This window comes from Poecilia mexicana, unplaced genomic scaffold (assembly GCF_051168715.1).
Source record: "Poecilia mexicana isolate PSO_F unplaced genomic scaffold, ASM5116871v1 scaffold_17, whole genome shotgun sequence".
NCBI classification, from domain to species: domain Eukaryota; kingdom Metazoa; phylum Chordata; class Actinopteri; order Cyprinodontiformes; family Poeciliidae; genus Poecilia; species Poecilia mexicana.
This window is the reverse complement of record NW_028263386.1, coordinates 29,400,892-29,545,070: the sequence shown is the minus strand read 5'-3', so window position 1 is coordinate 29,545,070 and position 144,179 is coordinate 29,400,892. Positions and strand designations below refer to the sequence as shown.

The following is a 144,179-nucleotide window of genomic DNA, read 5'->3' as shown; positions in this document are numbered from 1 at the left end:
TTTTCTCAGTGTTACAACGTTTCCCCTCTGTTTTGATGTAGTGAGGATGGTTACATTTATGCAGCTCAAATCTGGTGTCATTACTCAAAATTACTTTTTTGTCTCTATATTTCCTGGTGTACTGTAAGTAGGCTGCTTTGTGGCATTGCCATAGCAACGGCTTTGGTCTGATGACTCAACCATACAGGGCATTTTATTGTGTATCTTTAAACAGCTACATTGCTTTATTTCTGTCCTGGTATTCGGCGGCCTCCGCCCACAAACACCACCACCTCCACCCCCATGTGAGCAACAAATAATGAAGAGCCCATGAAATCAACAGAAATGAGAATAAATAAGTAAATATACAATTAAGATAACAATCTCCATTAGAATGTTCTTTACCACCAGTTCTGAACAGAACACTGGTGGATATTTGCACATTCTGAACTACTAAGTTTCAGACAAGTAGATTTTTCCCTCATAATTTCTAGCTATAAGCAAACGGATCATAGGTGAGGATGGTTTTCATTTAAACCCATTTGTATCAACTTGTGTATCTTATTATAGGTCAAAACTTCCACCTTATGTAAACTTTTAATCGAGATTGTTTAGATTCTTTCTGTTGACTTTATTCTTCAAGAGCAAAAACAAATATCACACAACCAGTAACTATGACTGAAAGAAAAGTGAAAAATGGCCTAAACTACAAAGTATTCCTATACTTTAAAGTTTTAGATTAAAAGTTAATACTTTTTAATCTAACTATTCATTTTTAAAGCTCCTCAGCAAGCCAGCACCCAACTCTTTTTTTCTTTTTCTTCTTTTTTTCTCCCCCATCTGGGGACCTTTCACAATTACACATCACCTTTCAGAAATAAAATTCAAACATTATACATTTTCATTACTCCAGTTTTCATTCTTATCATAGTTTGAATGAAATAGCTGTTGAATTTGGCTTCCGATCTTGATCTTTGATCTTTGAGAATCTGTTCTTGCATTTTTATGTCATCACCTTGACATTAGATGAAAATGGTCTCAAAACAACAACACTGTTTATCGCAATAACTTATGGGACAATTTATCATTCAGCAAAATTTGTTATCGTGACAGGCCTATTCCCTTCGACTGGTGCGTCAGTGGCTTTTTAGAGGAACAAAACAAAATATTTCCAACGTCAAACCTCCAGCTTTTCGACACATGTGGTCCATAGTTGACAATCTCTGCATCTGATCCAGTACAGCTGTAGGCAGCATCAACCTCTGATTAAATTGCGCTTTGTGTAGGTTGATTTGCTCCAAAGCAGTAGATGGAAATTACCTTGAATTGCAATTAACTTTTATTTTCTTTTTTGGAAAATTTCAAAAGTTCACTTCAAATTCACATGAAACTGTAAGCAAACATACAACCTTTGACAGCTGTTCTGTCAGCTGTCAAATGGTTGTTGTTTTCAGAACATTTTCAAGTTATATAATGGTAATAAAGGCATAATAATGTAAGAACACATTCTCAGGAAATTTTAAATGAACATTGAACACTGGAACTGGACATTTTAAATAAGAAAAACAACAGAATCAACAAATAAAATACACTTGAAGTCTCTGTAAACAAAATTTTCCTTCAAATAAAGGTTAGCTGAGACCAAAGCAACAGACTGAAGACTTTTGTCATCCAGTTTTTAGTAGAGAAAAGAGAAAAACAATAAATTATGCAAATGGAAATTATTGACTTTGTGTTAATTTATCATGCAATTAATTGATTTAATGCTTATTGTGACTGTCCTCATCTGAAGTTGTTAAAGGATCAGCCTTTCATCTTCTGGCTTCATATCAAGTAGTACGCCAATTGTTAAACTAAAAAAAACATGCTGTAACCAGCGGTGCATGTTTACTGTTAAAGCCATTGAATCCGATGACTGTTGGCCTGCTAGTAAGAGCCACACTGGCACAGCGGAGGGATGTTTTACTTTGAAGGAGCGAGAGTCCAAAGTGTGTAGCGGATGTGTTTTTTGTTATCATTTATGGTCCAAAACAAACATCCACATTATTACACATTTCTGTTGTAGTTCTATTCGGGGATTTCCTGGATTTATTCAATTCAGTATATTTATATACCATTAATTCACAACAAATTTTATCTCAAGGCGCTTTACAAAAAATTAATTTCAATTCAATTATAAAAATTTGCAGGAATTGATTGTATAATGTGCAACACCCACAATCCCGCTGTGAATTTCAGGCCTTGTCAGCTGGCAGTTTTTGGATGAGTACATTGCCCAGTTGCACACTGATGTGGCTTGGGAGGAAGCTGGAATTGGACCTCGATTTATCTGACTGCAAGATGGCTGCCCTTCCCACTGAAGCACATTCAACCCCCAATCACTCCCCAAAGAACAATATAGTCACATTATGGGTCCAAATTTCAAAATAGAGCCAGTGATGCAGACTGGTTCATTCTTCTGTTATGTTAGCACTTTGATGTTACTCTTGTTTTTATACCTAAAGGTTTGCCTTACACTTGGCAAGATATTCCTAAGGTGTTCAACATTTCTGTCCTTGTGGATTTGGAGAAATTCTCAGGGAACTTACAGTGGCTGCCCAGTAGGTGGCGAATGGCGGCTAGTCTGCCTTCCTTAGCCACATACATACAAGAAAGCAGCATTAAATAGCTGTTCACCACAGACACAATTGTGTATGAAAAGGGTTCATACAGCTGTTATCCATCTAGTGCTTAGAACAACATCAACTTCAAGGTCATTCATTGATCCGAAACAGAAGTTCTGCTGACATGAGGAACTTCTGCTTGCTCTGCTTTACTCAGTTTTGTTGTTTTTTACCTGACAGATGTGACTCCCACTGACAACCTGCAGCACCTAGAGGCCAAATACACAGGCAGCATTAAAGCAGAGGGTTTAAGTGAACCCTCTGCCAGTGAAACTGGTAAATATTATTTGCAAGGTAAAGTTATTTATGATGTAAAATATGTTTTTAAGAAAGGAGGAACAAAAAACTGTACTCAACAATGAAACGAGCAGATATGAAAAGATGCAGAAGTTAACTTCTCGTGCAAAAATTTGCACAAGATTTTTGCCTCATGCAAAAATCCTTTATTTTTGATCGGACTAGCGTAAGCTTATTTTTCATCTCTGCTACTTAGAAGTTATGAGCTAGAAACATTCATTTAGTGGACACTAAATCAGATGCAGATGTCAGTTTGTTGTTGTTTCTTCTGTTTTCACATTTATTTAAAAAAGCAAAGAAAACAAGAACGAAAGATTTGACCGTCATAACCAATGTACCAACAAAACTTAATCACGGCCGGCCTGACTTCAGATGAATGGATGATTTACTTTGTGTTTGCTTGCAGAAATACTGCAGTTCTATATTGCAAGGTAAATGATGTAAAACTTCTCTGTTGACTGTTATTTTTTTTCTTTTCCCTTTTCAGATGCTTGTCAGGTGGAAGGGAGAGCTGGTCTCAGTGGAAAGGCAGTAGGTTGTTGATTTTCTAACAGCCTCTGCTGTCCCCTGGCTGAATGGGATCTCTTATCCACGCCACGCCGCTGTCGCACGTCTGGAGTTTCACTTTCCTTTCCCTGCATTCATTTGCCTCCTTTCCATTGTTCTGTTGCCCAACCTAATTGATTGAAGCTGTCTGATCCAAAGAGCTAACAGATCAGAGAGCAGAGATCATCCTTTCAATTTGTTTATGTGACTACAGTATTCTCCCACTTCACCCTCTCCTCTTCAGTAACTCTTGCCTTCTTGCAGAAGCGATGTGCAGGGTGAGGGGGTTTGCCTGCTTTTAGATTTTTTTCTTGCCTCCACCTTGTGTCTTCATGTTTTGGGGGTTCCTTAGTGACCCCACCCTCTGTCAACCACCCCGCACCTATTGCCACCACGGCCGGCCACCCCAATCGCCTTGTTGCCATGCCGACAGAGACATTGGCTCCTCCCCTGCCAAGTAGCAAGTCTGCTGGCCCCACCACGCCCTTCAGTTCCACTGTACCTCTTCGCATCCTGAACAAGGGCCCTGAGTACTTCAGACGGCAGGTGAGAATATCATTGTTGTGATCTTAATGAGGACTCCTACAGCTGAGGTTGAAGGTCAGATTAGTTTTGGCCTTTTAATAATTTCTTTGAACCATTTATAATGGTGAAACAATGATGCGTTACAATGTGGTGTCCATAGTTACTGCTCTGACCCTACACATGTTGAATGAAAGATCTATTTTTTCAAACTTCTTCTAATTTAAAAGTGATTTTTAAATTCATTTCAGAGCTTAACAGCTATGTGTAATTTGTTAGAAATAATGTTTGTAGATGGCTAATTGTAATCCTAATTGGAGCGCTTCTTTTTTTTTAAAATCACATGTCCTGTTTTAGCATTCCATGCAAACCATATGAAGAAGCTGGATGACTCTTCATATGGCATCCAGCTTCATATGAAGAAGATGAATGCTCCCGCCTGGTAAAAGGCGTTCCCCCTTGTTCTACATGGACTGTGGACCCTTGGCTAATGATAATTCAATAGTAACTTCAGGGGATGGTGTCCTAATTGCATGATTGACTTTATTAAATTACGGTTGCCCATGATATCATGTGAGACAGGTTGTATTATGTAATTTGAACCTGTGCTGGTATGACCTCTGACCTTTTGGATTATGTAACCGTGATTGTGTGTGTTTATGGACATGGGTTGTAGAAGTGTGTGCTAAACTGTCATTTGTACTTAAGAGGAAGGTCATAAGCCTTCCAGCGCTCAGCAGCCCGGAACTGCAGGGCGGGCGGCCTCTGTTCCTCCACAGACGCCCTCTTAGCGTTCTACCTCAGCAGGAATCCGCCCGACAGGAAGGCAAGGAAGCACTTGAGTAGCAAAGACACACAGGGCTTACACTACTACTAGCAAAGGTTGAGCCTGGAATCCGGTCACCCCACCACCCAGGTTTCACCCGGCACTGAGGATGGAGAACCCCATCCTCAGTGCCGCCCATTCAAAGAACAGGGAACTGTGCCCCCATATCGTAGCACTCCTGCAGAATGATGACCTTCTCAGTGTCAGAAGTCATATTTTACTGTCCAGGTTTCAGACTCCATTCAAACTCACAGAGAACCTCTTGGGTAAATTAAAAGCCTTTGGAAAGTTAAGCTTTGGAGAAAAAGCCTTTAGGAACCTGCTGTGGAAATGCACTCCTGTATATAGTTAAATGTCTCTGGGCAAGTAACATCTTGCTGGGTACTGCCTTTTGTAACTTCTGCAAGAGCTTTGCCACAGTATCTGACCACTCCTTCTGACAGAGTTGGTGAATATCTTTCAAAGAAGTTGGTATACTGGCACAGACCCAACATCTATACGTGTCGTTTTCAATAGGGCTGAGGTCAGGCCAACATTATTACGGATACTTGATGTTTTTCATTTTCCTGTTGGAACACCCAGTTATCCACCTTTCAAAACATTTGACCATCTCACAGTTGATCTAAAGGTGAAGGAGAAACCTGTTGTTTGTGTGATGCTATTTACCATCATTCTTGAGAGTTATTAAAGCCCTTTGGCTTTAAATCTTCACTTTGACTTCCTCAAACATACTTGTGGTCATTGTAGCAAATGTTCTTTGGTTAGAACATTTCATTGATCTGATTGGTTTGTTGCAGAAGTATGCAGTAATTGGATCATCCTGCTTTATGATGAAATGTTTATTTTTCCATGCCTGAAACTATTTACATAGAATCATTCATTTTTAATGTGTTCTCAGGCGGAACCAAACCCAAACCGCCTGAGTGCAGTTGAGAGACTGGAAGCTGACAAAGCAAAGTATGTCAAGAGTCAGGAGGTCATCAATGCCAAGCAAGAACCAGTCAAACCGCCTGTCCTGGCCAAGCCCACCGTTGACCCTTCCATCCTGTCAAAGAAAAGCCCTGGGATTGGTGGAGGAGGGAACGGAGCTGGGACCCCTTTCAAAGCGTCCAATAACAACGCAAAGTCAGACACATGTGCATCCAGCTGTGGCAGCGGCAAACGGGAGAATTTAAATCTGGAGATCTTAAAAAATCTGCTGAACTCATCATCATCTTCAGCAGCAGGTTCTGAAGGGCTGTCAGGTGGAGCTAAAAGTGCCGTCCTCATGAGGTCATCAGCCAGACTGGCCCGAAGCTGGACACCGTTGGGGTGAGTCACTGCTGACAGTTGCATATTGTCTGGAGTATTTCTAATGCCTGATACACTGAGTTCTTCTAATTCTATCTCTGATTTTAAAGCTAAGATTTGAACACAACACTAACAAAAAGCTGAAAGATATATTTTTTACTAACTTTGAGCTTACACCTCAGCAAAAACTGTTGCCTGATATAAAATGATTCTGAATTTGATCATTGGAAGATGGAAATGTGATTGTGAAATTCTGATAGGAGAAACTTTGCAGATATCTGGAGGAAACCAAGTCATTCTAAGGTCTTTTTATTTTGTGCACCACCTGTGAAGGCTGTTTTTAACATCAGTCATTTTCATAAAAAGCAATTATTTATGAACTGTCCAAGTTTTTCAAACCTTTAAGTAGCAGTCTTAACTATTAAAATGTCTATAGTTTTTTTTTCATTTTATATATGCAAATTGGAGACTATTATTGTCAACAATAAAAATCACTTATTTTTGCTATATATTCTTTATTACTATTATTTTGTAGTAACTTTTTAGCTACTACAAAAAGTTACTATTTTTGTAACTTATTTTGTCAAAAGAGCCTTTGTTGATTTGTAAAAGCAATAAAAAGTGGAAAAAATCCAAGGGTGTAAATACATTTCATAGGGTACTGCATATATCTGGAATTTTATCTATTTACAGTACATGGAATTTCATCCAGTGGAAATCAAAACATTAAGAACCAAATGAATGGGAATTAAATTGCCAAAAACTTTAGTGTCTAAAAAATGAACTTTGAAAGGCAGTTGATGGCTAAAAATTAGGAAATGATGCAAAAGGAAATCATGAATAAATGACTTTAAATTACAAAACATGCACAAGTTTTTACAACATTTTCATCAACACAGCCATTGTTATGCATACACAATTTTCCAGAACCAGGACAATTTGCCCAGAGAGGGTTAGGGTGACTTAGTAATATTTTCAAAACAATGGAATATCTAAACAGGATTTTTGACCTTTACAAACAACTATGCCTACAGGCTAAGAGTGAAGACCATTGCAGCATTTGATGAGCAGAATTTCTGGAAAAAAATTGTTTTAGATGCTGCAAAGATTCAGGAAGATCTTTAAATATCCTGTTTTTTAGTGATTCAAATGAGTGTCAGTTATTTTACATAGTAGTCCTAAGAAGAAGAGCAGTTCTTTTATTTCAACTGAAAGGGGAAATAGTAAATGATATGTACTCATATAGCGCTTCATCAAGTCCAGAGGACCCCAAAGCACTTCACACAGTGACTTTCGTTATTGCAGAATATGACTCTTTTACCAGCAACAGAGAATATTCAGAGATTTTAATTACAATGTTTTTCCAAAATAAACATTGTTAATTTAACAATTGCTATTTGGGATAGAATCTTAACCTTGTGCAAGTTTGCCAGTGCTCTATGGCTATGTATGTTTAAAAAAAACAAAAGTAACTGTGTATAAGTTCTTGACGTGTTAAAATCTACGTCATTAATTAAACAATATATATCTTCTGGAAATTTAAATCAGGTTTTGTTGGAGCCAAACGTGATGTGCTAATACTAGAAATTCCTAAAACTGTGTCGCAGAATAACACAGCTGTGCAAGGCACAGAGTGTAGCAAATTCAATAATAGAGTGATTACTATAATAACATTATGCTCACGTGTAGGTCCTCTGTGGTCACTTGTGTTTGTGGTGCTTTCTAATACTCTGTTTCTGTTTCTCCTTCTAGGATGCCACTAACATACAGATCCACCATGACCCTTAATGAGCAACCTTCAGACTCAGCTCCCAGTCCGAGCACCTCGCATTCTCTCAGATCCTTCTCTCACTCCTTAAAGGTCCCCCCAATGGCAAGTGGGGGGCGTCGCACTCCACAACAAGCAGGAAACCTGAACCTTAGCAGACGAGTCCAAGATGAAAGAGGATGTGAAGGAGGAGTTGTCCAGCGTTCTCATTCCCCACTGCCACCTCTCCTGACCTCCCACTCATCATCTGACCTCCTGCGACTGTGCAATGGTAAACCACTGCGCACCACTCAGTCTAGCAGCTCCTCAGCTCCACCCCTCCCTCCCAAACCAAAGCCCACCTCTCTCCCTCCTGCACTGTCCTTGTCACTTCCACGTGCGCGTCCGCCAATGTCACCTACGCCCTGCAACAACACAACCCCACAGTCTTTGCCATGTGACTTTGGAGACCCTGCTAGTGCATCAGCCGAGTTGAACATTGATCTGGAGCAGGGTTCAAACGTGACTCGTCGTTCGTCGCTGCACAGATCCAAGTCAGACCTGTCGGATCGGTATGCCCGGGCCGGAGCGGATGTGGAACGCTTTTTTAATTATTGCGGCCTTGACCCTGAGGAGTTGGAGGCAGTGGGTCCCGAGAACTTTGCACGGGCCAACTCGGACATTGTCAGCCTGAACTTTCGATCAGCTTCTATGATCTCCTCTGATTGTGACCAGTCACGGCGATCTTCCAATGACGGAATATCAGAAGAGGATGAGGGGGAGGAAGAGGAAGAGGCTGGTGAGCGCGTCCCCTATGGCATCTCAGCTGTGGAGCGAAATGCAAGGGTTATTAAATGGCTGTATAGCATTAAACAAGCAAGAGAAACACAAAAGGTTTCCCATGTTTAGATTAGGTTCATGTGGACTGTGGATAATCTCTCCCATGGCTCCAAACTTGTAAGGTCATGTCTAGCTGGATTTAAAGGCTAAAGAAGAAGAAAATTATTTTAGTTTTAAGAATGAAGGACTGAAGAGGTGGTCTAAGAGTTCATATCAAACAAACAAGAGGTATGAAGAGAATACTCCAAAATACAGAAGAAGGTGAACAGAACCAAACGTGGACAGATGTCGTGATAAAGACTCTGTCATTTTCTGTTTCTCTCTGAAAGCCTGACTGACATCTCAGTTGCACCACAACCAAAAGCATGATACAGTGAGCTAGAGAATGGATCCACTCTGTCAGAAGTGTTTAGCACACTTCAGTCCATCATACATTAATGTGACTGACATTCCAACAAAGTGCAGCCTGATGTCACTTCCCTTTATTCCCAATCCGTTTGGCCAGTTTAGCTTCCAGTTCTGCACTTTCCACACTTAGAAATGGCCTTCAGTCTGAAACATCAAACTGGAAACAGCAGATATCAGTATTGATGGTTTTATTGGTGCCTGGAGTAGTTGTTAATTATACCAATTAATTTTTTTCCCAAACAGTATGTACACCAAAAACTCCTTTATGTTCCAGTTCCATGTAAAAACAATGACATATTGTGCTGTCCTACAATTCTACCAGAGGTATTTGCATATGTCCATCTCTGCTTGACTTAGTTAACTAAGCATCATTCGAATATGTGAAGATTTTATAATTATTACTTCCCACAGAGTATTTTTCTTACCAAAACCTGTGAATGAAGTAAGACATGAGAGCTTGTTCACTCTAAATATAGAATGATGTGGTCTTCTTCAGCTGAGTAGCAGTAAGAAACCGATTTCAGACTGAAAATTCTCTGTGTACCCTGCATTCCACCAGTGATGCTAACTTTCAACATCTGTATGAAATCCGAGAGTCTCCATTAAAAAACAGGCAAGAGCTATTTGAGTGTCGTCACTTTGGTTCAGACTTCGTACAGAGGAATGAGAGGTGGGTTCAGAATTTGATTCATACTGTATTTATGCCAAAGGGGGAAAAATGTTGTAACTCATGTCATCTAAGTCTCTTTAAAGAGTAATTCTGGTTGATGATTGCGTCGGTAAGAATAATCTCCAGTAGCAGCCTTATTTAAAAAGGCTTCTGACTGACTGAAGGTTGTTGCTGTAAAATGGTAAATGACTTGCATAGCACCTTATCAAGTCCAGAGGCCTGTAAAGCACTTCACCACATTCAGTCATGATGGAGAGGAGCCACAGCTTCCAGAGGTGAGGCTGCCAAGCACCTGTGCCACCAGGCCCTCTGACCACTACTTATAGGTGAAGTGTCATGTTACTGCAATGTTGCCCAAGGACACGACAGTGGTGGAGCCAGGGGTCAAACCAAAAACTAAACAATTGTGGAACAAACTCCTACCACTATCACCACCATTATCCCAACATTCATGAGTGTCCTGACATGCTAATGGCTTAATTAGCAGGCAGCAGACAGGATACTCTACAGTAACATGGATTACACCATCAGTTCTAACCAACGCTTGCTAATCTACTTCATTTGCTTTTGCCAATCCTCTTTAAATCTCTGTTTGGCTGTATGGTCAGAAAGTGAATGCTCAGGGTTATGATCAATGAAAGATGGTTTGAGAGAGAACTTTTTTACTTCAAGAAGACGTCCAGCATTGCCACGTGACCTAGACCTCATGCTAATCCTTTGCCCTGCCAAGTAAAATTTTCTGGATCCATCTCTGCTGCTTGTCAACTCTTGTTGAATAAATACAACTGCATCTCAAAACCTGTAAATATGCAAAGTTCATTTATTCAGTTTGAATAGTGAGAGTTGCATTCATTACATGAGGCATTTTTTTGTCTTCATTTTGATGATTATGCATTACACACCTAATACAAACTTAAAATTTTGTTTCTCAAAAGATGAAAATATTACATGAGTTGAATAATGAAAATGTAAGATGATGAAATATGTCTTGGCCACACAATCATGGGAAAGTCTGGTCAGTTAGAAGTTGTCATGCAGGCAGCCATTAACACCATTATCAAGAAGGTTAGGCTGTAAAAGGTCATTGCCAATGGCAGTATGTGTGTGGATATGTATGTAAACACACACACACAAAGTATATATATATATATATATATATATATACACACACACACACACTTTTTGTACTACTATTACTATTGTAAGGACAGGAATATGATCTTAAAGACCTATTGGGAACTGAAGGAAACTTCGATGATATTTATAGATTAAGGAAAGCAATATTTATTTATCTTCATAATACAAAATTAAAAATGGAGTTTTTAATAGCTGTCAAGTAGTGATGCTACACACTCGTGTACAGTAGGTGGCGGTATACACTGAAAGTTGTTTGCGATCTGCCACAATAGGAAGAAAAAGAAGAAGACGACGAGGATCTCTCTAAAAAGAAATTCCTGCTTGAAAATGTAGATATTTCTCTTACTTTTAAGTCCGACTCTATAATGTTCTTAAGCGTGGTCAGAGTTAGCTGTAGCAGTAAGCTGCTTGTTCCTCTGCGACGTTTTGCTAGCGGCATGTAAAGGAGTCTGGCTGGAGCTGGAGCAGAGTTATATCTCCGATACAAGTACCGACTCCATGGGTTCATAGGTATGTACTCGTTTTGTAGAAGTACAACAAGATGTTGGAATCCGGTTTTTTAGTAGAGAGGATGCTACAAACTCTTAAACCAGAACTTTTCGACATATTTTTACAACAAGAGGCACGCGCTCACTCCCATGTAACTGCAGCTTTCTTTAATCCGTTTTGCCAGGACTGTCATTACAAAAACTATATATTTTGTGGTTTAGTTTGAATGTGGTTTTCTGTATGTGTGTGTGTGTGTGTGTGTGTGTGTGTGTGTGGTCCTATCAGACATGAGCTGCAGTGTCCTGGATGAGGAGCAGTTCCGTCGGTGCTGCCAGCTGCTCCTTCAGCGCTCTGACCAGTTGGGGGATGGCTGGAGCTGGGAAGCCGTTCAGGTGAGGAGGTTGTACTTCCTCTGTCACTGGGCACACAGCTGAAGAGTTAAAAGGCATTATGGTATTTTCTTAATACAGGGCTCAGAAGAGGGCTACCTTAGAAAGACTGCACTAAGGTCAGTTCCTAGTGACTGGGGTCCACTTCATGACCAGGAGGGGTTTAGTTTCCACCCACAGACTCTGTGTGACTCTACTGGACATGAAAAGGAAGAAGTAAATACTTGTTTTACTTTGAAGCATGTAAAGATCACAGAGTCAGACATACTGAGCTCCACTGTGTCTGCTCTTTCACAGCAGGACCCAGCGGCCTCCACTGGTTCTGACTTCCTCAGAGCTGAAGAAGAAGATGATGGTAGCTACACGGGGACTAACAGCAGCAGCCTGGTGGTTCAGTACGAGTATCACATCCTGTTCTCCTGCAGCTACGGAGCTCCTGTCCTGTATTTCAGAGCGTTCACTTTGGGTTAGTCACACAGAAAGCAGCATCTTACATTCACTCTGCTTTTTAGCAGTGCATTAAGTCAACATTTTTAGGAAACAAAATCATTTTTTGATTAAAGGTTTAGAGTTTTCATAACTAAAGGTTCTATAAGAGTGCTTGGTTATTCCCGCCTGAAACGGCCCCCTCCCTAGCCTCTGAAGAGAAAGTCAAACATTAATTTTTGACATTTATAAGGAGAGTATTAAAGCTTGTTGTAATAACTCCAGTTTGACGTGAACACCAGCTGAATCAAATCATCACCGTCCTGGATCAGAGCAGGCTACCCACAGAAGCAGGTTGGTCTGTGCTGACTGGAGTAGCCAGAGGAAATTCATCTGCAGTACAGAAGCAGGCATGATGAAGATATGGGAAATGACAGCAGCAATGATTTTAGTTTGCAGCCCTTTCTTTGAATGTAACATATTAGATTATTTTTTAACTTGCTGTTTTTGGATGTAAAGAAACTGAAAATGGCACAAGATTTTTTTAACCACAAGCACAAAGCAGATCTCCATTCTGTTATGAGAAACCCAAAGAGCAGCTCTCAGAACTCCCACTCTTGTGGCAGCTTGTTGGAGTAGCTCTGTTACATTATCTGCAATCTATATTTTTTATTATGTTTATGCAGTTGGCAGATCAAAGAATTTACAGGTGATGCAGTTCATGTGTACTTCATAGGAAGATCAATAGTCAGGTTCTGTCAGAGACAACAGACAACATAGAAATGGAGATAGAAGCCAGTAGACGCTCTGTGGGTCTTCAAAAGTTTCTTGAATCATTGCATAACTGGACTGTTATCCAAGACTTGTGAGTTAGCTGGTTTTAGCTGACCAGCTAGTCTGAGCTCTAGATTTTCTCTTGAGCATCATCGATCACTTCACTCTTCACAACTGTATCTCTGCTGACTTTGAATCCTTCATGACTCCTGCAGCTAGCTGTTAGCTCTCCTGCTAGTCTGTGCCGCCATCTGTCTGATCTCTGTTCTACCTCAGCTGGAGCCAAACAGCTCAAAGTAAATCTGCACAATGTTTTTGAGTGACTGGCTGTCTGACAGAAAGCAGCACAGTCCAGCTCCTGTCTGTACACAGACTCATCATCGTCCTGCATCAGAGCAGAGACAGAGGAGTCACTTCAGGAGTTTGACTTCCCAGCCTATTGAGGTGCAGTTATCTGTGAACAGAGCATGGCAAATGATGTGTGTTGCAGAGGATTTACATTTGACCTTGGGTGTAATTTAGTGCTTTATGTGTTTTTTTGCTGTTCTTTCTCAGAGGGGAAGAGCCTGGCATTAGAGGAAATGTGGAGCACCATCCACCCAAACTACAGGCTGCGTCTTCAGAACTGCCCTCTGAATGCAATAAGTCAGCAGGTAGGAACTCCCAACCTCCTCCTGGTGCCCAGGGGTCTCTGTGAAGCTCTGCTGAAACCTCATTCTTAGTGTGTGTGACAGGAGCACCCCTTGCTGGGCCAGCCGTTCTTTTTCCTTCACCCATGTAGAACAGAGGAGTTCATGGGACTTGTGCTGCAGGCTGCTCAAGATCAAGGCAGGTAGGGTCATGACCTAGTTCCTAGTTCTCAATCCAAGAAAGGCCCACTGCTTAAGAACGACTAAGATGATGACATTTTGCTGATGATTCCCAGTTCTTCCTGTCCACTTTACCAAACTCCTCACTTCCACCTTCCTCCCTCACTTCCTGCTCAGCTGAAATGAAATCCTGGTTTGCATCAAACTTCCTTAAACTTTTCAGTAATAAAACAGAAAACATGATGCAAGATGTGTTTTTAATAAATCTTGTAGCTGCGTGTTGAATCAGATAATAAAGCTGCGTAAGTTTAAGTGCATGTGGTGTCAGAGTGTTGCTTTAGCTTTCTTGATGGAGTGCAGCATATAGAAGGTGACCTGCAGGAACTTCAGTCAGGATAAATTGTGTTGCTGTTAAAACAAAAGTCCTAACACCTTTGCTAAGTGAGTAAATGTAATACTAATGAAGTGAAGAGGGAGTTTTCAGACCTGTTCAAGGCCCTGATTTTCAGACTGACTGGTTTTAGGAACAATTATTTTGGGGACTTATGATGGGAAATATTTCAATATGAGGCCAAGTAATGATCAAAGAATAAAAGCTTTCAGTTTCCTTTATAATAATGAGGTTTCATCAGTTTGAAACCATTTTAACCCATTGACTTGTATGTTTCCATGCCAACAGGCCAGTGAACTATGTGCTGTCATGGCTGAGTGTGGTGGGGCCTGTTGTGGGTCTGGATGTTCCTCTGCAGTACTGCACACCGATCCATTCTGCTGTTTCACTCAACAGCACAAAACCCGACTGAAGCTGAACACACACCTGGAGATGTTTGTGTTGTTTTTTTCCATGTAACTGTTTCTAATACCCAAAATAATTATGTTGGTATGGTCATTAAAATGGTTCAAATGAGGGTGTGTGTGTGTGTGTTTCACAAACTAAACTTAATTTTCATTTTGTAAACTGAAGACTTGTGTATATTTTTTTATGAAGTATTGTTCTGGAGTTTTCTTTAGTTCCCAACTTCTGTCAGTAATCAGATTACTGTTATGGAGTCTCTTCCACATTTAGCTTTGTTTACTTATAGCTTAGATCTATTTTTTATATACATATTCACTGTAGGAAACTTTTAAAGAAGCCCCATTTTATTTTCTCTTACATTTTAAAATAAAAAAGCAACAGAACTTTTGGTAAAATAGGATGGATACACACTATGAGGTTTGTTTCAAATGAAAAAGGAACTCCACGTTTCTAACCCAAGAAAATATATCAAAAATATATTTTTAGTACTTTTTGAGTCACTCTGTCAATGAAATTCAATGCTACAAATCTGAAACCTGCACTTACAGATGCTGGTCATGAAAAAGTTTATTTAAATCAGTAATTCCATTCAAAAAGTGAAATTTGTATATTATATTCATTCATTACATACAGATGAAGATATTTCAAATGTTTATTTCTTTTAGTGTTGATCTTTACTACTAATGACTCCAAATTCAGTATCAGAAAATTTGAATATTGTGAAAAGGTTCGATATTGAAGACCCCTGGTGCCACGCACTAATCAGATAATTAGCTCAAAAAACCTGCAAAGGTTTTTAAATTGTCTCTCAGACCAGTTCTGTAGGCTACACAATCATGGGGATGACTGCTGACTTGACAGTTGTCCAAAAGATGACCTTTGACACCTTGCACAAGAGGGCAAGACACCAAGGTCATTTCTAAAGAAGCTGGCTGTGCACAGAGCTCTGTGTCCACATACATTCATAGAGAGGTGAAGGGAAGAAAAAGATGTGGTAGAAAAAAATGGACAAACAATCAAGGTAACTGCACCCTGAAGGGGATTGTGAAACAAAACGTGTTGAAAAATGTGGGAAAGATTCACAGACAGTGGACTGCAGCTGGAGTCAGAGCTTCAAGAACCACCACACAGACATATGCAGGACCTGGGTTTCAGCTGTCATTTTTCCTTGTCAAGCCACTTGAACAAGAAACAGCATCAGAAGCATCTCAGCTGGGCTAAAGACAAAAAGGACTGGACTGCTGCTGAGTGGTCCAAAGTTATGTTCTCTGATGAAAGTGAATTCTTCATTTCTTTTGGAAATCAAGGCCCCAGAGTCTGGAGGAAGAGAGGAGAGGCACAGAATCCATGTTGCTTGAGGTCTAGTCAAAGTTTCCACAGTCAGTGACGGTTTGTCTGTCCACTGTGAGGTTAAAGGTCAACGTAGCCGCTTACCAGGAAGTTTTAAAGCACTTCAGGCTTCCTGCTGCTGACCAACTTTATTGAGATACAGATTTCATTTCCCAACAGGAGTTAGCTCCTGCACACAGAGCCAAAGCTACCAGGACCTGGTTTAAGGACCATGACATGCCTGTTCTTAACTGGCCTGCAAACTCACCTGACCTGAACTCCATAGAAAATCTCTGGTCTGAGGAAGATGATGTGATACATCAGACCCAACAATTCAGAAGAGCTGAGGGTCACTAGCACGACCTGAGCAATGCCACAGACTGATGGACTCCATGTCACGCCGCATTGCTGCAGTAACTGGGCAAAAGGAGCCCAAACTAAGTACTCAGTGCTGCACATGCTCATACTTTTAATGTTGTTTTCAGGTGGCCAACATTTCTAAAAATCCTTTTTTTGTGTTGGTCTTAAATAATATTCTGATTTTATTAGATAAAGAATTTGTAGTTTTCATTAGTTGTCAGTTTTAATCATCAAGATTAAAAGAAATAAACATTTGGAATATATCAGTCTGTGTAACAAATGAATATAGTATACAAGTTTCCCTTTTTGGCTGGAATTGCTGACATAACTTTTTCATAATATTCTAATTTTATGACCAGCACCTGTACATGTATGTTATCAAGAGCCATTCTGGAAGGTCTTAGGAGCCATTGCAGGTTGCAGACTCAAACTTTAACCATTAAAGTTAATGCAAACCCAAATATTTAGTAATCTTTGAAGTTTGCTGTACCCTAAGTCAGAAAATCCTCCCTGAAAGGACAACTGTAGATCAGGACAATGCTTTTAGTTTAACAGGATTTAAAAACAGAATTTAGTTCAAATGTTACATTGGTGTAGTTGGGGTGTAGAGCAGATCAGCCACATGAAAACACTTGCTGTGAGTTACAACCCCTGGCAAAAAGTATGGAATCACCAGTGTTGGATGAGCAGTCATTCAGACATTTCATGCTGTAAAACAAACTCGGATCAAAAACATGATACAATATTAAGGTCATTCCAAAGTGCAACTTGTTGGCTTTCAGGAACACTCAAAGAAATGAAGAGAAAACATTGTGGAAGTCAGTGAATGATACTTTTATTGACCAAACACAGGGAAATAAATATGGAATCACTCAATTCTGAGGAAAAAAGTATGGAATCACTCAAATTGGAGGTAGAAAAAAGGACACACCCAGTCTATTTCCTTTCCCTAAATGGACACCTGCCCCAGATTAGATGTGCCCGTTAGTGTGCAGTTCAAAACACCTGCAGTCATGACACCTTGGAGGGCTGCTGGACGAAGTGGAGTGGCGAGAACCATGACTCCAACAAGAGAAATGTCCCTTGAAACAAAAGAGAGGATTGTGAAACTTCTTGAAGAAGGTAACCCTTCACGCATGGTTGCTAAAGATGTGGGCTGTTCACAGTCAGCTGTATCCAAGATATGGACCAAATACAAACAGCATGGAATGGTTGTTAAAGCCAAGCGTACTGGTAGACCAAGAAAGACATTAAAGCGTCAAGACAAACAACTAAAGGTCATTTGTCTTGAAAACCAAAAAAGTACAACTAAACAGATGAAGCATAAATGGGAGGAAGCTGGAGTCAATGTATGTGACCGAACCGTAAGAAATCGCCTAAAGGAGGTGGGATTTCAATACAGGAAAGCTAAATGAAAACCAGCATTGACACCTAACCATAAAAGAACAAGATTCCGATGGGCTAAGGAGAGGCAATCATGGACTGTGGATGACTGGATGAAAGTTGTCTTCAGTGATGAGTCAAGAATCTGCATTGGACAAGGTGATGATGCTGGAACTTTTGTTTGGTGCCGTTCCAGTGAGATTTATGAAGAGGCCTGCCTGAAGAAAACAACCAAATTTCCACAGTCCTTGATGATATGGGGCTGCATGTCAGGCAAAGGCACTGGGGAGATGACTGTGGTTAATTCTTCTATCAATGCACAAGTTTACATTGACATTTTGGACAGTTTTCTCATCCCTTCAATTGAACAGATGTTTGGAGATGATGAAATAATTTTCCAAGATGACAATGCATCGTGCCATAGGGCAAAAACAGTGAAGGCATTCCTTGAAGAAAGACACATTCAGTCGATGTCATGGCCTGCAAATAGTCCAGATCTCAACCCAATAGAAAACCTGTGGTGGAGATTGAAAAAAATGTTCCACAAGAAGGCTCCAACCTGCAAAGCTGATCTGGCAACTGCTATCAAAGAGAGTAGGCACCAAATACTGTTTGTCCCTCATCAAGTCCATGCCTCAGAGACTAAAAGCTGTTATAAAAGCCAAAGATGGTGCAACTAAATACTAGTGATGTATTTTGAATGGTCTTTTGTTTATGTGTTTTTCATGATTCCATACTTTTTTCCTCAGAATTGAGTGATTCCATATTTATTTCCCTGTGTTTGGTCAATAAAAGTATCATTCACTGACTTCCACAATGTTTTCTCTTCATTTCTTTGAGTGTTCCTGAAAGCCAACAAGTTGCACTTTGGAACGACCTTAATATTGTGTCATGTTTTTGATCCGAGTTTGTTTTACAGCATGAAATGTCTGAATGACTGCTCATCCAACACTGGTGATTCCATACTTTTTGCCAGGGGTTGTATGACAACCAACAGATGGCGGCAGAAGCTCACAGGTGTGGAGAGAAAGACTTCAGGTGAATGTTTCTAAAAGCTTTCATCTGAATGAAAGTTGATCATTTATGGAAACGACTGGGGGAAACATTTAATGTGCTAGAATATGTCAATAATAAAACACCCAACACTAGATAATCAATATTAGATTTCATTAGTTATTTTTATAGTCAGTGTTAATTGACAGTGTAAAGTCATTTTGCTGATTATGGCAGACAGCTAATGAAAACCATAAATTCAATTGATCATAAACTGAGAACCTTAATCTACATAATCAAAGAGAAATATCCTGATTTGATGATAGCCCAACAGAGGCTCTCCATCCTCAATTGACCATGGCTCACAAACTGTCATTGCTAAAGAAGTTCACAGAGTTCTTTGTCCACAGCATGCTAAGAAAGGTTTAGTGGAAGGAAAATGCATGGTCGAAAAAGGGACACAAGCAACTGTGATAACTGCAGCTTCGATGAGATTGTGAAGCAAAAGCCATTTGAGAGTTTGGGGAGATTCACAAGGTGCTGACTGCAGCTGCAGTCAGAAACCAAAGTCTGAAGGAAACGAGGAGAGTCAGCTGAACCACAGGCTGACCCCCTCCATGCCCCACCTCATTAACACAGTAACTCAAGCAAAAGGAGCCCAGACCATGTGCATGTACTGTACATATACAGTTACTTTGGATACACATTTAGTAAGCTCACAATTCAGGGTTAATATCTTTTTTATATATAACATTAGCCTTCAAAATGTATAGAAACATGTTTTGAATGGATCACCATGAAATTAATAGATAAAATATGAGTTTTACTTTTTGAGTTGAATTTCTGACATAAACCTTTTGGAGGTATTCTTTGTACTAGATACTCTGATTTAACTGTAATCTTCAAACGGAGGCTGGGCTAGTACCTCTTGTTTCTCCAGAAGGAGCCCAGTGGGGGGATGTAGACTCATACTGGTTGTACTGGTGGAGGGGTGTGGGGTTATCATTGATGATGGTAGATCGTCACCTCACTCCTTTAAACTTGTGGGATCTTAGTTCCAGTTTGCCACACAGTCTGATATTCTTCTCCAGTCAGTCACTGACTGACACGACCTGCAGAAAATCTGTAAGAGATCTTTGACCGGACTGAGTGGATTTTCCTGCTGTCAGCAAGTTTCTCTCTCCAGGACTCTGACACATGATGGAAGAAGTCCTTGAAGTAACATTTGAGTCCAGGCAGTCCTCATCCCATCTCAGCAGTCTGCATCCTCTGCCCCCCTCCCCCTGCCCACCGAGCTGTCCTCTCTGTTCCTTCATTCACCTTGGCTGTCTGGCTCTGTGCCCTGGATTAACGGCCATTCCTTCTTCTGAGAGCAGGTACCCTGTGTTCAGGACAATACAAACACTTTAGATCACTGCAGGGCTAAACTGTGTTGTTATAAAATGTTCAAATTACATCAAAGGGCCCTTAAAAAGGTCTGGAATGAATCAGAACTGTTTAGTGACAGTTATGATCCTCACCTTGACCTTTCAGGAACTGTTAGAACACAGAAGTAATGTGAATTGTGGAGTTGGGAAGAATCCAGACATGGGACATTTCCAGAGTATCATCATGTGTTCCTAAAGTGGAGAAGAAGTACTGCTACTGATGCAACAGGGCCGAGCGCAAATCGTGACACCGCACCTACTAATGGCACTTCCGGTGGCAGGTGTCATTACGCGCCACAAGTGCCACTGTTTTCGGGACTAGCTGCCAGTGTTGCCACTGGCTTTGGCAAATGGACCACATATCCCATGATGCTTTATTACTAGTCAAAGAAGAACTTGAAGACAGACGGAGAAGAAAGAATTTAATAAAGAGTTTCTTTTTTCGCAGAAAGACTTATGTTCTACACTTCCTACACTTTTTCGTATATCATTATGTATGATTCGTTCATCCTATTTATTCACTAAAGTTCATCTGAATAATCCAGCCGACTCCTTTCGTCTTTGAATTAATCAAATACACAGCAGGTATCAGGGATGCCATTGGTTTCGGCACCTTTGTAACAGCTGAGTCTGGCTTCCACTAGAGCTGCTGTTTGGTGTCCAGGATGTTTCAGAGCTGTCACAACCGGTGCCGATGTTTTGGGGGATGGCAGTGACAGTTTTTGGAAAACGTGTTACTTATATTGCCTGTTTATAAATTTTTATTTCAATGGTAATTGTATTGGTTAATTATCCTTGAATATTTTTGACTTAATTTAATTGAAGGAAGATGGCCAAAGTAACTGAATCTACCACTGTCACTATTACAGTGGAGCCTGTTGAACCCCGTTGGGTTGCCAGATAGGGCTTTGGCCAAGATGGAAATACGTAGTAGTTGTGTAAAACGTATATTGTAGAAATTAATAAAGTTTGAAAAATAATTTTTAAGGGTAATGATTATAATTTCTCATGGATGAATAATAAGTTATTTGATCCTGATGTAGTAAATTCACATGTTGACTAAACATGAATTTTACAGCAGACTTCAAATGATTTCAGAGGGATTTTATAATGCATAAATATTTTAGTTCTTGGCTATTGAAAACTTAAATCATATGTTATTACTGTTTAAAGTATTTACATATGGCTAATAAATATCGACAAATCAATTACTATGCATATACTTTGTGACATAAACTTTAAAAAATGTTGAAACATATCTGCCAAATAAAATAATATGTAAACAGCACAATTTTCATTTAATTTGCATCTTAAGTATAACCCAAAGTAATTTTTATTTCCAAAAATATGTAACAATCTTGTTCTTAATGCTGCTTAAGATTCACACATTGTCAAAGTTTTGAGATGTACATACTTTGTGTTTTGACTTATCAATATTCAATATTAGTGTAAAAATTTGAAGGTGGTTTAACTAGAAAGTGAAAGTCCTCCTGCTGCCTTGAAAATGCTGTTGAAATGCATTTTGTAGCTCAGATTTTAGTCATTCTCTCATCTTTGAATAAGAAACTTTGAAGACAATGAACAGAACCAGAAACAAACACAGAGAAGCAACCTTCATGTATGCCACACAAATCTGGAATAAACTTGACAAATAATGAAAAATAGCAGATTAAATTGATTAAATAATAACAAGTAATAACTCTTTAAAACTGGTTAACAGGCATTTTTGGAAAATTATGATAACATGTTTTTTGAAAAATTGCATTATCTTAAATAAAACACTGAAAGTTATAGTGGCTGCCTGGTCTATTAGATAATAGACCAGGCAGCCACTATAACTAATGACATCCTGTGCACTGTCATGGAACCATGCTGAACATAATGTCACTCTGGAATTGTCAATATCTCATGTTGCCACTGTCACAAATATTAACTAATAAGTCAATATTAGTGAACTTACCCGGTTTAATAATCAATAGCATTATATTAAGGTAATTGAATGAAAATAATTATAATCCGGAACTGACAGGAGCTTGTCAGCACTGACATACCATGGCAACCGAGTGTCAGTTGTAGTGGTAGGTACCTATGGTAGCTATTATCAGCTGTCATAGAAGAGGTCCCATCTGACATGGATTCAGTGCAGGAGTTGTCTTTCTCTGTTAAGTCTGAACACCGGCTGTATATTTAAATATGTATGAGAATTATGTTTTAATTAAGATATATTTTATTTCTATTTGTTTGAACTAAAGTTATTCATATGCTACATTCTGTCTGAAACAGATAGAGAATGAGGTTAGCAGCCTGTGGCACCCATGGCCACCTTACTTGTGCCACCTTACCCAGTGGTAAGGTGGCACAAGTGACAGCTTATGGCAGCTGTCAACATGTTTTCACTGAGGCTCTTTATTGGAAACTGAAATTTGAGACTGTATAAAAAATAGACCAGGGCATATTTGCTTTTTTGAGGGAACACAACGCTTAAGAAGAAATGCAATACTTTGTGCCAGATCCACCATTATTTTCATTAATTATAAATTCATTCATATTAAATCTGACACAGAAGCTGTCACCAAAGAATATTCTATTCCTATTCTATTGTTTTTCCCACAAAGCATATTTAAATATGCTTAACTATGTATAATACAATTAAAAAAACCCTTTAAAATAAAATTGTTTGTAAATATAGCTGTTTGTATAAGGTTTCCAGTAACAAAACAGCATGTTATGAAAAATTCAATGCTCAAATACGTCATTGTGCCTGTCCAACGTATAACGCTGAGTGGAGCGGTCGACCGCTCTAAGATGGCCGCCCTAAATCTCGTCAGCGAAAACAGGCGAGAGCGGTCCGTGAGGCGTGGGAGGTGCCAGTATGAGGTAGCGGCAACCCTTGGAAGGTGCCGAGGTCAGTGACAACACTGGCAGCTAGTCCCGAAAGCAGTGGCACTTGTGGCGCGTAATGACACCTGCCACCGGAAGTGCCATTAGTAGGTGGGGTGTCACGATTTGCGCCTGCTGTCTCTCTACTGATGGTAATGTTTTGAAGGAACCCACCAGTGAAACTGCAATCCTTTCTCATGCAACTGATTTTATTAAATATTTACAAAACAAAGGTGTTTGATTTACTTCATTTAGTCAATGTGAATGAACACCTGCTTCATCAAATGTAAAATTAATATTTTTGTGACGACATAAATAAATTGAGTTGAAGTTTGTGAACTATAAACCAAAGATGTTGATCACAGTAACATAACCTTGGACAGTCTGGTTGGACACAAAGGTCTTAAATCACTCAAGTCTAGGTGACAATTAAATGTTCACTCTACCGTCTATCACACGTATCCTTCTGGTAGCTAAAGACAGTTTCTTTGTTTCTGGTTTTGAAGACAGTGTGAACAGAATAGATTCATTTGCCACATGCAATGTTTACCCAAAGGATTTATTACAACAGAGATTAGAAAGCGTAGAGGTTGGGGGTGTAGCACAGTAATACAGCAGTATGAAGAGGGAGAGAAGAGGACCCAGCATTATTTGATGAATACCTTCACTGCAAGTATTCATCAACCTTCACTCGCTCCAATAGGATCCATTCTGATCCATTATGTCAAAAGAAAAACACAGTTTTGGATTCACTCTAACCACATCCTTCTTAAAACAATTAGAAAGTGTTCATCAGAATGGTTCACAATAAGTGTCAAATAAATAGAATGACCAATGAAATTTTAAAACAGCTCCTCTCAAAGGCAAGTCAAAAAATTGAATAGAATAATAAGTATATGTCAATAAAAATATAAAAATATTGTAGAAATACATAACAACTGGGACATTAAGAAAAATGAATACATAAATGATCAGTTTATAGATGGATTACCTGTGTTCAGGGTAAAAACAGCTCTTGGGTAGAAATAGTTTGTTTGTGGTGGTGTCCGGGGTGTGAGGGGTCCTTGGTGATCAGCTGGTGATCTTTGTCACATGAGAAGCTAATCTGGGAGCTAAATTCCCTCATAATACACATCACTTTTTGAAACATACATATCAAAGCTGAACTGTTGTTTTTCATTGTTATTTTATTTATTTATTTATTTATTTATTTATTTATTTATTTATTTATTTATGTGTTACCAAGGGCGTAGGTTCGGTCTAAGTTTTGGTGGGGACCTTGACACCCTGCCCAAGAGCACCGAACATTTTTGAGAAGGGGGGGGAAACCACATTGGCTTAATAACCCCCTCCCCCCAACCATAACCATATCATACATCTTGTGTATACAACCAGATACAGTCATACTCAGCAGATCAGTTCAAGAACACTTTACTTTTTCCTTTACAAAATTCAGCAAACGTTACAAGTAAGATCAAAAGAAATATCCTCTGGATACAGCAAACACAATTGCAGATAAGAAGAAATCAATAATAAAATAAAATAATATATTGCACTAACAAAAAAAATAAACATGAATAAAATTCTCTGTATTATTGCAATGTTTGTTGTCACTCACATTCAGTGCTGACCTTACTAAACACCGGACTTTACAACAAATGCGTTGCGTGATAGATATCTAACTTATGGGTCCACTCACTGTACTTACAGCCGACGTAGCGAAATAACTTCTAATGTCTGTCCTTTTCTTTTTTGGTGGCGACATGGTCTCGGAGACTCAGAAGGAGACGCGTGTGCCCAGCTAGCCGCCGCCTTTTGCAGCTAATCAAAGAACGTCCGACGATTCAACTGACTTCCCCCCCCCCCCCCCCGACAGCACCGTTCCGACTCGGTCTCGGAGGCTCATAATAAATGTCAAACTAAGAAGCTTCCGTTCCGCGCACCGCCTGTTGCTGCTAATCAAAGATCGTAGATCCACGTTCTTTGAGCCAATATGGCAAAAATTGGTCGGGACTTTTTCATATCCCGTGAATATTGGTCGGGACATGTCCCTACCGTCCCTACCCAAACCTACGCCCATGTGTGTTACTAATAGTTCATATTTGTTATTCTTTCACCCTTTTTACTTTTTTAGTCAGTTTGATTAGGTTCTTATTATTTTGTGTTTAATTGAATGTCACTGATCAATTTTTATATTTTGAAGAGAACTTGTTTATTCTATAAATCAGGCTTTCAGTTTGAAAATTCACCTTTTTTGTTCCGTAATATCATACTCCACCAGGCAGGTAATCATAAAACTACAAGTGAGAGTAAGAGCTGTTTGGCTATTAATTTATGATCATCAGGTAGTGGCCTTGTTAGGTTCCGTGTTTCTGTGTGTTTATTTTTGAGTTTTTCTGTGTTCAGCCCTGTTTCCTGTGAGTCTCTGTCCTGTCCTCCCCGTTGATTGCTCCCCAGGTGTGTCTCATTCCCTTAATTACCCCGTGTGTATTTAAACCCACCTGTTGTCTGTGTTCTTCGTCGGGTCCTTGTCTATCGTCGTTTGTCAATGTCTGATGTTGCTTCACTTGCCAGTAGAACTGCTAAGTCCTGGTTTGAGTTTGTTCCCGTATAGTCCTGTTTGACAGTTGCTACCGGTATTTAGCTGCGTGCTTGTTTCTGCCGTGCTGCCTGCCTTGGACTGTTTGTTGAGCATCATCATTAAATCTTCATCATCTTCACCATAACCTGGGTCTCAGCGTCTCTCCTCACCACCAACCACAACACCATATGACAGAAGGACCCGACCAAGACCGGTGAGGAACGCCATCATGGACCCAGAAACCACCACCACAACTCCTCCGCTCTTCCCATTCCTAAAATCTCCGGACATTTATAATATTGAGTTTGAGGAGGATTTCCAGTATCTATTCAACATGTTTCACGCTGACCCGTTTATGCTGGAGTTAGTGCAAGAGCTCCACGAGGAATTTATTCAAAAGAAAGTATTCACCACACCTGTCAGACCTCCGCCAGTCCCAGCTTCCGCTCCAGCCACCTCCGTCCGCCCTGCGCCGCTGGAGGTCCCGGCCCCTGGGCGTCAGTCTTCCCCGCCTCCGGTCCCCGCGCCGAGGCGGCCCCAGTCTCCCCAGCTCCAGGAGTCCCCCGAGCTTCCTGAGTTCCCTGTGGCTCCGCCCCCCGAGTTTGCGGACGAGCCCGAGCTCCCAGAGTCTGCTCCCCCCGAGCTTCCAGAGTCTGCTCCCCCCGAGCTTCCAGAGTCTGCTCCCCCCGAGCTTCCAGAGTCTGCTCCCCCCGAGCTTCCAGAGTCTGCTCCCCCCGAGCTTCCAGAGTCTGCTCCCCCCGAGCTTCCAGAGTCTGCTCCGCCCGAGTTTCCTGAGCCTGCTCCGCCCGAGTTTCCTGAGCCTGCTCCGCCCGAGTTTCCTGAGCCTGCTCCGCCCGAGTTTCCTGAGCCTGCTCCGCCCGAGTTTCCTGAGCCTGCTCGTGCGCAGCCCACTGCCGGTGCGCAGCACCCCGAGCTTCCCGAGCTCCTCGAGCCAGCTCCGTCCGAGCCTCCTGCCGGCTGGCCCCTCTGCCGGCCTTCTAGGGCCTCCAGCCGGCCCCACGGGCCCGAGGGCCTCCTGCTGCGGTGGCGGGAACGACCGCCGGACCCGGCTCCACGTCTCTGCTTCCTGCGCCGGCGGAAGAGACCGCCGGACCCGGCTCCACGTCTCTGGTTCCTGCGCCGGCGACGCCCGCCGGACCCGCCTCCGGGACTCCGCTTCCTGCGCCGGCGACGCCCGCCGGATCCGCCCGCCGGATCCGCCCCTCCGCCCACCAGTTGGGTTGTTTTTCTTTGTTTTCTGGACACTTGCCCTCCGGCCATCGCCCCTCCGCCCACCCAGTTGGGTTGTTTTTTGTTGAACTGTTTTTTGTGGGCGTCTGGTATCCGCCCTTGAGGGGGGGGTACTGTTAGGTTCCGTGTTTCTGTGTGTTTATTTTTGAGTTTTTCTGTGTTCAGCCCTGTTTCCTGTGAGTCTCTGTCCTGTCCTCCCCGTTGATTGCTCCCCAGGTGTGTCTCATTCCCTTAATTACCCCGTGTGTATTTAAACCCACCTGTTTGTGTTCTTCGTCGGGTCCTTGTCTATCGTCGTTTGTCAATGTCTGATGTTGCTTCACTTACCAGTAGAACTGCTAAGTCCTGGTTTGAGTTTGTTCCCGTATAGTCCTGTTTGACAGTTGCTACCGGTATTTAGCTGCGTGCTTGTTTCTGCCGTGCTGCCTGCCTTGGACTGTTTGTTGAGCATCATCATTAAATCTTCATCATCTTCACCATAACCTGGGTCTCAGCGTCTCTCCTCACCACCAACCACAACACCATATGACAGGCCTTACTTTTTATTGTATTTAAAATCATTAACTTCAATAATTGGCCATGTCTTTTAGTAAGAGTTATTCAAAGACAAACCAAAACATTATTGTTGCAAAACAGATGCAAACATCAAAATGTGTAAATGTTTGACTCTAATTGAAAAATCTCATTTCGAACCTTTGTTGCAGCAGGGAAGATACTGACTAATAATAACCTCTCATCACAACCCCACTTCATAGAGTAAGAGTACGCATCAGTTGCATGTTATCCAGTGTACCGTTCAGCCAGCATTTCCTAAACACATTAGAATGTCCTGCAGCAGGAGAAAGACAAGGAGAAATTTTAAAATTACAAAAGCGGCAGAGAAAACCCTCCCTTGTTCAGAAAGCAGTCCTGTGTACTCATGCAAGACTGACCAGCAGCCGGGGAAGCTAAGCTCCACTGGAGTCTGTGAAGTTAGTCAGTGTGGCCCTGTGGGCCCCTTTCACTCCAGGCTTATCCATAGCACAGTGAGCAGAAGGATTAAAGCAATAAGTGATAGCAGTGAGCAGGCTCCAGGCCCTCTCGACCTGCTGTGAAGGGCCACGACCAGAATGGTTTGATCGGGACCAAGAAGAGGGTTCTGTGTGAAGTGACTAGTTTTCTGACTGTGTAAACACAGATTTATATTAAAATTAATTAAAAGATTAAAATGAACCCTTGCTTCACATATATTTGGTGACATTACAATCTAGCACCTATAGCTCTCAAACACATTACATTGAATAATTGGGAAACAAATTTAACTACATACTCTGCCAGACCCTAAACTTAAAGTCTGGGTTGAGTTTTTTCCCTTTCATTAATGATGTACATTATATCTATCATGGTAATTCATGTACATTATGCAGCAAAGGAAATTAGAAGATCGGACATATATCCATTATGGAGATGAGCGGTTTTGGACCGGCGATGTGCCTCGTACACAGGGAAGAAGCTTTTTAGTTATCTTGCTTTGCTAGCAAAGTCGTTAGCTAGCAGCTAGCTAATGGCACAACAACAACAGCCTAATGTCTGTATGATAAAAATACTGAATCAATAGATAAGAACAGTTTTTCCTCACCTGGCTGTCTCCTCCTGCTCAGTAGTTCTTCAGAGAAAGGCAGACTAGAGGCCTGTCAGTTCTGTTGTATTTCATTACCTCTCTGCTTAAACCGCTGAAGCAGAAACGATACAACGTTCAACGTTTTCAGTTATCTGACAAGCAGCAAGTCTACTCCACTTTATTCACCAAAAACGTGTTTTTTTTTTAATTCACCAAAAACTGATCTGTAATCTGGAACGTTCGCTACGTTGAGCTCCAGTTAGCCGCCTTATCTCGCTGCACGAGAGGCAACTGCGTCATGCGTCATGGGCAAGAGGTCAAAGGTAACAAGGTTACCAGCTTATTATGTTGTACAAAAAAGAAACAAAAAAGCAAATGGAGCTAATAGCGAAAATTCAAACTGGAAGACTCCATCCCCTCCGTTCGTCCATTGGCGTCATGCTCATCTCCGACCTCAGCGCTGGACCTCACCTGACGTGTCCAATCATCAATCAAGTTCAGCATAAAAGGATCCACACCCAAGTCATCGGCCGCTTCCCAGCTGCGTTCAATCCGTTCATCTGCTCGCCACAGCTCCTCAGCCAGCACGTCTCATCTTCTCCACAGCTTCGTGATTCTCTGTCCTTCTACCTCTCATCCTGCGTTGGCCTTTTCTTTTCCCCTCAGACGCTCCTCTGTTGCAAGAGATGTTTCTCCCGACCTCAGCCTCGATTATTTCAAGCAGGCTCACCCGCCTATCTCTCACCTATCTGGGGTTTCCCGTACTCCTCGTCCCACCTTCGAAAAACGTCATAATAAGCCCCGTCACCTCGTTACCTTTTAACTTTTGCCATGACGCACGACGCAATTGCTTCCCGCACAGTCAGTGAGTCCAGCTAGCTAACTGCGGAGCTCTACGTGGAGGAGACAGCCTGTTAAAATATGCCACGTAAAAGACGACAGAAACGAAGAGAGGATCCGACGGAAGCAGCAAGGCCGTCTTCCTTCGCCCGCCAAGGTCTCGCTGCACCGATCCACGTCACCTTTTTCTCCCAGCTCACCATCCATTCTCCCTCCATTTCTCCACCGCCGCTCTCGCATCGTCTTCACACCGTTGCCACGCGATGGGTCAGCCACGTCAACAGCTTCTCTCTCTTCCGCATGCCGCCATGGTCAGCACCTTTCCGGATTTCCCTCTCTACGCCCATCTCGGGCTGTCGGGGTAAGACGTAGCATTCTCATGTCTCATTCGCATTATTACGAACTGCATTTCAATTAGCCTATTCTCTCCCGAACTCGTAGGCCACTCAGGCTGCGCCCAATATTCTCGAGAGCTTTTAACTGCATGTTGAAGAATCGATTTGTCGTGTTTGGGGAGGCGCTTTAAAACGCCATTCGAGCTCTAAGATTCTTCACCGGGTTTACTCCCGTGCGACAGCTAAAGAGACCTGCTGCTGCTGTCTCAGCTCCGTGTGTGTTCGAATTATGGCAGCAACCAGCAATTCGCAGAGCTTTGCACAGTTTCCTCAATTAACCGACTGAGTCGAGCAAGCGTTGGAGGCAGGCAACGTTAAATAATAATGAAAGTTTATACAATGTAGCACCTTCAGCTCGTCGACTAGTGGCCTGTAGCCCGCTGATATGTTCTAAAGAGTGTAGGACCCTCGTTATTGAACGCTTTGGAAATGTCCTCGTATGGGTAGTTTTACTGCAGTGTACCTTCTGCCCCCATAAGCCAATGCCCTCATGTTAAACTCGTCTGGAGTCGGGGCAGCCTAGAGGGATTACTCATTCATATATCAGCACTCGTATGCGCACTCAGCTACTGAGAGCCATGCAGCCCATTGTCTCGGGTGTGTCGGCTACCGCATTTTTTATTTCAGCTCCATTATCAGCCAACTTGTCAACCGAAGACTATGCTGTCTTTGACTGTGTCATAATTCAAGTCATATTGCCAATTGTCTCTGCACGAGTACGTATTAATCATCCAGTAATTAGGAGTTTTGCCTCAGTTGTGAGGCATCACACGCTGTTCAGTTGCTGGCCACAGATCGTGAAATTGACTTAAATCCCTCCATGACAATCTCGGTACAATCGTTCCAGACCTTATCAATTAAACAAGCCATGAATTCTCGCTTGCATCATCCATTTCAGCAGCTCAAGTCCTCAGCATTTTCTAACTCGTTTCACTGTCTAACCTGTTTCATCGTAGTTCCAAGCCCTGCTTGCATGCAACCTTGAGGGGAGAAAAAAAAAAAAAAAAAAAAAAAAAAAAGTCTATGTTCGACTACGTTCACCAGTCTCGAGGTACTCTCTTGGCCTTACGCTAACATCCAGTGCCAGACGAGCACTGCGCAATTCTCTGGTGGTGGTTGGTCAAACTCATGCAAGTGAATGTTATCCTGTCAATATTTCGCATATCTTTCCCCTCTGTCCTTTACACCCTTAATTTAAGGTTTCTTTCCAGTCTGTAACACCCAGCTGGCCTTCACCCTCCTGACTAGCTCTGTGCCTTCTCAGTCACTCCCTCAAGCTGACCCGTACCCCCAGGCTGGCTCCGCGCCGCCTCAGCTGGCCCATGTCCCAGCTGTTCCTTCTGTCTGTCCAGCGAGGCGCCTCTCCAGCCCGCACCTGTCATTCAGCCTTTCTCCAGGCTATTCTGCTGCCCCATACCCCCCAGGCCGGCTCCGCGCCGCCTCAGCTGGCCCATGTCCCAGCTGTTCCCTCTGTCTATCCAGCGAGGCGCCTCTCCAGCCCGCACCTGTCATTCAGCCTTTCTCCAGGCTATTCTGCTGTCCCGTACCCCCCAGCCCGGCCCCGCCCCGCCTCAGCTGGCCCATGTCCCAGCTGTTCCCTCTGTCTATCCAGCGAGGCGCCTCTCCAGCCCGCACCTGTCATTCAGCCTTTCTCCAGGCTATTCTGCTGTCCCGTGCCCCCCAGGCTGGCTCCGCGCCGCCTCAGCTGGCCCATGTCCCAGCTGTTCCCTCTGTCTATCCAGCGAGGCGCCTCTCCAGCCTGCACCTGTCATTCAGCCTTTCTCCAGGCTATTCTGCTGTCCCGTACCCCCCAGCCCGGCCCCGCCCCGCCTCAGCTGGCCCATGTCCCAGCTGTTCCCTCTGTCTATCCAGCGAGGCGCCTCTCCAGCCCGCACCTGTCGTTCAGCCTTTCTCCAGGCTATTCTGCTGTCCCGTACCCCCCAGGCCGGCTCCGCGCCGCCTCAGCTGGCCCATGTCCCAGCTGTTCCCTCTGTCTGTCCAGCGAGGCGCCTCTCCAGCCCGCACCTGTCGTTCAGCCTTTCTTCAGGCTATTCTGCATCCCCACAAGCTGACCCGTACCCTCCAGCCCGGCTCCGCGCCGCCCCGTATCCCCATGGCTGGCCCCCATTCACCTGCCCGGCTCCGCTCCATCCCAGTAGCCCCCAAGCTGTTCATGCTCACCTGCCTGGCCCCGCCATCACATTAACCACCAAGCTGTCCTGCTTCCTCCTGCCTGGTCTCACTCTCGCAGAGTATTCCTCCGCTGACTCTGTCTCCAGCCTGGCATCATGTTATGGTTTATCACTGCTGGCCTTCTTCCACCAAGTTCCTCGTGGCATCTGTCACCTCATATCTGTTCCTTCCATCAGTGCCTCACCTTTTCTCGTGATCAACATCCCTATTGGCTGACCACTTGTATGCTGTGCCTTTTCTTTCCTCTCAGCATTCTCCTCCTCCTGTCCCCCAAATCAACTCACAGGTTCAGAGTCCCACTATGGACTCTTTGCACCTCAGTTTCCGCGTTCCGGGCGGAGCGGCTCGATTGTTTCCGATCCATTACAATTATCATTTGCACTGGGTGCTTGCAGTGCTTGGCCAAGGTTGTACATCGATCCGAAGCCCCAACAAGTCAGCTGGAGAAATGTTTAAGATGCACGCCTAGTTATACATTCACTGACACGACAGTGAGTTTTACTTAAACTTGTGGCTAACATTAACTTTAGCTTATGCTAGTAGGCAATATTCTCTGCCATTGTTCTTGTAAAAATGTGCTAATTAAGTATCTAAACATTCTAACGGACATGTATTTATTCTATTTTCAAGTCGTTAGTGTCAGAGATTAACGGGGGAGGTTACGGTTCGGGCTTTAGCTTCCGAAGCCTGACGAAGCTCAACAAGCCTCATAGCTTAACAGTAGCCCAGCTCTGGTGTCAGAGATCTGCTTCAGCTGACCGTTCAGGTTCAAAGTTGCTGCTTTAGAGAAATGTAACCATGTTGCTTCATGTCTGTGTTATTTCGCTTTATTACCTTTGCATGTTTCTTATGAAGAGCTCAGATAAGACGGTGTTTACAGCAGTATGTACAGGTGGATTAGTTGCCCTTTCCCTCCTCTCACCTTAGGGCCTCGGCCCCGGCCTCAGCCCCTTTTGGGGGGGAGAGCATCCCTAATCAGAGTCGGGGGCGTTCACCCGAGATCACAGTTCAAATATTCCGCCGGGGCTCGAGCGCCAAAGAACTGTCATTCATTTCCTAAGAACCGTTATTAATTTTGTCTTTAAATCTTCAATCATTCATTTCTACGTCCGAGTTTTTCGGCATGTCCCAGCATGGCCTGCCCTACGGCTGGCCCATGTCCTAGCCTTCCTCTCATTGTTGGCCCATGTCTCAGTTGTTCTTCGCTCATATTTTCAGCAGGGCTCCCATATAGCAGGCACCTATCCTCCAGCCTGTCTCCAGATGATCGTGTCCCCCGAAACTGATCCCATCTCCTGCCTGGCTCCGCACCTTCAACTATCCTTCACTTTCTTGCCTGGTATTTTTCAGCCTTTCTCTTAGAATGCCTTCATTCTTTGAATGGGCTTCATGATATCATGAAAACCCCTCTAGCAATCAAATTTGATTCCTCCTACCAGCTTCTCACCTTTGTTAAGAGAATAAATTTAAAATAAGCTAATTTTAAAACTGAGCATGTCTTGACTCAAATGGCCTAAATTGTGGTTTTAAATCAGTGACTTATTCTGGCCTGTTGACCTTTGTTTTGCCTGTGGCTGCAGCGGATGGTTTGCTAGGATCGTTTGAACTGCCTTTTGTCTGTGTGGGGAGCAGTACAGGGGAGGTCCCGGCTTTTCGCGCCCATTTGTGAAAGGCCGTAAACTGCAGGGGTTTTAGGCTTCAGATAAGGGGCCAGAGATAGCTCCTGGATTGGATGAGCAAGATACGCCTTATTTGAATAAATTAAAGGAGATAAAACTTTCTACACAGAAGTAACACATTAGATTTGCTCTGGCAACTCTCCAAAGATGTCTTTGCTTTTCTTCTTCTTTCCATTTATGTCAGGTAAATGAATGTATGTCTCCGTTGTTCGGTAGTTTCTGTGCATTGTCTTATATTGGATTAAACTCTGTAATTCTGTGACGTCAACACGCATTGTTTTCCTTGTGGCTACACATGGCCTGCCGAGAGGACCTGGGATCCAGAGGAAGAGGGAGCCAAACTTTTTCCAAAGTTATCCAATTTAGATATTTTCTTCCTTAACACCTTCTAGACTTCTGCACTCGTTTGGCGACTACCAGTACTGTGATGTTTCTCTCCGCACCCTCAAGGCAGCTCACAAGTTTTAGGTCCCCCTTTTCTTCGGGCCTCGGCCCCGGCCTCAGCCCCTTTTTGGGGGGAGAGCATCCCTAATCGGTTATCGGGATGTTCATCGAGTTCACATCAAATCTCGGCTCAGATCAGCTGCCGGGGCCCGAGCGCCAAAGAACTATTATTCATTGCTGTCATTAAATCTTTTAATTGTTCCTTTTTCTTCGTCTGAGTCTTTCCAGATTGAAATGGAGCTAATAGCGAAAATTCAAACTGGAAGACTCCATCCCCTCCGTTCGTCCATTGGCGTCATGCTCATCTCCGACCTCAGCGCTGGACCTCACCTGACGTGTCCAATCATCAATCAAGTTCAGCATAAAAGGATCCACACCCAAGTCATCGGCCGCTTCCCAGCTGCGTTCAACCCACCACCTCCCCTTCTCCACCCTCATCCTTTGGCTCCAGGATGGCACTCTTTCCAGACCTCCACCACCAGTGTCGGGCCCCGGGGGAGAGCATCCCTAATCGGTTATCGGGATGTTCATCGAGTTCACATCAAATCTCGGCTCAGATCAGCTGCCGGGGCCCGAGCGCCAAAGAACTATTATTCATTGCTGTCATTAAATCTTTTAATTGTTCCTTTTTCTTCGTCTGAGTCTTTCCAGATTGAAATAATTTTAGTACATGTTTTTATGTGTCAGAAGAGGGCTTGGGAAATAATAATACAAAAAAAAATAAAAAATAAAAATTGACCAAAAGGGCACTTAGGGGCAAGGAGCAAAAAGGGCAGGTGCTCAAGCCCCCCAGCTCCCCCCTCTACACGTGCCTGCTCCTGAATGTAGAGTGAACACTAAGAGGAACAGGAAGTGACCCCTTCCCCTCTGAGAGGTTTTGTACAGACAACAGGACGATGACCTCTGCTTTGCTTGCTGACTCAGACCACATGTGAGAACAAACAGCATGTCAGCTAACAGAACTGTACTCTTTGATCTGCACTGTCTCTAAATGCTTTATCTATGGAATTATTATTTAATAAAAGGACCGCCACATCAAGTCAACAAAACTGAAAAGAATCACTGTTCAAACTTGGAACACTTATTGCTCTCACTTTTCGATGTCTGTCTTCACTGTGAGACATCCAGCCTAACAGGATACAGCATGGATTACATATAAATGAAGCAAATATTGGCTGAACTACATTGCTTTGTACCACAGAGATTTGCAAGCAAAATGGTTCCTTTTTGGAGCTGTTCATGAGATGAGAACAGTGGCTCATCATAGTGTCAGTTTGGGATTTTCTGTAATTACAAGCTGATCTTACCTGAATTTGTCACCAAGCCAGCCTAAGTGATGCTGGAGAACTAATCAGACCATCAAAGCAAGGCCTTTCAACCAATTGCAGCCCTGACTAAATGATGCCAAAGAAAAAGCATTGTGTGCTTTTATTTTCCTCATCATTAATGTTTACTGTCATGAGAGATTTCTCAGGCCCCTTCACTCATCTCCAGCCATAAACAATTTCATGTAATGATGTGATATCTGGACACCAGATACTCAAGTGGGCAAAGTATCCAACTATTTTACCCAAGCAAAAGTAACACTCCTTCAATATATATTTACTCAACTAAAAGTAAAAAGTAGCCTTCCAAGAAATTACTCAAGTAAGACTAAGAATTCAAATTCAAAAATATTTTATTTATTTCAAAGGGAAATTAAATGTTGTTGTAACTCAATAATTCAGATTCTTCAAAGAGTTGTTGTAGATGGTGATGACTGTTGGCAGGAAAGGTCTCCTGTAGAGGTCCGTATTACAGCGAATCTGAAGAAACCTCTGACTGAAGATTCTCTGTTTACTCAAGCAAGTCTCTTGAAGAGGATGGTCAGGGTTGTCCATTGATTTTATGAAGAATCCTTCATTGAATCATGATCTCCACAGTCATCCCAGAACAGAACCAGAACAGAACAGAACCAGCCTTCTTTATTAGGCTGTTGAGCCTTTTAAAGTCCCTGGTTCTGATGCTGCTGCCCAACAAATGATGGCTGAAGAGATGACGCTCTCAACAACAGACTGATAGAAGATCTGCACCATCTTGTATTTTTTACCATAAAGTATTTGGTAAAAAGTCTACTCAAGTACTGAGTAACTGATTAAATTATCAATCATTTAATATTTAAAAATTACATAATCAGATGGACCAAAATATAAAGTTAAGTGGAAAGGTTGGTATTTTTATGATGAAAAGGAAAATAATTAATATAAGTAACAAAAAAAAATAATAAAACTGGGTAAAAGAATTATTTTTTTCCAAACTAGTTTCTTTCAATTAAAAAAAAACTTCTGAAACTTTAATAAAAACTGCAGGTGTGTCTGTGTCTGGTGAATTTTTGCTAAGAACATGTTGGTTCTTTATTCATTGAAGTTACTCACAGTGGGCAGAGAATCCAGAAATGTTACTCAAGTAAGAGTAGTGATACTTCATAATAAAATTACTCAAGGATAAGGAAAAAGTACAGCATAGTAAAAATATTCCTAAAAGTACATTTTTTCAAAAAAAGTTACTCGTAGCTGTTTACTACTGCAGATAATATCTTCCCCTGCTGGACTCAGTGGTTTATAGATTTGTAAAACAATTTGTGTGATGAGGATCTAAATCAGATTTTTGCATCAGTCTATTGTGAACTAGAAAATTCCTGCAGAAATTTTAAGGGGCCTGCCAACTGTGCCCATCACTTTAAACCCAGCATTTCAAATTTGACGTGACAAATTGATATATATGCAGGTCTGACATACTTATCCCACCACTACAACACAGTAACTGTAAATATTGTCAGGTGTATTATGACAATATGAGTCACCATTGAAAAGCAGGGTATAAACCCAATGTCATCGAAATTCAATCCGAGACCGACGACTATAAGCTTCGCACATGGTGATCTCACTCATGGTCCAAAATAATAAAAAAAAAAAAAACATGAAGAAAGTTGGTAATAGTTAATTTCTATAAAAAGATCAATTTTCATACTAAGCATTTTAATTTACACTCAAAAATTCAGAAAAGTAATCATTTTCTGTAAGCAAAACATGAATAGTCACAGGAAATATGTATTCTTCCCACAATGCATTGTGAGATCTGATTCAGCGCTGTGGGAATATTCACTGGCTCTGTCTAGGACCCGTTGCTATGGTAATTAATGATCTGCACCTGGGCTGGCTGTCTGTCAGACAAGATGCTGGTTTCTATACTTGTGAGACACCCAGCGTTGGTCTCCAGGACCCTGACAAAAAACCATAAGCCCTAGGAAAATTTTGAAAACATTTTACAGGAGCAGGCATGTGTATCTATGTCATGACCAACTTTGAGATCAATAGGCCTCTATTTGTGCCTCTGAGGGGGAGTTAAACAGAGTTTTGGAGTCAGACCTCCACTGTGCTGTGTGTGTGTTTCAGAGAGAAATCTTAGTGATGCTGTGAGTTCCTCAAATTAAAGTTTTCTCGTTTTTCTCAATTTATGTCGTCATTTTATCTCAGAATCCCACTAAAAGTAATAGCTCCAATGCCGGGATCGAGCCGCTCGTTTTGATACCACTTTTGTGGGGTTTCTCGCAGCGGTACGAGCCGCATTAACGGTAATGGAAGAATAATAAATAAGCTATAATTCCGCAGAAATTTTAAGGGGCCTGCCACCTGTGCCCATCCCTTTAAACCCAGCGTTTCAAATTTGTCATGAAAAATAGATATAAGCAGGTCTGACATACTTAACACAAGACTAGCACACAGTAGCTGTGAATATTGTCAGGTATATTATGATATATGTGTCACCATTGAAAAGCGAGACCGACGACTATAAGCTTCGCACATGTGGTTCTCACTCATGGTCCAAAATAAAAAACATGAAGAAAGTTGGTAATAGTTAATTTCTAAAAACAATTTAAATTTTCATAGTAAAGATTTATTTTACACTCAAAAATTCAGACAAATAATAATTTTATGTAAGCAAAACATGAAAAGTCACAGGAAATATGTATTATTCCCACAATGCATTGTGAGATCTGATTCAGCGCTGTGAGATTACTCACTGCCTCTGTCTAGGACCCGTTGCTATGGTAATTAATTATCTGCACCTGGGCTGGCTCTCTCCCTGGTTTCTATACTTGTGAGACACCCAGCGTCGGTCTCAGGGCCCTGACAAAAAACCATAAGCCCTAGGAAAATTTTGAAAACATTTTACAGGAGCAGGCATGTGTATCTATGTCATGACCAACTTTGAGATCAATAGGCCGCTTTTTGTGCCTGTGAGGACGAGTTAAAGAGAGTTTTGGAGTCAGACCTCCACTGTCCTGTGTGTGTGTTTCAGAGAGAAATCTTAGTGATGCTGCGAGTTCCTCAGATTAAAGTTTTTTCGTTTTTTTAAATTTATGTCGTCATTTTATCTCAGAATCCCACTAAAAGTAATAGCTCCAATGCCGGGATCGAGCCGCTCGTTTTGATACCACTTTTGTTGGTGGGCATGCAGCGGTACGAGCCGCATTAACGGTAGTGGAAGAATAATAAATAAGCTATAACTAGAAAATTCCACAGAAATTTTAAGGGGCCTGCCAAGTGTGCCATCCACTTTAACACCAGCGTTTCAAATTAGCCGTAAAAAAAAAATAAATGAATGTCTGACATACTTATCCCACCACTAGAACACAGTAACTGTAAATATTGTCAGGTGTATTATGACAACATGAGTCACCATGAGAAAGCAGGATATAAACCCCAAGTCAGTAAAATTCAATTCGACAAACGACTATAAGCTTCGCACATGTGGTTCTTACTCATGGTCCAAAATAAAAAACATGAAGAAAGTTGGTAATAGTTAATTTCTAAAAACTATTTCAATTTTCTTAGTAAAGATTTTAATTTACACTCAAAAATTCAGAAAAGTAATAATTTTATGTAAGCAAAACATGAATAGTCACACGAAATATGTATTCTTCCCACAATGCATTGTGAGATCTGATTCAGCGCTGTGGGAATACTCACTGCCTCTGTCTGCGGCCCGTTGCTATGGTAATTGGGGCATGCCATTAGCAATGCATAAGGAGAGCAGTGACTGACCTGCGAAGCAGGTCAGTCACTGCCTCCATGCATTGCATGGCAGGCACCTATTGTTCTACACCCAATAGAATGTCTGTTTATCAGTGAGAATGCATCCAATGCATTCTCACTACTAGTGTTTCTGTTTCCCTTTATTATTATTATTATTATTATTATATAATGTTCCGTACGTTTTTTGTCGTTTAACTACTTCTACTATCTTTCACTAATTCTACTAATTCATATATCAAAACGTTCAGCTCCTTCAGGAGAATCTTGCTGTATCTTTTGGTGAACTTCACTATTGCCCTTTTTGAAATAATTGCCCTTTTGTGCAAATTATTTGCCCCATTGAAATACATGGTGGAATTCACTAACTGACTTCAGTTACTAGAGTGTACACTCTAGTAACTGCCGTTTTTGAACTTTTTCTGCTTTTTGACAAACAAATTGATGCTGTTCATACATATTTCACTGTAGAGAAATAATTTATGCATTAAAATGTAGCTACGTGTGTCTACTTTATGGAATTATTACTATTATTGCTACAGGTCTTACTGTTTTCTGTCAAACTCTTCTGGAGTACAACCATGACACACTTTCTCCTATTCTTTCAATGTATTTTTGTCTTGTGCTCTGTTTTTATCTGTTTCTATGCATTCTGCAAGTCTACTTTTATGTATGCCTTCTACTGGTTTTACTATCTTTTAGCTTTTCAACTTTTGTGTATGCCTTCAACTTCTACTGGTTTTACTATCTTTTAGCTTTTCAACTTTTGTGTATGCCTTCTACTGGTTTTACTACCTTAGCTTTTCAACTTTTCTCTATGCCTTCAACTTCTACTGGTTTTACTATCTTTTAGCTTTTCAACTTTTGTGTATGCCTTCAACTTCTACTGGTTTTACTATCTTTTAGCTTTTCAACTTTTGTGTATGCCTTCAACTTCTACTGGTTGTAATATTGTTTAAGGTCTTCTGCAATCTTTAATCAATTTTAGCAATTCATATATCAAACTGTTCAGCCTCTTCTGCTCCTTTATGTTTTTTGTGCTGCTATGTTTCAATTCTTCAAATATTTCTGCCTTTGTAATAATTACTGCTTCTGCTATTTTCCTATGTTGCTATGTTTCACTGTTCATCTGTTTCAAGTATTTGTGGTTTTGTCCTGATTTCTGTTTCATCTAATTTTTGGTCTTTGCTACGTTTCTCTGTTCAACTATTTCAACTATTTCAAATTTTTCTGCTTTTTCCTACTTCTTACGCTTTTCTCTACTTTTTCTTGCGTTTCTGCTGCAGTCATTCTGCAAATATGCATTCTCACGGCTGTTTCGATAGGAACAGCTATTTTTCTAGTTATTATTATTATTATTATATAATGTTCCGTACGTTTTTTGTCGTTTAACTATTTCTACTATCTTTCACTAATTCTACTAATTCATATATCAAAACGTTCAGCTCCTTCAGGAGAATCTTGCTTTATCTTTTGGTAAACTTCACTATTGCACTTTTTGAAATAATTGCCCTTTTGTGCAAATTTATTGCCCCATTCATTCCTATGGTGGAATTCACTAACTGACATCAGTTGCTAGAGTGTACACTCTGGTAACTGACGTTTTTGAACTTTTTCTGCTTTTTGACAAACAAATTGATGCTGTTCTTACATATTTCACTGTAGAGAAATAATTTATGCATTAAAATGTAGCTACGTGTGTCTACTTTATGGAATTATTACTATTATTGCTACAGGTCTTACTGTTTTCTGTCAAATTTCTCTAGAGTACAACCATGTCACACTTTCTCCTATTCTTTCAATGTATTTTTCTCTTGTGCTCTGTTTTTATATGTTTCAGTGCATTCTGCTTGTCTACTTATATGTATGCTTTCAACTTCCACTGGTTTTTAATATCTTTTAGCTTTTCAACTTTTCTGTATGCCTTCAACTTCCACTGGTTTTTAATATCTTTTAACTATTCAACTTTTGTTTATGCCTTCAACTTCCACTGGTTTTTAATATCTTTTAGGTTTTCAACTTTTGTGTATGCTTTCAAATTCCTCTGGTTTTTACTATCTTTAAACTATTCAACTTTTGTGTATGCCTTCAACTTCCACTGGTTTTTAATATCTTTTAGCTATTCAACTTTTGTGTATGCTTTCAACTTCCACTGGTTTTTACTATCTTTTAGCTATTCAACTTTTGTTTATGCTTTCAACTTCCTCTGGTTTTTACTATCTTTTAACTATTCAAGTTTTGTGTATGCCTTCAACTTCCACTGGTTTTTAATATCTTTTAGCTTTTCAACTTTTGTGTATGCCTTCAACTTCCACTGGTTTTACTGTCCTTTAGCTTTCCAACTTTTGTGTATGCCTTCAACTTCCACTGGTTTTTACTATCTTTTAGCTTTTCAACTTTTGTGTATGCCTTCAACTTCCACTGGTTTTTAATTTGTTTTAGCTTTTCAACTTTTGTGTATGCCTTCAACTTCCACTGGTTTTTAATTTCTTTTAGCTTTTCAACTTTTCTGTATGCCTTCAACTTCCACGGGTTTTTAATATCTTTTAGCTATTCAACTTCTGTGTATGCCTTCAACTTCCTCTGGTTTTTACTATCTTTTAACTATTCAACTTTTGTGTATGCCTTCAACTTCCACTGGTTTTTAATTTCTTTTAGCTTTTCAACTTTTCTTTATGCCTTCAACTTCCACTGGTTTTTAATATTTTAGCTATTCAACTTTTGTGTATGCCTTCAACTTCCACTGGTTTTTAATATTTTAGCTTTTCAACTTTTGTGTATGCTTTCAACTTCCTCTGGTTTTTACTATCTTTTAACTATTCAACTTTTGTGTATGCCTTCAACTTCCACTGGTTTTTAATTTCTTTTAGCTTTTCAACTTTTCTGTATGCCTTCAACTTCCACTGGTTTTTAATATCTTTTAGCTATTCAACTTTTGTGTATGCTTTCAACTTCCACTGGATTTTACTATCTTTTAGCTATTCAACTTTTGTGTATGCTTTCAACTTCCACTGGTTTTTAATTTCTTTTAACTATTCAACTTTTGTGTATGCCTTCAACTTCCACTGGTTTTTAATTTCTTTTAGCTTTTCAACTTTTCTGTATGCCTTCAACTTCCACTGGTTTTTAATATATTTTAGCTATTCAACTTTTGTGTATGCTTTCAACTTCCACTGGTTTTTACTATCTTTTAACTATTCAACTTTTGTGTATGCCTTCAACTTCCACTGGTTTTTAATTTCTTTTAGCTTTTCAACTTTTCTGTGTGCCTTCAACTTCCACTGGTTTTACTATCTTTTAGCTATTCAACTTTTGTTTATGCTTTCAACTTCCACTGGTTTTTACTATCTTTTAACTATTCAACTTTTCTGTATGCCTTCAAATTCCACTGGTTTTTACTATCTTTTTGCCTTTCAACTTTTCTGTATGCCTTCAACTTCCACTGGTTTTCCACTGGTTGCATTTCTGCTGCAGTCATTCTGCAAATATGCATTCTCACGGCTGTTTCGCTAGGAACAGCTATTTTTCTAGTTATTATAACATCTTCTTCCATTACCGTTAATGCGGCTCGTACCGCTGCGTGCCCACCCACAAAAGTGGTATCAAAACGTGTGTCTCGATCCCGGCATTGGAGCTATTACTTTTATTGGGGATCGGAGTTACGACGGCGACGTAAAAAGCGAAAAACGAGCGAAATTTCCAACTGCCGAAACCTTAGAGTGTAACTGAAACCAACTGCCGCTTTTTAGAGTGAGAAAAAGAGTGGAATTTTGACCCCAAAATAATTTTGAAATCGCTCTCATGGGTGCAAAAATTGCTCTATTGGTATGAAAGTCGGTCATGACATTGATACGAATGCCTGCTCCGGTAAAATGTTTTCAAAATTTCCCTAGGGCTTATGGTTTTCGGTCCAGGTGCTTCAGAGCAAAGTTTTGGGACAGGATAACTGACGCTCCTCTCCAGTGTTTTACATACATTTCTGAAAAATCTCTGAGCTCAGCGCACACCATTTTTCTCTCATCACTGCAATTACTGTGATTGAGCTACAGATATGAATCGCGGTAATAGATGAGATGAGAAATAGCCCTCTCATATGCTTCAAACGGTTTTTGGATCGGACTTACGGAACCCGAACGGGAAGCAGTCGTTCGGACTGCTTTTTCCATTAAAACTGACTGGGTGTCTCATAAAGATAGATAAGTCTGACACACACAGGGCACTTTCATCACTATAGCAACAGAATGCAGAGAGGGAGAACTGCTGGGGTTTGGACTACAAAGACTCTGTAGTTCTAAATATGGCGGAACACTTTAATACAGAGGGCAGAGCAGAAGGTCAGAACTACAACATGGCGGAACACTCAATTATTACAGAGGAGGGCTGAGCTGGCAGTTAGAACTACTTCCTGTTTTGGGCATTATACAGGTGGATTAACCAAACCTCTGTTACACATTGGATTAGTGTGGTTATAAAAATTAAGTTTACTGAAAGTTTCAAAATAAAACTCTGAAAATTGCACTGACAAAAGTGCATCGCCATAGGCGATGCAAAAATGAAAATCTTTTTTTTATGTTTTTTTTCTCAGGATAGTGAACTGCCTTGCGCAGCAAGGCAGTTCATTAACATTAGCATTTCATGGTTGTCTCAAAGATTGAAATCCTTCCCCAGCTTTCTGTCTCACACACACAGCAGTTGGCTGAGGGCCAATCGCTATAGCAACAGAATCCAGAGAAAGGCAAATCTGCTGGTTTGGACTACAAACCAGCAGCCATAACTGCCATAACTGTAGTTCTATCTATGGCCAAGACTCAGTTAAAACAGAGGCCTGAGCAGCATGTCAGAACTACAACATGGCGGAACACTCAGTTATTACAGAGGAGGAGTTGGCTGGTATTATAAACAACTTGTGCTTTGAGCATTATATAACTGATTTAACCTGATCACTATTACACATGAAATTAGTGTGGCAATTTCAAATGAAGCTTATTGAAAATTTTCAAAATAAAAGCCTTGACAATTTTTACATCATGTAATTGCTCTTTTTACATACATTTCTGCAAAAAGTTCTGAGCTCAGCGCACACCATTTTTCTCTCATCACTGCAATTACTGTGAATGAGCTACAGATATGAATCGCGGTACTAAATGAGACGACAAATAGCCCTCTCATACGCTTCAAACGGTTTTCGAATACGTATCACGGTTCCCGAATGGAAAGGAGTTGTTCGGACAGCTTTTTGGAGTGAAACTGGCTGGCTCAAACAGATAGAATTGTTTCTCCCCCTGTCTGGAGAAACACAGGGGGAGGCTTGGTCACTATAGCAACAGAACACAGACAAAAGCCAGACTGCTCCTTAGGACTACAAAAACGCCATCTTTGTAGTTCTAAACACGATGGAACACTTTACTACAGAGGCCTGAGCAGAAGGTCGGAAGGTCAACATGGTGGAACCCTCAATCATTACAAAGGAGGGCTGAGCTGGCAGTTAAGAAGTACATAATGGTGGAACTCTGACTTATTACAGAAAGAAGGTGAGCAGAATGTTATAACTACAGACAGGGCAGAATGTTCTGGGCGTTATATATAAACTGGTTTAACCCAACCACTGTTAGACATGGGATTAGTGTGGCCATTTAAAATGAAGCTTACTGAAAATTTCAAAATAAAAGCCTGAATATTCCTCTCAGGCCTTTATTATGTTTTTCTCTCAGGTTAGTGCAGAGAGAACTACAGATTTAAATCGTGGTTCCATCGGAGACAAGAAATTGCCCTCTTATATGCTTCAAAAAGTTTTCGGATTGCTCTTATGGATGCTGAACAGTAAGCCGCTTTGATCAGAAAATCTAACTGCTTCAAAGAGTTGCTGCACTCCTCTCATGCTAGTGCAACGCCGTAGGCGTTGCAATAATATTAAGCTTTTTTCGCATTTTTTTCCCTCAGGATAGTGAACTGCCTTGCGCAGCAAGGCAGTTCATTAACATTAGCACAAGATTGTGCACAACATTAGCACAAAATTTAGCATTTTACTGCCCCCACTAGTGCACTGCCTTGCGCAGCAAGGCAGTGCACATCCTAACATCCTACATGAATATTAGTCTTCACGCTAATATTAGCATTTTGGCTTATGCATTAATTTCAACATACTGAATGGTACAGGTGCAGTTTAGTCAACATGTTTCTGACTCACCACAGGTTATTGACTACATTGAAGCTTTCTTTAGCATTAATGCTAATTTTTTGCATCAGAACGCTTGATTAAAAACCGACGGGCACACTTTGGCATGCCCCTTAAAATTTCTGCGGAATTTTCTAGTTAATGATCTGCACCTGGGCTGGCACTCTCTTTCAGACAGGCTGGTTTCTATACTTGTGAGACACTTAACGTCGGTCTACAGGACCCTGACAAAAAACTATAAGCCCTAGGAAAATTTTGAAAACATTTTACAGGAGCAGGCATGTGTATCTATGTCATGACCAACTTTGAGATCAATAGGCCGCTTTTTGTGCCTGTGAGGGGGAGTTAAAGAGAGTTTTGGAGTCAGACCTCCACTGTCCTGTGTGTGTGTTTCAGAGAGAAATCTTAGTGATGCTGCGAGTTCCTCAGATTAAAGTTTTTTCGTTTTTTTAAATTTATGTCGTCATTTTATCTCAGAATCCCACTAAAAGTAATAGCTCCAATGCCGGGATCGAGCCGCTCGTTTTGATACCATTTTTGTGGGGTTTCTCGCAGCGGTACGAGCCGCATTAACGGTAGTGGAAGAATAATAAATAAGCTATAATAATAAAGAGACATTCTACAACCCCTGGCAAAAAGTATGGAATCACCAGTGTTGGATGAGCAGTCATTCAGACATTTCATGCTGTAAAACAAACTCGGATCAAAAACATGACACAATATTAAGGTCGTTCCAAAGTGCAACTTGTTGGCTTTCAGGAACACTCAAAGAAATGAAGAGAAAACATTGTGGAAGTCAGTGAATGATACTTTTATTGACCAAACACAGGGAAATAAATATGGAATCACTCAATTCTGAGGAAAAAAGTATGGAATCATGAAATCATGAGCCTTCTTGTGGAACATTTTTTTCAATCTCCACCACAGGTTTTCTATTGGGTTGAGATCTGGACTATTTGCAGGCCATGACATCGACTGAATGTGTCTTTCTTCAAGGAATGCCTTCACTGTTTTTGCCCTATGGCACGATGCATTGTCATCTTGGAAAATTATTTCATCATCTCCAAACATCTGTTCAATTGAAGGGATGAGAAAACTGTCCAAAATGTCAATGTAAACTTGTGCATTGATAGAAGAATTAACCACAGTCATCTCCCCAGTGCCTTTGCCTGACATGCAGCCCCATATCATCAAGGACTGTGGAAATTTGGTTGTTTTCTTCAGGCAGGCCTCTTCATAAATCTCACTGGAACGGCACCAAACAAAAGTTCCAGCATCATCACCTTGTCCAATGCAGATTCTTGACTCATCACTGAAGACAACTTTCATCCAGTCATCCACAGTCCATGATTGCCTCTCCTTAGCCCATCGGAATCTTGTTCTTTTATGGTTAGGTGTCAATGCTGGTTTTCATTTAGCTTTCCTGTATTGAAATCCCACCTCCTTTAGGCGATTTCTTACGGTTCGGTCACATACATTGACTCCAGCTTCCTCCCATTTATGCTTCATCTGTTTAGTTGTACTTTTTTGGTTTTCAAGACAAATGACCTTTAGTTGTTTGTCTTGACGCTTTAATGTCTTTCTTGGTCTACCAGTACGCTTGGCTTTAACAACCATTCCATGCTGTTTGTATTTGGTCCATATCTTGGATACAGCTGACTGTGAACAGCCCACATCTTTAGCAACCATGCGTGAAGGGTTACCTTCTTCAAGAAGTTTCACAATCCTCTCTTTTGTTTCAAGGGACATTTCTCTTGTTGGAGTCATGGTTCTCGCCACTCCACTTCGTCCAGCAGCCCTCCAAGGTGTCATGACTGCAGGTGTTTTGAACTGCACACTAACGGGCACATCTAATCTGGGGCAGGTGTCCATTTAGGGAAAGGAAATAGACTGGGTGTGTCCTTTTTTCTACCTCCAATTTGAGTGATTCCATACTTTTTTCCTCAGAATTGAGTGATTCCATATTTATTTCCCTGTGTTTGGTCAATAAAAGTATCATTCACTGACTTCCACAATGTTTTCTCTTCATTTCTTTGAGTGTTCCTGAAAGCCAACAAGTTGCACTTTGGAATGACCTTAATATTGTATCATGTTTTTGATCCGAGTTTGTTTTACAGCATGAAATGTCTGAATGACTGCTCATCCAACACTGGTGATTCCATACTTTTTGCCAGGGGTTGTATTGGGTGTAGAACAATAGGTGCCTGCCATGCAATGCATGGAGGCAGTGACTGACCTGCTTCGCAGGTCAGTCACTGCTCTCCCTATGCATTGCTTATGGCAGGCCCCAATAAAGAGACATTCTATTGGGTGTAGAACAATAGGTGCCTGCCATGCAATGCATGGAGGCAGTGACACTGCTCTCCTTATGCATTGCTAATGGCATGCCCCAATAACACCTGCGACCTTTAATACATTATAAAAAAATTTTTGCTACCATTCATATGTTCATAAAAAGTCTGTGATATTGATCAGAGTATTAATATGTTTTTTCTCTTTCTGCAGGTGGAAAAGCAGTCTCCTCTCTTTCTTTTTCTCCTCCACCATTTTGTCTTTCATTTTCTTTAAACCAGAGGTCTCATTCTCGTGGCCCCCACCGTGATATAAAAGTATAACATTAGTGTGGCCCACAGGGTGAGCGAACCTCTGAAGTTAGTCCCGCCCGCCGTTCCTCGTCATGGCTGACATTCGGTGCTAGGCTAAGCTACACTGACTTCATGCACACTACGCTTGTAACAATAATGTGGTGGATGATGGAACAGTTTGGTACCAGTTGCCTTTTTTTGCAGTCGCCATTCTGGTACTTTCTACCATTAATGCCACGATCAAACACAGAGAAAGGCAACTGCTACCGGGCTGCTCGTCATCCGCCGCGCTGTTGTGACAAGTAGAAGCGGTGATGATGTCACACGTCGAGATGTTCTTCATACGTTGCTAGCTGGCTAAAGACTTCTATGAAACGTAGAACAAGAGCGACGCCAAGTGGAATAAACTAAATTTTGTCACTCCCTCATCATGTCTTTGTCAATCCAAAGCCTGAAGTTCTATGGAGGACCATCCTTACACGAGTTACCATCAAGTAATGTATATTTTCTTTTTTATTTCCCCTAAACATGCGTTTTTGTCAAGAAAAATTTATATTTTGCTTTGTCTTTTTTTGCTTCTCCCTTTTCTGCTCGCTGTATTTCTGCTGCATCGTTATGTTCATGAGAAGAGCTGCCTTCTACGTCTAACATGGGCCAATAGGGCTTTGGAACCAATGTCACTGTGTCAGACGTTGTGGGGCGTTTAGGTGCAGTCGCTCAGCGCCATCTTTACAGGCCACAGACCAAAACAAACTTTATCCCGGTGGCTTTATTGTGTTACCGACTGCAGTGAGGTGAACCTCCGAGCACTTGAGGAGGGAGATAGAGAATGGCTGGCCGAAATTAGCGTTCATAAATCATATACCTTGAGTTAAACGCCGCTTGCTCGGCAGATCCAATCCAAATCCAATATCCAACACGAAACTAACTTCACTGCAGTCGGTAACACAATAAAACCACCAGGATAAAGTTTGTTTTGGTCTGTGGCCTGTAAAGATGGCGCTGAGCTACCGCACCTAAACGCCCCACAAAGTCTGACACAGTTGGTTCCAAAGCCCTATTGGCCCATGTTAGACGTAGAAGGCAGCTCTTCTCATGAACATAACGATGCAGCAGAAATACAGCGAGCAGAAAAGGGAGAAGCAAAAACAAACAAACAAAAAAAAAAAAAGCAAAATATCTATTTTTCTTGACAAACACGTTTAGGGGAAATAAAAAAGAAAATATACATTACTTGACAGAAACTCGTGTAAGGAAAAGAAAAACTAAATACATATTTATGCTTTTATTTCTTATTATGTCGGCTTTGGTCCTCCATATGCTGTTCATGTATTGGAGAAATAATTAAATGTTGATGACATTTGAGGATATTTTTTAACTATTTTTAGTGGAATCCTTTATGTGGCCCAGCCTCACCCAGACTCTGCCTCCAGTGGCCCCTGGGTAAATTGAGTTTGTGACCCCTGCTTTAAACCTTTCTCCTTTTCTTTTCTCCTTTCTTTTCTTTTGGGCATATATGTAACGTGTCCATTAAATTTGATTTAAACCCAAAGCAATTTCTAAATGTGTAAATGTAAATCTTTTCTCTGATCTGCCATAATTACAATTTACAATGCATATCATCAAAAGTCTAGCCGTCATTTACAGCAGAACGTTCCTCTACAGCAGTAACTTTTTCCTGTGAGGGCCACATAACTTTTCCCTTCTCTGGTGGGGGGCCGGAAATTGTTGACGGGGGCACGGGGGGGGGAGGGCGTTTCTCAATTGATTTTTTACCCAGAAAGCACATGGGCAAAAACCATGAGTGAAACGGTCACTGGGATTAACTAGTATATATTCCATTGAGGGAATGTAATTATAATATATTAATTTCTCATATGTTAACATAAAGGCTCGTTTTGAAGAATAAGCTGCTACTTACAGGCATTGCTCTGAAGAATACAACCTGGAATGCGGCGTTCATAACAGACATGTGTTCATCTGCTCTACCGCTAGCAAACAACCGTACTGATTAAATAACATAAAAGTCAAGCAGTTCCCTAAAAGTCCAACAGATGGCAGCAATGCGCCATGCAAAACAAAACACCCACAGTTTACAGGACACACTTCCTGCTAAAGAGCCCCCTGGTGGTTGAAGAAAAATCCACATATAAACCGGAAAATACAATAAATGAAAAAAAATCTGAATGCTCTCTGCTATGGACCTTACCACAGGGGCCGCGTTTCATTGGCTAATGCCCATTTGACGTCACAGCGCAGCTACCACGTGCTTGACCGTCTCACAAACAAAAGCTAAAGTAGTAAACACATGCTAATGTAGATTGTGGACTAGCAGACCACAATCAAAGTTTTTGCGACAGAACTCAAATAAGAATGGTTCTCCACTGTCAGCGGGGAATCTGTACAGGCGATGTCAGGTATCCTGATCGTATTTGTGGAACTAAAATTCACAGATTTCCCAAATCTGATACGGAATGCCTAGCTTGGATCAAAGCTTGTGCACGACCGCATTTGCAGCTCAACCGTCGTAGGATCAATAAAAACAAAGGAGTGTGTGCTGGTCTAAGTATTATTACTTTGCTTTCTTTGTGTTTAGTGAATGGGGATATTTTGAGTGGCCCTGCGACAGACTGGCGACCTGTCCAGGGTGACCCCGCCTCTCGCCCGGAGGCACCAGCACCTCCCGATCCCTTTTGAATTTTGAAGCTTGAAATATTGTAAAGTCTTAAGGAGGCCTATAATGTGTGAACAATGACCCCCAAGTCTGAGAAAAAGTCAATAATAAACATATTCATTATGAAAACCTTTTAGCTAAGTACAGCATAATGGCAGTACCGATACAACTTCTACACCTTGAAGCCTGTCTGTTACACAGTCTTACGTTATCTGAACAGATCAATATGCAATGTGTACCGTATCTGACATACATTAAAGATTTTATTTTACCTGAAAAGGCTTTTTACTAAATTGTAATCGTGTTAGCCACGCTAGCACCGAGTACAGTGTATCAGGCCTAGGCACACTCAAATATTTGCCAACAACAGAAATCACTGATTTCAAAAGTAACCCTCAAAACCATGAATGCCCGACTTACCCAGCCTTGCAAGAACAACAGGCATCAGTGATCTTGTCCACAGCTATATTTATGCTGAGGGTGTGAGGATCTGCTGTTTTCCTCATCGTCCGGTAGCATTTCGCTGCAACGAGCTCAATGTTGGAGGCATCCCGTGGCTCAAACACCTTGATGTCGTCCAAAAAAGATGATATGAACTTGTTGGTTACCCTGTACATTGTTGTGGCTGATATTTTTTGAAAATCCGGCAGAAATGCTACACTAATCGACTCAGAAATACTCTGCAGAGAATCAATCGAAGTGAAAGATGCCATGTTTACATAGAAACTAAGCTCCGAGGCTTTGTTTGTGAGCCATGCAGCCATGTGGGATTTTAGGGGCGTTTCTGGGCGGAGCTTGGTAAGGTCCATTGTTTAGGGGGCCGAACCAAATATGGAGGCGGGCCAGATCCGGCCCGCGGGCCGTAGTTTGGGGACCCCTGCTCTACAGTCAGGGGTGAAAGTAGTTTTAAATTCTTGGGGGTACTATGACAAAAAAATTAAAAATTATATATATATATATATATATATATATATATATATATATATATATATATATATATATATATATATATATATATATATATATATATATATATATATATATATATATAATATATAATTATATATATATATATATAATATATATATATATATATATATATATATATATATATATATATTGCTTCTTTGTGTGCTTTGGAGTTTCTGTGCTGATTAATTTTTTTGCGAAGCGATAAAATCTGTGTAGCTCTTGAATTGCTACAAAATAAAGCTGTATTTCTCTCAGCCCACTGGCTGCAATGTTGAACCTTGAGATGCCATGAGACCTAAATTCTGAACATCATGCCATGGAGTGCATCCCAGCTTTCCATGTCTGGCATATAACCATTCATTTTATCTTTTAAACTGGTTCTATTGATCCTGTGTCCAGACAGAGGGATAATCAGCAGCCCAGCATCATGACCTGTTTGTTCTGAAGATCCTGCAGCTTCCACTTCTCTTCCTAACATGGGGCCTCCTCACCCTGACTCTCACACTGACAGGAGGAACCACAGAGCTCTGTTAGGTTAAAGCTCATCTTCTGAAGTTGGGATATTTTTCCTCCAACAGGTTCCAGAGGAATCACCTCAAACCAGATGTTGGACTGGATTTTATTTCACTGTCATTTGTGAATGTTAGAGCCTCATTTTCAACAGTGGAGCTATAAAGGTTGAAAAAGGTTATTATTTTGGAGAAAATCTCATCAACATCAATATTTACACTAAATAAGAGGCAAATAAAAAAGTTTGATAAAGGAAAAGCCTCTCAGACTCTGAGCCCGACAGCACCAAACTATTTTTTTATATTAGACAATTAATTTAATTTCACATAATTATCACGGTAGAATCCATTTGTTTGTTAAATACTTAATGAAACATATTTACATTGTTTGATGTTTGTTGTAAATGACAGACTAACGAGGTAATTAGTCCAAGTTTGTCGTTTATTGAACATTCAGAAACTCCAGTGGCTGTGATTCGCCACAGCAAAGGTAAACAAAGGTAAATATGACTGAATGTTAAACTCCTGCTCTGCTAGTTATTTTGGTAAAGGAACCGAAACGCACAGAATTGCGCAACACCTTGTTGAAACTGAGATTATTATTTTGATTTTTTTGTTGTTCTTTAATAAAGTTATGAACGTTTTGATAAGGAGTCAGAGGAGGACCTGCTGGTCTCAGCCTCCTGGCGGCGTTCAGTTTGTCACCTAATGCCGAGATCGACGTGTTGCTGCCCTGCTCTAGCAAAGCACGAAGAGTTCAGAAACCATATGAAATGAGAAAAAAGTTATTAACTGATTAAGTTGTGTTTTAGATTGTTCTTGAAAAACTAATCAGTCACGACTGATTAGTGAACCCATTGATTTTTTACAGCCGCTCCTCTCGCAGGTACTGCGTACCCCTGCTAAATCTTTTAGGGGTACGCAGTACCCTACCGTACCTCCTTACTTTCACCCCTGTTTACAGTACACTGACAGTCAATCTGACTCTTATCGAAACACAATGAAACAAGGACTTAATATTCTGAATCTCTGACATGTTCATTGATACAGATATTTCATTTTGAGACATGAATTAAGAATTTTGAGAAATAAACTGGATTCTGTAGATTCTATAGGTAACCCCTGAAGAATCTACAAAGGTAAAAACAATACAAATTGTTTAGAGAAATGCATTTAATGTTTTGTAAATGTAGAAAATGATTCGAGAAATCCATCAAAGCAACTGAGAAAAACTGTAATCTGGCAGAAGAGCCTCATCCGAACGGAATTTATTGAGTATGACTGTATATGTAACACAGGCATAATCTACTGATTAGAAAAGGGAATTCCACATGATATATATTCTGTGAATCTATTGGTCAAAAACACGTGTTCATGAGGCCCGTAATACGACGTCAGCCCAGAGTCCTGCAGCCAATCAGAAATCAGACCCAAAATTGCTTAGTGGAAGTATTTGAGCGGCATTTTCATCAAGAGGATTTAGTGCTTCAGGAAGCTTCTCTAACTGAGCTGGAGCAGTCTGCAGCTTTCACACTTTGGTTCGTTTGTTTTAATGTAACAGGTAGTTTGTGCTGCAGTGGAGTGAAGGAGTGAGAGCAGAGAGGAGAGGGATGCTCTCATCACAAAGAAAGCATGATTGTTCTGGGCCGAAATTCACAGGCGCCTTTTTAGAACTGAACACTTTTACCTCAGATGCAAACACACTGCCTGCTTTTCTTATCGAATTTTTATTTTTCATTCTTTCCAACGGCATCAGCTAATTGCTCAAAGGAAGACAGAGACTAATCAGAAACTTGGATCTCTTTCTTTGGAGCTTCAGCTCATCATCATTATGGAGGAAAATGTTCAAGGAGAGCGTCAGCGTCCAAAGAGGTCTGGAGAGGAGCCCAACCGGGCCATTCTGCCTCTGCTGCAGCAGCCCGGGATTCAGCAGTCCAACCGGGTCACCAACTTCTACATAGACAACATCCTAAGGCCGGACTTTGGCCGAAAGAGAAAAAAAAGCACATTATGTGTTCGGGGAGGAGACGGGCTGGAGGAGAGGAGCGAGGTGTCAGGGAGAAAAGCTTCCAAAACGGACTCAAAGCGCGGCAGGACAGGAGGAAGGGAGGACAGCCTGGGGAAGTCCGACCACCAGCATGCAGAGACTGAGGCGAGTGGTCCCGGGCTGACAGCCTGCGACTCAGGCCGAGGGGTCTCCTGCCGCAGCCCCGAGAGCAGCGAGGCCCCGGCGGCTCCTGCGGCCCCAGCAGCCAAGCCGATGCTGTGGCCGGCCTGGGTTTATTGTACCAGGTACTCCGACCGGCCTTCATCAGGTTGGTGGAAAATGTTCCCTCAATCACATCATTTTAGATACATTTAATAAAATGCGAATTTTAGAGATAAAAATAAATATTATATCTGAGATAAAAATAAATAAATAAAACATATGAAATTGTGGGAAAGGCTACAGAGGGAAAAAAATCTTATTTAAACTTTAAAATATGATCGAGAGTATTTTAAAATTAGTTGAACAGCAGAAACAATAGTTTTAAGAAAAAACGAAGCACTTTTAACAAAGACTTAGCCGTTATTGCACCAACATATAAATATTATATTCTTAGAATCATTTAGCCGTGATCAAACTAAAACATGAAGCATTTATACAAAGATCATTTATGATTCATGCAGCATATTCATCGTGAGTCGAACGCTTTCTGCAGGTCTTGGGTTTTTGACTTTTGATTTTTCTGACCATAATAATCTGCCAAAGTGGACACAAAGTGTTTTATTAAAATAAAAGTGAAATGGACAAAACATGTTTTACAGTCAAAAACATAAAATACCGAAGTAAAACCAAGTTTAACGTCATTGTTTCCCCGCTTCTTTGTTATTTTACCATTTGCATTTTTTTTTCTAACAAAAGAGTTGGGGGTGCAGTGGGGGGGAGGGAGAGGAGGCGAGTGTAAAAAAGTGAGGGGCCGTGAAAACCAAAAATCCTGAAACATTTTAAACCGCCTTTTAGAAAGCAAGAAAGAAAAACTGACCTCTGATCTGCGGCTACATTTAATTCGTCTGAGTGAAAAGTTGGCTTCACGTCACATGTGTTCTTAGTCAGAGTGTTTCCTCTACATATTTTAAAAAATAACTAAAGGAGGAATAATAATAAAAACGGAATGCATTGAGCATCCGGAGAACTACCACTACAAGCGATGCAAATGTAGTTTGATTTTGTTCACGAAAATACGAAAAGGAGTGTTTTAACGTTCGGGCCCGAACTGAGCCGAAAGGAGCCTGAAACGAGGCCACAGTTCATCTGCAGCTCGGTTTGATCAAATGTCTGACGGTCGTTTTCTTTCTGTTTTTATTCAGTCTGATCCAGCTGATTTTTTGCTAGATTTTTATTAAAACCAGTTTTAAACTTTAATGTCATACTGAATAATAAAAACAGACAGGCATTTGACCTCCAGCCCACGAACGGCCTGCGACTCAGACCACGGAGCAGAAATAACAATCCTCGTCTTAAACCCCAAACATTGCGCAATTTTGGGGAAACACAAAACGGGTGATCCAAATCTGATTTAAGGAAATATTAAAAGTTTCCTATTAAAGATGTAGTGAGGACGTCAGAGGTTTTGCCTCAGAATAAATCGCGTCCTTCATTCTGAAGTTTGGTCCCTGAGATAATTCACCAATGAACAATAAAAGTCTCTGATGTTCATGTCAAGAAGTTCAGCGTGCATCTCGGGGAACAGCGCCTTTCTCTGTCCGTTTAAATCACAAAAACTTTCAACAAAGCTTGAAAACGAGCTAACTGGATGTTTTGTTCTCTCTTGTCCACACAAGGGCCCAGATCCCGCAAACCAAAGAAAGCCCCGACCCCGAGCAAGGAGGACAAGCGGCCCCGGACGGCCTTCAGTGCCGAGCAGCTGCAGCGGCTGAAAGCGGAGTTCCAGAAGAACCGCTACCTCACCGAGCAGCGGAGGCAGAACCTGGCCCTGGAGCTCAGCCTCAACGAGTCTCAGATCAAAATCTGGTTCCAGAACAAGCGGGCCAAGATTAAAAAGGCCACCGGGAAGAAGAACTCTCTGGCGGAGCACCTGATGGCGCAGGGGCTGTACAACCACTCCGCCGGCCGAGAGGCGGAGGCCCGTTCCGACAGCGACTGAAGCCATCACACCACCAGCATCCTGAGGCTCTGCACCGCCGCCGTCTGACACCTCACAGTTCTGCGCGCTGGACTGTTTAAAGCACGCGTTGACATGGCTGCACGCCGCACGTGGCAAACTGCGATACAGCCGGAAGCAGCCTCAGACAAATCTTTTGAAATATTTTAGATGTAGAGTTCTTTCGTCTTGCAGGCTCAGCTGAGGCAGAAGGCCGGCTCGGAGCGCTCCAGGCCGGCCGGAACCACCGGCTGACAGCGTGGCTGCTGGAACCCAAAGACAGCTCAGCGGCTTCAGCCGCTTCATGGTAGGCCTTCTGTTTGTCCAGCTGTTCTGTTGCTACATTTTCCTTTGTGAGTCAATGCTCCGCTATGTTTCATTTTAGAGCTGACCTGGCAGCAGGCACCTGCAGAGCTGCTAGTTTTCTAGGATTTCAATCATTTATGGACCTGACCGGAAATGCCTTTGGATCTGTGGTTCCAGTGCTGCCTTATCGCAGTTCCCCAATTTCCCAGCAAACTATCGGTGTCAATAAGTGGGATCATGCGCTCTTATTTATATCCAACACAGCCAGAATCCAGAGCAAAGAGCTCTGACATGTTTACATAATTTATTTTTCTACACAAACCTGTCTTTGAATGGAATGTTTGGCGGATCAGATGAATATGAATCCAAACCAAATGTAAGCCTTAAAATGCAGTCAACATTTTTGTTTCCTTAAATTGCTTCTGTTTGTTTCGTAATGAAAATTTTATGTTTTCAGTTGTTTTTGTCCTTTTCTGATAAAATTCTCCTTTTTAGACAACATGTAAATAATTTATGTCATGATGATGTGTAAATAAACAATGCAGATCTGACTTTTTAGATATTTTATTTTATGCCCAAATACAGAACACATTTTATGAAAATAAGCAACTTATCAGACTTTACAAACAGTTTTAGCTTTAATTATAAATGCACAGAAAGTGGCAGATGGAAACAACTCAATCTATATGTACATTTGCATTTCCTTTGTTTAAGGTGCTCATTTAAAATCCAGTGATTGAATGATTTGCTTATTCACTATGTATAAGCATTCAGTTCATACAATTTCTTACAACAAGCTTAAATTGATGTTTTTACTCTGAACATGAATATTTTCCATAAGTGGTAAAATATTGAGTAAAAAGCTCCAAGCATAAAAGTCTTCACAGGTCAAATGAACCATATACTTGCTGCTGTTTCAAAAATGAAGATTAGAGAAAAAAAAACAATCCTATAAAATTTGCAGATATTAGCAATTAAATAAGCATCATAGAAACAAAGGCATGTAAGTAGAATGTATGAACAGGAACCGATTCAGAAGAATAAGGGTTCCTCGACTGGAGTCAGTTTTGGTGCTCTATCCAGAGAAAAAAAACAGACAGGAAATATTTTACTTGTGCAAATTACACTGATAAGCAGGTCAGTAGAATCGATCAAAACCATCTGGCAGATTGCTCCATGTGCTGTAACTCCATAATTTTTGAATATTTGAGTGTTTGAATGAATAAAAATCCAAGAACATTAAAAAACACCTCATGCAAAATTAGACCATGAGTTTATTATGAGTTTATTATGAGGTGAATTTTTTGTAAAACATCCACAATACAAAAAGTAATAGGTTTTGGGGCCCCCAAACCTTGCAGCCCTGTGCTACTGCCGCTATGAGTCCTTTCTTAAATCTGGCCCATAAAACATCATGGAGCTTCACAGTGGTCAAATTCAGCTGACAAAAATTCTTCAGTAAATCATCCAAATGTGTGTTAGATCCCAAACAATCAGGTAAATAACAGCAGAGTTTCTTTAAATAAATGTGCATCCATACAGGTCATGAGGACACATATCAATTGCTGGTTCAAATTATCCATTTACCTGACATATCTAACTTCTGATATAGAAAATAACACAACAAAATGTATATCAGCAACAATTTTGGGGTATATGAGATTTTTTTTTTCTGTTTTTTGAGGCAGTCATCTCGGCTCGGTTGAATTAGAAAAAATATTTGCAAACTGAAACAATCCTGAAGATGAATCAGATGACATGTTTGGTTGAAGTTAAACAAAAACAACATGTCCTCTTTTCTAAGCCAGATCCAGCAGCCAAATTATTCCTAAGGAGTCACTGAAAACGCCTAACTTCACTCGTCTCTTCACTTCTGGGTGATATCTGCTTGCCAGAGAAGGGGAGCAGTGGAAACAAGAGACATGGACAGAAATATGAAGACCAGAGGAAGATCCACTGTGTTTTCTATTGGCAATGAAAGCAGCAGTGGCCAGTGGGCTGAAGGACTGCAGAGGCCCTCATCTGCATTTCCTTTCTTAGCTAGCTTGTAGGTGGAAGTAATGCTCAACGGTCGCTGACTTGAAGAACTCAGCTGCTCTTGACTTGGGAGAAAAGGCTGGGAGCCGAGTTTCCATGCACTGTGGCACTGACAGCCGAAGGGTTGGTGATGCTGGGTATACTGGGTATGCTGGAGTATGCTGGGCTATGTTGGGGTATGTTGGGGTATGCTGGGGTATGTTGGGGTATGTTGGTTGCATGTTGGGGTATGTTGGTGGAGTATGTTGGAGTATGTTGAGGTATGTTGGGGTATGCTGGGGTATGTTGGGGTATGTTGGGGTATGTTGGTTGCATGTTGGGGTATGTTGGTGGAGTATGTTGGAGTATGTTGAGGTATGTTGGAGTATGTTGGGGTATGTTGGGGTATGTTGGTTGCATGTTGGGGTTTGCTGGAGTATGTTGGGGTATGTTGGGGTATGTTGGTTGCATGTTGGGGTATGTTGGTGGAGTATGTTGGAGTATGTTGAGGTATGCTGGGGTATGCTGGGGTATGTTGGGGTATGCTGGAGTATGTTGGGGTATGTTGGGGTATGTTGGTTGCATGTTGGGGTATGTTGGTGGAGTATGTTGGAGTATGTTGGGGTATGTAGGAGTATGTTGGGGTATGCTGGGGTATGTTGGGGTATGTTGGTTGCATGTTGGGGTATGTTGGTGGAGTATGTTGGAGTATGTTCAGGTATGTTGGGGTATGCTGGGGTATGTTGGGGTATGCTGGAATATGTTGGGGTATGTTGGGGTATGCTGGGGTATGTTGGGGTATGTTGGTTGCATGTTGGGGTATGTTGGAGTATGTTGGAGTATGCTGGAGTATGTTGGGGTATGTTGGTGTATGTTGGTTGCATGTTGGGGTATGTTGGTGGAGTATGTTGAGGTATGTTGGGGTATGTTGGTTGCATGTTGGGGTATGTTGGTGGAGTATGTTGGAGTATGTTGGGGTATGTAGGAGTATGCTGGGGTATGTTGGGGTATGTTGGGGTATGCTGGTGGAGTATGTTGGAGTATGTTGAGGTATGTAGGAGTATGTTGGGGTATGTTGGGGTATGTTGGTTGCAAGTTGGGGTATGTTGGTGGAGTATGTTGGAGTATGTTGGGGTATGTAGGAGTATGTTGGGGTATGCTGGGGTATGTTGGGGTATGTTGAGGTATGTTGGTGTATGTTGGTTGCATGTTGGGGTATGTTGGTGGAGTATGTTGAGGTATGTTGGGGTATGTTGGTTGCATGTTGGGGTATGTTGGTGGAGTATGTTGGAGTATGTTGGGGTATGTAGGAGTATGCTGGGGTATGTTGGGGTATGTTGGGGTATGCTGGTGGAGTATGTTGGAGTATGTTGAGGTATGTAGGAGTATGTTGGGGTATGTTGGGGTATGTTGGTTGCAAGTTGGGGTATGTTGGTGGAGTATGTTGGAGTATGTTGGGGTATGTAGGAGTATGTTGGGGTATGCTGGGGTATGTTGGGGTATGTTGGGGTATGTTGGTTGCATGTTGGGGTATGTTGGTGGAGTATGTTGGAGTATGTTGAGGTATGTTGGAGTATGTTGAGGTATGTTGGGGTATGCTGGGGTATGTTGGGGTATGTTGGTTGCATGTTGGGGTATGTTGGTGGAGTATGCTGGGGTATGTTGGGGTATGCTGGGGTATGTAGGAGTATGTTGGGGTATGCTGGGGTATGTTGGTTGCATGTTGGGGTATGTTGGTGGAGTATGTTGGAGTATGTTGGGGTATGTAGGAGTATGTTGGGGTATGCTGGGGTATGTTGGGGTATGTTGGTTGCATATTGGGGTATGTTGGTGGAGTATATTGGAGTATGTTGGGGTATGTAGGAGTATGTTGGGGTATGTTGGGGTATGTTGGTTGAAAGTTGGGGTATGTTGGTGGAGTATGTTGGAGTATGTTGGGGTATGTAGGAGTATGTTGGGGTATGCTGGGGTATGTTGGGGTATGTTGGGGTATGTTGGTTGCATGTTGGGGTATGTTGGTGGAGTATGTTGAGGTATGTTGGGGTATGTTGGTTGCATGTTGGGGTATGTTGGTGGAGTATGTAGAAGTATGTTGGGGTATGTTGGGGTATGCTGGGGTATGTTGGGGTATGTTGGTTGCATGTTGGGGTATGTTGGTGGAGTATGTTGGAGTATGTTGGGGTATGCTGGGGTATGTTGGGGTATGTTGGTTGCATGTTGGAGTATGTTGGTGGAGTATATTGGAGTATGTTGGGGTATGTAGGAGTATGTTGGGGTATGTTGGGGTATGCTGGGGTATGTTGGGGTATGCTGGTGGAGTATGTTGGAGTATGTTGAGGTATGTAGGAGTATGTTGGGGTATGTTGGGGTATGCTGGGGTATGTTGGGGTATGTTGGTTGCATGTTGGGGTATGTTGGTGGAGTATGTTGGAGTATGTTGAGGTATGTTGGGGTATGCTGGGGTATGTTGGGGTATGCTGGAGTATATTGGGGTATGTTGGGGTATGTTGGTTGCATGTTGGGGTATGTTGGTGGAGTATGTTGGAGTATGTTGAGGTATGTAGGAGTATGTTGGTGGAGTATGTTGGAGTATGTTGAGGTATGTTGGGATATGCTGGGGTATGTTGGTGGAGTATTTTGGAGTATGTTGAGGTATGTAGGAGTATGTTGGTGGAGTATGTTGGAGTATGTTGAGGTATGTTGGGATATGCTGGGGTATGTTGGGGTATGCTGGAGTATGTTGGGGTATGTTGGGGTATGTTCGTTGCATGTTGGGGTATGTTGGTGGAGTATGTTGGAGTATGTTGGGGTATGTTGGGCTATGCTGAGGTATGTTAGGGTATGTTGGTGGAGTATGTTGGGGTATGTAGGAGTATGTTGGGGTATGTTGGGGTATGCTGGGGTATGTTGGGGTATGTTGGTGGAGTATGTTGGGGTATGTAGGAGTATGTTGGGGTATGTAGGAGTATGTTGGGGTATGTTGGGGTATGCTGGGGTATGTTGGGGTATGTTAGTTGCATGTTGGGGTATGTTGGTTGCATGTTGGGGTACGTTGGTGGAGTATGTTGAGGTATGTTGGAGTATGTTGAGGTATGTTGGGGTATGCTGGGGTATGTTGGGGTATGTTAGTTGCATGTTGGGGTATGTTGGTTGCATGTTGGGGTACGTTGGTGGAGTATGCTGGGGTATGTTGGGGTATGTTGGTTGCATGTTGGGGTATGTTGGTGGAGTATGTTGGAGTATGATGAGGTATGTTGGGTATGCTGGGGTATGCTGGGGTGATGTTGGGGCAATTTGGGGTATGATGGGGTATGTTGGGGTATGCTGGGGTGATGTTGGGGAATTTTGGGGTATGCTGGGGTATGTTGGGGTATGTTGGGGTATGTTGGGGCATGGGGGCACAGAACCTGGATGATAGTCAAAATGTTTCCACACAAAGCAGGAAATTATGACACTCAGGCCACAATATTTACTCTATCCTGCTCCAACTGGGAATTTTAATAAGTCAGGAGGAATAGTGCAGCAAAAACATGAAGCCTACGCTGGTGTTTACATTTGAAGCATGCTTTTAAAATGTCAGATAGTATTCCAATGTTCAATGTGTCAGTCTTGTTGTTGCTGGAGTTTATTGGGGCATGCCATTAGCAATGCATAAGGAGAGCAGTGTCACTGCCTCCATGCATTGCATGGCAGGCACCTATTGTTCTACACCCAATAGAATGTCTCTTTATTATAGCTTATTTATTATTCTTCCATTACCGTTAATGCGGCTCGTACCGCTGCATGCCCACCCACAAAAGTGGTATCAAAACGAGCGGCTCGATCCCGGCATTGGAGCTATTACTTTTAGTGGGATTCTGAGATAAAATGACGACATAAATTGAGAAAAACGAGAAAACTTTAATTTGAGGAACTCACAGCATCACTAAGATTTCTCTCTGAAACACACACACAGCACAGTGGAGGTCTGACTCCAAAACTCTGTTTAACTCCCCCTCACAGGCACAAATAGAGGCCTATTGATCTCAAAGTTGGTCATGACATAGATACACATGCCTGCTCCTGTAAAATGTTTTCAAAATTTTCCTAGGGCTTATGGTTTTTTGTCAGGGTCCTGGAGACCAACGCTGGGTGTCTCACAAGTATAGAAACCAGCATCTTGTCTGACAGACAGCCAGCCCAGGTGCAGATCATTAATTACCATAGCAACGGGTCCTAGACAGAGCCAGTGAATATTCCCACAGCGCTGAATCAGATCTCACAATGCATTGTGGGAAGAATACATATTTCCTGTGACTATTCATGTTTTGCTTACAGAAAATGATTACTTTTCTGAATTTTTGAGTGTAAATTAAAATGCTTAGTATGAAAATTGATCTTTTTATAGAAATTAACAATTACCAACTTTCTTCATGTTTTTTTTTATTTATTTTGGACCATGAGTGAGATCACCATGTGCGAAGCTTATAGTCGTCGGTCTCGGATTGAAATTTGGTGACATTGGGTTTATACCCTGCTTTTCAATGGTGACTCATATTGTCACAATACACCTGACAATATTTACAGTTACTGTGTTGTAGTGGTGGGATAAGTATGTCAGACTTGCATATATCAATTTGTCACGTCAAATTTGAAATGCTGGGTTTAAAGTGATGGGCACAGTTGGCAGGCCCCTTAAAATTTCTGCAGGAATTTTCTAGTTGTTTACTATTCCTTCACACCTATGTTCTGGAAGCAAACTGGAAGACGTTGCTGCTTTTATTTAAGTTTTAAAATAATTTGGAAGCAAATGTTTGCTGCTTGAAGTTTTTAAATCTCCAACCACTTTCTAAGTTATAAAGAAAAGCTAACATCATATTTCTTGAGGAGAAAAGAGGATTTTTTTGTTGTTTTGTTTCAGCATCAGTTTTTAGAATTTCTTCAGCAAATAGACAGGAAGAGTCTAATGATAATAAACCTGGAGAGGACAGTACAAATTCATGTGTTGGTCTGCATTAACAAAACAGGACTTGCCTCAGCAGAGCCTGGTATAAGCTAGCACGAATCTAACTATATGCTAATGTGTGAACACTTGCAGGTTATGTCCATGTTTCTTCCTAAGATTATTTGGATTGTTGTCATAAAAATAAACAGAATTAATATGAGGTAAATTGCAGGGTCTGACCATAAGAGCCTGGATATGTTAAAAGAGGAAGAAAAAAAACCTTTCAGTGCCACTCTGTGTTGCATCTATTCAAACCAGTTGTTCTTCAGTCAATGCCAGCCCAAAGAAAGGACTTCCTGCAGTGGAGTCCAAACCTTTTGCCTTGTGGCCCAAATTCATCAAGTTGAAAGTGTTTTCAGGCCTAACAAAATCATAATGAAAAACAAAATGCAACAACATTTTTTATTTTGATTGTCTTTATTTTTACTTTCTCAGCAATAAACTAAATATTTAGTATTTTAGTGAAAATTAAAGTTATCTTATTTTTGTAGAAAATAAGATAGAAAAATTAATATGTATTGCTTAGTGAAATATAAAATAATATATTAAGCAATGAAACCAGATGTATTTTTCAAGTGTTAACATCTATAAATTATACTGAATGTTTGATTTTATTTTTTATATATTTGTCTGTAAGCAACACTGATGTCCTTTGATATCCTAAGTTACAAAGTTGTTGCCGGATTTAGTGGTTGTTACACCTAAATGTCTCTTATTTGAATTTTTGTCATTTTTACTTGCATTAAATTTACAGAAATCCTAATTTCAAAGGACTATAAAACACTTAATATGTAGAAAAACTTAACATTTTATCATAAAAATTAGAAAAATGGAATGCAAAGAAAAAAAAACCACCTAACATTCTCACTGCCAAAGCATTTAACCACCCTTTGTGGCAGTCATTATGAAATAATGAAAAGATGGAAATGAAGTTTGTTAATCACTGCTTATTCACGATGCTGTGTCTGTTGACATATATCTAAGGTTTCATTTAGTAATACTTAAATCCAGCACACTTGTCTTATTTCCTGAGTATGGGAACATTTGAGTCACATTTCTTTCTTCCCTGGTTAAATACAAGTTAAAAAAAACATAACACTGATTTATCTAAAGTTCAGACATCCTCTTGTCATAAACTTCACCTCTCCAACAGGCAGAGGAAAAGGGCAGACGAGTAGAGAAAAGAAAAGTACATATCACAAAGTACCGATGTCTCCTGTGTCTCAGTCAAACAAAAGATTGCCCATCCAGTCCCCCTCCCCCACTGAGAGATTTACCCATAGTTCTCTAAACGCTTCCTAGTCAAACTTGGAATATGGAATGAAGAGGACAGGGGCTTTGTGGCGGAAATATAATTACAGCCACTAAAAGCTGGTGACGGTGAAGAAAGGGAGATGACATCAGGGCAATTTCACACCCAGGACTTCGATGGCCAGGCCAAGCCTGGATGTTGCTGCAATACACTGATCAAAGCCTGCTGCAGCTGGCCTGCACACCCACCCTCTGCACCCCCCACCCTCTGCACCCCCCCCCACACCAACCACCATCAAAAGAGGAGACTTATATATGCTAATCTCCAGGAGAAATATATTTTTAATCTTGTTAGAAAACAATTTAATACTGAAGTTCAGTGACTAAACTTTATGAGAAAACAGTGACGATTCAACAATGCATGACTATTTTTGCTTTAATACTTTGTTTCAAAGCTGATGTTCAGTGTCAGAATATAATTATCTTTCTGCAGTAACAACATAACGGTGCTGTACCAGAAGCCTGGTGCATCTGGGACGTGACATCATGTTGTTTTTAACCCAGAGCAGTGGGAGGGAACAGAAAGGTTTCTGAACATGGTGGCATGTTTACAAAAATATTGGCATATCAGCTTTGTTATCTTATTTAACCAACTCCAAGCACCTTTAAACCACATTTAGACATCTCTATGGATGTTGTTTCACATTTCCTTTCACTTTTCACCCACAATGTCACATTAATTAGACAGAGGACAATGCCATTGTTTCAGTCTAGTTAACAAAAATTTACTTGAAGGCACGTTTCAGGGACATTATAACTGGAAGTACAACAACTAATAGCTCTTTTTATGGTTAATGTGAAGAAAGGGACATTGAACTTTGCTCACCCTCAATGAATCTCTTAGTTGTGTAATAACTTTGGTAAACTTAGGTGAAAGTGAGCATCCAAATAAAACTGTTCTAAGGATCTCATACATCCTTAGGCCTGTTTTAAAATGTTTGGTTTTCATCTAGGGCTGAAATGATTAATCATAATTAATCGATTATTGAAATAACCAGTTAACAATTAGTCCATTAACAATTGATTGTTAATGGGCTAATTGTTAACTGACTCAGTAAAAATTATTTGCTCAAAGAACAACATACTCAGTAATTAATCCAAAACTGTACAAAAACTGTTTACATTTTGTATTTAAAATAAAAAAAACCCTCGGTTTGTCAATTTGCTCTACTAAATAAAACTCCTCAAGAGGTACCATAGTTTTAGCTTCACCTGGTTCACATTCTGTAAAATATAAAAACAATCTACTATTAAGCACCTTTGAAGAAATGGTGACCAGATCAGCCCTGCTCTGTACTGATGTTCAGTCGAGCACAAAGACCTCAGCTTTTCATGTTAGAATGATTTTTTTAGCTGCAGATCCATCCTTTGTTACAAATGATCAAGCATTCACTAAAAAAATTCTGTTGCTGCACTTTTGGCAAGAAATTTTTTATTTTCTTATATAAAAAAGGAATTGAATTATTTCTTTATTAATGTATTTCTAATATTGTGAAAAGAAGCTTAAGTGGTTTAATGAAAAATCTGTGGAAGGTGCCTTTTTTATCTGATTAATTGATAAATTGTCAGAATAATTGATAGAACAATCAATAACTAAATTAATTTTTTGCTCTGGAAAGAATTTGTCCTGAGTTCACAACTTCTTTAGCATATGAATGGAGCAACTAACCAGCGACCCATATGCTTCCACAAGATTGTTGTCTCACTAATAACATGACCCAACTTTGAAACACTCAGAAGGTAAAAGGTAAAATAAATGTCTAATTTTGAAATAAAAAATTCAAATCTGCTCCTCCATCACCTTAATAAAAATCATAATACAAATATACAGTGAAAAGGGAGCAGTAATGATAAGCATTCTCCTCACATGGCAGATTTTTTTAATGGACCAATCTTTAAAATGTCTTGAAAGGTTCGTTTCCACTTTTGTTCCGGAACATTTCATCCAGTCTGACTGTTTTTTCCAATGTGGGATCTGAAAGATGAGCCAAGTATGTAGATGACAGTCCCTGAATCAGAGTGTGTTCTTCTCCACTGCACTGCGCCGCTTTTGTCTGGGGAAACCGATCTCCACCCACAGCAACAGAGGAGTCCAGAATGAGATGACAAAACAGTGAAGTCAGTCTAATGCTGGGGATATTTAGAGAAATTCTTATCCATCCAAAAATCCCCCCTCCCTGTAACTTGACAATTTATGTTGTAGATCTCCAACTACTTTGCAGAAATGAGAAAAATCTAGAAGTCCACTCTTGTTCCTGAAAAGGTTCCCACTGTGGAAACAGCTTTAAATATACAGAACTATGTGCACAAGTAGAGACAAAATGGAAACAAATAATGTGTTCTCTCAAAATTTTATATTTTATTTGTTTACAAAAGTTCATTGGTACAATGATTTTCAGAGTTTCAAAATGATCTTTGAACAAGTTGTTCACTCCAAGACCAAGGCAGAAGTGATTTCAATCACTACAGCTCATCATTTGGCTGACTGTCGTCTTTACAGTAATCTGCAGGAAAAGAGGGAAAAAGAAACACCTGTCAGTTTTCTGCCATAAGTAGTACATGTAGGCCAAAAATATAATTATAATTTGCCTTTTGGATAGAATCTGCCACAAGAGCTGAAGAGGTCTGCAGCTCCTCCTCAGGAGGCTCTCATGGTTATTACTCAGATTAATATTGCTCCTTGCATATATGTCAGTTTAGATTAACAGCTACTTTACGTTATGGTACACTCATCTTATAGAACATATTCCCAATAAGTTAATTTTTAAACAGTTTTTTAAGCTGGTTTATATTTGTACTTTTTTAACTCCTCATTCAATCCATTCCAGACATTTACTCCACACACCAATAAACAAAAACTCTTCTTGGTTGTTCTAATACATTGTTTTTTCAAATGTCCTCCTCTTAAATTATAACCCCCCTCTCTGTCACAAAACTTTTTCTGTATATTGTGTGGAAGTTGATGATTTATTACTTTAAACATGAATTGTACAGTTTAAATGTTACAAGGTCCCAGAATTTCAGTATATTTGATTTAAAAAATAACAGGTTTGTGTTCCCAATATTCGGATAATTTTTTTTGTATAACGTATTACAGCTATAAATTTGTTTTGTATGTATTCCCCCAAACTTCCACACAATATGTTAAATGTGGTACAATGAGTGTGTTATAGAAAATAAACAAAGATTTGTAGTCCAGGACAAATCTAATTCTCCTCATAGCAGCAACACTTTTGGCTATTTAAGATTTTACTAGGCTGATATGTGGTTTCCAGATAAATTTATTATCTAATATGACACCCAAAAATTGATTTCATGGACTTCTTGTAAGTCAACAAGCTGTCACAATATAATGACAGTTTTAATAAATATGTGGACAAAAAATATTTTTTATAAAAGTTACATACTGCAGCTTTAATTTCACTTAGGAGAGAACAGGTCAGGAGGGACGTGGGTTAGAGCTTCTGCTGACTGACTCATCTGTTATTAAGTGGTAAAAGGTACAAGGGACAAGTTCAATATATGAATATCTTTGTAATTATTTTCCTTAATTCATTAAATGCTAGTGAAATGGAGGTAATCAGTAGTCTGTAGCTAAGCTAACTATGCTAAATGGTTGATAATCTCACACAGTCTACCCACCTCTCTTATGGAGAGAAAAACTGGGTTATAAATTGGCACTCTTGCCTTTTTCTCTCTCTCCCTCTCTCTATTTTTCTTTTTGTTTTTTTGAAAACCTGACTTTATAACTTTTCTTAACAGCATAGTAACTGCCACAGTCGTTCTTGTTTCCTACTGTCTGCTAATGAACAGCTCTCTCTCAAGCCTCCAAGCAGGAACGAACCATTTCATGCAGGGGGTGGGGGGTTTCAGGGCAAATATGAATGTGTGTTTTTTGGTCTGGAAGTGGGAACATAACATTTTTACTGCTAAAAACAATCTTCGAAAATACAATATGATTAATTTTGTAATTGACAGGGCCCCAATTTTTTTTTAATTTCTATGAACAATAAATAAAAAAGAAATTGTGGAGGGCCCCCTGTTGGTCAAGGCCCCTAGAATTGTCATCACTTTTCCCCCCTATACCGTGCCCCTGCCTGCGGAACCCCACAAGCTATGTTTAGTAAATCTGATTTCTGATTATCAAATTCTACAAATTGTTTCCTTTGTCCAATGTAGCTTCTAAGCCAGTTTAATCCTACCCGTGTAATTCCAAACCTTTCCAATTTTTTTAATAAGATGTCATGATTAATGGTATTGAAGTCTTTATAGAAATAGAAAAAAATTAAGGGCCCTGTTAATGTTCAATGACAAGCTAGTTAGCATCATTCCTTAAAATCTATGTGGAATTTTCCTGTCTCTCTGCTCTTTTTACTATTACACAATAAAAACAATATTTACTACTGACAGAAATTAAAACAATCTTTATAACATGATAATAAAAAAACAGCCTCTTGTCAGTCCAGATAGTCCTAACTTAGTCTGCATTTACATTGCCACGTCCCTCCTGACCTGTGAAATTAAAGCTGCGGTATGTAATGTTTATATATATATATCGTATTTTCCGGACTATAAGCCGCAGATATCTCTGCCGCTGTAGGTTTTCCACAACGATGCAGCAGCACGCAGCAGAGGGGAGCGGACACCCAAATTTTGAGACATAACAGATCGATTGAATATCACATTTATTATGGCTGAAAAAGAAAAAGTTGCCAAGTTAAGATTTAACTGAAGTGATTATGAGGGCGTATGAGTTTGAAGAGAAAAATCTCCTTAGTGTATGCTACTAGCATGTGCAAAATGAAAATGGGCGCTTTCTTCTTCTTCATAGACCAGGGGTCTCAAACTCAATTTACCCAGGGGCCACTGGAGGCAGAGTCTAGGTGAGGCTGGGCTACATAAAGGATTCCACTAAAAATAGTTTAAAAATATCTTCAAATGTCATCAACATTTAATTATTTCTCCAATACATGAACAGCATATGGAGGACCAAAGCTGACATAATAAGAAATAAAAGCAAAATATGTATTTAGTTTTTCTTTTCCTTACACGAGTTTCCGTCAAGTAATGTATATTTTTCTTTTTTATTTCCCCTAAACGTATTTTTGTCAAGAAAAATAGATATTTTGCTTTGTTGATTTTTTTGCTTCTCCCTTTTCTGCTCGCTGTATTTCTGCTGCATCGTTATGTTCATGAGAAGAGCTGCCTTCTACGTCTAACATGGGCCAATAGGTTCTTTGGAACCAATGTCACTGTGTCAGACGTTGTGGGGCGTTTAGGTGCAGTAGCTCAGCGCCATCTTTACAGGCCACAGACCAAAACAAACTTTATCCTGGTGGTTTTATTGTGTTACCGACTGCAGTGAAGTTAGTTTCGAGTTGGATATTGGATTTTCCAATATCTGCCGAGCAAGCGGCGTTTAATGATAATGACCCAAGTTTAATTTAAATAAATGAAAAATCTTATTTTTCCCCTTAATGCTATATAACTGATCAACAACATTCTCAAATTTCAATTCCCTATTAAAACTTTTGACTTCCAGCCAGTTAATCACTTCCTGCTAAAGAGCCCCCTGGTGGTTGAAGAAAAATCCACATATAAGCTGCCCGGACTATAAGCCGCATGGTACGTACGTACCATGCGTACCATAAAATGGCTAAAAGACATTTAATATATGGACTGATTTTCCATAATTTAGCTTATGTATATAATGTACAGTGTTTTTTTTTGTCACCAACTGTGTGTGTATCGTGTTTTGTGTGCGGAGGAGCGATCAGAAACGGCAGAGAACAGACTCCAGGTAAGGCAGGCAGTTCTCTTGCCTCATCGCTAGGGGCGCTCATGATCCCAGATATTGTGACTCCACAACTGCAGAGTAAGACACAGTGAGCTAGCCATGGAGCTACCCATACAGTAAATAAGTAAAGTGCAGTGATATATTGGTTTTCTCCTCTCTTCCGACGTCAACATGAAAGACTTCATTTCTACACTTAAACAGTTTTCTAAAGTGGATTTTCAATTGAACCAGGAGATAATAACTAAAGGAAAGTTTGATGATTCTCAAACGGAGTAGAAAAGACACGCCGAGAATAGACTTGGCTTTGGATGAACGGATATTTTTGTGCAGAATTAGCGGTGCATGGATTTCATTGATACATAAAGGTAAGACAGCAATAACATGTTTTTTTTTTATGAAATGTGCGTTTTGTGGGCTACAGTTTGTATGTCTGAATAATTCAGTAAAGTAGAAGCGGTAGCTAATCTACCACAGCAATTATTTATTAATTAAACATTAAGCCTAAAACGTACTACAACAACAGACTAAATGTTCTGTTCTGTGTGCAAAATTCTTGAATGTTATTTGGTGTTAAATCCTAAAACATGAAGTGGCATTGTTGTCAGTTGCTATGGCAACGAGTCTGCGTAGCTTGACGAATACAGATCACTTTGCTGTGGATCATGGCACGAAATCAATAACTACATTTCTAAGTTTCACTGAGTTAACGCAGCTATGGATGGCATGTAAAAGGTTAGTCTTTTTGCCTCCCAGCATTGTATGCCTGCGCAAAATTTCCCTACGTCCAATAACATCTTGAAATAAAATGCCGAGTCCTCAGCGTCCGAGACCGAGACCATCAATAAATGGTCTCGAGACCAAGACCCTTCTCGAGTACTACAACACTGACATACATACATATATATATATATGTATATATATAGTAACCCGCAATTAGTCAAGACTTTTATTTTTGCTGGCTCACTTCCTGTTTTGCCCCAAACTTGCCAACTTATTTAAAGCTCCGCCTCCAGCGCACAGTTGAACTTCATCACCTATTCACTGTGATTGTGGCTGGCTGTTTGGCGTCTTCCTGCAAATTAATCGAAATCTTTGCATCCACTGATTTGATCTATTGGTGAGTTGTTGGTGTGATAGCACTATTGGTTTAGCATGAAATTTCTGCTTGATTGCTCATTAGAGCATTGTTTTATTAGAACTGTTGGCGTCCGTTACCTGGGCCGTCACCGGGATTGAAACAGCTGATTGCAGTTTAGTATGCCCAACTCTCTTCCCAAAGGTAACATGATCGTTTAACCTTTGTTTACCTTTGCTGTGGCGAATCACAGCCGCTGGAGTTTCTGAATGTTCAATAAACGACAAACTTGGACTAATTACCTCGTTAGTCTGTCATTTACAACAAACATCAAACAATGTAAATATGTTTCATTAAGTATTTAACAAACAAATGGCTTCTACCGTGATAATTATGTGAAATTAAATTAATTCAGTGATTCTTGAGAATAGGGACAAAACAGGTCCTATGGATAAAGCATGAAATTTGAATAAAATATACACAAAATATATTTTTTTCAAATATCTAACTAAACTAACCTGGGTCATGTGAGCACAACAATGTATATTTTTCTTTTTTTTGCTGAATATTTTTTTATTTTAAACATTGTAGTCGGTGGATGATGCCTGTAAAAGCCCTTGTCCAGGAGCAGAACTCAATATATTATAATAGTTTAAAACAATTAAAGAAATACTAAAATTATATATTATGACAATTAAGTATAAGTAGTCATATAAATAATTATAAAAGTATTGATAAATTGAATTAAAAATAATTTTTAGATATTTTCCAACTCCGTTGAAATTTGTCCTTAGTTTTTGTCAACACCGTCAGAAATGAAAAGAATGTAAAAAAAATCAGGCATTATTGGGGGGCACCAGAACTTCTGAGGACCCCATGACATCGTCTTTTCTCTTCCTTTGCTAGGAGGGCTAGTTAGCTCCGGTTAGCTTAAAACAGAAGAAAAAAAACAGTTTTTTCTTCTGTTTTATTCCTAAGTTGTTTGTCACAACCATGATGTGTCAACTCCATAACTGACAATTTACAAAACTTTGATGAAATTTTGCGAAATAAAAGCTTAATTTTGGTATAATGTGAAGATTTCATGGACCTGAAGAGCTACAATATGGCCTCCTTCAGAATAACATCCTATAAATTGAGGTAGTTTGGCATTTCGTCAACTCCGTCAGAGTTTTTCTGACTCTTTCAGTGAAATTGTTGTCAAATCTCACTTAATTGTGCAACTAATTCATTTTAATGTATTTTACATGAATTGCATTACTTCACATGTACCAAGTTTTTCATTTTACTCACTAGTTTGTCACCACCTTCAGTTCTGTGTCAACTCCATCAGATGGACTTTTTCTTGTTTTTTGTTTTAAATAATATTTATTTTATTTCTTGAGAAGCATTTGTCTGTAAATTGAGTAAAAATATCACTAATGGGGTATTTTAAAAATCATTTTAGATTTATTTTTGTCAGATGGTGATGACAAAGTTTTGGGTCAGGTCGATTAAAAATGTAATTTTTTTAAAAAAATTCGCATCTGGGAGCCTGTACCTTAGCATCTTCATATTTTCTAAACATTATTTGTCATATTTGCATACATAAGGTTGAGAAATAATAAAAAAAAAATATGGGAAAATTAAAACCCATTTTGTCCCTATTCTCAAGAATCACTGAATTGTCTAATATAAAAAAATAGTTTGGTGCTGTCGGGCTCAGAGTCTGAGAGGCTTTTCCTTTATCAAACTTTTTTATTTGCCTCTTATTTAGTGTAAATATTGATGTTGATGAGATTTTCTCCAAAATAATAACCTTTTTCAACCTTTATAGCTCCACTGTTGAAAATGAGGCTCTAACATTCACAAATGACAGTGAAATAAAATCCAGTCCAACATCTGGTTTGAGGTGATTCCTCTGGAACCTGTTGGAGGAAAAATATCCCAACTTCAGAAGATGAGCTTTAACCTAACAGAGCTCTGTGGTTCCTCCTGTCAGTGTGAGAGTCAGGGTGAGGAGGCCCCATGTTAGGAAGAGAAGTGGAAGCTGCAGGATCTTCAGAACAAACAGGTCATGATGCTGGGCTGCTGATTATCCCTCTGTCTGGACACAGGATCAATAGAACCAGTTTAAAAGATAAACATGACCCATATATATATATATATATATATATATATATATATATATATATATATATATATATATATATATATATCCATCCCCTAACATATATATACACACACACACACACCCTGAGACTGTACACGAGCTGTAAGGAAGGAGGCAGAGGACTAGTGAGTGTGAGAGCCACTGTCCAGGATGAAACATCCAAGATCCATAAATACATCAAGGACAAAGCCTCAATGGACGATGTGCTCAGCGAATGTCTCAGACAATGGGGAACAGAGGACGAGGTGCTGGAGGAGCCATCATGGGAGGACAAGCCCCTACATGGGATGTACCACCGACAAATAACTGAAGTGGCTGATATCAGGAAATCCTACCAATGGCTGGAAAAAGCTGGACTCAAAGACAGCACAGAGGCCCTCATCCTGGCCGCCCAGGAACAGGCCCTAAACACCAATCAATCAATCAAATGTTATTTGTATAGCACATTTCAGCAGCAAGGCATTTCAAAGTGCTTTACAGCATGTGACATTGAATAAACAGTAAGAAAGAGAAAGAGATTTTAAAAAAATAAAAGATTGGAATTTGAAAAAAAAGATCCAGATTTTTAGTCAAAACAAGGACTCTAAACCACCAAAAAAAGACAGATTAATAAATAGATAAAAAGTAAAGAAAAAACATTAAAAATATCGAAGACATCAAAAACCTACACTCTAACCCTAATTTAGCCATAAGCAACTCTAAGTTGAGATTTAAAGGCACTCAGTGTTTCAGTTGTTTTACAGTTTTCTGGAAGTTTGTTCCAAATTTGTGGTGCATAGAAACTGAATGCTGCTTCTCTTCGTTTGGTTCTGGTTCTGGGGATGCAAAGGAGACCAGAACCAGAAGATCTGAGGGGTCTAGACCAGTGGTCCCCAACCCCCGGTCCGTGGACCGGTACCGGTCCATGGACCAATTGGTACCGGGCCGCGCAAGAAATAATTAAATTTTTCCGTTTTATGTGTTATTTGAGTCTGGAGGATCTTTTATTTTGAAAATCCTTTAACTGGATTCTCTCGATTAAATGCACGCCAACACTGAGCCCACAAGCAGCAAAATGAGTAAGAAACAGATCAGATGTCTTTGGAAAGTTTCTTTGCTAAGGGGAAAAGGCCCAGAGAAGAGACAGGAGGATGGATTTATCCCGGACCGGTAGGTGAGTCAAACATTACAAGCCGCTCTGCGTAACATGCGGCGACCGGCTGCTAATGAGGCAATGAAGCTTCAAACTGCTTCGCCACGTAGAGACCAAGCAGGCTGAGGATATAAGCAACACTTCGGGTGTCATTGCCTCCATCACTCCCAGATGGGACCGTCTGGTTGCAGAGAAACAAGCTCAGGGCTCCGTTAGTCATTATCGTGAGTTAAAATCTTCATGAAAGTAAAATGTTCGTTTCTGTGGCGCATCTGTATCTTATTTTGAAGGGATATGTAAACGTTACCATAGCGACCAGAGTCAGAGCGTTTGGGCAGTGGTCGAGAGGAGATGAGTAAAGCTTGTGAGTCTTAAGTCTGGTTTAGACGGCAAGATTTAAGAACTGTCGGCCGATTCTCCAAACCTTTGTGACCACAGAGCTGATAAAAGTACAACAGGTTCGATCGGTTCATGTTCAGCCACACGGCAGGAGCAACAAACCACACGAACCGATTCCAGTCACGAACATCCCGATTCCAGAGGATAATCCAGAAAAACCCCAACATAGCGGGAATTTAAAATAACCAAACACGGATGACGATGTAGAAGCAACAGTGACAGTTTGTGGAGTCATTTTAAGAGATAAAAGACTAAAAAAGAAAAGGCGGTGGATAAAAGACGACGGGAGCAGCCGCTCTATTTGCTGCACTATGATTTGGAGGTGAGTTGTGATTTTTCATAGTTAACATTTTTAACTGAATAAACATAAACATATATAATAACGACCTTTACATATAATAATAAACACTTATTGATATATCCACCAGACTCTCAGTTACGCGATATGTGAGCTGTTTAGGATTCCCCTCTGTTCTTACGTCACCGCACTTTCTGATTGGCTACCTGTCACATTCAACAGGTTGTGTTCTCGTTCCCAGTCAGGGAAGGGAAAACCCCACAGGCTGCGATAAAAGGGCCAAGACAACCCAAATTGGGTTGCCTTATCTGACGGTCCCCACTCCCCACCCTCTACCCCGAGCCGCAGCAAAATTTCCAAGTCTCGACCGGTCCGTGGTAATAAAAAGGTTGGGGACCACTGGTCTAGACGGTTGGTACAGCGATAACAGATCTTTAATGTGTTGAGGTGCTAAACCGTTCAGTGATTTATAAACTAACAACAGTATTTTAAAGTCTATTCTTTGAGCTACAAGGAGCCAGTGTAGGGACTTTAAAACTGGTGTTATGTGCTCTATCTTCCTGGTTTTAGTGAGAACGCGAGCAGCAGCGTTCTGGATCAGCTGCAGCTGTTTGATTGATTTATTAGTCAGACCTGTGAAGATGCAACAGAGGCTCAGATCTACCACACCAGACAAGACCCAAGGTGTAGGTTGTGCAAGGAGGCCTCTGAGACAGTCCAGCACATAACAGCAGGGTGCAAGATGCTGGCAGGGAAAGCGTACATGGAACGACATAACCAAGTGGCGGGCATAGTGTACAGGAACATCTGTGCAGAATATGGACTGGAAGCCCCGAGATCAAAGTGGGGAACACCCCCAAAGGTGGTGGAGAATGACCGAGCTAAGATCCTGTGGGACTTCTAGATCCAGAGAGACAAGATGGTAATGGAGAACCAACCGGACATTGTGGTGGTGGATAAAGAACAGAGGAAAGCCGTTGTGGTGGATGTAGCAATACCAAGTGACCACAATGTCCAGTTTCTCAGGAAAAAGGAGAAACTGGAGAAATACCAGGGCCTCAGAGAGGAACTGGAGAAGGCCTGGAAGGTGAAGACCACAGTGGTGCCTGTGGTCATCGGGGCCCTCGGGGCAGTCACCCCCAAACTGGAGCAGTGGCTACAACAGATCCCAGGAACAACATCAGACATCTCAGTCCAGAAATGTGCAGTTCTAGGCACAGCCAATATACTGCGCAGTAATGATCAGTTGTTTCTCCGCCATTAGCACATTTAGCAGTAAGTGAATGAGGTTGATTGACAGCGCTAAGACCATCCTCCTGGACGGTCTTAGCGCTGTCTTTGGCTGGAACAATGTATTACTTTAGCTAGCAATAGCAGTTCAGGGAGGAGGTGGAGAAGATTGATCTTTTCACATATTATCTGTCTCAGAGCAAACTATCACGACATGGTGACAGGTTATGGAGAAAACATATATTAGTTATATACTGCACCTTGAACAAAATGCAACTACATAGCATTTTTTGAGAAGTCAGGATTGTTTAATTTTGCACGTTGCCTTTGACTGTTGCTGGTGGGGAGAGACCTTTCAGTAAGCTAAAACTAATTAAAAAAAATTTAGGGAACCTACTTGCATACTGTATGCGGACTGTTGCGTGTAAAATTAACTAGCAGTAAATATTGTGCTAGTGTCAGTACTGGACCAAAGACAGAAAAACAGTTGCAAGCCTTTAAAATTGTGGCACTTTTGATGGATCAGATAGACTCAAGAAATTATAACAGCAGGTGCGCAGGGGGGGGTGGGCCAATTTCAGTTTTTGTCATGGGACCCAAGATTCCTGGATATAAGGAATGGGCTCTTTGCACGTACGGCGTTGACGTCACATCTGCATGAGTGAAATGCGGTTCTCTTGTTTCCACTTTGAGTTACCATGACAGCTAGAAAAGATAAAGTCGTATTTCAGACACAAATAAAGCGATACTATGAACATTGTTGTCTTCCTAATATAATGGGCTTTAAGTTTTCATGGATTTCCAAACGATCCTGAATTAAGAAGATGATGGCTTGTAAATATTCGTCGGTACCACTTAAAGCTAACACAGCAAAGTTTTCAGCCTTCACTTCACTCCGGATCAGCTTCTTCATCCTAAAACTACTGGGGGGAGACGGATGGTAAATAAAGGAGCCAGCCCTGTGTTATTTCCATGGATTTACTTCTGTATTCAGCTTGAAAGAGTGAGTGTATGGGAACGAGTGAGCAGACCAGAGCCAGACAGCTGAGAAAAATGATCCGCCTGTACATACTGCTGTAAACATCATCCTATCTGAGCTCTAAACAAAAAGCAGGCAAAAGTAATAAAACAAAATAACACAGAGACCTTAAAGAACACGGTAGCACAACAACTTTGAACCTGAACAGCCAGCTGAACTCAAACTCTGACACCAGAGCTGCCCTACTGTTAAGCTGTGGGGCTTGTTGTGCTTCCTCATGGTTCGGACAATGAACACATATAATATACTTGAAAATAAGTACAAAATAAGGTAAAAACATTGTCCATTAGAATGGATTAAAATGTTTAGATACTTAAATAGCACATTTTCACAAGAAAAATGTCCGAGAATATAACTGCATAAGCTAAAGTTCATGTTAGTCATCAAGTAAAACTCATCTTCGTATCTGTGAATGTTTAACGAGGCGTACATCTTAAAACCTTTCTCCAGCTTACTTGTTGGGGCTTTGGTTCTATGTTCATCATTAGCACCAAGTGTAAAACGCCACTCTCAAAAGACCGGAAACGACCGAGCTGCTTTTCCCCGAACACGGAAGCTGACGTGCAAAGAGCCCATTATTGGTCATGCTTGAAACTTGTCAAAAAGTTTAAAAAAATTAACACACATGAACACTTTTGCAAGGTATTGTAATTTAGATTTGCATGATGGTTAACAATATTTTCTTGAACAGCTAATGTCTTTGTTGTGTCTATCTCTGTGGTACGTAAAATAGAATAGAATATACTTTATTGATCTCCAAGGGGAAATTGCTTATTTATTGAAAGCTACTCCAATTGGGGTGAAAAATACAAAGTTTGTAAAATATATATATACCTAAGAGTGAATAATAAAGAGTGAATAGTTCAAAATGACTAGATATAAACAAATAAATAAATAACAAGCAATCACATGCAATATATTAATCAATAAATAACCTATAAATGAGCGCAGAAAATTTTTTTTGCAGCAGGCTGAAGTGTCCTCCACCCTCAGCCTGCTGCACCAGCACACCACAGCATACAGGATGGAACTGGCAACCACAGAGTCATAAAACATCCTGAGCAAAGTCCGGCAGATGTTGAAGGACCTCAACTTTGGCCTTTCCTGTACACAGAATCAGTGTTCTTGACCAAGTCCAGTTTATTGTCAATGTGGAGTCCCAGATATTTATAGTTCTCCACAATGACCACACTGACCCCCTGGATGGTAACAGGGGTCACCGATGTCCTGATCCTCTTCCTCAGATCTCACCACCTGTTCCTTGGTCTTTGTCGCATTGAGCTGCAGGTGGTTCAGTCCACACCATGGGACAAAGTTGTCCACAGCAGCCCTGTACTCAGTCTCATCGCCCTCTCTGATATAACCTCTGTTCTCAGAGTCATCTGAGAACTTCTGGAGATGACAGGTCTCAGTGCAGTAGCTGAAATCAGTTGTATAGAGCGTGAAGGGGAAGGGAGAGAGGACAGGCCCTTGTGGAGCCCCTGTGTTGCTGACAACACTGTCTGACACACAGTGTCGCAGGCACGTGAACTGTGTTCTACCAGTTAGATAGTCCACAATCCAGGACAAAAGGAGGGGATCCAACTGCAATGGCATCAGTTTCTCACTCAGTAGAGACGGACGGATGGTGTTGAATGCACCGGAGAAGTCACAAAACATAATTCTCACAGTGCTTACTGGCTGGTCCAGCTGAGCGTATGCGCAGTTCAGCAGGAAGAAGATGGTGTCCTCAAGTCCAAGTCTGGGCTGTTAGGCAAACTGTAAGGGATCCAAGTGTGGTTGGACCAGAGTGTGGAGCTGCTCCAGGACGGGCATCTCCAGAGACTTCATGATGTGGGAGGTCAGTGCCACAGGCCTGTAGTCCTCGGAGTCACAGGGACGCTGCGTCTTTGGTACCAGAACAATGCAGGTTGTTTTCCACATCACAGGGACCCTCTGTTGGTACAGGCTCATGTTGAAGACATGCTGTAGGACTCTACAGAGATGGATAGCACAAGCTTTGAGTACCCTCGGGGTGACACCATCAGGGCCTGCAGCCTTGCCAGGGTGGAGTCTCACCAACTGTCTTCTAACATCTTCAGCGGTGATGTTTCTTGTAGAGGTAGAAGTGGACAACTGAGGGGTGGGCAGATGGTCACATGGCTGCACCTGGACATCTCTGGTCACTGAGTAGAAGAGGAGGGAAGGAGGTGTGAAGGTGAGATGAAGGACTCCGAGGAGTGGGAGGGGAGAGTTGTTGAACAGCAGCAGTGGCATTGATGGGAGTGTGAGCAGGAGGTGCAGGGGCCACAGTGTCGAATCTGTTGAAAAACAGGTCGAGTTCATTGGCTCTGTCAACGTTGCCCTCAACCGCTCCACAGCCTGCTGATCTGAACCTGGTGATAGTCCTCATCCCTCTCCAGACCTCTCATGTTTCCCTGCTGGAGTTTCCTCTCCAGCTTCTTCTTATATTTCTCTTTAGCTCTTCTGATCTTCACCTTCAAGCACCTCTGAATTACTCTCACATCACCCAAGATAATCATGAATGCAGTTGGATGTTCAGTCTACAAGTGAGCTACAGAGGAGTGGATGACGTCACAGGCCACCATGGGGTTAGAAGAGGGAGAATGTAAACAGTCACCGCGACAACATGGGAGTATTCACGGGGCAGGTAAAAACGGACGAAGACCAACCGCCAACAGTTCAACGTCCGAGCAGTAGATTCTCTCCTTCACTGTTATATGAGCAGGATTGCACCAACGGTTGTTTACTAGAACAGCAAGCCCACCTCCTTTCCGCTTACTGCTCTCAGTGCAATCCCCATCAGCCCAAACAGTCCCATATCCCTCGATGGTAACATTGGTATCAGGAATGTCCAGGTGCAGCCATGTCTCCATAAAACACATTAAACTATATTCCCAGTATTCCTTCTGACTCCTGGACAGCGATGTTAATTCATCTATTTTGTTAGCCATCGATCTAATCTTACCCAACAGAGGGGAGAAACGGCATATAACTTCTCTTCTCCATAAGCCTCTGTTGTTTCTTCCTTTTTGCTCTCCGCCGCTGTTTCCTTCTCTGCAACCCCGATGTGTCCTTCTCCAGATCTCCTCGGGGATCTGCACACACCATTTCTGCCACATGTAGGCCAAAATTATTATAATTTGCCTTGTGGATATAATCTGCAGCTCCTCTACATAGAAAGGGTTGCTCCAGCGCCAATTCAGTTGGACAAAGTCCAACTAATTGCAAATGGACAGTATTTGACAAGACAAGGTGGCCCTGGACAAGAAACACTGACATTTTAATGCCACAATCTGTTGTTACAAAATCTCTGAACACCCTACTACAATGTTCTTGTAGTCTAACTTCACTTAACTGACAATACTCAAATTTCAAGTAAAGATATTCTTAAAATGTAAAGCTGGTTGGTTGCCATAGCAATTAATTAAGTCCAGAAAAGAACTGCAAAAAGAGATGCTTAAATACAGATTGAGATTTTAGTCTAAATCAAAACTAAAATTCAATAGTAAAAATACTGTAACAAAACTTACTAAACCAACTGCACTACACAAAAAATCTTTTCAAAAGTAAATCTAGTTGTGGTTTACCACACTCATTATGGACATGAATGTCCTTAATTTAGAATAGAATATAATAGAATATACTTTATTGATCTCCAAGTAAAAATTGCATATTAGTTGACAAGCTACTCCATCCAATGTGTTAAATCCATCAATCTTCTACCGGGGTCGGGTCGCAGGGTCAGCAGCCTAAGAAGGGAGGCCCAGACTCAGCTCTTCCAGGGGAACCCCCAGGCGTTCCCAGGCCAACCGAGAAACATAGTCCCTCCAGCATGTCCTGGGTCTTCCCCGGGGCCTCCTGCTGGTGGGACGTGCCTGGAACACCTCACCAGGGAGGCGTCCAGGAGGCATCCTAACCCTAAGATGCCCGAGCCACCTCAACTGGCTCCTTTCTATGTGAAGGAGCAGCGGCTCTACTCTGAGTCCCTCCTGGATGACCGAGCTTCTCACTCTATCTCTAAGGGAGAGCCCAGACACCCTGCGGAGGAAACCCACTTCAGCTGCTTGTATCTGTGACTTTGTTCTTTCGGTCATGACCCAAAACTCATGACCATAGACGATCAACTGGTAAATCTAGAGCTTCACTTTTTGACTCGGCTCACGCTTCACCACAACAGACTGGTACAGTGCCTGCTTCACTGCAGATGTTGTGCCAGTCCGTCTGTCAATCTCCCGCTTCATTTTTTCCTCATTCGTGAACAAGATCCCCAGATACTTAAACTCCTCCACTTGGGGTAGGACACCCCCCCGACCCGGAGAAGGCACTCTACCCTTTTCCGGCTGAAGACCATGGCCTCAGATTTGGAGGCACTGATCCTCATCCCGGCCATTTCACACTTGGCTGCGAACCGCTCCAGTGAAAGCTGTAGATCACGACCTGATGACACTAATAAAACCACATCAGCCACAAAAAGCAGAGACACGATCCTAAGGCCACCAAAACGGATCCCCTCAACACCTCGGCTGCGCCTAGAAATTCTGTCCATGAAAGTAATGAACAGAATCGGTGAGGGGATCTGTGACAAAGGGCAGCCCTGGCGGAGTCTAACTCTCACCGGAAACGAGCCCGACTTACTGCCAGCAATGTGGACCAGACTCTGACACCGGTCATACGGGGACCTGACAGCCCGTATCAAAGGGCCCGGTACCACACATTAAAAAAAAAAAAAAATTTAACACAATGTGTTAAATATTAATACAAATATAACCATAAGAGATAGTTTATAAATATATATATATATATATATATATATATATATGCCTAAGAGTGATGTAAGTTACTCAAAATGACTGAATATACATGAATAAATAATCAATAAATTATCTTGCACATGCAAATAATCTATAAATGAGTGCAGAAAAAAATGTGATTTAAGTTACAAGCAGAAATTACTTACTGTATCGATCTATGCTGCACTTTTTACCAGGCTTCATTAACCAGTTCCTTTCTCAAGGTGAATTATTAAAACCTCTAAAATACAAACACGGATGTCCTGCTTCAAAGACACCCACAAAATTCTGACCAATCACAAAATAGTTTTGCATGCAGAGGTGGGTGAAAAGTTTGCCAGGGTGGTGAATGGCATGAGGCTGAGAACAAAACTGCACAATTTTCATCACACAAAGGCGACAATTAGGACCACTTTCTGCACTCAGTCCAGCCATGCAGGTCCCTTTACTTACACTGGGACATACTTAAAGGGATCCATGATTAGTTGTAACAACACGATTAGTTGTAGTAACAAGTGTAGTATAATAACAAATATTTATTTCTCACATAAATATTTATTTGAGAAATATTTATTTTAGAAACAAAAAAACAATACAGTAAAAATTCTGTAGGTTGTTCGGTTTTTATAAATTGAAATAAAATACTGTCACTCAACATCACAACTGCAAAGGATTGTGGGTAAATGATGTATCCTAGGCCCAACTGTGCTAACCCCCTTCCAGCCAAAAGTGCAATAAGTAACGCCATTAAGCCTTTTCAATTTGAACCGGAGTGCACTGAAATTGATGGGAATGTAGAAATCACAAGAGGTGATGAAAATGAGGAGCAAAAAACAGAGGAAGAGGACGGAGATGGCTGTAGGAGCTGGTGATTTGATGCTGCTGCCTTCAGCTTCATGAATGAAACACTTAGGGACATGTACCTCTGGTTGGACTGTGTGATCCGGTAAGTAGTTGACGCACTCTGTGTCAGGTTTGGTCTTCAATCCAATAACTCCTGTTTGTATCTGGTCTTAGGTCTGGACTCGGGTCTGTGATTTTACATCTGGTTCTGGCGCCAGCAGCAATAGCTCTGTTAGTATTCAAAAGAGCTTCCAGCGCTGCCTGTCTCTGACGTTTCTCCCAGTGTCTTTCACTCGCGAGCCGGCGGTGGGGTTTAGGTGTATTGTGGATAAAAACTATTGGCATGGCATTTAGCTTTAGATTGAAGGATAACGACCACCTGTTAAGATCCTTCATTAGTTTTGCTCCTACAAATGACTCAAAATCTTCTGGACAGAAATGTTGAGAGTCAGAAGATGTGTTCAGCTCTTTCCCACAGCACTCTTTTTTTTCATGTGGAAACTTGATAAAGACTTGCCTCACTATTTTTTTTTAATTACAACCAACAGTGACACAGTGTGACATTATCTAAATTTACACCAGTCAAACGCAATATGATAAAAAACAACTCCTGTAAAGTTAGCCTTCCTGTGTTTACTCTGTAGATTCCAGTACAGAATAATGATTCCTTTAACAACTACATTCAGTCCTTACATCAGCCCTTTAAGGTGAATGTCTGTTGCTCTTCCTGTTGAGAACATGATACACATTCTATCGAGAAGAATTACCTTGGCACTGCATTTGTCTGAACCATACATCGACCCAGTCCTTCTCACTAACTGTGTTTCCATTGACCATATAACTGCTCAAACTAGCATTCTGAAAATAAATTTGCTTAATGGAAACTAACACTAGGATGAGTAAAGTCTCCAACTACAATTTCCCCAAAACACTGCATACGTAACCACTTTAGGTACAAAAAGCTAGTCACTCCAATGCCTGAATGAGACACCAACATCTCATCTGATGCCTGATTTATGATGAGCGCTAGTGTTTTCTGAATAAATCTCACATAAGGGTTTATATCTGTCGCCGCCATGAGTTTTAATGACTTGTTATTTGAACAAGCTTATTCACATGTGATTTTAATTGCATTTGTTATTTCATGGAGACCCTATAATTGCAAAAATTGTGTTCATTAGATGTTAGCAGAAGGTCGACAATGTTTTTCAAACATTTGCAAAGGAAACATAATAAAGAGGCAGCAGCCAATCACCAGCTAGTCTCACTCTAAGAAAAAATTACTGGAATTGTGTGACAATTCCACCCTGGAAATGACTGGTTCAAACTGATCATGTAAAGGCCCTCATATCCAGTTGTTGAAAATGTCTAACCACAACAGTTCTTTTTTTGATTGGTTCACTTTGCCTGACTTCAGAAATACAAATACAGAGAAATTGTATTTGTTTTTTTGCAAATTAAAGATTTTACTTTTGGAGTGATAATTTTTTTGTAGAGTTGATTCTGTTTTTCATGTTGTTTGTTTTCTGTTATTTATTCTTTGTACTTTTAGAGGAACACGAAAATTCATAAAAGCCATCATTTCATTAAAGAAAAGTCCAAAGAAAATACTGACGCTCTTGGTGTTACTCTGTCATGACATTACATCCGACAAAAAATTGACCATCTGCAACGCTGTTCCAAACAGGTTCCACTTCACCTAAAGAGCAGGAGGAAAACAGTGGCAGGAATAAAGAACAGATGAATTACCTGAGACTCGGCTGCATAACTTCTTCTGCACGTCTTCTCCTTCATCCCGGCCAAGCAAAGAGATGATGTCGTCCTCAAGTTCCTCCACCAGTGTCTCACACTGCCAAGAAAAACAGACACAGTGGGGAGACATGTCTAAGTCTGGAGGAGTCACTGGGCTGAGTTAGCTCAGCCATGCAAACACACGCGCACACGCACACACACACAGTTTAACATGTCTTTATGCACAATGAAGAGTATGACAGTGCAGGGTGGCGGCCATTGTTCCCCATCTGTTTGTCAATCTGTTCAGCAGTTTTAGCATTTGGTAAAGATGTGGTCAGCCACCAGGACCATGTGAAGACAGCACTGGATCTGGCTCAACGTTTTTTCTAGGTTACAACAGAATTCTTTAGGCTAATTGAAACAGACGGTTGCCATGGTAAATAGAAGGCATGATGACCTAATTTTCTCAATTTTTCTCCGTTTGATGCCAACTTTACTAAAAATAATAAAATTTAGAAATGTTAAAAACTCCAATCCTAATAATCTTTACACCACTATGTTAACGCCTCAACTCCAAAACGTTTGCATGTTATCCAATGGGACAGGAGACTGTTGTGCTCATGGAAATTATTTATTTTACACACTGATGCTGTCAGAAAGCTCCATTCTCCAAAGATGCAACTTTTATGGGGATTAAAAATAAGCATATGCCTTTGGATACTTTTAACTGGAAATATATAATTAAAACCACAAACATATGAAATGTGAACAACACAGCAGATTCTGACTAAAATGTGGAGAAATATTTGGAGGACAGTAGGGGACGATAGGAGACGGTAGGAGACAGTACCCACAGTCTGCTATGTAGTTAGATTTGTTTCACAATTATTCAATAAAAAAAAAAATCATGTCAAACAAAAAAAGTAGCATTCAATCAATATGGAAGCCCATTTCCGCCACTGTTTAAAAAAAATAATTATCTCATTATAATGAGATAGTATCTCATAATAATGAGATAATTTTTTTTAATTTTTTTAACAGAATAAAAAAATACAGAAGAAACAGAAGCTTCTTCTGTTTCTTCTTGAAACAGAAGAAGATTTCTTCTTCTGTTTCAAAGAAGAAATCTTACTCAACTTATGACGACAGTCACATATTTTGTCTACCGTGATCCCCGGTAGCATATTGTGCTAGCTAATGTTAGCACTAGGTAAAGTTCATAAACTAGGCTTGTGTAATATTCGCCTGTCTTTATGTTGAATTCATTAACCAGCGCACCTCTGTCGAGTGGCATTAAGGCATTAAGCATGAAAAATACCAAATGTATCTGGAGGAAATATGTGTTAAAAACTGTTGCGTAGTCCTCCGAGTGTGTGTGTGTGTGTGTGTGTGTGTGTGTATTAACTAGCATTGAAGTTAAAATGGGAAAACAGCGGATTGTTGCTCCAATGTTATCAGGTCCACATTAATCTGCACCACACGTCAAGTGACTGTGCAGATTATTTATTTACCAAGCACATAATCAGTGCTGTCGATGAGGGGAGGCAATGTAACTCTTAAATATATATTTTCTTCCAGATGTAAAACGTAAAACTAAGCTGGTAGGTCACAGGCCGAAGGAGGATATTCACATAATTTGTGTTTTTTATTATTTGGTGTTTATGTGTCTTGTACTTAGTTTTATTCCGAATTAGATGTAATATGCCTTTTGCTGTGTTATGATATTAAATTAAATTGGTGTTCTCCTCATTCCCTATTCTAGTATGACCAGCAGAGTGCAGCTGAAGCAGGACAGGCTTGTAGGTCTTACTGATTCCTCCAGCGGCTACACAGCAAATTTGGAAGTGTTCCATCAACTCCTACAGAGTTGAATTCAACATTTTGAAAGTGTCTATATTGGTCCACTCTGGATGGTGTAGAAATTACACTTTTGAAAGTGTTATTTGTGATATAGTTGAATGAACACTTACAGTAGTTGAAATTAAACACACATCAGTGTTGAGTTACTCAACACTAGTGCATATTGTCAAAAGTTAACACTATGAACGTGTTAATCTAACACAGAATGGTTTAAAGTACAGTGGGGAAAATAAGTATTTAGTCAGTCACCAATTGTGCAAGTTCTCCCACTTAAAAAGATGAGAGAGGCCTGTAATTGACATCATAGGTAGACCTCAACTATGAGAGACAAAATGTGAAAAAAAATTTGAGAAAATCATTTTGTCTGACTTTTAAAGAATTTATTTGCAAATAATGGTGGAAAATAAGTATTTGGTCACCTACAAACAAGCAAGATTTCTGGCTGTCACAGACCTGTAACTTCTTTTTTAAGAGGCTCCTCTTTCCCCCACTCATTACCTGTATTAATGGCACCTGTTTGAAGTCGTTAACAGTATAAAAAACACCTGTCCACAACCTCAAACAGTCACTCTCCAAACTCCACTATGGTGAAGACGAAAGAGCTGTCGGAGGACACCAGAAACCGAATTGTAGACCTGCACCAGGCTGGGAAGACTGAATCTGCAATAGGCAAGCAGCTTGGTGTGAAGAAATCTACTGTGGGAGCAATAATCAGAAAATGGAAGACCTACAAGACCACTACTAATCTCCCTCGATCTGGGGCTCCACGCAAGATCTCAGCCCGTGGGGTCAAAATGATCACAAGAACGGTGAGAAAAAATCCCAGAACCACAAGGGGGGATCTAGTGAATGACCTGCAGAAAGCTGGGACCAATGTTACAAAGGCTACCATCAGCAACACACTACGACGCCAGGGACTCAGATCTTGCAGTGCCAGACGTGTCCCCCTGCTTAAGCCAGTCCATATCCAGGCACGTCTGAAGTTTGCTAGAGAGCATTTGGATGTTCCAGAAGAGTATTGGGAGAATGTCATATGGTCAGATGAAACCAAAGTAGAACTATTTGGTAAAAACACAACTCGTCGTGTTTGGAGGAAAGTGAATGCGGAGTTGCATCCAAAGAACACCATACCAACTGTGAAGCATGGGGGTGGCAACATCATGCTTTGGGGCTGTTTCTCTGCAAAGGGACCAGGACGACTGGTCCATGTACATGAAAGAATGAATGGGGCCATGTATTGTGAGATTTTGGGTGAAAACCTCTTTCCATCAGCAAGGGCAATGAAGATGAAACGTGGCTGGGTCTTTCAGCATGACAATGATCCCAAGCACACTGCCAGGGCAACAAAGGAGTGGCTTTGTAAGAAACATTTCAAAGTCCTGGAGTGGCCTAGCCAGTCTCCCGATCTCAACCCCATCGAAAACCTTTGGAGGGAGTTGAAAGTCCGTGTTGCCCGCCGACAACCCCAAAACATCTCTAGAGGAGATCTGCATGGAGGAATGGGCCAACATACCAGCAACAGTGTGTGCCAACCTTGTGAAAACTTACAGAAAACGTTTGACCTCTGTCATTGCCAACAAAGGATATACAACAAAGTATTGAGATGAACTTTTGTTATTGACCAAATACTTATTTTCCACCATTATTTGCAAATAAATTCTTTAAAAGTCAGACAAAATGATTTTCTCAAATTTTTTTTCACATTTTGTCCGTCATAGTTGAGGTCTACCTATGATGTCAATTACAGGCCTCTCTCATCTTTTTAAGTGGGAGAACTTGCACAATTGGTGACTGACTAAATACTTATTTTCCCCACTGTATATATTAACATATAGAAATCTGAGTTTTGAAATACTACTGGCAGGATATGCTGTGGTGGCGTAGGGGTTAAGCACAACCCACATATGGAGGCTCTAGTTTTCAATGCGGCTGTCGTGGGTTTGCTTCCCAGTCTTCTCCTTCTCTCATTACCCACTTTGTTTTGGCAATTTACTACCAAATAAAAGCCACTATTGCAATTAAAACCTTTTTTTCCCAGAAACTATTGGCCATCAATAATCCCCAAATTCGTTTTAAAAGACATTAGATGCCACATTAGCTCTACAAAAACACCAGCACCAGTTGCAGTATGTAATCTACTTTTATTTCAAAACATCAAACAGCACTGACAGTAATATACAACAAAGGTCATACATTCATGGTACTTTGCACTGAAGGTGAGGTGTGCTTTGAAAGTTCATTGGAAGCGGCCATGGATGGTCTTGTGATCACTGATGGTGAAGTGTCTTTGGTGCTGCTCTTGTTTTCACCAACATGAAGGAGGAAGACTTCCAGCCTGGAAGGAAAAACAGGAAATGTAGCAGAAACATTAGGATAATAAATAAATATTTTAAAAAGAAGTGTGAACAAAACTAATCAGACTCACCTGTGTGTATCACCGTCATATTCATTCAAATTACTCTGTCTACCTGCTTTACAAGATAAAAGCATAAAAAAGTAAGAAATAATTACTAAAGAAATTATTCAGCTTATAGAAAAATTTTTGGACCTCATTAAAAGTCGCTGTCTGAAGAAATGTGTTGAAGTCATCATAACAAGCTTCAGACACCAACATGACACACTGACAAAGAAAAAACATTTTGGCAGTTATTAAATGTGCCACAGGTACAAAATACCAGAGTCAAATGGCTCAATTGCCTCCTCATTACGTAGATATGTTCTCCAGAGTCCTGCTAATCACCTAATTATTGTATTCAGGTGTGGTGCAGCAGCAGCACATCTAAATGTTGCAGGACAGTGGCCCTCCAGGACTGGAGTTTGACACCTGTGGCTTAGATCAAGCCAATGGCCCAGCACAGCCACTCCCCCGTTTTGCAGTCTACAGCCAAAAACTTAAAGAAAACGACCCCACAGCTAAATAATGTTAACTCAGATGGCCTCCAGATTTTCCTGACAGTTTCCATGTTCGGTTAAGATAATAAACATACCGTGATATCCAAACAAATAAACGTAGTTAAGCGAACTGTGTATATGAATCGATATTCTTGCGTAAACAGAAAAATAATGCCTCCATAAAAAATAGTCAAAAACATGATCATTTTAACATGGAACTTACCTTGTTATAATAAGCTCCAGACAAGACGCCATACTGCTGCCTCCGCTCCTCAGGTAAACATGTGACGCAGTAGCGGAACAAGACGGCGTGGGCCGGGGGGTGGTGCTAATGACCGGGCCCAAATAATAAAGCTCATGATAATTTATTTAACTTTACAACATGGACATGCCCGTAACAGTGGAGCTAACAAGTTTCATCACCAGAGAGAGCGACTATGTCATTCTGAAATCCATCTGACATGAAATACAACAAACCAAGAAAACAGAAACATCAGGCTACTGGTCACTAATGATGAAACAACACAAATTCAAAACATGTTAACGTAATCCGTAGAAATACTCTAGCTATGTTGCCAAGTGACTGATGATGACGTTGGTGACAAGCTTTACCCAGAATGCACCTGGAGACTATAAGGATGATTCATTTGTAGTTTTGTGTGTCATAAAGTTAAATATAAGAGTGAAAATAAAGCCAGTCATGTGGCACAACATTTTATTCAAAATTTTACACTCACTATGTCACTAAAATCAGTCAGTCTGGTAAGGTTTTTAGCAACCATGAATCAACAATGGGGCACCCTACTATATAACCTACTGGGGGTAAGATACACAGTTTTCAACAGGAGAGGGCCCTCCTTTACTGTTCTCATCAGATGGTATAAAGAAAAATTGGATCCCTGAGAAGGCATGTTCTGACTCCCATGTAGGCCCCCTGTAGGTCCAGGCCGGAGGCCTGCTGCAAACCCTACCCTATCTGTTGGAACTCTTTGGAACTCTTTAGTGAGTGTTAGGGAAACTAACACTCACTAACACTCATGTTGTTGAATTAACACTGTATTTTTAACATACAACACTTGCACTGGAAATCTGACACTGGAATTTGCTGTGTAGAGAGGATCAGAACATGAGGATGGAAAGACCAGCAAGTGTTGAGTCAGAAGGCCAGGTAGGGAAGGAAGTGTTGCTTTTAAGGGCCAGGTGTGTTTAGCTAAATATATTTTGTTTCATAAAAAAATATTTTCATGATTAAAAAGTTTTTAAGATTTTTTTTGTTTGATTTTTTTTTTGATTGAATACTACTTTTTTGTTTGACATGAGTTTTTTTTTTTTGATTGAATAATTGTGAAACAAATCTAACTCCATAGTATGTCCCCTATCTTAAATTTATATAAATTTACAGCAAATGTGACTGCAAACATCAATCAAAATGTTCTAGACAAAAGTACAGCAGGCGACTTTCTGACATTATTAAGCATCAGCTTAAAACTTAGTAAAACTTCTAACAAAACCATCAACACCTTCAAGTTTAACTGAGACATGTTGCAGCTGTTTAAATATTTTAGTCAACACATGAAACAGAATCTGCTCAGCAGTGAGTCCATTCTATGCAAATAGAACAATCATGTATGTCACAACTATAGTGTGTTCAATAATTCAGTCATGCCGTTGTGAACTTACAGCAAATTTCAGGTTATTGGATGCCTCAGGTCCATCAAACTTGAAGTTTTTAAAGTCTGGGAAGTCTTCTGAGGATCCACTGATTCTTGGAGCGAATCTCCTGTACTGCTTGTGGTGGGTGTCCGGGTCAAAGTAGAGGGCATAGTCACTCATGCTGTCGCACACCCCATCCAGGAGCTCACTGAGGTGCGTTTCCGAGCGAGCAAACGGGACCTGTCAACAAAAATAAACAAATAAAAATTGAGGATTACACTGAGAGCTCATGAGCTGGATGGCATCAGGATGCAGTGTTGTTTCCTGGATATAGCCAAGCCTGACCTTGTTCAGTAAGATTTACATTCCTATTAGGTCAGTGGTTCTTAACCTTTTTTGAGGTTCCGAACCCACCAGTTTCATATGCGCATTCACTGAACCCTTCTGTAGTGATAAATAAAACATGACTCTAGTTGGTGATCCAACTAGAGTCTAGTTGGGTCACCCCAAGATCACTAAGTCTACTTAAAAGGTAGACTCTCTGCTCTGAGAACAGTTCTTCAAAATATAGTCAGTGTTTTCAGCACAGTTGAGCTGACTGTCCAGGAACGACCCAAGGTATTTAAAATTTGCCACAGTTTCAACGGGCTGGCCATCGAAAGAAACTGGAACCACTTTAAGGTCTTGTTTAGATAATTTAATTAGCTCTACTTTCTTAAGAGAAAGAAAAATTCACAATAAATAAAGACTTTGCAGTATTCTGATTTAGTAATATAATTATATTAGTTGTGTTACCACCCCCACGGCACTAGAGGCAGTAGCAACCCCGAAAAGATGCGACTGAGGAGCAGATTTAGAAGTACAGTGATCCCTCGTTTTTCGCGGGGATTGCGTTCCGAAAATAACCCGCGATAAGTGAAATCCGCGAAGTAGTTACCTTTAGTTTTTACAATTATTATACAATTACAATTACAATTATTAAATACTCTACATTGAAACCCAAGAACAAAATCTGTTTTCAGATCAGCGAATGTGCGTGTTCATCAATCGGGCCTTAATTTGATCTGGAGTCATGTCATTAAAGCCTCTCCTCCAACCTGCCCCGCGAGATTCACAGCTTTATCTACAGCAGAGCGATGGATCTCATCAACCGAGCCTCCGGTCGGTTTTGCGCTGATTCTGGCCACAGATTTTTCCAGCAGGCATTCAAAGTTTTCAGTTTTCATCTCCTGAGGGGGCGTTTACACGACAACGATCCAACAAAAACGGAAGTTTTGTTCCGTTTTTGTTGGATCGTTTACACGAAAACGTTCTAATTACGATCTGTGTTTACACAGTAACGGCACACATCGAAAACGTGTAATGCTCTCGCTGCGCCTAGTTGGTGCTAGGTTCTTTGAAACTGAGTGCGCATGTGTTTAAAAAAAGTTCTACTTGAAGGCATGTGGATTCGTGTTTCCCTATCAGGTACCGTGCTCCCATAGATTGGGAGAAAACACGCATTGTGTGCGTCTGATTAGGGCGCATGCAGTTGGAAAAAGTGGGATAACTTTGCTGCAACACCTTGTTTGAGCTTTCACGGTGTCCGTAGCGGGCCCCGGACTGGAAGCTGTTTATTGTTTTTACCTTGGAATTGCCAACAGTCTGTTATTCCTATATAAATTTGATAAAATAGGAGCTCCCGCCCTTCCCATATCCGTGTCCTCTGTCACCTTTTCCAGCAGTTAAAACAGTTTAATCCGTTGCTAACAAGTCCTAATCTGTTTTTTCCGAGCCGCCTTCAAACGCAACATTAACGCTGAGACGCTCGCGCTGGGTTTACACCTGTGAGGCAGCAAAGTAGACCTGCTGCTGCTTAGGTGTGTGTTAGAATCATGGCAGCAAACCAGCAAAACGTAAATAACTTTGCACAGTTTTTCCCCAAACTAACCGACTGAGTTGAGAAAAGCTGTTGGATGCAGGTAATGATAGCTAAAAGATGACTAGCTAATATCAATACAGCACGTTAAGCTTGTTAACAGATAGCCTGTATGCTATTGATGTTGTTAAAAAAAGTTCTACTTGAAGGCATGTGGATTCGTGTTTCCCTATCAGGTACCGTGCTCCCATAGATTGGGAGAAAATCTATGGGAGTTGGTCTTGGTTCAGCTACGTAGACTCATTTTGCCCCCCCAAAATAAGTCGATGCCCCCCCTGTTAAACTCGTCTGGAGACGGGGCTGGTCCGTAGTTCTCTAGATAAGAGGCTGAACAAACAGCCGTGTATTTTGCCACCTGGGCGGTGGAGCGGTGGGAAAACGGTGCGTTTCAGAAACATCGCACTCTGGAACCCGTTTTCAATCTGTGCCGTTGTCAGAGAAAACATTCGGTGGTTTCGTGTAAATGCGCACTACAAACGCAACAAAACTCTTCCGTTTTCCCCCGAAATCGTTGTCGTGTAAACGGGGCCTGAATGGCCAATCTGTATTATTTATATTTAAATACCGTAACGTTATTGGCACACAGGTAGAGAAAGATCTCGGAGACTGTTTATCCAATCAGGACGCAGAAGACAATGCACTGTGAAAAAAACTGCACAAAAAAATCTGTGAAGCAGCGAGACCGTGAAAGGTGAACCGCGTTATAGCGAGGGATCACTGTACACCGAAAGCTACAGAATTTGGTAAAAAAAAAAACAAAAAAAAAAAACTGAGCTTTGCTGAAATAATTAAAGACACAAATTCAAATCTATGCTGAGAGGAACTCCTTCAATCAGGGCTCCTCCGCAGCTCTGATTGGCTCAGCAATGTAACGTGATCCTCTGCAGTAAGTGATGGCAAAGCGGGGCTCATCACGACCAGTGTTGTGGTACTCGAAGTTGGTCTTGGTCTTAAGACCATTTTTTGATGGTCTCGGTCTCGTCTCGGACTCGACCGCATTTGGTCTCGGTCTTGTCTCGGTCTCGGGCGCTGAGGACTCGGCATTTTATTTCAAGACCAGTCAATACCGCAACTGTGAAAATATCACTAAACGTACAGCATTCTGTCCACTTTATTTGTTAACATCTTTGTTTTCAGTGGATGCAAAAAACGCACCGATTAAAATCCAAGCAACTACGTGTTACTCCCCCTCCCCTCCCCACCTTTCACTCGCGCGCGGCGCTCCAGGACATGCGCAGTGGTTTCCTCTCAGCGGCAGAAAATGTTTGTCTAATCGTCAGTAATATAATAGCGCTGCATAAATAGTAAGAAATCCGATGGCCACAGCTAACTCAGCAGCGCTTCGCTTTCACAGACGGTGGGGACAATGTCTAACTTTTTTCGTCACTTAGAAAAGTAGCTCAAAGAAGGTAAGCTCCGTTAACGTGATGTTATCAAAGCTAGCTGTATAGACACACATAAGCATTGTGATGAAAAATGTTATCGCTCACTGCGCTGAATTATTGTGCGGAGATGTTGACTGACTTGTCGCATATATAGGACAACGCTATGTCCAAAAGTCTGCAATATAGTGATGTGACATTCAGAAACAGTCGATTCTTCTCTACGGCTCTTTACTTATTAGATAGGACTGGAGTGTCACTCACTGAGAGCCGTTGTTCTATCAGATAGCCATACGCTGTCAGGATAGCATACATGCATTAAGCATTAAGAAATCCGACCGTCAGAGGAGTTGTCAGTTCACCATACGCAGCAAGTTATGATGAACATAAGTCATTAAATTGTTTTCAATGATAACTATATAGATATACAGTGGGGAGAACAAGTATTTGATACACTGTTGATTTTTCAGGTTTTCCCACTTGCAAAGCTTGTAGAAGACTGTAATTTTTATCATAGGTACTCTTCAACTGTGAGTGATGGAATCTAAAACAAAAATCCAGAAAAATACAATGTATGATTTTTAAATAGTTAATTTCCATTTTATTGTGTGAAATAAGTATTTGATACACCAGAAAAATGAAACTTAATATTTGGTACAGAAACCTTTGTTTGCAATTACAGAGATCAGACGTTTCCTGTAGTTCTTGACCAGGTTTGCACACACTGCAGCAGGGATTTTGGCCCACTCCTCCATACAGATCTCCTCCAGAGCCTTCAGGTTTCGGGGCTGTCGCTGGGCCACACGGACTTTAAGCTCCCTCCAAAGATTTTCTATTGGATTCAGGTCTGGAGACTGGCTAGGCCACTCCAGGACCTTAAGATGTTTCCTACGGAGCCACTCTTTAGTTGCCCTGGCTGTGTGTTTTGGGTCGTTATCATGCTGGAAGACCTAGTCACGACCCATCTTCAGTGCTCTTACTGAGGGAAGGAGGTTGTTGGCCAAAATCTCACGATACTCAGGATGGATACATGGCCCCATCCATCCTTCCCACAATATGGTGCAGTCGTCCTGTCCCCTTTGCAGAAAAGCATCCCCAAAGAATGATGTTTCCACCGCCATGCTTCACGGTTGGGATGGTGTTCTTGGGGTTGTACTCATCATTCTTCTTCCTCCAAACATGACGAGTGGAGTTTAAACCAAAAAGTTTTTGTCTCATCAGACCACATGACCTTCTCCCATTCCTCCTCTGGATCATTCAGATGGTCATTTGCAAACATCAGACGGGCTTTGACATGCGTTGGCTTGAGGAAGGGCACCTTGCGTGCACTGCAGGATTTTAATCCTTGACGGCGTAGAGTGTTCCTGATTGTTTTCTTTGAGACTGTGGTCCCAGCTCTACTCAGGTCATTGACCAGGTCCTGCCGTGTAGTTCTGGGCTCATTCCTCACCTTCCTCAAGATCAATGATGCTCCACGAGGTGAGATCTTGCATGGCTCCCCAGACCGAGGGAGATTTTCCGTTATTTTGTATTTCTTCCATTTTCTAATAATTGCACCAACTGTTGTTGCCTTCTCACCAAGCTGCTTGTCCTGTAGCCCATCCCAGCCTTGTGCAGGTCTACAATTTTATCCCTGATGTCCTTACACAGCTCTCTGGTCTTGGGCATTGTGGAGATGCTGGAGTCTGATTGATTGAGTGTGGACAGGTGTCTTTTATACAGGTAAAAAGTTCAAACAGGTGCAGTTAATACAGGTAATGAGTGGAGAACAGGAGGGCTTCTTAAAGAAGAACCAACATGTCTGTGAGAGCCAAAATTCTTACTGGTTGATAGATGATCAAATACTTATTTCACACAATAAAATGGAAATTAATTATTTAAAAATCATACATTGTATTTTTCTGGATTTTTGTTTTAGATTCCATCACTCACAGTTGAAGAGTACCTATGATAAAAATTACAGTCTTCTACAAGCTTTGCAAGTGGGAAAACCTGAAAAATCAACAGTGTATCAAATACTTGTTCTCCCCACTGTACATGCGTTGTCGTGGTTTCAAAGTGTGTTTAAAGCAGGTCTGGCTGCAGCTGGATGCCATACAACTGTTAATAACCAAGTGTATGATGATCTACGTCATGATTCTATGTTGCTGATTAAATAAAATCATATGGTAATGACAGCGTATATCTGAGCTAAGCGTACGACTATCTGACAACGTATGCTGACCTGACAGAACACTCGTTCTTTGTTCTTGTAATGCTCCGTGTACACTGCATCATTATTTTATTTTATTATGTACGTTAATATTTAAATTAACAAATAACTAAAACACAAGAACGAAAGAGCACGCAGAGCATGCACATTGCTCTTTGATTGTTTTTGTTCAAAGTGGCAGCTGTAATGTCTCCCATGGTGTCAGACTACCTGGCTTCATGTACTGGGATAGAGAGTGAAAACAGTCACGGTGAGCGCCTTCTGTTTGGTTACTTCTTACTTGTTGCTCCTTGGTCAGTGTTCATGGTTGAGCGTTATTTACAGTCAGGGCATTGCCTCAATTGCTATGTTTAAAGGTGCAGACAGTGGTGGTTTCTTATATGAGCAAGATGGGCAAATGCCCAGGGCGTTATGTTTTTAGGGATGGCACGAGACCATCACACTTTTTAGCACATAAATGGAATATTTAATATTGGTAAAATGTATTAAGTATTTAATATCTAGGTGTTTTATGGTAATATGGATCTTTCAGATTATTTTGAGAAGCAATTTCGATCATATTTTACATTTTATTGTGTCATGTAGCGCGGGCCGCTGGTCTTGGTCTTGACTCGGTCTCGGACCCCAAAAGTCTTGGTCTTGTCTTGGTCTCAATACACTCTGGTCTTGGTCTTGTCGTGGTCTCGGGTTAGGTGGTCTTGAACACAACACTGATCACGACTTTACACAGTGTGTCTTTACCTCCGCGGCAGAGGCTCCGCCGAACCCCTGGGTTCGACCGAACCCAGGTTAAGAACCACTGTATTAGGTCAATGATGTGCAAACTGTTGAACTGACAATGACTCTGTGCAATCTGCTGGGTTTCATTCTTAAACAAATTTGAACAATAAACTGAACTTAATGCACTTTTTGATACCTAGGATAAATTTGAATGTATGTTATTGAATAGAATGACTTTTTTTATAAGTTACCATGAAATAACGTGTTGTGAATTGGTGCTATATAAACTCAATGCAATAACCACACTCAACCTACGAATATTTTCATTAAAAAAAAAACTATTTTCCTTCCTTTTAGCTCTAGCAGCCTTTACTTAGCAATAAATGGACAGAAGGGAGGAGAGAGAAGAGGAAGACATGCATTAAAAAGCCACAGACTGGGAAACAAACCGGCATCCATTTTTGTTTTAATTTTTTCGTATAAAACTTTGTATATTCTTCTTTTACACTATGTTGAATAAGTCAAAATCAACTCAACTCAACCCAGCACCCCACAGTCTGAGAATTTGCAACTACAGATGCAGTTTGAGATTTTTACTGGTTCCAGATTTTACTTAAATGCGTGAAAGATATGACACAAATTGAAAATATACTTGGGGGGAAAAATAACTATACTTCTAAACATGGTGTTTGTATAGACTCAAGCTACATTATAAAGTGTTGGCTTATGTTGAAGAACAAAAGCAGCCATATTGACAGTTGTTGTTAGGGTCTGAGCTGACCCAAAGTCAGCAGGGTGACACCGCAGGGCTTTGGGAGGGTCATCGGTGTGGCCTTTTGCTTCCGCTCTGTTTTATTAGTTGCATGGTAACAAACGTCACCCGGCAACTCTGACTTTTAACCTGCCTTCCCACCTCTCCACCACCTTCCCCTTCCTCTGTTGCTCTCTTGGAATAAAAAGGCAAGGCAGTGGTGTCTAGACAGGTCAATATAGGTGAGGTGGCCCAATCTAAGCATCCCCGGAAGTATACAGGGTGAAAGGGTGATGCCCAGGAGGTGAGGGGGCAAGAACAGGGCATAGAAAATGGAGAGGAAGAGGAGGTAGTTCAGTGCTCTTTACACCTCCAACCGGGTTTAAAAAAAAATGGTGGGGATGGGGGGAGAAGATGGAGGCAGTAGAGCTCACTAGTAGCCAAGTGCAGGGTAAACAGCTCATCTCCTTAGCCCCCACATTGCTTCTGTTGTGTCTTTTCACCCCCTTTCCATCCTCTGGTGATTAAAGGAGGAAGGTTGTGGAGGTGGGAGTGAAGTAGAGTGGGGGGATGGAGGGGCATTGTTGGAAGGAGTCAAAATGAGAAGAGCCTCTGCATTCTGTAATAATATTCAAAAAGAACTAATTTGAGTTATTTTGTTTCTTTTCTGAATATTACATTTATATTTGGGGGCTTCAACTCCAGGCCTCCAGGGCCACTGTCCTGCATGTTTTAGACATGTCCCTGGTTCAACACACCTGAATTAAATAGCTGGATCACCTCCTCAGTTAGCAGTCAACTTCTCCAGAGTCCAACTGATGGTCTCATTATTTGACTCAGGTGTGTTGAAGCAGAGGCCTGAAGTTGAAGACCCCTGATTTAGAACATAATCACTGATGTCTTCCATCTATCACTGACTTTCATCTGACCCCAGATAACGCCATCTAAACATTCAGCAATAAGTGACTGCAAAGCTCAGCAGAGATGGGGATGAAGGAAGTCCAGCTCATGTCTAAAGATGAAACAGGCTGCAGACCAGGAGGAGTATACCAGGAATGCTAAGTTCTTTCTCTAGCATTACTACATTTAGCAGAATATACATGAGGGAGATTGACAGTAGTGAGCCCCTCCTCCTGGCCTTCCTGGCTCTGATTGGTTGTTTTTGGTCAGTCGTGGTACATTTCTTCAGATGGCAATAGTAGCACTGGGAGGAGGTGGAGAAGTTCAGTCTTTTCACCGATTATTTGTCTGATGACATGGTGACAGTTTGAACAAGTATGTACAAAACACATTTTTGTAAAAGGTGCATGCTGTAGCTTTAAACATCCCCTTAAACTGCAGAGTAGCACTGTTGTCCTCATGCCCACCAGATGTGAGTGTGTGATTTTAGTTGTTTTAAGAGGAAATAAACCTGCTGGGTTTCAAATGTCTTTTTTTTTACTACATTGTATGGAAAATTGCAAAAGATGCTTTCTTTGTTTTTTTGCTTATTTAGGCTACCTGGACTGCTCAGTATTATTTAAATCTATATTAAATATGGTTCATGTGGACATATGTCCAAATTATGTAAAAAAACAAAAAGAAAACTGGAGGGTCTTTTTACCATGAGACCTTATATCTGTGTTATTGTATGTTTAGGATGGTGTACTTATCCCTTGACAGCAGGAATATAAAACAATCAGTATGCATTTTCTTTGATTATAATCTGACTTTTAGGAGCTAGTTAATTGTTTTGAAAACAGTTCAACATTGTCATGTTTTAAAACATAGTCCTTGATAAAATTTCACCTTGTTGAATGTGAAATGTTTTCCTTTCATATTCCTGCTTACCCAACATTCCAGACGGAGGTTGTGTCAGACTTCTAACCAGCCCCTCGACTGGGCCCAAGAATCTCTGCATTCAAGAATTCCATGGTGCCTCATCTGTTGATTATTACTATATTTGGAGGTGGCCTGCTTCTTGCTCTTCAGTATTTCTAAAATCTATACAGCTGCATTATTAATGTAACATAATAGGCAACACAATCGCTGTCCAATAAAATAGCTTCACATCTCTTCTTATCATTTAACACAGAAACATTAAATTATTTTAGCAATTTTTTTCTGCCATGGCACATGACATTTCTTATTACACATTTGGTGTTTGAAATATCAACAAATCCACAAGCTCATCCAAGCTAAGCAACACAAAGACAAAAAAGGACCCCTCTTCCTACAATGGATAATAGAAGCACGCATGTCCATCTCAACCCATGGGCTTAGGTCTCAGTCATTATCAAGCCATGTTACAAAATGGATTGGAATTAAGGCCCTTCCTCAGCAGCCAGAGCCCAGTGAAAGGGAGCTGTCAGTCACAGCGTTGTTTGAAGAATGGGGCAGGGTGTGACCGGTTTGGCCAGAGAATAGGCTTCTCAGGGATTCCATCCTCCATTCAATTCCCATTGGACAGGGAGCCATTACTGAGCCACTGTGGGCAGGAACCTTTAGGTTTCAATGTCCTGCTCTTATGGACCAATGAAGACCCATAAATTAATAATAATAATAATAATAATAATAATATTGTAGTCATGAAAGCTAGTCTGGAGGTGAAGAATAAAAAGATAGATTTTGAGCATATTCAAATTTAATACTCAAGTTATCTTTTGTCAAAAATAAAATTTGTGGTCTTTAAGCTCTACCAACTGCACAGTAGCGCATTTGGTAGCACTGTTGCCTTGCAGCAAGAAGGTTCTGGGTTCGATTCCCAGCCTGGGGTCTTTCTGCATGGAGTTTGCATGTTCTCCCTGTGCATGGTGGGTTCTCTCTGGGTACTCCGGCTTCCTCCCACAGTCCAAAAACATGACTGTCAGGTCAATTGGTTTCTCTAAATTGTCCCTAGTTGTGAGTGTCTGTCTGTCTCGGTGTTACCCAGGGTGACCCGCCTCTCACCTGGAATGTTAGCTGTAGATAGGCACCAGCAACCCTCCCGACCCCACTAAGGGACAAGGGTGTTAGAAAATGGATGGATGGTGATCTTTAAGTGTGACAAAAAAGCAAGAAAAGAAGAAATCTTTAAGCAGGCAAATATTTTCACAGCACTATGTATTATAGAAGTGCATTAAATCATGGCCAGCATACCGCAGTGATAGTCTGAGAGGATGAGAAGTAGATGAGCATCTGGTTTTAATTAGACTGGTGGAAAATTAATTCGTAAAATACTGGCAACGGGCATACAAAGTGGCCTGCAAAATTATTCATGCCCCTTGAACTTTCCCATATTTTGTCACATTTCAACTACAAACATGAATATATTTCATTAGAATTGTATGTGTGAGACCAACAAAAGTGGTTTACAATTGAAAAGTACAAAGAAATATAGACTTGATTCAAAACATTTTTTTAACAAATAAGAACTTTAAAGTGTGGTGTGTAAAAATATTCACCCCCCTTTTTTCTGAGTGCAACCAGTTTCCTTCAGAAGTTTCCTGATGACTGAACAGAGTCCACATGTGTGTAATCTGATCTCAGTAGAAATCCAGCTGCTCTGTGATGCCTCAGAGGTTCAGAGAATATTGGGGAGCAAACAGCATCATGAAGTCCAAGGAACACAGCAGACAGGTCAGGGAGAAAACTGTGGAGATGTTTAAAGCAGACTTAGGCTGTAAAAGGATTTCCAGGGTTGAACAAGGAGAGCTCTGATCAGAGATGCAGCCAAGAGGCCCATGGTGACTCTGGACCAAAGGCAGAGATCCACAGCTCAGAGGAGGAATCTGTCCACAGGACAAGTATTAACCATGCATGATATCTGATATCACAATCGGACCAGGGCACTCTTACTCTACATCAGATCAAAATTTGGAAAACTTAGCAAGAAAGCTGATTGGACAGCTGGTCATTTCAAAATAGCACACAAAAGTTAAAATACAAAATAAGTAAACACATTAGCCTGTGTCTGAAGAGACATAACAAATAGCAACACTGCATGTCAAATTCCAACTCTCTAGACCCTAATATTATGTGTCACTACCTCAGCCTGCCATTGTGCAGTTTCTCATTCTCAATGCATGACTTCCCACTAGTAACTATGAGATCAACTCACTGCTCCATCTAAGTTCAATGTCTTTAGATGCCTTAAATGTGCCATTGTTAGGCAGGCAGGTTTTACTTTTGTGCCACAGAGCGGCTCCATGCCCCCAGGAAGTCCTACTGTGAGGAGGCCAAAGAGCAGACTTAAAACCTGAAAATCCTCCACACTGATGGCATCTACACTGTGACATCCCATCCTCTCCAATTCACTCTAGGTCAAAAGCTGCTGAAAAGAAGGGAGAGCAGAGGGCATGGGATCAAGGTTTGACTGTTTCTGTGGCTAAGAGACATTTGAATGGCCAAACAATACAACAGGTGGAGGGTAGTGCCATCTCTGAGCTGAGGAGGAGCTCATCTTTGACATCATCAGCGGAAGGCTAAGGAAAAACTTATCTGGACCCTAACCCTAATCAAGTTCTTCCAAACTGCTAAAGGAGTTACCAGAGATTCCAATAACTTTTCAGAAAAATTTGGTGTAAACTATTGCTATAGAATAGTGAAGCTTCACCAAAACATGAGAAATCTTTACTCTTGTCAATGTTCAAAAAGTAAAAGGAAGAAATCTGAAATGGTAAAGATGTTGTCTAAATTTTGACCATCTCTTCAAAGTGAGCAAATCTGCGGTTTGCGGATAAGATAAGATGAGAAAAGATCCGATAAAATACGGTAAGATAAGACTTTATTGATCCCCTAAGGGGGGGGGGGATTTTGTTTGTCCCAGCATAGTACACAATAAAAATTAAATAAATAAAGTAATAAGAATAGACATACAACAATAATAAATAACAATGAGCAGTGATAGTCTTAAGATAGAACACACACATATCGCTCAGTATATTACTAAATATATATTCAACATTTAAAACACACAGCTCGAGAGACTATGCATTATAAAGTCTGATAGCTTCTGGCAGAAAGGATTTGCTGTAGTGGTCTTTAGCCAGAGGAGATTAGATGAGAGGCATTATCCTTGATATTTCTTCAGCATTCGGTCTCTCGTCACTTCTTCCAGTGGAGCCAGCTTGATCCCTACAACTGACTCAACCTTTCTTGTCAGTTTGTTGAGTCTGTTTGAGTTTTTCACCTTCATTGCAGCACCCTAACACAGCACTGCATTGAAGATGGAACTAGCCACTGATGACTGATAGAACATGAACAGCATCCTACTGCAGATGTTAAATTACCTGAGCTTCATGAGATGAGAGATGAATCACTGTTTGAGAGAAACAGTTATACAAGTAGCTTAAGATTAAAAATAAGTCCCAAAATATTTTAGAAACGCCTTTTACACCAGGAGCATAACAACTAGGATCTTAGACTTAAGGGGGATAACAATCCAAAGTTGAAGGGGAAAGATACAAAAATGCTTAACCTATGGCTAGGCTAAATAGCAGTGAGTCAACCACGGTGGTGGTGAGCATAAAGTTTAAATGACCACAAAATGCTTTCATCAACAGCTGTTTTTTTTATGTTGGCAGTGCAGAACCTCTACTAATCTCTCCATGATGGGTTAAATTAAGTTCTCTCTCTAAAAAGATACAATGTTCATTCCACAATGCTGGCTTCAACTGTGTCTCATATTTTCTGTGTCTGGGTCAAATGAAGGAGAGAGTATTTAACTGCAGCTACTACCTAATTTCTAGACATATTTTAACATTCTTTCCATTTGCAACATGGAAATAATGTTTTATAGCTTGAAGTGACCTTTTCAACTCATCAGAAAACTAACAGACTTGTGCCCTTAAAGATGCAGCTTTAGTGACAGATATATTTATAGTCATCCTGTGTCCTAGTTTGTTTTTTTATTAGTGTTTTATGTGGTCACATAACAGTCATTATTCCATTCGATGAAGGTGGAATATCTTGTAATCTAAAGGAACAGTTTGGATTGTTGGTACTATTTTGCCCAAAGTTTTGGAGCACAAGCTGCTAACATATATAAAGGCATGAAATTACATTTTTAATTTTTGTACAACTTTAGCTTTTTGGTGAAGGTTTTTCATAAAGTTTTGAAATGCATTAATGAAATTTTTTAACCAGTGCATTTATGAGGCTCAACACTGATGTTGAGCAAGATGGACTGACTTACAGTCTGTGCTCTATATCATTAGGTGAAGTGCTACGAAGGCCTATGTATCTGCTCATATATTATTCTTTTCCGGTTGAAATTGCATATTTGGGGGGGTTTAAATGTATTGAAAAACTCAAACTTTGCCAAAAATTGTCCCCCGCGTGAAACAATTTTAATAGAATCTCAAGTGGGTGTGAAATAGTACAGACAACCATATGTCATAGAGATCTGAAACTTAATATGTATAGATACAACACCCCCAAACAAGAAAAAAAAGGTATTTTGGAGATAGGCCACATGGAGGCAGCCATTTTGGGACAAAGGGCAAATTTTGGCCATTGTTGACATTTACACACCTCAAACTTTAACAAACTACTCCTAGGGATTTTGAACTATTGCGTTCATTTTTGGTCAATATGCAGTTAAGGGATGCAAGATCAAAATTGTGACTTTTTGAGCATTTTGTAGCAAACTTGGCGTACTTGTCAAAGCAAAATAAAAGCTATAACTTTCACACACAATGACCAAGTAGCACCAAACTTGGTATGAGATATGTTGTCATATTCTGACATGATACAAGCCCCGCCACCTGAGAAGAGGAAGTCACTTTTTTTCTTGGAAAGCTCAATCTCTGGCCTCTTGGGCTAATCAAGATGGTCTTTGGTCAGAAGACAAATAAGTTGGATTGATCTGCTTTAAAGCACAAAGAGTATTTTTTGGTGGTCGTTGCCATAGCAACATGGCAAAGTCAGAGGTAACACCGTTGCCATATGTTTGGGTCTAAATTCCACATATTTCAGCTGAGTTTCCTACAGGAAGTCGGCCATTTTGGATCAAAGCTGCCATTTTGTCTCTGTTATACATGTTGTATCTGAGCAAACTCCTCCTACAGTTTTTGAGATGCAGGATTCACAATCACTCAGCACTGACTTGAAGCACTGAAGATCAAAAGTTATCAAAATTGTTTTCCTACATCAAAGCATGCGAGCACTTTTTGTTAGAAATAATTTTAATTCCCACCTTTCTTTCTCTGGACACCTTTATGTTACCAGCCCTGAATCTCAAGACCTTGGGGTTTGTAACACATGGACTCAAAGCAGATGTTTGCCGGACACGCCCGTAAAAACAGTACATTTTTACAATTCATCAAATCACACACACACCGACTTGCACAGGAAACTGCTCGACACTAAACTGTGTTCACATCAATCTATTTTTTATGCAATAGACAGTCAGCTTCATCAGTCGCTAGGATGCATAGTGCGATTAACACTCTGTGCAGGTCTGACAGGTGTGCAGTAGTTGCCTTGGTAGAGAAGAAATGGGGCTAGGCGACCAACTAGCACATCAAACTTGTCCTGATACATTTTTCAGCCATATCACCCAACCTTAATTCATATAATATATAACTCTTTTTAAAAGATATAACTAGCCAAGAATTAATAAAATAACTTCTTGAGTTCCTGTCCTTGGGCTGCCAACTTATCGTGGTGGAGGGGTTTGAGTGTCCCAATGATCCTAGGAGCTATGCTGTCTGGGGCTTTATGCCCCTGGTAAGGTCACCCAAGGCCGAGAGGTCCTAGGTGAGGAACCAGACAAAGTGCAGCCTGAAGACCCCTTATGACGGAAAACAACTTTGGATCTAGCGTTCCCTCGCCCGGACGCGGGTCACCGGGGCCCCTCTCTGGAGCCAGGCCTGGAGGTGGGGCACGATGGCGAGCGCCTGGTGGCCGGGCTTTTACCCACGGAGCCCGGCCGGGCTCAGCCCGAAGAGGAGACATGGGTCCGCCTTCCAATGGACTCACCACCTGTCGGAGGGGCCAAAGGGATCGGGTGCAGTGTGTTACGGGCGGCAGCTGAGGGAGGGGACCCTGGCGGTCTGATCCTCAGCTGCAGAAGCTGGCTCTTGGGACGTGGAACATCACCTCTCTGGTGGGGAAGGAACCGGAGCTAGTGTGCGAGGCTGAGAGGTTCCGGCTAGAAATAGTCAGCCTCACCTCGACGCACGGCTCTGGTTTTGGAACCAGTCTCCTTGAGAGGACTTCCACTCTGGAGTTGCCCACGGTGAGAGGCGCCGAGCAGGAGTGGGCATACTTGTTGCCCCCCATCTTGGCGCCTGTATGTTGGGGTTTACCCCGGTGAACAAGAGGGTAGCATCCCTCCGCCTAAGGGTGGGGGGACGGGTTCTCACTGTTGTCTGTGCTTACGGGCCGAACAGCAGTTCAGATTACCCACCCTTCTTGGAGTCGTTAGAGGGGGTACTGGTGAGTGCCCCTCCTGGGGACTCCCTTGTTCTACAGGGGGACTTCAACGCTCACGTGGGCAATGACAGTGAGATCTGGAGGGGCGTGGTTGGGAGGAACGGTCCCCCCGATCTGAACTCGAGTGGTGTTCTGTTGTTGGACTTCTGTGCTCGTCACGGATTGTCCATCACAAACACCATGTTCAGGCATAAGGGTGTCAATATGTGCACTTGGCACCAGGACACCCTAGGCCGCAGTTCGATGATCGATTTTGTCATTGTTTCATCGGAACTGCGGGCGTATGTCTTGGACACTCAGGTGAAGAGAGGTGCGGAGCTGTCCACTGATCAGTACCTGGTAGTGAGTTGGCTCCGTTGGTGGGGGAGGAAGCCGGTCAGACCTGGCAGGCTCAAAAGTGTAGTGAGGGTCTGCTGGGAACGTCTGGCGGAGTACCCTGTGAGACGGAGCTTTAACTCCCATCTCTGGCAGAACTTCGAACGCGTTCCGAAGGAGGTGGGGAACATTGAGTCTGAGTGGACCATGTTCCGTGCCTCCATTGCCGAAGTGGCTTGCGGCCGCAAGGTTGTTGGTGCCTCAAACCCGTTGGTGGACACCTTCGGTGAGGGATGCTGTCAGGCTGAAGAAGGAGTCCTATCGGGCCTTTTTGGTCTGTGGGAATCCAGAAGCAGCCGATGGGTACCGGCGGGCGAAGCGGCATGCGGCTCGGGTGGTCGCTAAGTCAAAAACTCGGGCATGGGAGGAGTTTGGAGAGGCAATAGAGAAAGACTTCCGTATGGCTTCGAGGCGATTCTGGTCCACCATCCGGCGTCTCGGGGGGAGGGGGGGGGAGCAGTGCAGCACCAACACTGTTTATAGTGGGGATAGTGTGCTGCTGACCTCAACTCGGGACATTGTGGGCCGGTGGGTGGAATACTTTGAAGACCTCCTCAATCCCACCAATATGCCTTCCATTGAGGAAGCTGAGCCTGGGGACTCTGGGTCGGGCTCTCCAATCTCTGGGGACAAGGTCGCCGAGGTGGTCAAAAAGCTCCTTGGTGGCAGGGCCCCAGGGGTGGATGAGATCCGCCCAGAGTTCCTTAAGGCTCTGGATGTTGTAGGGTTGTGTTGGCTCACGCGACTCTGCAATATCGCATGGACATCGGGGGATGGATTGGCCGACTGGGGTGGTGGTCCCCCTGTTCAAAAGGGGGACCAGAGGGTGAGCTCCAACCACAGGGGGGTCACACTCTTAAGCCTCCCTGGTAAGGTCTAATCAGGTGTCCTGGAGAAGAGGGTCTGTCGGATAGTCGAACCTCGGATTCAGGAAGAGCAGTGTGGTTTTCGTCCTGGTCATAGAACACTGGACCAGCTCTACACCCTCAGCAGGGTCCTGGAGGGTGCATGGGAGTTCACCCAACCAGTCTTTTGTGTTTTGTGGACTTGGAGAAGGCGTTCGACCGTGTCCCTAGGGGGGCCTTGTAGGGGGTTCTCCGCGAGTATGGGGTACCGGGCCCTTTGATACGGGCTGTCAGGTCCCTGTATGACCGGTGTCAGAGTCTGGTCCGCATTGCCGGCAGTAAGTCGGGCTCATTTCTGGTGAGAGTTGGACTCCACCAAGGCTGCCCTTTGTCACCGATTCTGTTCATTACTTTCATGGACAGAATTTCTAGGCGCAGCCGAGGTGTTGAGGGGATCAGTTTTGGTGGCCTTAGGATCGCATCTCTGCTTTTTGCGGATGATGTGGTCCTATTGGCTTCATCAAGCCGTGATCTGCAGCTCTCGCTGGAGAGGTTCGCGGCCGAGTGTGAAGTGGCCAGGATGAGACCTTGTGTCTCCAAATCCGAGGCCATGGTCTTGAGCCGGAAAAGGGTAGAGTGCCTTCTCCGGGTCGGGGGGGTGTCCTGCCTCAAGTGGAGGAGTTTCACGAATCTTGTTCACAAATGAGGGAAGAAGGGAGCGGGAGATTGACAGGCGGATTGGGGCAGCGTCTGCCGTGAAACGGACGCTGTACCGGTCCGTCGTGGTGAAGAGAGAGCCGAGTCAAAAAGCGAAGCTCTCAATTTACCGGTCGATCTACGTTCCCACCCTCATCTATGGTCATGAGCTTTGGGTCATGGAGCTTTAGCAGAGGTTCAAGCTGGAAGACTCCGCCCCCTCCGTTCACCCATTGACGTCATGCTCATCCCCGTCCTCAGCCTGGACCTCACCCTGCACGTTCAATCAGCAATCAGGCTCTTCATAAGAGGATCCACACCCAAACCGTCAGACGCTTCCCAGCTGCGTTCAATCCGTTCATCTGCACGTCTCAGCTCCTCCACAGCTTCGTGATTCCCCGTCCTTCGACTTCGCATCCTGCGTTGGTCCTTTCTTTTAACCCTCAGACGCTCCCCGGATGCAAGAGATTTCTCCCGGCCCCAGCCTCGATCATTTCAAGCAGCTTCTCCCGCCTATCTCTCACCTGTCTAGAATTTCACTTACTCCACGATCCACCTCCGGAAAAACATAAGCCCTCCGGTCACCTTGTTTACGTTGACCCCTTTGGCCCGTGATGCACGACGGATTACCTCCCGCACAGTCGTGAGACAAGGTAGCTAACTGCGGAGCTCTATGTGGAGGGAACAGCCTGTTTAAAGATGCCACGTAAAGAAAAACGACAGAATCAAAAGGGAGGATCTGATGGAAGCAGCAAAAGGCCATCTTCCTTCGCCCGCCAAGCTTCTCTCACTTCCGCATGTCGTCATGGTCAGCACCTTTCCGGATTTCCCCCTCTACGCCCGTCTCAGGCTGTCGGGATGCTCCTCAGATGCAAGAGATTCCTCGATGATTTCAAACACGTGATCCCACTGTTTTCAACCCGCACCGTCGTCTTCACCTCAGCGCCTTCACACCAGTGCCACGCTAAGGATCAGCATGCCTACTATTTCCCTCTCCTGCATGGTCGCTGTCAGCCCGCTCAGCAACACCTCTCTGGTTTTCCCTCACTACGCCTGTTTCAGGCTACCAGGGTAAGACGTAGCATTCTCATGTCTCATTCGAGTCTCGCAATACTTCGTAACGCAGACACTTTTCATTAGTTTATCCCCTCCCGAACACTTTGGCCGTATATCATGCGCCACTCAGGTTCTAATGTTCAAGGACTTTTATCCGAACATTGACTTAGTTAAACCATCGTCACCTGTTTCTCCGAGGCGCCTTTAAACATAACATTGGTTCAGCAGGTGACCAGCTGTTGCGTAAGAGCTGCAAGGCGTATGTCAGAATCCAGTCAGCCTTGGAGGGATGTCTATCGTATGAATAGCAGATGCATGTGCACTCAACTGCGAGCAGTGCAGCCCATCTTTAACTGGTCGTTTGGTCACCGCAGTTATCTATCTGCTTCACATTAGTTATTCGTCGCTAGTCAGCGCAGTATTCTTTGTTGTTTGAGCTGTATTATAATTTATGCTACCCAGGCCCGGCAGCACGGGCGGACACTTCAGTTGTGTCCCAGCTGTTCTGCAAGCCCCGTATTTTACCTACATGGCCAACTCTTTTATATTCCTGCATCGATTTGGTACCGGAGTTTCCTCCATCTCCCTTATCGCGTTCTCTGCAACCTTGTTCTGCAATTAAAACAGTTTTTATGCGCTGTTAACATATCATCTATTTCAAACGCAACTTAAGCCCGGAGACGTTCACACCAGTCGCCAACGGCGTAGGAGCCGCTAGTATAACGCCAATACTTTGCGTAATTTAACCGACCGAGTGATCAAGCTCAAACTGTCACCTTTATCTAAACAAGTGGAAGCAGAGCTTCTCCTCTACTGGCCTGGACTCCTGCTGTTTCAAGGCTTTTCACAGATCAGTGTGAAAGCTGGAACTTCTCCTGATGATTTCCCACACAAAGAGCAGTTCAAAAGATCTCTGCAAACAATCTACTTTATCTACAGGTAACATAAAGGTTAACAGGACAGAATAAGTTATTAATCTGAGAACTATAATTAGGCTTTCCAATAAAGACATGGCAAGTTTTTAAGATTGGCATATTTTAAATTTACTCCTTATCATGACCTAAACAGTCAATTCAATCAGCTAATCTTGTCTGGAGCAGGGGTTCGCGTCTCGGCTGGCCTTCTCATACTGCGGCATGAGGCATAAATTGTCATTCACCTAATTGTGGACTTTTACCCTGTTGTGATGCAATACGTGTAGTAGCGTGGCTTGCTAACGTAACATGAAGTCAACTAATAATTCCTCTTCAGTTCGGTTGAGTCTGTCCAGCGCTTCTGCTAATTATTAATCAGCCTTAAATTCTTGTTGACGAGGGCATTGTCCAATCATTTTCTAAAAAAAAAAAAAAAAAAAAAAAAAAAAAAAATTTTTGCTCGTGTCCATTCACTACTTATCAAAGCAACCTTAAATAGAACTGGTTTAGTCTCGATGCAAGACGTGGTGTTTTTTTTTAAAGCATTCGATTTATAGGCATTTTCCACATGCGCAATGTATAGTGGTTGATGATTCATATTTCATTCCGGTAGCTCAGTTCAGAACAATCCAGAGGATTTAAATGGTCTGGCAGTCGCTATTCCAGCAGGTGATCCTTTTCGTAGCTCAAGTTTTAGGTTTTTCTTTGCTGAACTCTGGATATTCCTGGTCTACTTGCTTCGCCGCTATCAACCAAGCTGTTCCATATTCTGATGTGTCCTGTTCAAGTCCCATGGGTCGCTTCTCAGTTTTATCTCAAGATCTCCCAGAATCGGCAGATTATTTCCCAGGCCATCCTGCCTCTTTCAGGCTATGTAGTCGGTTCTCTCACTTACCCCGCTCCCATACTCAAATGTGCTCTTTCCAGTCTCACTTCTGGGCCAATAGCCTTTAGACTCTTACCAGTCATTCTTGTGGGTCTGTCACTACGGCAACCAGCTCTTGCAGGTATCCTAAAGCTCTCAGCCATTCTAGTCTAAACTCCCAACCCCATTGCCAGGTCCGTGAAGTTCATTCGAGTGGCACATCTCTACACGTCAAAGCTTTTTGATGAGTTTAGATAGTATTTTCTTTCTATTTTTCATTTTAAATTCAGTCCGTCGGGCATGGCCCTTTTTTTTGGGGGGGGGATCTCCTATGTAGTTGGTTCAGCTTCACCTTCATTTCAGCAGCTCGAGTTTCCAGCTTTTTACGAAATTGTTCCACAGCCATAACCCGTTTCCTGAGGGGCTAACTCCGCAAGCAATCCCTAATTGTCGCTCTCATCAGTCGTGGGTTACTATATAGCTGAACCTTCACCAGTCCGTTTCATGTCATCAACCGACTTTAATCTTATCTGTTTTTCACCCATGATCATTTTGACTGTTGTTGATGAGCTGTCTCCACCTCTGCCCAGTTCAGTTCAGCCGTTAGACGGCATCGCTCATTTCATGTTTAATCTCAGGTCTCGCTCTGTAATTTATTAGCGAGGGCTCCCTCAGTGCCTAGGTGAGCACTGCACATTTCGCTGGTGGTGGTTGGTCTTTTCTTGCCTAAGCAAGCATTCTTATCCAGTGATTTGTACCATTTTCCTTCTCACGCCTCCATGCTCCCACCTACATGTCGCATCACAAGCACACTCCTTCTACCGCATTCTAAGTCTTGAGTCTCTTTATCATCTCACTGATTACTTCCCCTCTTGACTTTTCCTTCTCTCTCCATTGCTAACTCTTTTTCTGTTTTTTGGCTTTTCCTCTGTCCCTGCTGCTGGCCCACGTCCCAGCGTCTTCTGTCCCTGCTGCTGGCCCACGTCCCAGCGTCTCCTGCCCCTGCTGCTGGCCCATGTCCCAGCGTCTCCTGCCCCTGCTGCTGGCCCATGTCCCAGCGTCTCCTGTCCCTGCTGCTGGCCCACGTCCCAGCGTCTCCTGTCCCTGCTGCTGGCCCACGTCCCAGCGTCTCCTGCCCCTGCTGCTGGCCCACGTCCCAGCGTCTCCTGCCCCTGCTGCTGGCCCACGTCCCAGCGTCTCCTGTCCCTGCTGCTGGCCCATGTCCCAGCGTCTCCTGTCCCTGCTGCTGGCCCATGTCCCAGCGTCTCCTGCCCCTGCTGCTGGCCCATGTCCCAGCGTCCTCTGCCCCTGCTGCTGGCCCATGTCCCAGCGTTCTCTGCCCCTGCTGCTGGCCCATGTCCCAGCGTTCTCTGCCCCTGCTGCTGGCCCATGTCCCAGCGTTCTCCTGCCCCTGCTGCTGGCCCATGTCCCAGCGTCTCCTGCCCCTGCTGCTGGCCCATGTCCCAGCGTCTCCTGCCCCTGCTGCTGGCCCATGTCCCAGCGTCTCCTGTCCCTGCTGCTGGCCCACGTCCCAGCGTCTCCTGTCCCTGCTGCTGGCCCACGTCCCAGCGTCTCCTGCCCCTGCTGCTGGCCCACGTCCCAGCGTCTCCTGCCCCTGCTGCTGGCCCACGTCCCAGCGTCTCCTGTCCCTGCTGCTGGCCCATGTCCCAGCGTCTCCTGTCCCTGCTGCTGGCCCATGTCCCAGCGTCTCCTGCCCCTGCTGCTGGCCCATGTCCCAGCGTCCTCTGCCCCTGCTGCTGGCCCATGTCCCAGCGTTCTCTGCCCCTGCTGCTGGCCCATGTCCCAGCGTTCTCTGCCCCTGCTGCTGGCCCATGTCCCAGCGTTCTCCTGCCCCTGCTGCTGGCCCATGTCCCAGCGTCTCCTGCCCCTGCTGCTGGCCCATGTCCCAGCGTCTCCTGTCCCTGCTGCTGGCCCATGTCCCAGCGTCTCCTGTCCCTGCTGCTGGCCCATGTCCCAGCGTCTCCTGTCCCTGCTGCTGGCCCATGTCCCAGCGTTCTCTGCCCTTGCGGCTGGCCCATGTCCCAGCGTTCTCTGCCCCTGCTGCTGGCCCATGTCCCAGCGTTCTCTGCCCCTGCTGCTGGCCCATGTCCCAGCCTTTCTCTCAATGTTGGCCCATGTCTCAGTTGGTTTTCTTTTCCCTCATACTTTTCAGTGTTGGCTCCCTTACAGTGGGCACCTATCCCCCATAATTCTCCAGGTGATGTCATCTAGCTGATCCTATCCCCAGCCTGGCTCCACACCTTCAACTATCTTCACTCTCACGCCTCGTATTATTTCGGCCCCTTCTCTGAGCAGGCCTTCATTCTTCAGCTGTGCATCATGATCTCATGAAAACCCCTCTATCAAATTGGATTACTCCTGCCAGCTTCTCTCCTTCTGGTCTTCTGCAATCCGTTAGTCTACAACCGTATTGTACTTTTCTCCCTGCATTCTCAAGTCAGCACACGAGTTTTAGGTCCCACCTTTCCTCGGGCCTCGGCCCCGGCCTCGGCCCCTTTTTGGGGGGAGAGCATCCCTAATCAGTTATCGGGATGTTCATCGAGTTCACATCAAATCTCAGCTCAAATCAGCTGCCGGGGCCCGAGCGCCAAAGAACTGTTATTCATTGCTGTCATTAAATCTTTTAATTGTTTCTTGTTCTCGTCTGAGTCTGTCCAGATTGAAATGGAGCTTTAGCAGAGGTTCAAGCTGGAAGACTCCGCCCCCTCCGTTCACCCATTGACGTCATGCTCATCCCCGTCCTCAGCCTGGACCTCACCCTGCACGTTCAATCAGCAATCAGGCTCTTCATAAGAGGATCCACACCCAAACCGTCAGACGCTTCCCAGCTGCGTTCAACCCACCACCTCCCCATCTCCACCCTCATCCTTCGGTTCTCCAGGATGGAACCCTTCCTGACCACCACCACCAGTGTCGGGCCCCGGGGGAGAGCATCCCTAATCAGTTATCGGGATGTTCATCGAGTTCACATCAAATCTCAGCTCAAATCAGCTGCCGGGGCCCGAGCGCCAAAGAACTGTTATTCATTGCTGTCATTAAATCTTTTAATTGTTTCTTGTTCTCGTCTGAGTCTGTCCAGATTGAAATGATCGAAAGAACGAGATCACGGATACAAGCGGCCGAAATGGGTTTCCTCCGCAGGGTGGCTGGGCTCTCCCTTAGAGATAGGGTGAGAAGCTTAGTCATCCGGGAGGGACTCAGAGTAGAGCTGCTGCTCCTTCACGTCGAGAGGAGCCAGTTGAGGTGGCTCGAGCATCTGGTCAGGATGCCTCCTGGGACGCCTCCCTGGTGAGGTGTTCCGGGCACGTCCCACTGGGAGGAGGCCTCGGGGAAGACCCAGGACATGCTGGAGGGACTATGTCTCTCGGCTGGCCTGGTAACGCCTTGGGGTTGCCCCGGAGGAGCTGGAAGAAATGGCTGGGGAGAGGGAAGTCAGGGCCTCCCTTCTGAAGCTCCTGCCCCCGCGGCCCGACCCCGGATAAGCTGAAGAAAATAGGATGGATGGATGGATGGATGGATGGATGGATTTCTTGAGTTCTCAACCACCCAAATAAAATGTACTTTCAGAAATATTTTGCCTTTTGAAATTCTGTGTATAAATAGCAGTCTTGATCTCAATACTTCAGGATCCTAAACACTGACACGTTTAGAAGCTCTCAAGAACATCAACTGCAGGATAAAATATAATTTTAGCCTCATGTCCAGTTATGGTCAGGACCTTCAGCAAAGCCTTGAGAGCAGTGAAATGTGTTAAATGTGTATGAAAAGTCAGATTCCAGTTACAACAAAGAGGTTTAAATGTACAGTATTCAACTAATGCTCTACCTTTTTGTCTGTCATGGTCCCATCAGGGTTGAGTCTAAAGCTCCCTACATTAATGGTCATCTTTGGGTCCACCTGACTGATTGAGTAGTTCAGCTCATCCACAATCGCCTTACAAGCTGGGGGGGAAAAACAAAGAAAAAAAACAGGAAGACAGAATTACAGTTTGAACTAATGGTAATTAACATGAAAAAAATAATCTCTCTTATTCGGACCAATATCTTGTTTTAAATTTCTAAGAATATTTTATGTAGAGCTAGGTCATGATTTTATTAATTATAAAAGACTGCTGGTGAGAGAATCTGCCATTTGATCCAGGTGTGTTGGAGAATCACACCTGGAAACAGAGCTGCCCAAGTGCAGTCCTTGAGAGTTACCTTTCTGGAACTTTTAGATGCATCCCAATGCACATCAATCAAAGAAAGCAATTCAAGGACTGGACTTGGGCAGCCTTGATCTAAAAGTTACAGGAAGGACAACCGTTTTTTAAGACTGGGCATCACTGTTGTAGAAGATCTATATACAATAGTAATGCAGGTATCCTGCATCTTTTAGATGTGTCTTTGGCCCAACACACCTAAATCAAGTGGCTGAATCACCACATCAGTATTAGCCCTGCTAATATACGGATTATTTGATTGAGATGTTTTGTATCAGAGACGCATCTAAATTTGCAGGACACCAGTCCCCAAGATGTGGAGTTGCAGACCCCTGATCTACATCTTTCTACAAACACCAAAAGATCTAAACTTCCTCAAGAACTACAGCCTGCTTTGTCACATTTTGTAAGACAGCTTCACTGTTGGATCTCCAGTTCAAGTGAACACTGAAGTATTTACAAAGATTGTTAAAGTTTGCATGTGATGGTTGGACTACAACAGCTTTTGTGGCATCAGAATCACGTCATCACAGTTTTGGAGTGAACGGTAAGAATGAGAGAGACAGAGAGAATGAGAGCGAGAGATAAAGAGAGCGCGAGAGATTCCTCGGATAATCGTAAAAATATTCTATAGAGTACTCGATTACTAAAATATTCTTTTACAACAGCCCTAGTAACAAGTCTTCCACAGTGATTGAAACTTTTCCGGGGTGAGAAAAGATGGAAGATGTGATTTAGAATCCCACATAGCTGTTTTGTACAGGCCTTTTGGACTGGCTGACATAATGTGGAACTGTACTGTGGCTTTGTTCCTGTTCCCTGAGCTGCCTCTTCCTCTGACCTCTGGAGACAGAAAAGTGGGACGGGGAGAAAATGGGAGCACCAGCATCGCATGATTTTGTTAAATAATGTGACAAAGCCGAAGGAGCATCTGTGACAAAGGTAGATGAAATATTTCAGGTGTGACAGAAAAGGCTGGTGGGCGATCTGTTTGGGGATATTGGACACTTATGCTTGAAACCTATGACCACACATCTCTTTCAATCTTCTGCTGGAGCATAATCTCCAGCTTCTTCCTTTAGGCCTAATTGCTGTCTCTAATCTTGACTATAGGAAGCTGTTGTATACTCCTTAATAATTCAATGCAACCTTCCCTCAAGGCTGTTTTTAAAAAGTTTTTCTTCAAATTACTGATAATCCAGAGTTTGATTCTTGGAAAATAACTTACTGTATTGTTGGAAATTGTGTTGTTTACACAAAACTTTAGTCAGTCACACACTCAGTCATAACCTCCTACCTCTTTGATGCCAATACCTGATGCAGGATTTAATTGCCAACATGTTAGATCTCACAGAAAGTAGTGGGGGAGGGGAGCATTGCGTTATTGCTTCTTACCGGAACAGTAGAGGACTTTGTCCCTCTTGCTTTGGCTGCAGCTGATGAAGGTAAACAGCACCATCACATACATATGAAATATCCATGATGCCATAGTGATGCCCTGGCAATAAAAAACATGATTAGAGAAAAGGGCCTGGAGCTTCATAATGATTGCAAAGATGCTGGTCTTAGTTTGTGACCATTGAATTAGTAAAGCAGATTTCGTAAATGTTAAGTTTTTATCATTCCCTAACATTGATTTAGATCAGAGGTCTCATTCTCGCAGCCCGCAGGACGATGTCTCGTGGCCCCCACCGTGATATGAAAGTATAACATTAGTGCGGCCCACAGGGTGAGCGAACCTCTGAAGGAAGTTCCTCGTCATGGCTGACATTCGGTGCTAGGCTAAGCTACACTGACTTCATCCACACTACGCTTGTAACAATAATGTGGCGGATGATGGAACAGTTCGGTACCAGTTGCCTTTTTTTGCAGTCGCCATTCCAGTACTTTCTACCATTAACAAATCTCACGATCAAATGCAGAGAAAGACGACTGCTACCGGGCTGCTCGTCATCCGCCGCGCTGTTGTGACATGTAGAAGCGGTAATGAAAAGAAATTTGAAAGGCTACTAAATGTAATAATTATTATGGGCAAGTTTTTCATTCACAAATGTCGTTTTCTTAAAGCCAAACCATCTTTCCCCACTTTTCACAAGGAACTCTGCCACCTCTTATCTCTAAAATTCATGGAAAAACATCAAGATGCAGAATTGTATATGATAAACAATCTGAAACTGTTGGAAAACCCCTAATGGCTTTTTTTTCTGTTTGTTTTTGTTTTTTTGTTTTTGTTTGTTTTGCTTTGCTCTTTCACTTCTTCTGTATTTATGGAAGCAGCCTGGGTCGGCTTCCTCAGGTTCTTCAGATTTGTATACATCTGATGCCGAAACCATGTTTGTTCTATATGATGATGATGATAATTTTAAAAAGTAGAAGCGGTAATGACGTCACGCGTCGAGACGTTTGCTAGCTGGCTAAAGACTTCTATAAAATGTAGAACAAGAGCGACGCCAAGTAGAATAAACTTAAGAGTGCGTTCACACTGCAGCCTAAAGTGACCCGATTCCAATTTTTATTTTTATAGGTAATGCAACCTGGATCTGATCTTTTCATGACAGTCTGAACAGCACAGGTCGGATTATTTTCGAATGCGACCCATTTCCGATATGTATCCAATTCAAATGCGACCTAACGTCCAGGCCGCTTTCAACCGAACTGTATGTCACCGATACTCAACAAATTCTGCGTCCTGATACGCGCAAGTGGGAAGAAAAACAAGTATCACGGACTATAATGAGGATTAAGTTGTTAATATGGACAACAACTTCAAATATGCAAGCTAAGCTCCACCGTTAGCCTCCATGTTTACTTCTGATATTTTATTTTATTTCTAAAATAAAATATCATTTTATTTTAGATACATCTTTACATCTTTAAATAAAAAGACGCATAGAAATATTTTTTATATATTATTAATCTGCTCAACCATGTATCAATCCGATTCAAAAATACTTTTTAAAAAATGTCCTTGTTCATGTAACTATGATAGCTGTTTGAATACAGTTTCCAGCAAAAAATGTGAAAATCTGTTTAATATTTAATGAGTTATTATTAATTAAATTCACTGATATTTCATTGATGTGCTGATACTTCTCAGTCAATCATTGTGCCATACCAGTGACTGTTTTTGAACTAAATCTAACCGTAAACTATTTAAATAGATTAATAAGCCAGCAAAAAAAAAAAAATGCTGCTGCTAGTCTGAAGGAGTTGAGTGTGTTGATTTATCTTTCACCCAATACCTTGGTGGCCGTTTTTATAACATGTGACTGGTATAAACATAATAGTGTTTATGTGGAAAGGTAAAGACATGAACCTAAACAACAAACAACATCCGCAGATCTGTTGAATATGCGAGATCACAGACTATTGATTAAATTATATGGAGTAAAATTTTATTAATGAAGAAAAGGACAGATTATTTATCTCAAAAAGTTATCTTTGGGGAAAACAATAGTTTCCTCAGGGAAGTAAACTCCTCCCGCTCCGCTTCGTCATGCTTCTTCCCGGATTATCGCCCGGCTGATTGGTAAGGAATGCGCCTCTTGACTCAGGTGTTTCCTTGGACTCACTTATAGACTTCATCTTTTTTATTATTTCCGCACTCTGCACTGTAACAGTTGTTGTTGTTTTGTTTGTTTGTTTGTTTGTTTTTGGCAAATAAACGCTAAATTATTCTTACATGTTCATAGCATAAGCCGAACTCTAGGCTGCTTTAATTCAAACTGTAAAATATTGTACTATTGTGTGGCAGGTGGAAGAAGCGTTGCTGATACAGAATATCCATCTAAATGACCTGGTTTCTTTGCGGAGCTCGGCGCAGTATTAGATATGGCTGCTCTTACCTGACCAGAGAACCAACCAGCAGCTTCCAGCGGATGGGCTGTAACTCCGACTCACAACACAAACAGTCCCGGTTTCAGTTTCTACTGTCAGCCTTCCTGTACATGCTTCCATGAACTTAAGTTACACGTTAGCCTCTGGAGAACTCACACTAGCATAAAGCGTTTAATGTTCTGGTGATGTATTTCAAAGTAAAGTTTCTCTATCCTAAATCATCTCTTTCGGGCATGACACTACATATTCTTCACGCATACACAAGAGAACAACACTAGTTACTTGTAAAGACTTGCATTACAGTTCTCCAATGAGATGTATTTTTCTTTTAAATGCGATGTGGGCTTTTATTTTGACCTCACTTCCGTTCTCATTTCACCGCGTTTATTCCAAATTGACTTGTGGCATTTACGTACGTGCCACACTGTAGAGAAGCCACGTTCATCCGAGCATCCAATCATATTTCAGAGTTTGATCATACACCTTCAGACTCATAGTATGTTTGGATTTACTTGAATGAGACATGCTTACCTATTTTCATAATTTATTTCAGGATCTGTTTTTCTTTTTCCTAATAAACAAGAACAGTACCAAAGCTTTCAATATCTTTAGTGCTACTTTTGCAGATCATTTTGTTCATAATATTTGGTGCTTTGCTACTTACATTTTTTTTCTGTAGGGCTTTATTTTGGAAAGTGTTGAATTTCCATACCCTGACTTATAAAAAAAAGAGTCTAAGTTTTATCAGATGACAGTCCTCAAGTGTATGGAAATAAGACATCTTATGGAAAATAAGCCACATTTTGTCATGTCCCATGTCCTCTTGCTCTCGGGGAAGGCGGACACTTATTTCCTCTTGCTCTGTTTTTGTCCTGCCTTTTTCTATATTTTTTGCAGGGACACATCCAGCGGGATTCACCCTGGATTTATTCATGACAGAATTTCAGCTTGCGGATACCTGACTTACTTGGACAGAGACGCAAATTGGAGTTTTACTGACAGTCGCAGTAAAACAATTACAGGTTATGACTTATGCCATATTGTACAAATGTGGATGTGTAACAATAAAGGAAAAGTCCCCGAGTACTTTATATAGTAGGCTGCCCAAGTCATTGTTTGACTCACGGTGTTGGTGTTGCGATATTATACCCAACTGCTTTCTGGGTAACACAGACCAACCGACACGCTGCCGCCGCAGACATTCTGAATCTGAATTAGCTTTCCCCATGTTGCCTTGGAAAGGCTGCATATTTCTAATCTCCTTGAAGATATCTGAACATAACGCTCCTTCCCACCTCACCCCCTCCTGTATCCATAGAGCTGTGGAGCTAATGCCTCGATAACAACACCTCTATCGGACTTTGCCAGGAGCCTCAGCAACCTAGTTTCATGGCCCTTTGACGTCACTGCCTTCACTCATGTCTTTGTTTTGCCCTTTGTTTTGTCTGAATGTTGCCATTTGCCCTAATGTGTCCTTACCTCTTTTTTGTTTGATTTTGTTAGAAACGGTGGAGTACTCCCTATTTAACCCAGAAAAGGATTATTTTAGTTTATTAGTAATAGAAATTGTGGAGTACGCACTATTTAGATCAATATTATACAGCCCAGAAATGGAATTAGAATTAGAATAACTACGAACTTAGAATCCAGAAATACTTAACAGGAACAGTCACTACTTAATTACTTTTATATTACTACTTTTTATAAACTAACTACTCACTTTACACCAGAAAAGGATTTAGATTAGTCGTTTTGGTTCTTTTTCTTTCCTTTGGTTTGTTATTTTGTATGCATTTCCTTTTAATTCATGTAAAGCGCTTTGAATTGCCTTGTTGCTGAAAATGTGATATATAAATAAAATTACTTTACCTAGCTTTGTTTTCAGTTTAGACATAAGTGATATCTTTCAGCCAATATCTCAGTGGCTGTTTTTATAACAGGTGAGATGACTCTCTCTGTCAAGGACGGCACAGCCTGTTGAGCACCTCAAGCACTTGAAAAAATAGTAACACTCACAGAGGAGCCTTTAGATTTATATTTTTTTAAAATACAAATGTTACATGAATGCCCTAAAAATAAATATTGTCTGTCTGGGACATACTGTGATTGCTGTGCTGTAATAGGACCATATGGAAGAGGAGTAACAAGTGATAGATTTTGTCATTTCAGACTCATGGTGACATTTCCATTGTGAACATTCAACACCAGACTTGTACATGGCCAGTTGTATGGCCGTTTGTCCAGCAGTTCTTATGTTGGCCTCAAAGGTCAAACCAAAACTGCCTTGCAGTGGCAGTTTCTGATATGGACAACCGCCCAGGGCCACATCTTGTGAGAGACATCATGAGTGCCCCACTCGCTCCCAGAGCATCCCACCCTCCCCACCGGTGTCAAATCCCCCAACCCGTCTCACAACTGGAAGATCTAAATGTCAACAGATCCTAATACATCATTACACCAACACAACCAACCTCCCCAGCCCACAACTTCGGTCCCAGCCTGAATTTTGCAGCTTTCACACTAGAAGTTGGTGAGACAAATTTTGAAAAGTGCAGTGTACAAAAAAGTTCAGATGTATAATATTGTGCATACGCATGTGGCTGCACACTTTTCCTTTGCACATTTCAATTTGGGTGAAATAGAGTGCAGCTATTGGCATCGTGTGGACCGCCCTGTTACCTCCTATAAATATAAATCATCATGAATACTAATAGGTGGTAAAATCTGGCACAAAAAAACTGATGTCTTGTATCCCCAGCTACCAAGACATAAAGGGATTTAAACCCAAGGGGGAAAACATTAACATTAAAGTAAGGGTAAAGTAATGGGACGGGGAGGTAGACATGGAGCAACATGAAAATAGAGCTTTTCTAACATTATCTTGTTTTCACAGGTGACAATTAATGGAGTCTTTCTTTTATGTCTTATCATGTCTGTATCAGAAAGAGAAACATTTATGCTGAGGAGGGGTGTTGTTTTCGCCCCTCCTCAACAACAAATTTTCCCTCCTCATGTCACCCTTCTCATGTCACTTTCACAGCATGACTGCTTTAAAGCATGTGTGACAGGGGGCTCCTCTAGTGGGCAAACCTCCAAAAGCACCAATTCAAGGTGTCATGTGGCGTCACTGGCTGAGTAAATTAATCCTGACAATCAGTTGCCAGGCTTTAATTTAGGTTATCTGATGTTTAAGTAGACTGCCATTTTGTCTGTAGAAGGCTTTTATTGATTTTTGCTTCATTACGTTTATATCCTAAATGCATTGTTTAATAGATACTCAGAGAATAGTGCAGTAAAAGCAAAGCAATATGTAAAACTTGAAAACTACATTTTATCAATCAATCAACCAATCAAATTTTATTTGTATAGCACATTTCAGCAGCAAGGCATTTCAAGGTGCTTTACATAATTAAAAAACAAAATAAAAACAGCATGTGACATTGAATAAACAGTAAGAAAGAGAAAGAGATTTTGGAAAAAGAAAAAAAAGAAAAATATGTAAAAAAAAACAAAAAACAGATAAAAACATACTTTTGTTACGGAATTTAAGCGCCTGTCGTCGCCTGTCGTCGCCGGACTCCGCCGTCCGTTTAACACGGGTATTATCCAGGCCCCTTCGCCTAAGAGGACAAGGTCTCCAACCTTGCAGCACCAGGCTCCGTCCACCTATCACACGATTTTTTGCGCTAGGACTTCGCCGTCCTACACGGATTTTTGTGCACTATTTTTACCTGTTAGAGTCTAGAATTTACAGGGATTTTCTGTGCACACAATGACCCTCAGTCACTCTCCACTTTTACATAAATAGATAAAAAGTAAAGATAAAAACATTAAAAACATCAAAGACATCAAAACCCACACTCTAACCCTAATTTAGCCATAAGCAACTCTAAACAGGTGGGTTTTAAGTTGAGATTTAAAGGCACCCAGTGTTTCAGCTGTTTTACAGTTTTCTGGAAGTTTGTTCCAAATTTGTGGTGCATAGAAACTGAATGCTGCTTCTCCTCGTTTGGTTCTGGTTCTGGGGATGCAGAGCAGACCAGAACCAGAAGATCTGAGGGGTCTAGATGGTTGGTACAGCAATAACAGATCTTTAATGTATTGTGGTGCTAAACCGTTCAGTGATTTATAAACTAACAGTATTTTAAAGTCTATTCTCTGAGCTACAGTGAGTCAGTGTAGGGACTTTAAAACTGGTGCTATGTGCTCCATCTTCCTGGTTTTAGTGAGAACATCAGCAGCAGCTTCTGGATCAGCTGCAGCTGGAGGATTGATTTATTAGTCAGACCTGTGAAGACGCTGTTGCAGTAATCAATGCAGCTGAAGATAAACGCATGGATGAGTTTCTCTAGATCACGCTGAGACATCAGTCCTCTAATCCTGGAGATGTTCTTCAGGTGATAGAAGGCCGACTTTGCGACTGTCTTAATGTGGCTCTGAAGGTTCAGGTCAGAGTCCATCACTACTCCCAGGTTTTGGGCTGATCGCTGGTTTTCAGTTGTAATAACTGAAGCTGTGCATTGACTCTAGTTCGCTCCTCTTTAGGTCCAAAGATAATAACTTCAGTTTTGTTTCTGTTCAGCTGGAGAAAGTTTTGGCACATCCACACATTTATCTGTTCTAAGCATCTATTCAGTGATTGGATGGGTTCAGAGTCACCTGGTGACATCGTGATGTAGAGCTGGGTATCATCTGCATAGTTATGGTAGCTGATCTTATTCCCTGTTATAACCTGAGCCAGTGGGAGCATATACATATTGAAAAGAAGGGGTCTTAGGATTGAACCTTGGGGTACCCCACATGTGACCTTTGACCTCTATGATGAGACGTTTCCAATTGAAACAAAGAAATCCCTGTTCTTTATGTAAGATTCAAACCAGCTGAGCACTGGACCGGAGAGTCCGACCCAACTCTCCAGTCGATTCAGTAAAATGTCATAGTCAACAGTGTCGAAAGCTTCACTGAGGTCCAACAGAACCAGCACTGTGGTTCTCCCACAGTCTGTATTTACATGGATATCATAAAACTTGAAAACTACGTTTTATGTTCTATATAATGTTGAAGTTTCCTGGGGTCACATGTATGAAGCGTGCATATGCACAAAAAATGTGTGGTGCCATATTTTACGCACAAGCATAAAAATGAACGTGGCATGAAAGTTTGTGTAAATATACACAAATTTCTTACCTGCCATGAAAATGTGCGGCAGCCACACAAACGTTTTTTGTTGACAAAGCGCCGAAACTCACCTAAATACAATCTGACTTCATTCAGTGTTATTTTACTCAAGGAGCATCAAACCCAATGTTTCTTCATACTTTTACTTTTTTAAAGAAGGAGCTGTACATCAATAGTGCTGGTGTAGGTGGAGCTGCTGACAGGTTGAGGTATGCCAGCTTTGTGAATGCGCCTTCACGAATAGAAAGCATCTCCATTCTGTAAATGTGCAACTTATATGCACAAAAGTGCCTAATAAATGTAGTGGCAAGTCAGCCTGGTTCAACACGATTCCTCTATTTGGAATTCCATATTCCCATTTCCCCGCAAAGGACTCTCTGACACATTGTCTTTAAATCCCGGCTGAACCCTCTGTTGGTCAAACAAGCATTTCTACTTGGATTAATAAACACTCTCTTATTTCCTGTTTTTAAATTGGATTTTTTTTCCTTGTAAAATGTATCATTATTGTTATTTTCATTTTTTGTGAAGTGACCTTATGTGGCCTGAAAGACGGCTTTTTAAAGATATCAGGCATGTTCAGAGGACGGGGCGATGGAAGGGCCTTGAGCTGCTGCCCCTTTTAACCTGATGCCCCAAGTACCCTTTTTTGAGGTTCTTTTTTTTCTCATATTTTTTTATCCGTGTGTCAGGAGTCCTGCTTGTGCCCCTCAACAACAGTATTTATCTAAAAATAATAATTTAGCAAAATAAGTTAGTCTGGCTGCCCTCAGTCTAAAACTGAGGATTCTTAGTGCCTCTGTTGTTAAGACACCGGGCCCATATTAAGGAGGGCAAGGGACCTGGGGGTGATGACAGAAGGACCCGACCAGCACCCTGCTGTGGAGGACACTCCTGCAAAAAATCCTGTAAACTCACAATCAATTAAAATCAGAAGACATGAGGCAGTACTTATGCTCAACAAATGTAACAATTATTTGAATAGTGAATAAAAATGAGAAAAAAAACATTGTAACAGTCAGTGTTTCTTTCCATATTTTATAGCATTGTTTGTGGGTTTACAAAAGGGGTCCATGCACAGAAGCTACTGTTCATTGGGCCATGGTATGGAAAAGTTTGGGACCACCTGCTCTCTTCAACATAATTTTGGTTGATCCAATGAGTGTGGGCAACCTCAAGACATTGTTACATAAGTAGAACCAAATTTGTGGGCTTTGTACCTTTTCAAAGAGTGTGCTGTCCTCTCAGAGGAATCCTCTGTATCTAATGACCTTCACTTCCTGTTTGAATTGATTGTGAAATGCTCCATCAACTGACTGCAACTCTTTTCCTAAATCCATGACACTACTTATAACCTATTTGCTGAATCAACAGAACACCCATCACTACCAGGTTAGGTCCAAATCAGACCACTGGTACTGTGTGCTTGACTTGGTGCTTCACCATTTTTTTTCAATGAATATGAATAAATGTAGTTACATTTTAGCAGCTCAAGAAGATCATCAAGTTCAGGCTTCCACAAATTGAAGCACAATAGATTAATATACTTTAATCATCTAAGTTATTTCCTGATATTTATTGGTTGTATATCTGCCAAGAACATGAGCTTCATCTCAAATGTATCAGAAAATTACAGACTAAATTATTTACTTTTCCATAATTGTGATTTTTCTTTTTTTCTGAAAACTTCTGAATGTATGAACATCAGCCTAAAAGCATAAAACAAAGAAGTAACTTTTGTTGTAGCATGAAGTTTTATCCATAACATGACCTTCATCTTATGTTTCCTTTTTCATCACATTTTCTTTCTCCACACTCCACCATTTATTGAGCAAAGGCTATTATAATTTTAGCTGTATATTATAATTTGAAATGCCCTAATTAAACCATGGTGTTTCATCTTTTTAATCGAATGCTACTGATTGAATTTGAGTGACAGTAACTACCATTGTCTGTAAAACCCTGGGGAAGTTTTCTATTAGGCATTTTCAGCCTTCATCCCCTTTATTATGGCTGTTTCAAGTCATTATTGCTTTTTCAGTTAATATACTTTGATCAAATGTAAAGTTATCCCATTATGTTCTGATGATATTGGATTCAAAACAAATTTTACCATCAGTGTGTTTGAGTGAAGTTGGTCCAGCACAGTGAATTTCTCTATGTCCAAACCAAACGGACAAAAATGTTGCTGTGCTCCCTTTAAAATGGTGGATTCCACCACTTTTTAACAATTGTTAGAGATTGTTTGGTATTATCATTTTGTTATTACTTTAGTTCATATTCAGTCTAATGTTAATCAATAGTTAATCAACATTCAGTTTATTGTGATTTTCAGTTTAAAGTGTTCTCTTCCTTATGTGTGTATAAGCTGACCTGGAGGCCCCATCTGCCTGTTCATCTTCATGTGAAACAGTTAACTGTGTGTTTCCCAGACCTTGAATTATGTTTCCACAGGTGCCTCCTTATCAACCGGAATACTCCCTACCTTAGAAACTGTCTGTGTGCAGTCGTATTTTGTCTCTGCTGTCTTCCTTACCTATCCTCCCTGTTTTTGCTTGATAATAAAAGACAAGCTGTAACCAAGGGTTTTTAGAACGCTCAGTGAACTGAACAGCAGTAACCATAAGAAAACCGTTGATCAGTGATCAGTGGCAAACTGGAAAAAATGGCTTTAATCTGAAAGGGAGCATAAAGATTGGACTCTAGAGTGATTGAAGTAGGTCATGTGATCTGATGAGTCCAGATTTGCCCCCTTCCAGAGTGACGGGCAAGCCGGATTTTAGCATGGGCTTACCGGGGTTGCAGCCCGGGGCTCCGGGTCTTCGGAGGCCCCGAAAGATGCTTTGTATTTTTGTGAATGAATAAGGTCAGAATGCCTTAATTTTATCACTGGGTAAGAGGATTTTGGCTGAAAAAATGTCTGATTTGTTCTGGCAAACGTACATCATGAATGCTTGATTATTATTGGTCCAAATTGGACGTTTCTTAACAGGCACGTGCAGAGAAGGTGGGGGAGGGTGCTTGAGCACTTGCCCCTTTTGCTCCTTACCCCCAAGTGCCCTTTTGATCAATTTTTTTTTTTTTTGGTATTATTTCCTAAGCCCTCTTCTGACACATAATAACATGTACTAAAATTATTTAGTTTTTTTGTTGGGGGATTTTTGTACAACATAATAAGCCGGTCACCTTGTTACCTTTGACCTTTTCCCCGTAACGCATGACGCAATTGCCTCTCACGCAGTGAGATAAGTCGGCTAACTGGAGCTCAACGCAGCGAACGTTCCAGATTACAGAACAGTTTTTGGTAAATAAAGTGGAGTAGACTTGCTACTTGTCAGATGACGGAAAACGTTGAAGTATCGTTTCTGCTTCAGCGGTTTAAGCAGAGAGGTAATGAAATACAACAGAACTGACAGGCCTCTAGTCTTCCTTTCTCTGAAGAACTACTGAGCGGGAGGAGACAGCCAGGTGAGGAAAAACTGTTCTTATCCATCGATTCAGTATTTTTATCATACAGACATTGAGCTGCTGTTGTTGTGCTATTAGCTAGCTGCTAGCTAACGACTTTGCTAGCAAACTAAAAAGCTTCTTCCCTGTATCGTTAATAACAGCAGTCATTCTTCAATATTGCTTATGCAGTAGGGGCACATCGCCCGTGCACAGTGGCGAAAAAGTGTGTATGCAGCGCATGCAACGCATAGGGGCGCTGCACCAGAGGGGGTGTCAAAACCCCGTCTGGAGGGGGCGGCGCCCCGATGATGCCTTTGCATACACTTCACCGCGCCCTTACGCTCTTTATGACTGTAGCGACTTTATGTTTTCTATTCACCCTTACGTACCTTTCTTTTTTTGGGGGGAGGGGGCGATTTATGTTTTCGCATCCACCTGAATAATATGTAGTTGCACCACTGCCCGTGCAAAAACTGCGGTAAAGCTAGCCGGCTCTTCGAACAGCTGGCCCGTACAAGATATTCACGTGCGCGACAGCTCAAGACATTATGGTAACCTATGTATTTGAGGAAAATACATAGGTTAGGTAAATGTATCTTGAAGGAGAATAGCACTTAAATAAAAGTCCAACAAGGATATTCATTTAGAATTAAAAATAACTCACCTGAATTACCATGATATATATAATGTATGTAATAAAAGTGTCATTAATCAAGGGGAAAAACCTAAATCCTGACTTTAAGTAAGTTTAGGATTTGGTTCGCAGAGTATGAGGTTACATTTTTTTCTCCAATATTCAATAATAAAAAATAAAAAAAACTAACCTCAGTTAAGTAAAATAAAATTGTAATCAAAACTTTTGGAATTGTAATGATTCCCTTTTTTAAAACAAAAAGTTTAGTTTAAAAAACTTTTTTTTAAATTAACTAATTTTTGTCTCGTGAACTTAAAAAGTTATTTGCCAAACATAAACTTTTATTTGCACACATCAGAAATCTTTTGTTGTGATTATGGGTCCTGCCCATGATGTCATGTGAGAATCACAAGCAAAACTTTGAGTCAAACAAAAACTTAGAATATCAAGAAAAGATTTCTGACATGCACAAATAAGTTTGTTTTGCAAATAATTTTTTCACTTCATGAGACAAAAAATTGTGATTTTAATTAAAAAAAAAGTTTTTTAAGCTAAACTCAGTAGACTTTTCTTATGGTTACATACATTAACAATTCAAATTTTGCTTTTTTTTTTTCTTTTTTCTCTGCAGTTCCACATTAAAGTTTGATGCAGCTCTGCTTTCCTGAATGGACCATCTTCATCTCCACTGCAGTAGCAAACAGGCAGCTCTTTTTTTATAGATTACAGTCCACTAAAAGGTTGCATTGTGCCCTTTTTATATTTTAAATAGTGTAATTCTGTAAAGACAAAATATGTCTGGTGGTCTAGCTCCGATTTGCATATCTTGCTAAATTGCGGGTTTGAATATTGCAATACTTTACTATAACAAAATAGACCTGCAGAAAGAAATTACTAATAAAATATCTCACATATGCATAGTTGTATGCTCTATATAGAGATTTTCCTTAGCTTTGATTGTATATTTTATCACTTCCACCTCTTCTTGGAGTCAATAAAGAGCTCGTTACTGCTGGTGTTTAGTCAGATTTAATGAACTCTTCTTATAAGTTTGTGTCTCTGACACAACACCACCGTCAAACTAAAAATACAACATAAATGTAAATGAGACGGTGTCACGAATACAATGACATAAATAAATGATACAAGACATATAAACATACCTCGCTGGCTGACCGTTCTTTTGAGGTAGAAATGAGCAAAAAAAAGAATTCTTAAACTTAAATTAGTTTCAACAACTAATTAATATCTTGCCTTCATAGCATGTGCTTCTTTCCTTTTTGTCCCAGCGAACATTCTGGATTATACTTCCAACTTTAGCTTTTCAAAATAAAAGTCACAATAACAAAAAATGTGCCTAATACAAAATAAAACATACAAACTAAAACTATGGCAGTAAAACTCCCACCAAATCACTATCCTGTGGTGATTTCACTTCAAACATATAACATTACAATAGAAATATATTTACATTTTAGCATTTACTCTGCTTCCAGTAACAACACAGTTTTATGAACTGGTCTATCAAGATACACTGGCTTGACAGTCCTTTTTCCATCCTTATCCAAGGTCGAGTCACTTAGCAACAGCTTCACCTTCCTGATCCTTCCATCTGCGCTTGGATATACCTCTGTTACTCTTGCCAGTTTCCACTTGTTCCTTGGAGAATTGTCCTCTTGAAGAATAACAACATCATTTACCTTTGCATTCCTTTTGTTCCTTTGCCAGATTTGTCTCTGTTGAAGATTAAGAAGATATTGTTTCTTCCACCTTGTCCAGAATTCATTGGCTAAAAACTGAACTTGGCGCCATCTCTTTCTCAGGTACAAATCCTGGCTCACAAATTCACCAGGAGGGGGCAGAATAACACTGGACTTCATCATGAGAATATGATTTGGCGTAAGAGGCTCTGAACTTGGATCACTTAGGTTTTCTACTGTTAACGGCCTGCTATTCACAATAGCCATCACTTCATACAGAAACGTTCTGAGGGAAGAAGTATCAAGTCTCTTAGAAGTTTTATCCAGAATAGCAGTTAAAACGCTTCTAATGGTCCTAATCTGCCTCTCCCAAACACCTCCCATATGGCTTGAGGATGGGGTGTTCAGAACAAACTCACATCCATATTGTTTCAACTGTTCTTTGTCACAGTCCTTCAGTGCATTCAAAAACTCTCCTTTAGCACCAACAAAATTAGTCCCTTGGTCACACCTGATTTGTCTTACATGTCCACGAATAGAAATAAAACAACGCAATGCATTAATAAAAGCATCAGTAGTAAGGTCATCTAACATTTCAATATGTATTGCCCTGGAACACATACATGTAAACAAAAGACCATACTTTTTGAGTTCTTTTCTACCTTCTTTTACATAAAAAGGTCCAAAACAGTCAACACCACAGTAAGAGAATGGGGGTGTTGTTTCCATTCTGTCCTCTGGTAGATCTGACATTTGTTGATCTTGGGTATGCCTCCTGTACTTTCTGCAGGTTGTGCACTTGTAGATGTGTGAAGCAACTGCACTGCTGCATCATGTGATCCACAGTCCATTGGAATGCAGCTCGTTGACAGTAATTCCTCTTCCTTGATGCTGTACCTTTTCATGGAAGTGTTTAATCAGTAAAGACGACACATGACTTGATTTGGGGATAATGGCAGGATGTTTGACGTGTGGGTGCAGACTTGCTCTTGTTAAACGTCCTCCCACCCTAAGAACTCCTTGCTCATCAACAAATGGGTTCAAGCTATACAGCCTGTGTCTTATCCTTGAGTTGAATGTCCTTTCCTTGGGTTAAGTCCTTGATTTCCTTGCTAAAGATGTTTTCTTGTGCAAGTTTTATTATGAACAGTTCTGCTTCTCGTCTGTCCTCAACACATGTGTTTCCACCTTTTGTTTGTGTATCTCCTTTAAAATCTTTTACAAATTTCCTTAGACGAAAAGGAAATTTTCGTCTATTCAGACTGGAGCTTTTCTCCAGTCTGAAAATTTGTTGAGACGATCAAGTACTGTTCTCTTTTCTTGTACTTCTGTTTTGAGCACATGTACTGTTTTCAGCTCTGGGTCATTCGAAATAACTTCAATAATCTTGTCAGTTTCAATGGGTAGTTCACTTTGCCACAAAAACTCTGGTCCTTTAAACCAGTCAGACTTTAGTAGCTGTTGGACACTTAGTCCTCTTGATGCGTGGTCTGCAGGATTATTCTCAGATGGTACATGATGCCACTGATGTGGGTCTGTGAGTGACTTTATTCTTTGAATCCTATTTGCCACAAACACATGAAATCTTTTGGCATCATTATTCACATATCCTAACACCACTTTGGAATCTGTCCAGAAATGTTCTTGAAGATTGCTGATCTCCAGTTCACTTTTCAGCATTACACTTGTTTTTGCTGCAACTAATGCAGCTGTCAACTCAAGTCTAGGGACAGTCATGACTTTGGTTGGGGCAACACGTGCCTTTCCCATGACTAGTGCACAATGAATATCCCCTTTGGATGTGACTGTTCTTAAATAGCTACATTGTCCATAGCCTGTCATACTAGCATCTGAAAAATGATGTAAATCACACTGTGTGATGTCCGAGTTTTCAGGTAGCATGCATCGTTGGATTCTCACCTTTGACAAATTTTGAAGATCTAGAAGCCAGGATTCCCACTCTCTGTGGAGCTGATCCGTAAGAGGCTCGTCCCATCCGACCTTTTCCTGACATAACTGTTGCAGGATTTGTTTTCCTTTTAGGATGAAGGGTGCCACAAATCCCAGTGGATCATACACTGATGCTACTGTGCACAGGATTCCTCTTCTTGTCATTGGGTGCTCTTTGACTGTTATTCTGAACTGAAACTCATCAGAAGAAATGCACCACTGAACTCCAAGTGCTCTTTCCATCAGTGGCTCTCCAAGTGCTAGATCCAAATCTTTAATACTGTCAGCACACTCCTCTCTGGGAAGTGACTTTAACACATTGTCACTGTTTGATACAAACTTGTGTAATCTTAGTTTACCTGTGTTACACAGCTCTCTTGCTTCTTTGACTAGTTTTATTGCTTCTGCTTCTGATGTAACACTTACAAGTCCATCATCTACATAAAAGTTTCTTTGAATGAACTTCACTGTGTTTGGAGAGAACTTTCCCTCACCTTGTGCAGCTAGATGTTTTAAACCAAAATTGGCACAACCAGGTGAAGAAGCTGCACCAAACAGGTGAACCTTCATGCGAAAGACTGAGGGGGGAACACTTAGATCACCATGCTCCCACCATAGGAAGCGTAAATAATCCTGGTCTTGGGGTGTTACATGGAACTGGTGAAACATACGCTCCACGTCGCACATTAGAGCCACTGAGCCCTTCCTGAACCTACAGAGTACTCCCACCAAAGTGTTTGTGAGGTCCGGCCCTGTAAGCAGGTGTTCATTCAGTGAAGTGTCTTGATATTGTGCAGAGCAGTCAAAGACTACACGGATTTTGCTGGGCTTTTGAGGGTGGTATACCCCATGGTGGGGAATATACCAGGCAGGGGTATTACAGAGTTCCTTCTCCGGTACCTTCTCTGCATCACCGCGTGCAATAATGTCCTCCATGAACTTTACATAGTCTGAGTAGTACTTTTGGTCCCTTATGAATCTGCGTTTGAGACTGCTTAAGCGTAGCATTGCACTCGACATGTTATTGGGAAGATTTGGTCTGTCACTTTTGAAAGGCAAGGGCATTTCATAATGTCCATCTTGCTTTTGTTTGATTCCTTCTTTTAGCTTTCTTATGAAGCAGACATCTTCTTGTGAAATGCTCGTGTCTTCCACTGCTCTCTCAGTAAAATCTGATTCAAGAGCTTTGATTACTTCTGGACCTGTTACTTCTTTTATTTGTGTCTTGCAGATGTAATGAACTTTATTCTTTAGCTTTGTGGTTGGCTCAGTCTCTGGTATTACTTGCTTTACAGTGATGCGATGACTTACTCCAATTACATCGCTGCCTGCATTACATGAGTCACAGTAACTTATGATACTCCAGCCCAAATCTGTTTTCTGGGCATAAGGCTGGGTTTCTTCACCACATATGACTTCTCTGGGCATCAAGGCTTGTGTGCAGTTGTAGCCTAACAGGAGTCCTATCTCACAGTCCAATGGTGGAGCTATGTGTTCAGTGAGATGCTCCAAATGTGGCCATGACCTTGCCGTGTCTGGAGTAGGAATATGACTACGATTGGCAGCAACTTTAACAGTGAGTTTCTTTTCGGAAAATAATCCTCTAATTTGCAGAGCTTCAAGTTTTGTACATGGTACAGTTGTTTTCTTAGATGACATCGTAGATAATTTGAGTTTAACTTGGGTTTTAGCTGTGTCCAGATTGTTTGCTACTTCATTGAGAATAAAGGATGAATCACTCTGTGTGTCCAGCAGAGCGTAGGTAAGTATTTCTTTGCTTGGCTCACTTTGTGTGGATACTATTGCAGATGTCTGTGCGTTTCTACTTTCATGAGTCACTCTGTTGGATGTACTTTCGTTAACTGTGTCTTGTGACTGTGTTACCTGTTGCTGGGTTTCCATCCGTTCAGCTACTTCTTGTTCTTTAGGTTGCCCTTTCTTTGTCTCGTGTCTCTGTCTTTCTTCATGCAGACATGTGGGATGTTGTCTTGAGCATGTGTTGCATGTCATCCGATTGCTGCAGTTCTTGGAGAAATGACCACCATTTAAACAGCCAAAACATAGTTTTTCATCTTGAATGAACTTGACTCTCTCACTAACTGGTTTCTCAGTGAACTTACGACATTTGTGTAAGCTGTGTCCTGCTCTTTTACAAAACACACAAAAGATCATGGTTCTTTCCATAGAGTTAGTTGTGAATATTTTCGCTGTATCTTGCTTCTTATGAATGGGTGTAAGTTGAGGTTTTATCTTTGGTTTGTCAAAGTCGCTTTGTCTTATAGCTTGATATGATGTAATGGGATTACATGCAATACTTGCCTCCATCGACAGGAATGTTACAAAGTAACTGAAACGTGGGAACTGTCTGTGCTCTAGCTGGTACTCTGTAGCCTTCCGGTTCCATCTGTTACTTAACCAGTCTGGCAGTTTAGCAGCAAGTCTTTGATTCTCTATTCCATCATTGAGGACGTTCAGATCATCATTGGTAGCCATTGCAGATTGGCAGCTTTGTAAGAAATCCACAAACTTTCTTAACTCTGCACTGTCTTTACCTTGAAGCTTTGGCCATGTGTGCAACTTGTCCCTAAAGGCCTTGGCGATGACAAAAGGTTCTCCATAACGTTCATTGAGCATATTCCATGCTGCCATATAGGAATCTTCAGAGCCAATCAGAAAATAGCCATCTAAGGCTTCTTTAACACATCCACCTACATACTTCTGTAGAAAAAATATCTTTTCTGCAGTGGGAATGTTCTTTCTCTCTATTAGAGTCTGAAAAGATGCTTTCCAATGTTTAAACTTGAGTGGATCCCCACTAAATACTGAGGGCTCTGGAATCGGTAGTCTATTGGCTGACATAGCTTCTGCCAAAACCTTTACAAGCTCACCTGTGCTCTCGTGAACAACATTTAACTGTTGTGATGGTTGTGTGGGTTGATTAGCAGTGTTCTTGAACTCAGTTACCTGTATGTTTGCAGGATTCAGACTGATGCTTTCTTGCTTTACTGAAAAGTAGTCTTCTTCATAAACTTGTAATTTTGCCTTTGCTGCATTGAGTCCTTTCAGATTTTCCAGTCTTTCAATTTCCCTTTTTAAGTCCTCGACTGACTTTCTCCTTGCAGCACTTTCCTCTTGTTGTCTCTTTATCACAGCCGCCTTCTCTTTTTAACTTGCGTTCTGTTTCCTCTCTTTCCTCTAGATGGCGTTCTGACATCGCAACAGCTTCTTGTTCTGCGATTTGTCTTCTTCTTCTATGGTTTGCATTTTTTCTCTAAATTTCTCTTGTTCAGCCATTATCTTAAGCACAGCCTTTGTGGCTTCATACTCTGCCACAGCTTCTTGTCTTTTGGCAGAGGAGCCATTAGAGATAACTGAACTGGCTTTAAACGGACTATGAACTGAGACACTAGCCGAGCTAGAAGATGTAAATACAGAACTAGCATCAGGCCAAACAATCTCCTCCTTATTTGTTCCCTCAACATGGCATTGGATGTTTTGCAAAACTACCTTAGTCACTGATGTGCCTTTGTCTAACTTGGAACGCATATCATGAGGTGGTCCATCCATTGCTCTGTATTGCTCATAAATATCGTTAAGAGCAACTAGTTCTCTTTGCACAATGTCCATGTGACCTTCAAGAATGTCAACTGGATCTCCTTTAATAACAGATTTTTTAGCAACCTTGATTAATGCTTTCCATCTGTCATAAGTACTTTCAAAGTGACGTTGCAACCCTTGTAGTTTTTCTTTATGAAATTCTCTTCCTTTTTCTGTTAGCATGCGAGGTCTTTCACTTCTACGCAGCTCTTCTTGCCCAGGTTCCACTAAAGAGGTTTCATCTACTTGCTCTGCTTTGGCAGCTTGCTCTGTGTCATTTATTTCTGACATTTTGTTTTACTTGAACTGTTAACCTTTTACTCGGTGAAAATCTCTTTTTAACTTAAATTAATTATGAGCTTCGTTGCATTACTTCCCTTCTCGTTACCTTGTTGTGCTGTTGTTGTCAGGCTTCACACAGTTCCTTGCTGTTACTCCTTCCTTGTGTCACTTTCCAAACATGAACTTAAATGTCTGGCTTCTGGACGTCTTTATGAAGAAGCAGCCGATGAACGTGTGTCCGTTAACATTTGCAGCAGCTTGATCTTCGATGCAATGTCGCGCTGTAGCCACGAAGAGTCCGGGAATCATGCAGCTCCGAGTTCGACTATCACTTCCACCTCTTCTTGGAGTCAATAAAGAGCTCGTTACTGCTGGTGTTTAGTCAGATTTAATGAACTCTTCTTATAAGTTTGTGTCTCTGACACAACACCACCGTCGAACTAAAAATACAACATAAATGTAAATGAGACGGTGTCACGAATACAATGACATAAATAAATGATACAAGACATATAAACATACCTCGCTGGCTGACCGTTCTTTTGAGGTAGAAATGAGCAAAAAAAAAGAATTCTTAAACTTAAATTAGTTTCAACAACTAATTAATATCTTGCCTTCATAGCATGTGCTTCTTTCCTTTTTATCCCAGCGAACATTCTGGATTATACTTCCAACTTTAGCTTTTCAAAATAAAAGTCACAATAACAAAAAATGTGCCTAATACAAAATAAAACATACAAACTAAAACTATGGCAGTAAAATATTTCACAATTTAGTAATGTATCATTGTTTATTAAACTCTGAAAGCTGTGTGGCTTTGTTAATATTCTGTCCGAGAATGCAGTTAGATGTGCCCTTTTTTTTTTTTTTTGTTGAGCACCTGCCCCTTTGGTGGTCTCTGCATGGCCCTGGGAGACGCAGTTTGTGTTACTCCAATTTCTCTCAGTTTATGAGAAACTACAGAACAGGCAGCTCAGAGTCCCCAATGCACCACCTACTGGTGAAACACCGTTACTGCACCCATCATCTTTAACCCCTGTTAAATAAAATATCTTCTTATTATAACCCCATTAACATTTAAAGAAATGCATGCTCTTTTTTCACTTTTGTGGGCACACACCAGTGGGCATCACAAGAGGTTTTACTGATAGACCGGCCCACCAGGTCATGTATTTGTTCCATTGACACTTTGCCCTATGCCTGTTAGGAGATGGAACCCAAATAACAAATAAAAATGGGTAGGGCGGTAAAGTGGAGGGTCCAATGGTTCCCTGACCCCTCCTGTTAAGCTGCGCAAATCACTGCCAGTTCAGACTTGCGGGAATAATGCATTTAGTGCCCACAGATTCAATTTTTTTTTCATAGCACATGCTCACTGCGTGCTATTTTTACCCTTAGCAACAGTTGCCATGCTTCTGACAATGATGTCATCAGCATGACGTCAAATGATGTCTGCTTTTAAGAAAAACTGGAGATATAAATGTGGACGTACTCTCGGAGGTTAGGGTACATCCTTAAGAAAATGAAAAATATGTTGTTTATAAGATAATTTATCTTTTACGGTGCCAGTAATGCCCGAATTAATAGTAAATAATAAAGACGTTGTGGTATTCTCATTTAGTAATGTAATTAGATTAGTTGTGTTACCACACCCACGCCACTAAAGGCAGTCGCAAGCCCGAAAAGATGCGACTAAGGAGCAGATTTAGAAGTACACCACCGAAAGCTACAGAATTTGCTAAAAACTCTGAGCTGCGCTGAAGTAAATAAAAAAAAGAAGTTCAAATACATTCTGAGAGTGAAACTCCTTCCTAAAGGTGAAAATATATCACAGATTTCAAAAGAAAGTAAAAACGGAAGTATAGGAAATAGCGCCCCCTTCACTTCTGGATTGCAATGGTCCCATTTCCAAATAAGGTATGAGACTGACAGCGGTCCGTCCCGCCCCTTTCTGTTTGCTGCAGCGAGGTGGACTTGAATCATATGGCGAAGGGCCAAGTGTACAAATTATCTCTAGTGCGTCCTGTCCTGCCCTATGCAGCTAAAATCCAGTTTTGGCTCTCAGAGGGTAAATAATCTGACTGTCTGAACTTGATAAGGAAATAAACCTGGTGATTACAGAGAAAGATACAGTTGATAAAAATTGAAAGAGGGAGGGAGACAGATAAAGATAGAAATGAAGAAGGATAAATAAATAGAGGATGGATAGAGAACATTGTCAAATTTTTCTTCCTTAGGAAAGCTCTGTTGAATAGACATATTCAAGATGTTGAAGTATTTCTTTAATAACTACTAAGTATATTTTGTCTGTAGTAATGGGGTATATGCCAAGGACTTCCGTTTTAGCACTTCCGGATTTTTTAGCCACATAGAATGCTTCCGGTGCACAGGCAACAGTACGTTAACAGTGGCTCCTCAGTCGCTGCAGGACTATTAATGATGCCTATAAAATTATTCAGATGTCCTGAAACGTTCCAACAACAACAAAGGATTTAAGCTGGATGTGTCAAAACTTCATAATAACTTCGAAGGTAAGTTAATAAATCGTTTGTATTCACCATAATGCCTCATGTCTGACGTAGCTAACAGGGACAAGCTTACAAAGGTGCTATGTAAACGTTAAGTGTTTTGATTATCTGTGCAGTGTGGAATCTACATATCTATGCTTTATAGATAGATATAGATATATATCTATATAAACATATATAGATCTGTCTATATTGTGCCCAAGCTATCAGTCGAAGCTGAAGTTAGCTTCCGAATGTAGCATCTAATTCGGAAAATAGCTAAAGGGCGATTACACTTAATTTTTCACTATCTTGAGCTTTTTTAATGTGTTGTACTTTAAAAATTACAACACCTAGACATTTCAAACCTAACTGGATTATTCTGTACTAACAGCAGAATAAATAAAACATTTGTGAAACCTTCTGATTAATTTGTGAAATTTGTAAAATATCAATAAGATTTTAGAACGCCTTAGATCTGAATTATTAAACTGGCATTGTTATTTTAACTTCCCATTTTCTTTCTTTTTTAAATCTTTATTATAGTTGGAGTTGGACAGGAATTCTGTTTGATGGCTTCCTGGAGGGATGAATAGGCTGAGCTAATGTTGCCAACAACTTTTGTCCTGCTATTGATTTTTTTGCTTTTCTTTATATAGAAAGTATTTATATGAGTTGCTTTTCCATTTTGTTTACAGTATTTGCTCTATTTTTTATTTTTACCTTAATGCTTACCTGGTCAGTTGAGGTGGAAATGTACATCCTGTTGATTACTGACAAATGTCAGAACCACATGGACTGAGCTAGTTACGTCAGATCAATCTGAATCTTTATTTCTCATTAAAATATCTTCTTGTAATTTTAAGACATTGTTATAAAATTGCATCTTTATTCTGCTGTAACGATGACTGCATTTTTGCAATTAAAAAATATTGTATCCTGACCGTAATGCTCCTTTATACAACTCACAGAACAGATGATTGAAATAAAGGCACTTTTTGAAAATATTTCCTGTGATTTTATTATAGAAATTGAAGATGGGAGGAATCGATTAAAGTCTAATCTGATATGTAAAAAAAAATCTTGTAAGTCATATCATCCAGCCTTATTCAGTATATTAAATTATATGACTAACTACATATTGCTTAATATTCACATTTCTTTGCTGGTATTACCTAAAAGTGTTGCATTTTAATATCTCACTCCTGATCTACATGTAAATACTTGATATAACATAAACACAGAGAAAAGGGGAAAAAAGGTTTGTGAAATGTAGAGTATTACAAATGAAATTAAATTTTATTGTAGGTACAAACAGGATAGCAAAATGAACAGTGAATATATAATATACTTTCTAGCAGCTAATCAGAGATCAGACTTGTTTGCCTTTACTGGTGATGAAAACTTGTCACTCTGGAGGAGAGGAAGACCGGCTCAGCCCTGTCCAGGATGACTGCAGTGTCAGGGTAGCCAACAAAGTCTGCAGGCAGATTTTTGCATATCTGGTGCTCCAGTTTCAAGATCATAGTTTAACCAAGTACTGTAAAAAAAAAAAAAGTTAGTCCACGTTGTGATGATCCGTGGACTGATGGACGCCATCAGCAGGTCCAGGTGCTTGGATCCAATGGAAAGGTAATCAGCACAGCGATCATGGCTCAGAAACACGAGGTGTTGCGATGCAAACCTGAAAAATTAAAAACACACAAAAAAAACAATAAGCGTCCATATTTAGCTGAACAACGTAATCAAAACTAATAAATCCTCAGCTCTTTTTGAGAGTTTTGCTTGAAAATAAATTGACAATATCTCAGGAAATTAAACGTTTAAGTGAAATAGTTCTGGTATCACAAAGAAACTGCAAAAAATGTTTCAGAGGTGTAACAACACTGAAGCTACTGAGTAGAAGAGAAATTAAATATTTACTACATAGAAAATGCATATTAAAATCTGAATACTCTTGAAAGTGTGCAGCTGAAATTAATTTAAACTACTAGCAGGCAAAGCACAGTGTTCACCTGATATCTGTACCAACAGTAATACAAAAAATGATGCATACAAGAGGCATTAGTTTATAAAAGTCGAGGCAAACCTAAATTTACCATTCTAAAAACAAAAAGCAGCGGGAGGATGTAATTTCATAACTTCATTTTCTAAGCAGAATCTCAGAGAGAGAGAAAAAAAAGAGAAATTACATTGTGTAAAGCAAGAACAGTTTATAGCAGCCAAGTGGAAAAATTCACTCTAACGTGGATTATAATTATGAAACAGCAAAGGTAGATGTCATTTTCGGGATTCGTGAAATTTGTACCATTTATTCTGTGGGTTTTTCATGTGGATCGGTGCCACTTAAACGGCTGTAAAGCGAAGATTTTGGACCTTAATCTGACCGACTACCTGTGTGGTTTGGATCGGGCTGAAGCGTTGCTGCTCTCGGCTGTTCTTAAATTACCATTACCGTGCTCGGTATCGGAGGGGCTCGTCGCTACGACTTCATGTTAAATGTATTTTATATAATTGTCACATACAAAAAAAGCTAAGGAGTTGCCTAAAAATAATTTCATACTCCGTATAACACAAACGCATCAACACACGTATTGACTTACCTTGTGCCGAATCGCTGCCGCTGTTCTCAGCCTGTTCCCAGCAGTGAATTTCCTCCGGCATTATTTTCCTCCAACAACTTATTCCAGTGAACGAAGCGCGTTCAGCTTACTTTTAACCTCCTTCTTCCCATTTCTGACGCTGGATCTTCAATATCCTCAAGCTTTGAAATAGCAGGCAGCTACAAACCGTGTGTTAGCTGTAGTGGCTAAGTTTTGGCTACAGTCCGCTGTCGCCTTGATATCAGCAGGAAAATGAAAAAACTAAGCACCAGATGGTACCGGCTAATTACTGGACACAACGGCACACCACAAAACTCGATTGTTGTACGAGTAGCTCGCAGATATTTTAAGGTTTGCGTCTTTTTCATGGTACAGCTCTTGCAGCTTTGGCCAAAAACAATAGGAGCAAGCAGGACCCGGAACCAATTTATGTGGCATAAATTCAAACGGAAATACGTCACCACCTCTCGTGGCATATACCATAGACATAATAGACCCTTTTCACATGACGTCACACAACCTCCGTTTTGGCTCGAAGCTGTGTATCCTTAGTTCCAGTGTACATAGTAAGTAACGATAAAGTTGTCTATTTCATATATATATATATATATATGTAAAATGGACACATATATATCTATATATATCTGTATAGAGACATATATATAGAAAGAGAGATTTAGATATGTATATATCTGACAGCATATGTTGATCAGACAGAACACCGGAGCATGGAGTTTACACAGTCTCTAAAACATTTGCCTAAAATAAGATTTGAAGATAGATCACGATTTGCAAACCAATTTTCTCTGACAACAAAATCTAAATTAGACAAAGGCTAGAAATTCTTCACCGAACAATACCTGTTTGACTATGAAGGTAGGTATTTTTGTTTTGCGTAACCGTTAGCTTAGCATTAGTGAATTTTGTTAGGTAGCTAACTACGTGACATAACTGTTCCTTAACCAGAACTTTTTACTGTTTTTGAACTATAACGTTTTAGGCTCTAATCTTGATCAGATTCTTAAATTATAGACTGGAGTTGCCACTCATCCCATAAAATAGGGGTTTGTTTGTTATAAGCAGAGATGTCCGGTGCCGCCGCTGCTTTGTAATGCCTTCCTCTAATCGGACCACTTTTTCCGGTAACGAATAATCTAACGAGCTCGTATTTCAAATCCAGTAATCAGATTAAAGTTATTTTTATGTCCTTTATTTTCCATTAATATAGAATATTAACCTCTAAACGTTACATCACTGACAGGCGGCGGTGTATATGTTTCCTAACTGTGGCTAAAGCTGCTGCTAGCTGGTTTACTCATGATCGGAGGCTGGTTGGAGAATGGTAAATTGACAATGACTAATAACGGTTATCTAACACGTAAACACTGTTTTATAAAATACAGAAAGTGAACCTCTAAACGTTACAGCGCTGACAGAGAGTATATTTTTTCCTAAATGTGGCTAAAGCTGCTGCTAGGTGGTTTACTCTCCGATCGGAGGCTGTTTATTTTATACACAGTTAGAGAATGGTGATTTTACAATAATTAATAACAGCTATCTAACACTTAAATGCTGTTATTATTAAACTTACCTTTTATTATATCCTTAAGATTATGAGAATGCGGGAATTTTTCAGCTTGGTTCCCAAGGCAAAATCACACCGGAAGTAAAGATACCCAGTTTTGAGTTATGGCGGCCATTGTCTGACGTCACTGTGAAAAGGGTCTATATAAGCATAGACGCCTCATGGACCGCTCCGGCGCAGGAAATACGGCGGCCATCTTGGAGCGGTATACCCTCCTACTTTGCTCAATCAAAGCAGCAGAAGATGCCTCAGCACTGAGGGATATTGTTGTTCTGGTCGATGGATTATTGATGTGAGGGCTTCACAGACAACATTTCACAAGTAAGATGGACATATTATTGTGTATATATTGTGATTAGAATATTACTTTACTGTATTTATGTCCACCAGCGAGATACCAGCTAATATTAGCTACAGTGCTTGGTGTAATACGGGTTCAGCCCCGCTATGAAGGCTAACTGAGATTCCGTAAATCTAAAAAAATTAATTATTCTCTAACATTGACTTAGATTATCTGACACAAGGGCCTATATTAGAAAAGAAACAATATAGCACATATTATAAAACTTATATTATGTGTTATAACATTCACCGGCAAAGTTTACACAAGTGGTAAAGACTATTATTTATATTCTTTCACTCTGTCAAAAGTAAAATACATCCTAAATCTTCCGTTTTTGTTTTGAAAATTTCCTAAAGACACGATGTGAGGAAGAAGAGGGAGAAATCTATAAAGAGAGATGGATTCACTGCAGCACGGATGAATCTCACATCGGATTTTGGACTCGTCGGCTGAAAAACATATATATATATATATATATATATATATATATATATATATATATATATATATATATATATATATATAAATTCCCTTCTCACCCTCCGGGG

At 41.2% G+C, this 144,179-nt stretch overlaps 4 protein-coding genes, 1 long non-coding RNA gene and 1 pseudogene across 11 annotated transcripts in view; 3 read left to right on the top strand and 3 right to left on the bottom strand.

Moving 5' to 3' along the window:
* Positions 1 to 9,741, top strand: part of fam110b (family with sequence similarity 110 member B) — a 19,027-nt gene extending 9,286 nt beyond the window's left edge. The window contains exons 2-5 of one of the 3 annotated variants that reach the window (XM_014975793.2): positions 2,823 to 2,918; positions 3,427 to 4,031; positions 5,732 to 6,144; positions 7,876 to 9,741. In XM_014975793.2, the coding sequence (XP_014831279.1) occupies positions 3,909 to 4,031; positions 5,732 to 6,144; positions 7,876 to 8,779 (1,440 nt within the window). In that variant the 5' untranslated portion in view covers positions 2,823 to 2,918; positions 3,427 to 3,908 and the 3' untranslated portion in view covers positions 8,780 to 9,741. Of the gene's footprint in view, positions 1 to 2,822; positions 2,937 to 3,426; positions 4,032 to 5,731; positions 6,145 to 7,875 lie in introns of all 3 variants that reach the window. The other 2 variants (XM_088014744.1, XM_014975795.2) reach the window with 2 other exon arrangements.
* Positions 9,742 to 11,182: 1,441 nt separating this feature from the next.
* Positions 11,183 to 14,720, top strand: atg10 (ATG10 autophagy related 10 homolog (S. cerevisiae)). Of its 5 annotated transcripts, XM_088014881.1 has the most exons (8): positions 11,183 to 11,254; positions 11,359 to 11,435; positions 11,700 to 11,806; positions 11,885 to 12,019; positions 12,101 to 12,269; positions 13,559 to 13,656; positions 13,738 to 13,835; positions 14,492 to 14,720. In XM_088014881.1, exons 3-8 carry the CDS (start codon positions 11,702 to 11,704, stop codon positions 14,613 to 14,615), a joined length of 729 nt encoding a protein of 242 aa, XP_087871007.1. In that variant the 5' UTR covers positions 11,183 to 11,254; positions 11,359 to 11,435; positions 11,700 to 11,701; the 3' UTR covers positions 14,616 to 14,720. The 5 variants fall into 5 exon arrangements, with proteins under 5 accessions (XP_087871007.1, XP_087871010.1, XP_087871009.1 ...); XM_088014883.1 differs by having other exon boundaries at positions 11,184 to 11,435; positions 12,104 to 12,269; XM_014975797.2 differs by having other exon boundaries at positions 11,184 to 11,435; positions 13,738 to 13,831.
* Positions 14,721 to 53,683: 38,963 nt separating this feature from the next.
* en2b (engrailed homeobox 2b) lies at positions 53,684 to 56,680 on the top strand. Its single transcript, XM_014979092.2, has 2 exons — positions 53,684 to 54,268; positions 55,779 to 56,680. The coding sequence occupies exons 1-2, from the start codon at positions 53,785 to 53,787 to the stop codon at positions 56,099 to 56,101; spliced, it is 807 nt and encodes a 268-aa protein (XP_014834578.2). The 5' UTR covers positions 53,684 to 53,784; the 3' UTR covers positions 56,102 to 56,680.
* Positions 56,681 to 67,052: 10,372 nt separating this feature from the next.
* cnpy1 (canopy FGF signaling regulator 1) lies at positions 67,053 to 119,960 on the bottom strand. Its single transcript, XM_088014577.1, has 6 exons — positions 119,811 to 119,960; positions 117,361 to 117,463; positions 115,590 to 115,705; positions 91,640 to 91,852; positions 85,223 to 85,322; positions 67,053 to 67,219 (listed from the first exon to the last, which is right to left on the bottom strand). The coding sequence occupies exons 2-6, from the start codon at positions 117,452 to 117,454 to the stop codon at positions 67,179 to 67,181; spliced, it is 564 nt and encodes a 187-aa protein (XP_087870703.1). The 5' UTR covers positions 117,455 to 117,463; positions 119,811 to 119,960; the 3' UTR covers positions 67,053 to 67,178.
* On the bottom strand, positions 89,189 to 90,415 carry LOC148154865 (uncharacterized). The gene is made up of 4 exons (XR_015765805.1): positions 90,183 to 90,415; positions 89,616 to 89,687; positions 89,493 to 89,535; positions 89,189 to 89,402 (listed from the first exon to the last, which is right to left on the bottom strand). It is a non-coding gene; the product is annotated as an uncharacterized LOC148154865 (long non-coding RNA).
* Positions 119,961 to 134,649: 14,689 nt separating the features above from the next.
* Positions 134,650 to 138,125, bottom strand: LOC148154864 (uncharacterized; annotated as a pseudogene).
* Between the last annotated feature and the right edge of the window lie 6,054 nt (positions 138,126 to 144,179).

Coding starts and splice junctions, on each gene's coding strand:
- cnpy1 (XM_088014577.1), bottom strand. CDS start 117,454: ATGGCATCATGGATATTTCATATGTATGTGATGGTGCTGTTTACCTTC. Junction 115,706..117,360: donor CAAAGTCCTCTACTGTTCCG/GTAAGAAGCAAT, acceptor TTTCCCCCCCAG/CTTGTAAGGCGATTGTGGAT. Junction 67,220..85,222: donor GTTATGCAGCCGAGTCTCAG/GTAATTCATCTG, acceptor CTTTTCCTGCAG/ATTACTGTAAAGACGACAGT.
- en2b (XM_014979092.2), top strand. CDS start 53,785: ATGGAGGAAAATGTTCAAGGAGAGCGTCAGCGTCCAAAGAGGTCTGGA. Junction 54,269..55,778: donor CTCCGACCGGCCTTCATCAG/GTTGGTGGAAAA, acceptor TGTCCACACAAG/GGCCCAGATCCCGCAAACCA.
- atg10 (XM_088014881.1), top strand. CDS start 11,702: ATGAGCTGCAGTGTCCTGGATGAGGAGCAGTTCCGTCGGTGCTGCCAG. Junction 13,657..13,737: donor TGAATGCAATAAGTCAGCAG/GTAGGAACTCCC, acceptor TGTGTGTGACAG/GAGCACCCCTTGCTGGGCCA. Junction 13,836..14,491: donor GCTGCTCAAGATCAAGGCAG/GTAGGGTCATGA, acceptor CCATGCCAACAG/GCCAGTGAACTATGTGCTGT.